General features: G+C 33.9%; 9 protein-coding genes across 12 annotated transcripts; 6 read left to right on the top strand and 3 right to left on the bottom strand.

Moving 5' to 3' along the window:
• Window positions 1–4,021: 4,021 nt before the first annotated feature.
• On the bottom strand, window positions 4,022–12,058 carry LOC147395772 (Metallopeptidase M24 family protein). Of its 2 annotated transcripts, XM_086450666.1 has the most exons (13): window positions 11,673–12,058; window positions 11,118–11,243; window positions 10,119–10,238; window positions 9,169–9,444; window positions 8,516–8,688; window positions 8,004–8,252; window positions 7,620–7,771; window positions 6,855–7,045; window positions 6,637–6,745; window positions 6,360–6,514; window positions 5,976–6,068; window positions 4,593–4,673; window positions 4,022–4,252 (listed from the first exon to the last, which is right to left on the bottom strand). In XM_086450666.1, exons 1-13 carry the CDS (start codon window positions 12,021–12,023, stop codon window positions 4,181–4,183), a joined length of 2,148 nt encoding a protein of 715 aa, XP_086306792.1. In that variant the 5' UTR covers window positions 12,024–12,058; the 3' UTR covers window positions 4,022–4,180. The 2 variants fall into 2 exon arrangements, with proteins under 2 accessions (XP_086306792.1, XP_086306793.1); XM_086450667.1 differs by lacking the exon at window positions 11,673–12,058 and having other exon boundaries at window positions 9,169–9,451.
• Window positions 12,059–27,776: 15,718 nt separating this feature from the next.
• Window positions 27,777–42,558, top strand: LOC147395771 (putative linoleate 9S-lipoxygenase 5). The gene is made up of 9 exons (XM_086450821.1): window positions 27,777–28,202; window positions 31,132–31,421; window positions 35,279–35,519; window positions 35,669–36,004; window positions 37,082–37,167; window positions 38,595–38,702; window positions 38,800–39,104; window positions 40,115–40,378; window positions 41,455–42,558. The coding sequence occupies exons 1-9, from the start codon at window positions 28,001–28,003 to the stop codon at window positions 42,212–42,214; spliced, it is 2,592 nt and encodes an 863-aa protein (XP_086306947.1). The 5' UTR covers window positions 27,777–28,000; the 3' UTR covers window positions 42,215–42,558.
• A 6,837-nt stretch (window positions 42,559–49,395) lies between these two features.
• On the top strand, window positions 49,396–58,388 carry LOC147395770 (ent-copalyl diphosphate synthase 1-like). Its single transcript, XM_086450993.1, has 15 exons — window positions 49,396–49,545; window positions 50,582–50,671; window positions 51,589–51,677; window positions 51,773–52,076; window positions 52,367–52,550; window positions 52,722–52,936; window positions 53,880–54,000; window positions 54,090–54,202; window positions 54,276–54,502; window positions 54,620–54,735; window positions 55,491–55,589; window positions 55,680–55,934; window positions 56,983–57,103; window positions 57,278–57,469; window positions 58,127–58,388. The coding sequence occupies exons 1-15, from the start codon at window positions 49,452–49,454 to the stop codon at window positions 58,361–58,363; spliced, it is 2,457 nt and encodes an 818-aa protein (XP_086307119.1). The 5' UTR covers window positions 49,396–49,451; the 3' UTR covers window positions 58,364–58,388.
• A 9,137-nt stretch (window positions 58,389–67,525) lies between these two features.
• On the top strand, window positions 67,526–72,740 carry LOC147395769 (splicing factor Prp18 family protein). Its single transcript, XM_086450651.1, has 2 exons — window positions 67,526–68,469; window positions 72,123–72,740. The coding sequence occupies exons 1-2, from the start codon at window positions 67,630–67,632 to the stop codon at window positions 72,525–72,527; spliced, it is 1,245 nt and encodes a 414-aa protein (XP_086306777.1). The 5' UTR covers window positions 67,526–67,629; the 3' UTR covers window positions 72,528–72,740.
• A 910-nt stretch (window positions 72,741–73,650) lies between these two features.
• Window positions 73,651–74,479, top strand: LOC147395768 (photosystem I reaction center subunit II, chloroplastic-like). Its single transcript, XM_086451839.1, has one exon. The coding sequence runs from the start codon at window positions 73,727–73,729 to the stop codon at window positions 74,345–74,347; it is 621 nt and encodes a 206-aa protein (XP_086307965.1). The 5' UTR covers window positions 73,651–73,726; the 3' UTR covers window positions 74,348–74,479.
• Window positions 74,480–79,013: 4,534 nt separating this feature from the next.
• LOC147395767 (uncharacterized protein C24B11.05-like) lies at window positions 79,014–84,040 on the bottom strand. The gene is made up of 8 exons (XM_086450994.1): window positions 83,884–84,040; window positions 83,745–83,810; window positions 83,537–83,634; window positions 83,398–83,435; window positions 83,187–83,274; window positions 82,891–83,100; window positions 82,659–82,724; window positions 79,014–79,362 (listed from the first exon to the last, which is right to left on the bottom strand). The coding sequence occupies exons 1-8, from the start codon at window positions 83,942–83,944 to the stop codon at window positions 79,180–79,182; spliced, it is 810 nt and encodes a 269-aa protein (XP_086307120.1). The 5' UTR covers window positions 83,945–84,040; the 3' UTR covers window positions 79,014–79,179.
• A 4,986-nt stretch (window positions 84,041–89,026) lies between these two features.
• LOC147395766 (F-box protein SKIP17-like) lies at window positions 89,027–99,097 on the top strand. 3 transcript variants are annotated; one of them, XM_086449825.1, is made up of 13 exons: window positions 89,027–89,402; window positions 90,093–90,268; window positions 93,215–93,406; window positions 93,514–93,624; window positions 96,687–96,772; window positions 96,970–97,091; window positions 97,535–97,599; window positions 97,721–97,793; window positions 97,876–97,938; window positions 98,043–98,107; window positions 98,186–98,260; window positions 98,342–98,580; window positions 98,664–99,097. In XM_086449825.1, the coding sequence occupies exons 1-12, from the start codon at window positions 89,076–89,078 to the stop codon at window positions 98,556–98,558; spliced, it is 1,572 nt and encodes a 523-aa protein (XP_086305951.1). In that variant the 5' UTR covers window positions 89,027–89,075; the 3' UTR covers window positions 98,559–98,580; window positions 98,664–99,097. The 3 variants fall into 3 exon arrangements, with proteins under 3 accessions (XP_086305951.1, XP_086305952.1, XP_086305950.1); XM_086449824.1 differs by having other exon boundaries at window positions 89,028–89,402; window positions 98,342–99,097; XM_086449826.1 differs by lacking the exon at window positions 93,514–93,624 and having other exon boundaries at window positions 98,342–99,097.
• Window positions 99,098–100,803: 1,706 nt separating this feature from the next.
• LOC147395765 (thermospermine synthase ACL5-like) lies at window positions 100,804–104,438 on the bottom strand. The gene is made up of 9 exons (XM_086449827.1): window positions 103,964–104,438; window positions 103,249–103,315; window positions 103,046–103,140; window positions 102,820–102,922; window positions 102,421–102,666; window positions 101,725–101,800; window positions 101,559–101,617; window positions 101,181–101,317; window positions 100,804–101,091 (listed from the first exon to the last, which is right to left on the bottom strand). Exons 1-9 carry the CDS (start codon window positions 104,101–104,103, stop codon window positions 101,004–101,006), a joined length of 1,011 nt encoding a protein of 336 aa, XP_086305953.1. The 5' UTR covers window positions 104,104–104,438; the 3' UTR covers window positions 100,804–101,003.
• A 23,020-nt stretch (window positions 104,439–127,458) lies between these two features.
• On the top strand, window positions 127,459–132,301 carry WDR5B (Transducin/WD40 repeat-like superfamily protein). Its single transcript, XM_086450476.1, has 2 exons — window positions 127,459–128,216; window positions 131,758–132,301. Exons 1-2 carry the CDS (start codon window positions 127,548–127,550, stop codon window positions 132,046–132,048), a joined length of 960 nt encoding a protein of 319 aa, XP_086306602.1. The 5' UTR covers window positions 127,459–127,547; the 3' UTR covers window positions 132,049–132,301.
• Window positions 132,302–132,729: the final 428 nt, after the last annotated feature.

The raw sequence follows: 132,729 nt of genomic DNA, 5'->3' as shown, positions 1-132,729 counted from the left end.
GAAAGACTCACTTATATTCAAAAGCTAAGCCCAAATATATATATTCCAATTCAAGTTTAATTATGCAATATTTTGATTTAACATTGAATTAATTAGTTCGATAGGATCGGAACGGATTCAAATCCTCCACTTTTTCTATGAAACTTTCGATAGTTACCTTCCGATAGAAATAGCCATTATATGCCATACTTTAAAGAATAAATATTTCACCTCCCTTTCTAAAACCCAATATCCGAGAAGTGTTACTGAATAGACTGAATAGAATGAAAACATTGATCGGGCGGTGCCTACGAAAACAAGAAATAAAAAAATGGTTGAGATGACGATGAAATTGATTTAACAGTTTTGTTATAATAAAAAAAAACTGAATAATTTTGTAATTTTATAAATTATTCTTTAAAGGTTAATTTACCAAATCCTTCAATGAAGTTGAAAATTTCCAAAAATAGTAGCCTAATCATTTTAGTTTTGAAAATGGTAAATGGGTTTTGTCAACATGTGCCCCGAAAAAAACCTTTGAAGCGGGCAACCCGCTTCAACCTCTCCATTGGATTACTCGTGACATTTTCAAGAGGTATTTCAAATTTTGATAGAAATGTAAGGTGTGAAATAAATTCAAAACGCTACATGTCTTGTAACAAGGAGGGTTCCTTCAAATTTTGAAGCAGGTTGCCCGCTTCAAAGTCAGACTCAAGTACCTCCTTAGGGCACACGTTAAAGTGCATTAAATACACTTTGGAAATAAGCATTTGAGGGTATTTTAATAAATAAATAAATAAAAATTGAGTGTAGTTTTAGTTTAAAAAAAATCAATTTCAAAGATATAGTTAATGCACCTGTGGTAAATTATTTGATTTCATAATTATAATATTTTATGTAAGTGGGGAAATTTTTTATTGTTTCGTGAAACATTAATTATTTAAATAATAATTTCTTTTTTCACTTACATAAAATATAATAAGAATAAGGATGAATGCACGCGGTTGGGTATGCAGCTGATGTGGCACATCTTTTTCCTGTGTATTCCGATGAAAATGATCTATGGTTCTGTGCCCTTGCCATGTCACCACCGTGCATTCATCACAACTCATGTTTTAATTCTGAAAATGATAATAAAAAGGATTACTCAATCATTTTCAAAATTTTCAACTTTTCTCTACTAATTTAATAATTCTCCTTTAAACATCTTTTGATTAGATGTTTAGAGACTGTTGAAACCATAATTTCAACTCATTTAATTTATAAAATGTCTTTAACTTTCAATTTATAAAGGAAAAATTCACAAATAATTACAAAAGTTTTCAGTATTTCCAAAGTAATGCTAATATTGATAAAACTATTATCACATAATGTTGATAATTTAATAACATTTTATCAACATTATGTGATAGTTGCATCAACGCACGTAACACTTGCGATATTTTTGAAAACTTTGATAATTATTTGAGAATTTATCAAAAAAAATTAACATGGCTAGAAAATTTTATCTTAGTAAGACTGCCCATCTTTCAGCACGTGGCAAACTCTTGGACACCTCCTTAGGCCTAAATGGGTATCTTAAAAATTTTAATATATGGGCTTGTGCTCCCAAAGCCCATGATAACATATAGGATCAAATAAAGTGGGTCTGTAAAAAGTGTGCCACCTGGACTCATATTGAGACTCACATTGCGACACACCGTTTTGTCTTATATGGGCAAAAATGTTTGGAATGAGCTGATTTTTTGTGAGGATGATCTCTGTGATGAGGGGATCATCCTGGCAAAAAATCATTCCATTCAAAACTTCTAACCCCATCAAAATTGATTTACAAAAATTGGACGGTTTATAATTTTTCAACAAAAATTGGACGGTCTAGAAGTTTCATAATGAGATGATTTTTGGCAAGGATGATCTCCTCACCATAGAGATCATCCTCAGTAATATCAGCCCATTCCAAATATTTTTGCCCATATAAGACAAGACGATGTGTCGTAATGTGAGTCCCAATATGAGTCTTAGGAACGCTGTTTATATATATATATATATATATATATATATATATATAGAGAGAGAGAGAGAGGAATCGTACCTTCTTCAATAAAATCCAACCCTCATTTTCATGAGGATTGGAATATGGGATCGGTGATGGACACAATACTTTATATAAAGTGGGTCCCACTTGATCATGCTGAGTGGGGCCCTTCCCTTGCCAGATCATCTGTTGATAAATCATAACACCAAAGATAATTTTGATCAACGAATAAGATTAAAAGTTGAAAAACAAAGATCAAGAAGAATGAACGGTTAGAATCATCCAAGAACAGACAGACAGACATACATACATTTTGGTTTGATCTACTTTTTCTCGAATAGGTGGGGGATGGATGATTGAACGGCTCTGATGAGTCTATCACAAATAATATTATATAGACTTTCTCTTGATGACGTAAGGCATTGATCTCGAACCATGCAAGTTGTAACATTGGGTCTGCATGGAAGTGGTGGGTGTACTGCGAGCTTATGTAAGAGAAGAAAGGGTGGGGATGTACTTTAGCAAATACAAGTGTGTACTACAAGGGGTGCAGTACAATGTGGAGTAAAGAAATATTACATTGAACCCTTTTGGGTAGTACAACCCACTATGGATGCGAAGTACGTTCAAAAACATAAACAGATGGGCCCAACTTAGGGCTATTTATTGTTGGGCCAGTTTAGGCTCGATTCATATTTAGGGCTAGGCTTGGGCTTGGGACTACGTCTAGGGATGTCAATGGATCGGATCGGACCCAAAATCCGATCCTTTTTTTTTATAACTTCTGGTCTGGATCGATGTTTATGATTTTGATAAATCCGATATCCTATTGGATCAGATTTGGATCAACCATGTCCCGTTCTGATAATATGTTATAAATTATATTATATATTTGTTGAGATATATGAAGTTTATTTAATTTTGTATATAAAATCGGGTTTGGCCCAATATGTACCCGATCGGATTGTTAATGGATCAGATCTAGATCTTAATATTGAGTTCTGATAAAACCCAATCTGATCCAGATGCGATCCATCGACAGCCCTAGTTACATCCATCGGATGGTCTGATGGATATTTTATACACTAATTTTATTTATTGAGTATCATAGTTATATATCTGGTCACTAGACGGATCATGCACGCAATCCAATGGATTTATTCTCCAATCAAACAATGCCCACATAGACACCGTTCCTACAGATAGGAACAGGACAGCAAATCCATTCTCAGTGGATATGACCAAAACAGCAATAGAATTATATATAATAGACCAAATCAGTTTAATTAAAAAAATAAGAGACAATCTTGGAATCATATAACTATGGAAGGTAGAAACAATATTTTAAAGAGAATATGCTTTGAATGCATTGGCTGGCTCAAAGGGAGTCTTCAACTCCCAGACTTATTTGGAATTGGGAGTAAAAATAAAATATTTTTTTATGGATAAATTAATAAACAAAAATTAAGAGATTAAAATAACAGAGAATCTTTTAAATTAAAACTTATAACATCTCTATAATATAATATCAAACGGGCTTTGGGATTTGACATTTCTATACTCTTTCAAATTTTTTATGTATGGGTATCAAGTTCAGGTATATTTTAAGGGAAACACTCATAAGTAAATATCTTATGTGTGGGTGTATCAAGTTTAGATAATATCTTGATTTTGTAATTTTCATTTTTTTCAATAATGTATTATTTTAAACAAAAGATATGTTGATGGGCTTTGAACACACATTAATATATGCCACGATCCCACGATGACCAGGTCTTAAAATCCCATTTGGGAGATAAACAAGTGCATATCAACCTTGCATTACAAAATTCATTAATGGGGAAGCTTTTTTTTCTCCCCTAGTTTTAAGGGGTATAGCTGTAGAAATACATTTTAAAAAAATAAAAATAAAAATCTCCTACTCTGAGTTTTGGCTTATTGGAAAATTCAACAATAAATATTCTTCTAGTTTATGATTGTAGGCTTGCAAGAAACTAGGTCACAGGGTGGAGCAGAGAAGATCAAATATCATAAAAGATATACATACACAGTATCACTTAATCTGAAACATTTTCACACTTCTACATAATATATCAAATGGTACGTAAAACAATCAATTTTTCTGCATTATAACCCTTTGATGAAAAAGCCATAATCATGAAGCAATTACTGTTCGGAAAGTGGCCTTGTATTGTTCCGAAGCCATTGTAGAGCGGAACCCTCCAATAATGGCGAAACCTGCGAAGATTGTGACATGAGAATGAATAATTAGATAAGCAGATCGTTTCCTGTGAATTATTTTCGGCATTTTTTGTTGAATTTGGGATATCTGAATGATGTAACCCTTACATCATAACTACTGGTTCAACCGTCAACCAGAATCACAATAGAAGGGATTGGTTCAAACAGTTTCACCATGTAAGTCAATGGCTTTCAGGTTATCTGCCATTCATGACATTGCCATCATTGGTCAATCAACCCACCTTTGATCCGGTTCAGTGACAGCTATGGTTTTCAGAATAATGCAATAATCTATCATAGAAAATGAAGATTTAACCTTTTGTCCGAGGCAACTAACCTTCTCCCAAACTTGCGAATGATAATCGTTGAGCCAATTGACCTCAGAAGTGGATAACAAAGATAAATCAACCAGTTTACTCTGCAAAATCAAACCAAATATAGAGACCATTGAAGTATTCAAGTTGAACTAAATTTTTCAAGAAAAAAAAAATTAACATGAACCAGTCCACGCTTCAGAAATTAGAACTAATAGAAAGAAAGAAAAAAAAAAAAAAAACCAATCCTTTTTTTGGATTTTTCAAAATGCCATAATATTCAATATGTAGGTCGGTTCGCAATAAAAAGTGTATCATTAGAAACCTTTAGCATAGATTTACAAAGATATCCACTCTCATATAATTCTATTTAAATATATTTTTACACAAAAGATCGTGAAGAAAAATAAATTTCCTAGGCTTCTATACAGTGGTAGAAGCATATCATCAATGTTACATAAATATGGGTATGGGTGTCAATTAAGCAAAATATTTCAAATGATACATAGAATTGTCATTCTTGTATTATAATAAGGTTTATAGCGGGTTATACAATGGGATGTCTTAATGAGTTATGCGCCATTTTATATCGATAGTTAAGCCATATTCAATTACCCATATAGAAGAGAATGTGTGAATGTAGTCTTAAATTTGGATATGAAATATTTTATTGCAGAAGTTAGAACTTGCAACCTATAGTAAATATTAATTTAAGGTGTGTGTGTGTGTGGAAACATAGACCATAATCCAGTGGAGTGTTATCTAATACGTATCCATTGGTTGTACTCCTGTTGAGAAGAATGCATGTAGCATAGGGCATAATCACACAAACTGCACACTTTATGCTTACACATTTCTTTTCTTACTCATATTTTGATACATCTTTTCCTTTTCATGGAGCACAAACTGGCATATTTTATGCATCCACATTTCTTTTCTTTTTAAGAATTAAGTATTTTGGGTTTTTGTTTAATTGGTGCAATGTGTATCAATGGTTCAGGGGATTTTATTTTGAAGATTTCATTTTTAGGCCGGAGTCTGTCAAGTTAGACAATTTGTGGGGAGAATTTTGATTTTTCTTTGCATCTAGTTTCATGCATTGGGGAGATATCAATCTCTCTAGGATGATCGCCTTGACCTCCTTTTGGATTGTACTGCTTTTATTCCTCTTCAAATGAAATTTATACTAATCAAAAAGTAAAAATAAAAAATGGTGGTCCTTGATTATTGTATTCAATTATTTTATTTTATATTATATTATAAATTTTGCTAGCATAAATAGTAAACCTGTTGACAGACAAGAGATTGCATTTGCAGACGTTAGCTTATGAATGAATAGTTAGCCTGATAAAGACATTGGCTTAAAAAGAACAAAACTATAAAGGACCAGAGACTCCACAGCATACCTGAATAGGGACAAAAGTGAGCTTCTCGAATCCCAGATAACCAATTCCTCCGAAATTGTTTGGTGTATTAAACTCTTTCACAAAAAGGAGATTCTGCAAGAAAAAGGCACAAGAGATCATCGAAAAATGCGAACAAGGTGGACACTTTTCAACTAACGACAAGTGTGCATAAGTATTTCCAACTTAATAAAGGTGCATCCAATCTAATCTGTAAATGTGGACAAACTAAATGTTGTACATTTGGGAAGACATACAAAATCTTGTATCATGGAGCTTGATTCGACATGTTATTAATGCAAATTAATGGGTGCAGAAACTTTTACTCTGTTGAGAAGTGCATTTTGAAATATATATGTACACATCTGATCAGAATGAAAATGGTACCTCAATCCGAATACCAAAAGAATGGTCTTCATAATATCCAGGTTCGTTGCTAATGACCATACCCTTTTGCAGAGGGGTCATATTTCCAAACCGAAAGCTTATACTTTGAGGGCCCTCGTGTACATTTAATGCAGCTCCTACACCATGGCCAGTCCCTAACCACCAAAAAAAAAAAAAAAAGACTAATTTTTTTAGTGTTGGATGAGAACATCCCTTTAATTACAGATGACAATTAAAAAATTTTACAAGAAAAGTTTATGGAATCAAGGAAAAGTACCATGCCGGTAATCAAGTCCAATCTTCCATAGAAAAGAGCGGGCAAAGGCATCCAATACAAAACCAGGAGTAGATTCTGGGAAAACTGCCTGATCAAGAGCTATGTGACCCTGTAAAAGGCGTGTGAGTTCTGCCATGTTTTGAGCAAACTACCTAATGCATCCATTTAAAAATCTACCTATATAAATTTCACGGCATTTAAGACTATAGCAGATCGACCTGTAAAACTCGGGTGAAGCATTCTTTTTGTCGTGAAGTAGGTTCACCAAAATGTACTGTTCTTGTTATGTCAGTTGTACCATCAATATATTGAGCACCACTGTCTAATAAGAAGAGTTTCTTAGCATCCACAACACTACAGGTCTCTGGCTCTGGTTTGTAGTGTATGATAGCTCCATTTGCGCCTGAACCTGAAAAGCCATTCTAGTCTTGATTAATTAATTGGAAGAAATAATAAGGGCTACAGCAGTTATACTCTAATGAACAAATTAGAGCTAAGTAGAGATTTATAAAGGACCTATGACACTAAACTCGAGACTTCTAGTTTACTTAAGGAGACCAGGAAATTCTCAGTTGGACAGGAAGTTTCTTTCAACAGTACAATTGATAAAAAGATTTAAATTTAAAATGGGGATTTTTTTATTTATTAACTTTTTTCTTTTTGGAATATCCATAATCAATAACCATGCTCTAGAAAAAGTTTTGACATGGGAAATTTAAACATAAGAAATATAGGTTAAAAAACACTAAACTAAACTAATTTAATTTTTTCTGGTAAACAAGTTCGCAATAGTTTAGCGGGGTGGGGGGAGTCATGTTTTCTTGAGAAATATAATTTTGAATGAGAAATTCGTAAATCTGTTATTCAAAATCTTGAAAACTAACAGAAGGTAGCTCTGACAGAAAGAGCATAAATCTCAAGCTCAGAAAACGTTGTTAAATCAGAAAGAAAAAAAAAATTCATGAATTGTGAAGTTGATTTACCACTAATAGTGTCAAAGCTTGTATCCATAAAACCGGCTTGCTTTGCACGGAATTCAAGAAGTTTGTCAGAAACTTCTACTTCTGTTATGATCACATTATTATGGATTTCCTCTTCCAGCCAAGCCCAAAATTGTGCTAGAGCAGCTGCATCTCTGCAAAGAAAATACCAACATTTATAAATTACAATGTCAAAATGATTCTTTAACCATGAACCATTTTTTTATAGCAAATTGAAGTAGTGTTCCACCTTTCTCATCACACTCATATGTCTTTGAATTGAAATCGACTATAAAATTGCTATTTAGAAGTTCAAACCATCACATAAGCTGACAGACAGTAAACATGATTCTAAATTATCAAGTTCAATTAGAAAGGATTGATCACCTTAAATGTGAATTCTGCATCCCTTCTAGTTCAGCATGATTTTTAATTGCCTTCGCCATAGAGATAGGGGAAGTCTTGTACACTCCGGTGGGTCCAGAAGTCCAACCATTAGGCCCTTCATGTGCACCAGTTTTACTTTTACTTCCTCGACTTCCAAGATATCTATCACATGCAGATCTGTAAGTGTTTACAATTGCAGCATTCACACATGAGGTATCCAACCAGAGTTGTACCCCTAGAGCTGCCAAACTGAAAAGATACTTGAGCATCAGAACACAATAATAACGAAAGAAATAAATCAAGTATCTCTAAGGAAATGTTTTGCTTCAGTTACACCATTTACTTATCTTATCATCAATAGTACGTAAGAAAGTTATGCAGATCAGTTAATCCAGTATCTTTCACTTCTAACTTAACTTCTTTTTCTTCTAAATTTCCTTAGAACAAATGCTTATAATAGAAGATAAAATGACATTTTAATCTCACAAAATTCTCGAGTTCCCAAACATTACCTTTCTATTTCAGAAATAATGGATTCATATGGTCTCAATTCTACTCCTGAGTTCTTCAGGTGAGCCATCACTATTGGGGTGACTTTGGAATTATCAATAAACAATTTAGCTCCATCAATCTCTACTAATAAGTATGCATACATCACAGGTGAATGTGGAACATCATTTCCTCTCTACAGAAAAAAGATACATGAATATTAATAGAATAGAGAATATATTAAAATTGATACAGCTGAAGAAAGCCACTAAAGGTTGAATGTTCAATGAGAAGCAATTAGAAAGAGAGACTGAGAAAAACCTACTCTTAAAAATTATGTTTAATATATTGATCAAACTTAAAAATGGATTTCACGATGCCATAAAAAAATTAGTTGCTAATGCAATCTATTGTAATTAAACCTTGCAACCAAACCCTTGGAGTTTACCCGAAACTTTTAAGGTAACCATATTGTAGCCCAAATCCTTAATCAAGTCCCAAGCCAGATTCCCCTAACAGCATATTTCATTTTCTTCCCTCATCATCCTGCGTCAAATTGCTCAACTAGCTTTCCGATGGTTTTTGTTTCACGTCTTCACAAGAATTAGTGAAACCACATAACTAAGAAGCAATAATCCATAGAGCATGCAAAGGGGGGAGTGGGTAGAAAGATTACCAAATTCAACACCCATGCAACTTCATCAAGCATAGAAATCACAATAGCTGAAGAACCAACTTCGATGAGCTCTGATCTTAAGGAAGACAATTTCATTGAGACGTCCACCCCAGCATATTTGAGGTCATGCAATCTTACTGGATTCATCGGAGGTTTTGGCCTCGATTCTTTCCAGATTTCATCCACGAGATTTATGTCGTAAAGATAAACCAATTCATGATTCATCTTAGAAATTTCCCCTTTCAGTTCCTCTGCTGCATCAGAAGAAGAAAGAAACTGATCCCTTCACAACATCAAAGAAAAGATGACATCAGAAACCATGCAAATATGACAGATACTATTGTTGATTTTAAAGGAGAAATAAAGCAAGGACAGATGAAAACATAAACAGACATGTAATCCTTACTATAATAATGAGAGAATGCGGAGAGTAGAAATGGTTTGACACCAAAATTTGAGCGGTCATAAATGCCCCCACTTTTATATTTAAATTTAATATAATCAGGGTCTTTTTGGTAAAAGACCAAGAAAATTGCAACCTACAGCCGTATAATCATGTAGCTTAGTTTTCAAAATTACAAAAATATCATCTTTACTATGTAATCTTCAAAATCCCTTTAAATAATATTTTAAATTACAATTAAGCCCTTTTGATACATGTGCGTTTGCACATGCCACCTCAAGTAATACTTAATAATAAATTGGAAGTTTGAGTTTTACTTATACATATTTCCTTTTTCCTTCTTTAATGTGATAGGGGAGTAAGTCACTAGGTGAAATCAGTTTGTGCTTCAAGTGTATTTAAGAAATTTTAAGATGGAATTTTAAATCATCCACATTTTATATAGTTAGAACTCTAGAGATAAGTTCAAACAAATACTGCAATGTGGTGGTTTGTTGTACAATAATATCAAAGCAGAATATTAAGATAAGCCCACGGTATAACTCACAGGATCAATGCCAATTCTGCAACCAGGAGCCAATACATCATTAAGCCATTCACTAGTTGTAGGAACTCCATAATTGCCAGCCCGCATAAGAATCCAACTAGGGTTTAACTGCTTCTCTGCCTAATCAACACAAAGGGAAAGCATCAACAAAATCCATAAACAGCATGTAATGAAGATCATCATTATCAAAGCCTTATCCCAAATATTTAGCGTTGGATATGGTTCTTATTCCTCCATACAAATTGAGTTCATATCCGGTTTAACTATTTTAATGCATGTTCTTTTAGGCCTTCTTTTCGTTCTTTTAGAATCTTTAACTTGTTTATTCCTTCTAATTGGAGCTGTAATCGGCCTTCATAGTTTTTTTTTTTTTCTCTCTCTCTCTCTCTTGGGCTGGAAAATCAGAGATCAAACCCAAGAATCAAATTTCAATTTCAACCAAGGTTTCGGTCATGTTCGAAATCAAAATAGAAATTTTTGTCCCGAATTTAGAAAAACCATTACAAAGCTTAATTTATTTAAATCCCACCTTCCTCCATTGATAGGTTTCTGTATGACATTTCAAGAAGCTCATTGAAATTTGAAAACATGGTTGAAGCGGTCATCCATGGTTGCAGTACAGAAAGTAAACCAATCGAGCTACTAATTTCTTGAAATGTGAATCTCAAATATTGATTTCAATAGAGAATTGGTTAAATCTAATATACCCAAAAATCAGCCCATTCCAAAACTTCTAACCCCATCAAAAATGGTTTACAAAAAATGGACGGTCCACGATTTTTCAACTTGTAAACTGGGGCTAGAAGTTTTGGAATGGGCTGATTTTTGGTGATGATGATCTCCTCACCGTAGAGATCATCCTCACCAAAAATCAGCCCATTCCTAAACTTCTAACCCATGTTTTGAAAAATGTTTTGCCAAAATGTTTGGTGCTGAACATTTCCCATATATATATATATATATCAATTTCAATAGAGAATTGGGTTATCTTCCTCAAACCTGTAAGAAATAACGGCCATCGGTCCAAAGAGCCGCTTTATCCTTAGTGACTACAGCAGTGCCAGCACTACCAGTAAACCCAGATATATACGCCCTCCTCATGAAACATTCAGCCATAAACTCACTCTGGGTATCAAAAATTAAACGCAAAAACATCTAATTCAGATACTTTGTTAAACCCTAGATATTGCAAATCTCACAGAAACAAAGATTCTGTAATTCCCATAGATTACAAAACTAAGATTTTTAAAAACCAAATCTAAGAACTGAAAAATAGAAATTAATACCGAAAGACACTGAAACGCAGTAGAAAATTCAACCTTTACGAATTAAAATCAGTCAAATTATATGGAAAAAAAATTGAAGTTAAACCCTAGCTATTGTAAATTTCAGAGTAATCTTTCAAAACTAAGAAATAACCCCTAAGATACTTAAAAACCCACACTTAGAACGAAAAATTCGAAATTAATACGGAAAATACTGAAACGCGGTAAAAATTCGACCTTTTCGAACTAAAATCAATCAAATTATCTGGAAAAAAATTCGAAGTTGAACCTGGTGGGCGTCTTGTGAAGGGATGATATAAGCGTCGATTCCAATTCCAGGTCTGGAGAAGAGCTCTCTTAAAGCGCGAAGCTTTTCGTCAGGTTTCATATCTACCAGTTTTCTCTGCATCTCTGATGAAGGTTTCGCTGTGATTCGATTGCAATTTCGGATAATTAAACGAGGGAGAATTGGGGATCGTTTGTAGATCGATTGGGGAGTTTTGAATTTCTCTAAAAAGGGGACTGAGAGAGTGAGGAAATGGAGGCAGCGAGCTTGACATGGAGAAGAACGAGCCATGGCGATGGTTGAGAGACTTCTGGTGCGATACAGAGGAGACATTGTCGCTGTTGTTGCCTCCATTGTCGTCTCACGGAGAATGTGTGAAGGATGTTTAAGATAGGAAGAACCCACTATCAAATTTACAATCTCTTCTGGCCCACTAAAGCTATGGACTTGGAGCTGTCGATTAGGCCCACTAATCTCAGATTAAAGCTAGGGCCGTCAATGGAAGGATTCGGGCCAGGCTTTAGTCGGACTCTCCCTGATCCAGTCCTATACCCTATCGGCCCTACGTTGGGTTAGCAGTAGCCTGACCCTAACAGACTCGGGCTTGATTCGGGCCGAATAAAAATGTCTAGCGGGCTCAATTGATATCCTAATTAACGCTTGGAACTAGGCCCAGTAAGCTATGGTATTAAGGCTAATAAAAAATGAGTTTTAGGGCCTTGATCTTGAGCCCACTAAAGCAGGGCTGGGTTAAAAAAGTCTAACTAATTAAATCCGAGTCAAGCTATGGTCTACGTTCCTGAGCAAGGTCTGGCCAGACACGTTATTAAAGCATCTCCAATGGCAATGCTATGTCAATCTTATTTTTTGAAGAGTCGTGATAAACTGACGCTCTAAAATGTGCGCGGTTGACGTGGCAAGTGCACCAAACAATAGATCTTTTTCTTTGGGATACATGAGGAAAAAGATCTACGGTTCTGTGCACTTGCCACGTCAACTGTGTACAGACCGCGTATGTTTTAACGAGTCATGATATCATTAGTATTTTTTGATATAATAAAGTGAATAAGTGTTATATTTGATATGGCACGCTCCAATGCTTATATAGAAATATGTTATTTATATTTGTATGCTTTGGTTGACAAATTAGTTAAAAATAATGTATCAAAGAATTCACTTTTCTATATCGAAATATGTTAAATCCTTTGTCAATTTTAAAGCATGGTTTTTGGGTGGTCATGCCAAAACTTGTCATTGCTACCCACAAATAGCATGTCAGTTAGAGACACTCTTATATTATATATAATATGTGAGTATTAAATATAGGTACATGTATGATATTGTAATAAAAAATAAAACTCGTACTCATTAATATTAATTTTTCTCTTGGATCATGTATGGGCTGGTGAGGTGGACAAGACTAAGCCAAGGTCTTGAAGTTGAATTCCCCTTTAGGGGCCACCCTCAAGCATTTATTTAGAAATTACCTAGTGCGTGTAGGGAAGAGGGGAATTGCACGTGCCTTGAGGATTAGTCGGGTGTTCTAAGAGGCCTGGATCCATTGATTCTCTCTCTCTCTCTCCCCCCGGCTTAAAAAAAATAAGAAAACTTACTCTTGTGTCTAACCATTTTTGAATTAAGAGGAACACTGAATCCCTATCTAGATGAAAAGTAGAATCAAATGATTTTAAATGGCTTTGAAAAGTGCATGGTTTTATATATTTTTTTCTTTATTAAACCTAAAATCAATTTGAGCTTGACCCAAGTCCATTAGAGTTGGGCATGGCCTTAACTGACCTAGGCTTGTTGGGGGTTATGATTAATTTAGAGTACAATCCACATCTTTAGGATTGAGTTAGGGTTCATCCAAGTGTCACTTGAAGTCACCCATCACAACCCTAACTATGGTTTACTTGACCTGATATGAGATCGGGTCTTATACAAAGACTCATGAGCATAGTAACTTAGATGATTCCAAGTTGACATAAGCTTACTGAAATAGATCTAGAAAATGTTGAATGTGGAGGGATAAATTACTCTCCCATCTAGATCATTCATTCGCACCATTAACATATATCTCAAGGCAAATATGCGATATCATTTAAAAAGATTTTATGTAATTTGAGAAGAATCCCAATTTTGGAGGATTATGTCCTTTTAGATAATTATTTTATTTGATAGGGGTAAAAATAATATTTTCAATTTAATTAGAATTAGGGTTAGGGTCATTATTTTTAAAGAGAGTAAGGGCATTGTAAAAAGGAGGAAGAAAATGGGAGGGGGAAGAAAGGAGAAAAGGAAAGGGGGAGACCGATGAGGAGAGGTTATGTAAAAAAATTAGAGTATAGTGGAACGACTCCCCGAAGTCGTATATGTAGGCACATTTGCCAAATCATGTAAAAAATCGATGTGTTATTTACCTTTACTACATTTTTCTATTATTTCATTAGTTTAATGATGAGATCGTGATTGATGTCAATTTATCAAAAAATCGACTTCTACAATTGGCATCGTTCGTGGGAATCGAAGAAGAAACTATGAAAAATCATGCAAAATAGTCAGGTCTCAATCAAGATTTGGACGTTGTCCCCAAGTTGAATCTTTTGCAGATTCAGGGATACTAATCCAACCTTGTGGATTGAGCAATTTGTTGATCAGGGAAAATCTTCAATGGAGCAATCATACCTATTTTGATTGGATCACATATTCTTTCAATTCTACAAAGAGCATTAAATACCCGCCATCGTGCATGCCAATAGCCTAAGGGCTCAATTAAAAACCCACCGCAGGAGTGGTCTTCATCTATGTTTCAGTTCGCACAACTCATATCTGTGGCCACTGTTGTGCCACAAGAAGTGTACAAGGTATGGTGATAGTGCAGAGGAAAATAATTGAAGATTGTGTGAAGAGGATGAGTGCACGTGTAAGGTTAAAGATGTGATGTAAAGTTTGTTGCTTTGAATAAAGGTATGCAGGTAGGGTTAATGTGAAGAGGATATATTGGCTGCTATGGCCAAGTTTACATTAAAGAACTGTATGTCAAAGTTTATGTCAAGGGATTGCATGCTGTTGTGGGCACGTTGCATTTAAGAGTTCAAAAGAGATGAATATGGAATGTTGAGGTGTAAAGGTGCATGATGCATTGGTTTTCTAATAGAGCAGAGGACGTTTAAACAATGGTAGCCACGATATCTCCAGGTCTAGTTTGACATGGTCAAGTTCAGTTTGTGGCAATTTCTATGCAGATAGTGATGAAAACATTTTAACAACGGCCACGGAGATCCATCTCAAGTAATTTCTAGGAAACTTCATCATCTATGACTCGGAATTATTGGATCTTGATCATATGAACACATAAATTAAAGTACCATTTCAACTTTCCATTCTAATTAAATTTGTTACTCAAGAGTTTGATCGATTCAAGAAACCTACCGTACCGAGCCAATTAATGTCTCGGGGGGCTTAGTTCACACTCATATTAAGGGTCCTACATGACCCAATTTCTTATTTGAGTTAACTTGGTATAAAAGTGATACAGGAGTTAAATGTAAGCCAAACTCGAGCAAGTCAAACTTACTTATTAGGAACTTGATCAAGTTAAATAGTAAAAATTGGGGGTTTAACTCAGGCCAACTTGCAAAGCTAAATAGAAAATTGCTACTTTAGTTTAAAAACTTTTACTATAAAATAAGGTATATTTTTATTTAATAAAAAATACTTGGTCCAGTCACAAGACACCGTTGAATCAAGTATATTATTGGAGTTTTTTTTTATTAGGTAGAGTACCTTGCCAAGTTAGTTAAATTGCTTGGGAACTTAATCATGCTGAGCCAAATTTTCTTAGTAGGTCGATTTGATAGATAAGGTTGGGGGTTAATTTCATGCCAAATTCGACTAAGTTTAAAGACTTCATTGAGTTAAGAGGTTCAATTCATTACTCAATTTCCAACCCATTGTGGCATATTCGGGGGGCTTAATTTAAGTCAAATTTATAAGTTAAAATTCTTAAATTATATTTGGGGGTTCAATTTAAGTCTGGACCGTGGGTTATAATTGTTAATTTCTACTTGGGGGTTCGATTTAAGTAAAGTCAAAGACTTAGATTTGGGGTTACATAAAAATGCATTTTCAGTACAATTTTAATAACGATTTTCTTTGAAGTTTTCAATAAGGTAGAAAGAATGTATTTAACTTCTTTTCAAATTTTATAAGGAAGAAAAATTATTCTATGAATCTATATTATTAAAAGAATTATATTCTATGAACTTTATGACCTATGCTTCTTCAAGTTTTTAAAGTCAATTCAACGAATTGAAAAGGACTAAAGATTAGGGTAAAGTTAGATCAACAAGTCGAACTTCACACTTCGATTTTACAAATCGACAAAGCAATGTAAGGTAAGGTCGATTCAACAAACCAAACCTTACTCAAGGTAAGGTAAAATCAATTCAATGAACCAGACCTTACTCTTAGATTCAACAAATCAACAAGGCAAGGCTACGACAAGGTCAATTCAATGAGCCATACCGTACGTACTAGTTCAATGGATTCTTTTATTATCTATCAAAGTATTAGATTATTTTGAAATCCAAATTCAATCTAGAATTTTGATCGGTTATTCTATCATTTATCAAAGTCTTAGATCATTTTGGGATTCAAGTCCAATATGGGATTTTGATCAATTATTCTATAATTTATCAAAGTCTTGAATCATTCTGAGATCCAAGTCTGATCTGAAATTTTGGTCAGCTTTTCTATCATTTATCAAAATCTTGTCTCATTTAGGGAGTCAAGCCTGGTTTGTAGGATAATAGGTTATATTATTGAAGTATCGACTTATTATTGGAGCTTGACCAAGAAAAAAATCATAATTGCGTTAAACAAGGAAGAATATAAGTTCAAGAGCTCGAAAATCATATTAGTTCGAAAATTAGGGATGGTGCTCTTTCGAGAAGGATTGTCAACAATTGTAAATTTCTCAAAGACGAATCTTGGTACATCAATCTCTACCTTTGAGATGAGACTATTGTGGAGGGATAAATTCCTCTCCCATTTAGACCGTTCATTCGCACAATCAACACATATCTAAAGGCAAACATATAACATTGTTTGGAAATATTTTATATAGTTAGGGAATAATTCTTTATTCCCTTTTAGATAATTATTTTATCTAATAAGGGTAAAAATGATATTTTTTATTTAATTATAATTAGGGTTAGGGTTTTTCTTTTTAAAGAGGGCTAAGACACGTGTAAAAGGGGAAAGGAAAGGGAAGGAGGAAGGAGAAGAGGAAAAGGCGAAATCGATTAAGAGAGGTTATATAATAGATTCAGAGTATAGTGGAATGGCTCCCCAAGCCCATGGATATATACATATTTGCCGAACTACATAAAAAATTGATGTGTTATTTACTTTTGCTACATTTTTTATGTTATTTTATTATTTTAATGGTGGGATCGTGATCGATGTTGGTTTATCACAAAATCGACCTCTACATTGAATATGTTCAATTGCCTTCACCTACTATTTTTTTTTTTTTTTTTTGATAATCAGGTATCCTTGTAGACAATGAACTGGGCCCGTATCTAGACTTTGCCTAGTTCATAAAATATGATTTTGTCCAAAAACTAGTCTTGGGGCACGTGCAACACCTACACATCAGTCGTACCATGTAAATGAGGATGTGCCCTCGTGGGTGGTTCCTGGGAAATTAATGCTCATACTGAGTATCAAACTCACGACCTACAAGTATTAACCGCTTATCGGTCCAAAATTGTCATTGAGCAAACCTCTCGGGGTTACACCTACTAATTACTAACCACTAACCCACTAGCTAAAACCATAAAAACTACATGCCAAGAGAATTATGTATGTGAATTGAAGTTTTCAAACTATAACGTATCAACTCCAAACTCTACTTAGTGTGTCACTCATAGAGATCATGTCAAGGCATTCTTCTGAAGAGGTTTATCTTGGGCAAAGAGACATTGAGGAGTGGACGTCAGATGAAGTACCATTGATAAAGTTCAAGGAGTTTGGAGAGAAGTTGGTGAAGATTGAAAATATAATTATAGAGATGAACCAAAGTGGAAAATGGAAGAATCGAGTCGGGCCTGTTAAGATGCCATACACTTTGCTTCGTCCCAACACCTTGGATCATTCACGTAAAGGTGGACTCACTGGCATGGGAATCCTTAATAGTGTCTCAAAGTAATATCAATGCTCTCTAGTTAATTTTTATTTTATTTTTTTCTTGGGAAAATGCTAAACTGACTTCCAACAACACCGCAATCAACACTATGTTGATGTGATGGTATGCACATGAAACCATACACTCCAGAAAAATCAATTGTTCTTTGTGAACACAATGTTGAAAGCAGTGTCATAGAAAGTTAGTCTAGCACAACTCTTTTTATTTTATTTTTTATGGTGTTGGGTGTTTCTCAAATAAAAGACTAGTATGGCAAGTTATTTATATCATTGTGTATATTTAAGAGGAATTTATCAAAATGGTAAAGTGTAGCAATTAATTATGAAAATAGTAATTTACCGTTTTCGGAATTAATTTTTTTACCAAAACAGTAAAATATAAAAAATTTGTATCGAAAATACAATTTTTTATTTTAAATATGCATTTACAATTATAATGTTCATAATAACTCAAAATCCAAGTAAATCTTTGGATTCACTCTCTTGCTTGACGGTAAAAAGATGGGAGAAATATTTACAACAGAAAAATAAAAGAGGAGAGGAGGATTTATTCGTAATTTCAGTCAAAAATAAAAATGGGTATTTTCGATATAAAATATTTACATTTTACTGTTTTTACTATTTTGATAAAAAATATTAATTCTGAAAAAATCCTAAATTATCAATTTTAGAATTAATTGCTACAGTTTACCATTTTGGTAAATAGTCAAAATGTGATGCATGTTTTGGTAAATCTGCCTTTACTTAACTTGATCATATCAAAATAACAAGTAAAGCTAAGTACCAAACCACGATATAAATTATAAACCTGACCAATTAATGGATCAAAAATATTTAGTGTTAATGGTGGAGAAAGTTACGCCCATATCTCTTAGTGGTCATACCGTGGAATTTATATTGGTAATGGACAAGTTCAAAACAGGTTTAGTTGAACCTTAACATGGCTCTAAAGAGATGAGTTGTACCTTAAACCAGTCCTATAATTAAGGTTATCGGGCCTAAACCTAAATCTAACTCTAACAAGCTTGGAATGGTTTAGGTTAGGATTTTACCTTAATTCTTATTTCTGCTCATATCTTTTTCTCTAATTACTTATTGTCAATTACATGTATGTGTGACATTCTCGAATCGTGATATATTAATCTCTGCAAATTTTAGTGTCAATATCCCCACGTTACCGGATTCACTCTAACTAGATATAATCATGAACAATATGATAAGCAAATTCATACATTTTTCCAAAAAATTGCATTGTTCACTCTCAAAAGAAAATGGTTTGAAATTCATTTTGTACTGTGTGCAACACCAAACCCATTATCACTATTATTATTCTGATAAATACAACAAAGCCATTATACCACCCCTGTTTTGGTCCATATTAGATTTCTTAAATGTTTTGTTCCATATTAGATATAGCCCTACATTGTGTTTGATTAATACTAGAGACACCCCTGTATTTTCAAACTGATAACACGCCCCTTACCTTGGTCTTCTTCTCTTATACTAACATAAATGGCTTAAATGCACTCTGCAAAGATTCGTTTTACAGAATTTGAACCAAGCAAACCGATGAACCAAATAACCTAACTATAAGAATAATATCGGAGTGATTTTAAAATTCACATAATTCACATTTTACTGACATGGATGTGTGTACGAAGCCATACATCTATGGTTTCATGCACACCTCCACATCAACAAAGTGTGAATCAATGTAAATTCTAAAATCACTCCAACATGACAAAAGCTAATTATAGACTAACCCTTCAACCTATGCCCTATGCACAAACGAACAGCAAATCACCATTCTATCACCAAGCTTATATTTTAGTCAAGTGGTATCTAATAAAAAATTCCAATGTGATGCATGTGACCTCGTTGGCTTAGGTGGGAGAGATTACATATTTTGACGAAGTCTAGCAAATATAAACAATGTAATAAATAAATAAATAAATAAATATATATATATATAAAGTGCAATTGGGACATTAATTAATATCCTTTTATTCTCTTATCTTATCCTCTTGATTTAAAGTTTAATTAAAAAGAAGAACGATGTACATAATTAAATACTATTCCCCGTCAAATCTTCTATTAATGAACTCATCAACTTTATGAAGTCTATATGGTGTGCAAGATGCAGATAAATTCAAGAATCGTGATAATCTGACACTCATTTTTTGTTGATTCATTGCTTCGAGATACACAAGGACACATATTTATGATTTTGTATGGTTCTATGAAGGGAGCGTACAAAAAAGGAGCATCAAATTATTACGACTCTAAATTTAAATAGATGACAAGAAGATGTGTCCATAGTAGTTGGCAAAATTCCTAACCATTATTATAAGAATAATGATGAATGCATGTGGTTGGGTACGCAATTGACGTCGCAAGGGCACATAATCATATATCTTTTTCATTGGAATACATAGGAAAAAGTCGATGGAAAAAGATGTGCAATTCTGTGCCCTTCCCACGTCAGCCGTGTACTAGAACCACATACATTCATCATTATTCTTATTATAATGGTAAATCATTGAAGATTCTCAATTACAATACTACTAAAGAACTCATTACAAGTGGGGTGATACATTTATCGATAAATCACCTATGAGTGTGAGCAACAACTATGCATATATTAAGCATGATCAGTGGCCTGTCAATTCGTGGGACGACTTTAAATATGAACTCAATAACAAATTCTTTCTTGAGCTAATGTGAAATTTATTGCCAAAAGAAAGTTGAGTCAACTCCACCAACCTTGCAATTATTTCAAGTTGTTTTCAGCTCTTACAGTTGGATTCAATTTTGTCTCTACTGGAGATTGATTTCTGAGGTACGTAATACTTTAGAAATTTTCTCAAGAAGTAATTAACTGTATGGTGTCTTATATTGCTTATAATGTTGTCTGGCTTACCATTTTATTGTTCATTTCGTCATGCTTTACTCCCTAGAGGCACAAAGTGCGTTATGTTGTTCTATTATGGGGATTAGGCTTTTCAGCCTCCACTTCTTGTGGAAGCATAGTGATAAAGTCGGGGGTCGGGAATAATTAAACAAAAGAAAAAGCTTCAAAAAAAAAAAAAAATTTCGGCCTAAGTCGAAAAAACATCGGATAAATCAAAAAGTAAAAATAATTATTTTATAAACAATATTATATATATATATATATATATATATATATATATATATATATATTATGTATTAAATGAAAAATGATACTTAAAAAATGCTAAAAACACTAATCCCTGATTTTTTGAAAAAATCGGGATTAAATCACAATTAATCATGATTTAAAAAAATGTAATTTAAACTACAATTATTAAAATCATGATTTAATCGTAACTTTTTCAAAAAAATTTGCAACAGAAGGAGGGGGTTGTTACTAGCACACGTTGGCTATATTTGATTCAATCCACTAAAATATTTCATTTTCTATAAGATAACTCACATTTAATTTGATTGGGATGTTTAACCACAATAACATTCCATATAGAAAAACAATCAGTGGTGGGTATGGAAGGCTCCTTTTTTTGGCCTAGCATAATGTGAACAGATACACCATAACTTGTTTCCCCAATCTCAAATTCTTTTATAATGGTATGGATGGTAGATTAAACATAATGAACACCAAACAAATCGGCCTAACTTTTTCAAATTGTCATAAAACTTCGTTTTTCACATGGGTCGAAAGGTTCCCATAAAAGTCTTCTTTGAGAATAAATAACGATTGCGATATGGTCATAATATGACAAATTTTTTAATTTTTGTTTTTGTTTTTGTTTTGTTTTGTTTCATTTACACATGACAGTTGAAATTAGAAATCTTTTGTATTATTCAAAAATCCTTAAACAAAATGTTTAACTTGGAATTGCCTCGAGACTTGATCGATTAAGTTGCTTCGAAACTTGACCAATGACTATGAAGGACTCTTTATAGAGAATACGTACCAAACAATCCCCTAGTAAAGTATACAAATCATTTGAGTCCCACTTAATAAAATATTAACATGTTACGAATGTTTTGAAGATTTTTTTTAAAGAAAAATACTTGAACTGCCCTTTTAGCAACTTTGTAAAGTGATTTGATCTAAAAATATATTGAGTCAAATAAAAAACTTGACAAATTTGCTGGGTTATTAATTTTTATGTGAAAAAAAAAATATTTATTAAAGAATTTTGATAAAATGACGCCATTTTTGCCGAATGCCCTTTGACGCCTTTTTCTCTCTCTTGTCTAGAGTGAAAAAAAGGAAACTTTTTGATATGATCACCTTGTGACATTCAAAAACATGATCAATTGCAATAGAGTTGTAGAGGACAAAATTATATGAAGTTTAAAAAAAAAAAATTTTAATAGTTATTTTATTTTTAAATTTGGGTGCTCAATGACTGTCCATTTTCAAACACCATAGATCAAGATTGAAAAATCATATATATATATATATATATATATATATATATATATATATTTTAATATAAATATTTTCATGAGATCTAGAAGATTGTGTTGTTGGATTGTCCATGTGATAATCAATGTGGGCCCAAATAGATTTGAAATCTAAAAAAATAAATCTATAGGCAACAAGCAAGAGAGAAGTTCTCTCTATTGCTGATGTCATTCGTGCAACATGTGAAACATTTGTTGGGTTGTGACCAAACACGTCAAGGGCGTGTGCCAAAAACGATGTCATATTATCAACACTCTTTATTAAAAGCAATTCATAAATTCAATATATTTTATTGGCTCATTTAAGTCGACTTACTAATTTTTAAGTTGAATCAATTCGATGAACATTCAAGTCCAGTTTTGAAATTATGTTTTAATTATTGAAAATTATTTATATATTTTAATAAATCTTATATTCATAGAACAAATCAATTTGATAACGATGATGACTATACTCATCTCCTTTATCATCATCTATGTGAGGTAAAGATTACTAATTTTGTGAAGAGAAAATCAGGAGTTTTTTTTCAACTATATCTTTTTTTTTCATTACTTTATAAGAGATGATCATAGTCAATGAGTTTATCATTAATTTTAATATATAAGAGTACCTCAAATAAACACGTTTTTTTAAACCTCGAAAATCATTAAGAGGGTAATTATAATATTTTTTCTTCAAAAATCCTTTTTAGACTAATATTTAATAAAAAGAGTACTAAAGAGCCCATATTTTTTGGAAGGGACTTTTTGGTACATATTTTTAAAAAATAGGTCTTTGTGATCATTGTCCCTTGAATTAACTTAGAACTAAAACTTTGTCACCAACTCATCAAGTCAACTTAATTAGAAATTCAGTCTAATTAAAAATTCATCCAAATTATATATTATATCTATTGTTCAGGGAGCAGCTCCAAATAGTTTATATAAAAATGAAAATCCAGTTTGGTCTCCCAATGGGTTCGGACCCATCTTTATTACTTCACAACTAACTATCACTTATCTACTTATCAAAATCCAAAATAAAAAAAATGTAAATAAAACTATAATTTTTGTTAGGTCGATTTCATGATTATATTGGTCAAAGTCTTATTTGACTAATTAACATCAAGATCAACGTCAATGTGGGGAGGGGGTGATGTCTCAAAAGTAGACTAGTTATTAATTATTATAATATGGGTTGGGTGGTGGTATTTTTAAAATTTTGGAAATCATCAGGAAATTAAGTAATTTAAGGGGTTGTTTTGGAATTAATGAAATATATTAAGCTGTGGTGCTTGGGTTGATGTGTTGGTATGTGAAGCTTTAACATTGAGATCATGAAAGTTGAAATCTCAAATTTCTTTTTAAAATGATAATAAATGAAGGTTGGGATCTGAGTAGGGGTGGTAATGGGTCAGGTCATGTCGTGTCGAGGTAAGAGTATTCTAAAAATTTGCCCAACCCAAGTCCGACCTATTTAGTAATTGTGTAAAAAAAAATTTTGAACCTGACACATTTATCAAATAGGTAACTTGACCCGAATCAAGTAACCGGTTTCATAAAATTCAAGGGATGTAGGGATTTTAGATTTCTTTATGAGGAAAAAATTGTCCAAAAGCTTGGGATTTTAGAAAGGATTTTAGCAAGATTTCATATTTTATTAAGGGTTGTTGGGCCCACATGGAGTATCATATTGACAATCCAACAATTTTTTAGATTTCATGGAAAAACTTAGATTAAAAACAAATTGAAAAAATATATATGTTTTGAGTTTAATCCAAGGTGTTGAAAATGGATGTCTACCAAACTTCCAAATTTAAAATTAAAATTCAACAATAAAAAATAACTATTTTTCAAAAAAAAAAAAAATTTAATTCTTAGAATTATATCCTTTACATCTTGTGATTGCGGTTAGGAAACTTTCCTTAGAAAGGAAAGTGTTTTTCTTTCCCAAACTAAAACTTTAACCCTTAATTATTTTTAAAATAACTTAAAAACACTTAATATATTTTTTTAAATTTGAAAAGGAAATTTGTAGTCTGAAAATGTTCTACAAAATTCTAGCAAAATATTAGATTATTTTAAAAACTCTTAAATAATTGTTGATATTTGAAATACCTCCTAAATTTCATGTTTTAAAACGACAAGTTAATGACACAATAAGTAAACATGTCAAAACTAGTTAAGTAAGTTGATGTTCTAGACACAACTCATTTAATAATTGTGTTGATGGATCGACACTATTATAACCCAAGCACAATTAGGCATGATCCAAATCTACTAATTTCGTGTTATTTTCGAGTTGTGTTAGTTGGTTGTATTAAGATTGCCACCCCTAAATCAAGGTAACTCATGGAAAAAACACATGATCCCAGCTGTGTAAACTTAATATCAATCCAACAATCAGGATTTATACTTTAAATAGGTATTCTTGAGATTTGTGTTTTTTGGATTCATGTAAATCTTAACCGTTGGATTTCAAGTTTACACAATTAAGATTGTGTGTTTTCTCATGAGTCATTCTTCATGAATCACAAGAACCTATCCCATAAATAAATGGGCAGTTTAAAAGAAGTAAAAATCTGATCATATAAACATACACGGTCAGATCCCTTGACTCATGAAGAATGACTCATGCATGAAAAAAAAAACACGAACCCACGTTTAAAGGCAAAACCCTAAATTGGGTGAGATTTATAAGTATATTTAAGATACGTGTTATCAAGGTAAGCATAAATCTCAAGTGTTTGGATTTTGCTTTGAAATAGTTGGCATCGATCATTTCCATGAGTCAACGGTCCCAACTCATGCATATTTTAGGTAGGTGAAGTGTCGTTGTATGATAGAGAATGAGCCTTAAAATTTTCTCTTTAAAACATTAAAACAAATAGAACTTACACGTGAGACTTTGAAAAAAAAATTATATCGAGAGAATCGGACAAAAATATGACTGTAATGTTCATTTTATTATATATGTGCCATCTGGAGAAAATATATAAACAATTATTAATACCCAAAGATTTTGATCAGGTGAGTGATGACATGTGCATACAATAGATCCTAGTAAAAATCGTTATTGGATACATTGAACTATACGAAGTGATGTATAAATTAGGATAATTTAGAAAGAGAGCAATAAAGACCACCAAATCGAGGATCATTATAAAACAATAATCATGATCCAAAAAATAATTATGGTGTCAGCTATGAATTATGATTGGGATCAATTATCTAAACCTCAAAAGAACATTGAATCAAATTTGCTAGAAAGATGTAGACTAAAGAAATCTGTAAATGTGGAACAAAAATAATATATTAGTTAGAGACAATTTAGATTGCAATCTAACTTAAACATGGAAATGTTTTTGATGGGTACGTACATCTCTAGAGTATCTGCAAGGAATTAACAAGAAGATTGGGAAACATGGCACAGATCTTAAGTTATGCAAATTTCAAAAATCGATTTTTATATATATTTGTGTCACTTCAAGTAGTTTGCAAAGACTTATTCGTTTACAAATATTTTGAGATTTATGTCAAGATTTACATGGTGGAAGTGGGGATAGGTACAAAAAGACACTAACGATATCTATCCAAGGTTACAAATCAGTTATAAAAAATGTAGAAAAAGACTAATAAAGATTCCAAATTAATAATCAAGCTCAATATAGAAAGGGATTGATCATTATCCCAAAAATCATGATGATAATCATGAAATTTAAAAGAAAAAAAAGAACATTTAGGTTATGTTTGGTAACAATTCTGAAGTGTGAAGTCTAGAATCAGACTTTGGAAATTTCATCCGACGTCTCTCCGTCGTTGGTTGAAAATTTCTAAATTTTAGTTTTGAAGTTTGAAATTTGAAATGAAACAGAAGGAAATAAAACTTTGAAATTTGAATTTTAAAGGTGGACCACCTTCATTTAGACTTTAGAAGTGTTACCAAACACACACTTAAATAAAAAAAGTTTACAGAATAGAATGTGCGTGCGTGTATGCGAATGCAAGGATAGTAAACTATTGAATCAATTTGTAAAATCTATCATAGAACTAGGTTCAAATCTTGTTATTGCGAAGTTACTGATCTCATTAAAAATAGGCTTCCTGATCAAACTATACAAAAATAAAAGGATAACGAATTACTTATTTCTTTATTTGGGCAAACTTTTGAACTGCCAGGGTATGTCTTAGATGGGTACTGTGGAGGGTATTCCTCAGAGCGATTGACACATGATAATTTTAGAAAATCATAACCGATTCTCCGAGTCAAGCAGAGAATATACCAAACTTCATCAAAATTGATTTCATGTGCACTCTAAAAGAGTAGGTTGGGTGCCTGTAAAACTTGTCAGATCGAAGGTGACAATTCCACGTCTGACAGGTCAGATGTGACAGCTCCAACCTGACAGATTGGTTGAAACTGCTCCTGCCCTAACAAGACAGGTATAGCAACTCCTGTAACTAACAGATCAGGGAGCAGACACAACTACTCCATCATAAATCATTGAAGGATCCTGGAAAATCCACAAGCAGGAAACTCTATAAATACCATATAGCAACTCACACAAAAGGTTAGAAAAAATCTTCTATGAGAACACTTTATTAGTTCGGCACTAGTTTCTAACTTGATTGTCGAAATGGTCTTATTGTAGGTAATCCACCAAGTTATGAACTCTCAGGGGGGGATCTCGAGGTAGAGCGAAAACGTGCATCTACAAGTACCATGAGAAATTATGACAAAGAAGATAGATGTGGACAAAAGATTTATATAACAGATCTTTAGATATGTAGCTCCCACAATAAGAAATAAAAAAATCTAAAGTTTTCTTTGAAACTGTAATAATTTTTTTCTTTTATGTGCTAAAGAGAGTCAATCATTGTAATTTCGATGAAGCTGAAATAATATGACCTACCACAAACATTTAAAAGTGTTCCACCTACCCATTACAAAATGTGCAATTATGTTTCTTTGGATTGGGTAACAATACTTTGACGCAGCCCTAACATGTCACCTTATCTCATCCAACTTAAATGCCATTAAAAAGAGAGTTACTATTGCCACACCAACTTTTACTAACACCACACCAATTGTGTGAAGAATTAATTGGGCATTAATAAAAGTTGGTGAGGCAATATCAGCTCTCTAAAAAAAAAAAAAATAGACTATAAAATTGAGAGACATGTGAAGCACATCTTCCTGTTAAAAACCCATGTAGAAGAGATTAGATTGGTTATTTTAAAATTTAATAAAATGTCTATCAAAATTATTAAAATAAAAAATTAAATGGAAATAAGTTTAAAAGAATGGACAAGAAATAATAATAACTACTTGTATCATAAAAAACATAGGGGCCTACAATTCAATTTTATTTATTATTAATTTTTAAAGATAAATATTGAAGTTGTCATGGTCCCACCAACCATCAGTATTTAAAAAATTTGAAGATTTAAGTAAGAGAAAATAAGAAGTCTTTCTGTAAGTCTTCACAAAAAGAACAAAAAAACCATAAATTACATTTAAACAAGTGAAGCTTCCTCTGAAGAATTATATTTTGTGATATCTTTGCCTATAAATAATACCTCAAAAATCTCCAACTTTCCAATCACCTCCTCTTTGGACTCTTTCTTTCTTCTTGTTCTTGTTCTTCTTCTTCTACTCCTTGGGCTCTCTCTTTATCTCTCTTGTTGGAATGATGTTTCAGAAAATTCTAGATATACTTTTATGCAACAAATGCCAAGATGGAAAGAAGAAGATCAAAGGGTCAGTTGTGTTGATGAAGAAGAATGCGTTGGACTTCAACGATTTCAAGGCATCACTTGAGGATCGTTTCGACGAGTTATTAGGGAAACGAGTCTCTTTGCAGCTTATTAGCTCTGTTCATAGCGATCCAGGTGAAATATCTCTGCTTAGTTTCCATAATCTCTTTAGTTTTCTTGTTTCATAAGACAGGGGTAATTTGGAAATTTTGATGATTATTCCTAAGCTTAGTCAAAGGTTAATTTGTAATTATTGGTGATATTTTAATTTTCTTAGTTGAACTTGATGGAATATTTCGGACCGCACATCTGTACGTCACGTGGTGTTATAGGAATATGCTGTGTGATGAACAGATGAGCTTCGAGAATTACTTCGATCGTGACCGTTCAATTGTTGGACCACCTCACGATTATGGTCAAATATCTACATACATATTGAGAGAGAGAGTGATGGATGTTCATGGTATGAAGTGTATCATCCTTGATGTTCTTACAAGGTATCATATTTAATTTAAGAAAAATATTTCACAAAATGGTCTAGAGAAATTTTCCAAATAATTAGTGAAGTTTTTGGAAATATTGAAAGTTTTACAATGTTGACAAATCACTTTCTAAGTGTCAACACTATGTGATAACTCTGTCAACACGGCGACACGTTTGAAATAAAGCAAAATGTCTGTAATTATTTGAGAAATTTCCTAATGTTCTATTGTAGTTGACTTGCTTATTTGGGTTGGCTTAGAAGGAATAATTGAAAATATTTATTTAAAAAAATTAAATATACCCTCTTGAAACCTCTTGAAATCTACAATAAATAGTTTGTTTTTTTATTTATTATATTAATTTAATTATTCATTGTTTGGAAGTATCAGACTAATAATTCTATATGTTCCAATCCAATAACTTCAGTTCTAGGTCAAGGATTTAGAATGTGACAAGGATCTAGTAGATTATTGAATCAATTTTGAATTGATCTTACCCAAATCTGATAAAATGTAAGAAAGTATAAAAGGAATATTATATATTTTATTTTATATATGAAATTTATTTAGATTTTGTATTTAATATAGGATTTAACTCAATTCAGATCCAATTGTTATTGGATCGTCGTGGATCTTGAGATCCAATAAAAATCAGAAATATAGAATCAATCAATTGACAGCCCTCTTACTAGAAGGATCTATTGTAATAAACTTCCCATTACCTTCTAAAGGGTGTAAAAAAAAAAGATGCTTTTTGAAAGAAAGAATTATATTATATCTTTTGAGAGAAAATTTAATTGAAAATAATGCACCAAATGCATCCTAAATTATTTGCACTTTTTTATTTCACACATAATGATACTTTTTGTCTTGTCTTTATCAAATATTGAATTGAATTGTGATAATCTGATTAGGCATGTAGCATACTCAATCAACTCCATTGGCATGACATGTGCTAGAATCATAGATCTGTACTCTTTAGATTACACAATTGCACTTTATATATCCCGAGATGTATAAATCTATTATTCTCGCAAATGTCACGTTAGAGAGAGTCAATTGAGTATGCCACGTGGGAGAGCCATTTTATCTCGATTCTTCTTTGTTTCTTCTCTATCTATGGTTGTCTTTAGTTAAAGCATATTCTTTGTCTTGAAAATGATCAAAAATTATTTAAGAGCATTTCTAACAATATAAATATATATATATAATAATTAATAAATAATGAATTCATGTCTCTTTCAAGTATATTATTGTCCTCTCATTTTCTTTCCTTTGATCCTTTCTCCGTCTGGGTGCATTGTTTCGTAAAGTCCTTGGTGTTATTTCAAGAAAAAATGATTTTATGATTTTGAAAATTAAGAATCTAATCTTTTAGAGTATTTTTTAGATCTAAAGGACACATGTCTTGATCCTTAATAGGTTTCATCTTGACCATTATTAAGTGGACCACCACTTTCTTGGATGTATGCGAACTTTAATGTGCAACTAGACAAATTCTAAGATTCTTTTTTAGATCTCTTACATCATTGCAATTTTTTTATGTAATTATTACCACACATTAATTTTTTAATAACACACCTAACAATTAAATTAAGGGTTGGGATCTGGAGACTCGCAAAAAAATACACAACCCTGACAAATCCAATAGTTAGGTTTATATGTATCAGATTAATGTATATTCCAGTGATGCTTATCCGGAGAATAAATTATTATGATATGTGAAGCCTAGTCGTATTGTTCAACAAGAAATTACTATTAATCATTTTACAATATATTTTTGTTGATTGAATTCGATGTTGACCTTGCTAGGGGGTCACAAGGAGGCTATCGGTCCCTCTATTCACCCCCTAACCCGAATTTTGGTTAGGGTATTTTTATACATTTACTAATGATATGCAAAACCCTAATTAAGTTTATCAGAGTATATATATATCTCTTTATTCGGTGAAAGGGTCTAATATATAACAAAGAACTCTATCTTCATAGTGGAACTAGGATTGACCTATGGACATTCCTCAATCTTAAGGGAACCATATAAATCTATATTTTTTTTTGTGTGCTTGCATCTTTTTTTTTCTTTACTGATCTTGAATCCATTTCAATACATAAATCATGATTTTAGATTTTGTATTTACATGATTTGGGTCATGTGTTTTTTCATGAGCCATGTTGAGTGTTTATTTTCCTCTATTCTCATGTGTCTCATATCCCATTTAAGCCTTGTGATTCTCTTATATTCATAGTTCTCCTCTTCTCAAATAGATTGATCTTTTGGGGTGGTTGGTTGTTTAATTAAGCATAATGTTTATAATATATTTTAAAAAATAATGTTGAAATGACTTCAAGATTGTATCTAATATTGCTCATCCTGATGTGAAATTTCACGTTAGTACGTACGATATGAGGTACAATCTTGAGGTCACTCCATCACAACTCTATTTTAAAACTCAACTTGAACCACCATGGACTCAAATATAACTTGTCTAGAATCATAAAAATACAAAAAATATATAAATATTTTTTTAAAAAAATTTAACATTTTAAAATAAATAATAATGTTTATATTTTGGTATCTGTAGAAAATGATTTGGGAGGGAAGCTAGGGAAGACTGCCCACTTAGAAGATTGGTTTACATCAGATATCAGGGTAACAGCTGGTGAGTTTGAATTCAAGGTTACATTTGAATGGGATGATACTCAGGGGATTCCTGGAGCTTTCATCATAAAGAACCATCACAGCAATGAGTTCTACCTCAAAACCCTCACACTTGAAGGCATTCCTGGAGCGGGTCGGGTCCACTTCATCTGCAATTCTTGGGTTTACCCGACTGATCGATACAAGTACGACCGGGTTTTCTTCGCAAACAAGGTACATAAATAAATAAAGACTAATGTTAAACTGACTTAAAGATTATACCTCATATCGTACATCCTAATCTGAAAATGTGTAGGAATCATAAATACTTTCCATTGAGGTATGAGTCAAAAACACGTATGATTCCACACTTTCACTTTCACAACAGAATGTACGACATGAGGTACAATCTTGAAGTCACCGCAGCACGACTGATAAATAAATAAGAAAGTTTCAACTAACACACCAACTTTTACTTATAACACAATAATCTATTAAGTAAATAGTTGTTTAATTTTAAAAGGAATGGTACGTTGTAAGTAAAAGTTGGTGTTGATTTGCCAATAGAATCTCTCGATAAATAAACATGTGATTTATTGATAAGACATCAAACTCGAAATCTGATCCAATCAAATAACTTTGGATCTGGATCGAGTCTATCAGATGAGTTCTTGATCAACCATGTCCCAATCAAATAAAATGATATTTTATGAATTATATTATACAATTTGATATTTCATATATCTAACTGGATCTGATTTGATCTGGACACGATCAAATTGTTAGAGATGGATCCTGATAACCTGATCCGACGATATTTGGATCCAATTCTTAATGGATCAAGTCTAAGTATAACCCAATCCTTCTTGGATTGGTCTAAGACCGACCCGATCCCTTGACAACCTTATTATAATTAATTGCTGTTGTTGTAGTTAGTGCTACTGCAATTGGGCCCAGAGATGATGCTACCTCTACCTTTCTTTACTTCTTTTTTCCCTCAATTATTGCATATTTTTTCTTACCCTCAATTATTGCTTCTTTTTCTAACCTTTTACATTGCAATAATTGTTAAGAAATTAGCATATGACCCCCCTCAAGAGCATGATTGTATTTTGGGAAAATTATTTGAAGGACCTTGGAAGATGGATTTTTTTTCTAAATAATCCATAAGTTTTGGACGGTTTCTTAATAGTCCATTTAGTAATCTTTTCTTTTCTTAACAGTCCCTGGAACTCACGTCTTACATTTCTCACAATTGAATGTCGTAATCATTTGAATTCATTGTTTTTATAAAAAAAAATTAGATTTTTGACATCTTAATTGAGTTTAGGAGATTCAATATATTCCGTCAAAAAGGATTTAAGAAAGAAGAATAAACCATTTTTAATGGATTTTTCAAATATTTTGAAAATTTATGTAAAAAATTAGAGTTTTTTCATCTTTTTTTTCTTCTTAGTTTTTGGATGAAAATCGATCAAAAATTATTTTTTTTGGTTGAAATCATCTAAACAAATCATTATATCAAGTATTTAGTCCATCTTTGCATGTATTTTAATTGAAAGAACTCGAAAATTAAAAATGGGTGGATTTTACCAATGTCGAGTTCACCACTTTTACTTAAAAAGTAGTGATGAATTCAAGAGTAAATCAAAATAGTCGAGTTTGACCATAAATAAAAAATGGTGAACTGACAGTAAATAAAAAAAGCAGTGAGTTTGCCAATAATGAAGGACCGTTAAGAAATAAAAAGTTAATTAAATGTCATATCAAGCTGTCGTGCAAAACTTAGGGACTATTTAAAATAAATCCCTCCACCAGGGTCCTTTAAGTAATTTTCCCTTATATTTTTGCTATCCATTGTGGGGTAATTTTGATATACCATTCTAGATTTTGGTTTGTATATGTGGTACCTCTGAGTTTTCAAACCCTTGACATACCCCTTTGACCATAGTCTAATATGAGCAACTAACCCCTTCTTTCAATTTCCCCGTATCAAGAACCAGAGATTACAGAGTAAGTCTAGAATAAAAAAAATTAAATTTGTACCCAAAAAAAAAACTTGTCAAATAAATGAAGAGAAGAAAATGAGTTTTTGCGGGAAAAAATTTAAGGGTTGTCAAATAATTTGGGGTTTCCAACTTGTGTAAGATTAGTATGTGGTGTGAGTGTTTGGAAAATCATTTTCCCTGAAAATTTTGATTTGCAGCTAATGATTGTACCTTTTGCTAGAATTTTTTTTCCAAAAGATTTTTTTTTAAATTTTGAAGGAGACTTATTACTTCCCCCATTGCTCCATGGGAAGAACTTTTTCTCGTCTCCTCATATTATTCTTTCAAAGATTTCCTCCACTTTCAAAAACTAAATACCAACTCTCTTTTAGTATTTAATAATTATAATTATTTTCATCAAAAGGAGTATTCACCTTATATCTTTTTATTTAAAAAAAAATCCTAAACCTGAAATTGGTTTATGATATTTTGAAACATATTTTAAATTTTCTATTTAAATAAAGAGAGTTACTCGGCAGACCTAACTGTTGCAATTTTATTACAAAAGCTCTATTGGAGTTCTGACAACTCCAAGAGATCCTTAGAGCATCTGCAATGGACAAGTTAGTGGACGTGTTAATGTAAGAAGCTAAAATTTAACCAGCAAATTTGCTCCAACGGGCAAGTTAAGGGACTTGTTAAGGGTGTCAAATGCTAATGTGTGAGTTAAGTGTGACTGGGAGTTTGGCTAGCCACAACTTGCTAATGTGTTAGTTTTGAAAACAATAGTCATCAATGACTATTTTATTAGTTTAAAATTTTTAAATAACAAATCAATAGTCACAAAAAAGTGGTAACGTCTGTGTGCACTAGTGTGTAAGTTGGAGTTCTTAGACATGTTAAGTTACTTCACTTGTTAAAAATGGGCTAACATCTGATAAAAGTGCCTATGTGGCATCTTTAACTTGTGGATTTTAACATCTCCATTGGAGATACTCTTACTTTATTAAATTTGTTAGGACAACTCCAAGGGGAAACTCCATTTTGATATTTCATAATGGATCGTTGTTTCGGATATTCAAGGTGTTTGCCCTCTAACCATATCTTCCAAAGTGATGATTTATAAATATTTTAATATTTTTTTTTATTCAACCCAAGATAAAAATCCTATGAAACCCCTACTCAATTGTCAAAATTTTGAAGTCAAAAAACAAATAAAAAATGGAAGAAGTGCTACGTTAGAAACTCCTCTAATGAATTTTGCATGTTAAAATAGCAGTTGAAGGAAATGGAAGAGATTTTGGAAGATGCGTTGGAGTTGCTCTTCCTCACCAAACCTTATTTTATCAAGTTTGTAACCTAGCAAACCTTGGAGTGGGATCCCATCATAAAGTTCAAATTGATGCATTTAATTTATTACTAATCATACCTTGGAGTGAGTACTAACTGCATTAATTTGTAGCATTCAAAAACATGATCTGATGCCACAAGATTATATAGGAAAAATTCTAAGACATTTGAAAAACAATAATCATTTTCACAATTGAATTTTAGTTTTAAATTGGGAGTTTGGTAGCCATCTATTTTAAACACATTCGATCAAGCTCAAAAATGACATTTTTATGATAAAAAATATCTTTGAATATGAGTTTTTCCATGAAATCTTGAACTTAGTAGTGTTGGATTGCCAAATTTGATAATCCATACCGAACTAGCAACTCTTAGTGAGATTTGAAATCTTACTAAATTAATCATGCTTGACTGATTCATAAAGTAAAATTTGTTAAGTACCAAACTTGATAAGGTACAGGAGCTTTTTAAATAAAATTATAATAGATAGGTCTGCCCGATAAATCTCTCTTAAATAAATACCAGTATGGGTTTATGATCCGTTTAAACATATATTTTAAAAATGTCCTGGGATGGTAATGATATACACGACCATTTTTGTAATTAAACTAGCTATAAGGGTTTATTTTTGCTTGTTTTTTAAACATGCAAGGTACAATTTAAATAATAACTGACCTCATCAGGGATGAAATAGTCATATATTAGATGATAATTAAGTAAGATAAGAAATAAATTGGATGATAATTACTGCAGAGTTACCTTCCAGACCATACGCCTGAGCCTCTACGCAAGTATAGAGAACAAGAGCTTTTGAATCTGAGAGGAGATGGGTTGGGAGAGCTCAAGGAATGGGATCGAGTTTACGACTATGCAGTCTACAATGATTTAGGGGATCCTGGCAAGGGAACTAAATACGTACGTCCCATACTTGGAGGGTCCACAGAGTATCCTTATCCTCGGAGGGGAAGAACTGGTCGACCACCTACCGAAAGAGGTTAGATATTCCAATATGAATACTTGATGATTATAGTTTGATTTATATGACACATAAACTTGTCCATGACTAATTGTGATGTTTAGATGTCTTATATTTTGGAAATAAGAATTTTTGGTTTTCAAACTTCTTTTTGATCATCTTAACAGATACCAGCACTGAAAGTAGATTGCCACTCTTGAGCTTGGACATTTACGTTCCGAGAGATGAACGTTTTGGACACTTGAAGATGTCAGATTTCCTCGCATATGCTCTGAAAGCCATAGTTCAAGTTTTACTCCCAGGGATTAAATCTTTTGTTGATAGCACTCCTAAGGAGTTCGATAGCTTCCAAGATGTACTAAATATGTACGAGGGAGGACTTCAGCTACCCAATGGTCTACTTGACAAAGTTAAGGACGCCGTCCCTTTGGAGATGCTTAAGGAACTTGTTCGCCCAGAAGACAAACCACTCCTCAAATTTTCCATGCCTCAAGTGATCAAAGGTGTGTAAAACTCTTACATAGTTATTTTTGTTAGTGATAGAGAGATGATTTTACCATAGCAAATGAGTTCAGAGTCAAAAGTATCGTGTCATAGAATTTTTTTTTTTTAATATATAACATATAGAGGATGGATATCCCTACTCAATGACCAACGGGTGTTGGGCATAGCGGCCAGAGCCTCCCTAAAAAAAGGGAGGGTCTTGAATTCAAACCCCTCATTGATCACCAACAAGGATTTGTCCCGTCGTGACTAGTATGTGTGGTTGGTGGGGTATTGCATGTACCTTGGGGATATGGACGATATATGGTGTTCTAAGAGGCCATTTGCTTCCTGACATCCCCACTATATATGTATATATGCCTTTGTGATACTATTTTTTTTTTTTTTGACAAATAGGCTCCATGTTGCACGTTTGTTTACTTAATTTACTTTTATACATTTAGTATGAACACTAATTTAAGGTGATAAAAAGTTTTAAATTAAATTTAAACAAATGAAAGTACAACACGTAGCACTTCAAGGAAAAAAATTCTTTATCATATGGGGGGTGAGGGGTATCTATATCTTTTAAATATATAATGATTTTGTGCATAGAATCATAGATTTTTTCCACAGGGATACATAATTGCATATATTTATGGGGATGTGCCTTGTTTATCCTAAGGAAAAACTTATGATTTCTATACAGATATCATGTCAGGAGAGTATGGGAAGTATGTAGAGGGGGGAGGGGGAGGGGGAGGGGGGAGTCAGACTTTCATGACTCTTTAAATATTTTAAAAGAGTCATGACTTTCAAACTCTCCTCACGTGACTGTGCATAGAATCATAGATTTTTTCTCAGGATACACAACTCTACATCCCAAAAATATGTGCAGTTGTGTTCTTGAAGAAAAACTCTATGATTCTATGCACAGCTACATGGGCAGAGTTTGGGGGAAGTTTGTCAGAGAGAGAGAGAGGAGTCAATTTATCATTATTTATTATAGGACATGGTAAATTTGACTCGTGTGTACCTTATTCCTAATTTACTCAATACGTACATATATCATGAATATCTCATTTGTATTACTGCAGAGGACAAATTTGCTTGGAGGACAGATGAAGAATTCGGTCGAGAAATGCTTGCTGGATTGAACCCGGTTTCAATCAGGCTTCTAAAAGTAAGCTAAAGCTTCCAAACTTTTTCACAGATTCTAACTCAGTCCATTTCTAACTTGACTTATCCCAAAATCAAATCGAGTCAATGTGACTTGGATGATTTTCAAGCCAACAATTATAAAATTATGATTCTAACACATTATCTTGTAATGCTTTTTTATTTGATTTTAATTTTATATAAAAGGATAATGCTGAAACGACACAAAGTATTTACTGTGATTCTCACAAGTCTGACGTGGGATGTGCACATAACCATAGATGTATTTCCTCGCGATACAAGTAAGAATCATCTATGGTTATGTATGCATGCCCACGTCAGAATTGTGAGAATCATAGTAAATACTTTGTGTCACCCCAGCACAAATCTATATAAAATGTAAGGTCTCGTCAGGTTGGTCATCTCGACCAATCTGTTTCTGTTATATAAATGTATTACTATTTATCACAAAAAAAAAAAAAAAAAAAATTCCCAAAAAGTTTGAAAAAAATTGTGAAATTCCCATTTCAACATACTAATAATTTATAGAGTCGTGCTGGAGTGACCTCAACCTAGAACCTCATAGGGCACTTCTTGAGGTGAAAGTGTATGGGAATCATAGATTCTTTTCATCGAGAAAGAATCTATGATTCCCATACACTTTCACCTCAAGAAGTGCGACATAAGGTTCCAGGCTGAGGTCTTCAGCATTATTGTAATTTTAATTCTAAAAATGGTAAAAATTATCCTTTTTGAAAATAAATTTTTTGGTGAAAGTGGTGAAATTTCTCTTTTATAAAACAGTAATTATTTTCCTCACTTTCATATCAATAAACGGTTTTAAAAAAAAAAGTCCACTTCATAAAAGATTTTAAAAAAATTCCCACTTTAAATAAAATGTTTTAATTCCAAAAATGGTAATTTATCCTTTTTTATTATTATTAAAATTAATAGTGCACTGATATGGGAATTTCACAATTTTCGGTGCATGTTTTGGTAAATTGGCTTTTAAATAATTTCACAAATATTTTTGGGATATTTACGAAAAAGAGATCAATTTTTGACGAATTTATGATTTGGGCTCACTATTCATTTTAATTATCAAAACGTGAATGATAACAAATTCGGAGATTTTTAAAGTGACTATTTCGCTGGTTTAAAATGACTATTGGAAACCAGCGAAATAGTCACTTAAAACCGTCGAAGTTATTATCGTTTTGAATTTTTTTTAACGAAAACGTGGTCATTCACGTTTTGGTAATTAAAATAAACAGTTAGTTGGAATCGTAAATAACTCATTTTCAGCTCACGAAATGGTAATTCACCCTAAAATGTTTAAATTCCGAAAATGGTAATTTATCCTTTTTTATTAAAATGGGAATTTCACAATTTTCGGCGCATGTTTTGGTAAATCAACTTTTAAATAATTTAACAAATATTTTTACCATGCAGGAGTTTCCCCCAGCTAGTAAGCTTGATCCTAAACTATATGGAAATCAGACCAGCTCAATAAGAGAAGAACACATTGAGAAGAATCTACCTGGTCTAACAGTGCATGAGGTATTTGTTTATTAATGCTATAGTGATCTTTAATTTCTTATTCTAAGTTCTAATAAGTGAGGAGTGACTGAAAATAATGTGAATATTTTGCATATAGGCTATATTGAACAACAAACTATTTATATTAGATCATCATGATACTTTAATGCCATATGTGAGTCGGATAAACGAGACTTCGACAAAGATATATGCAACGAGAACGCTACTCTTCCTACAACTTGATGGAACATTGAAGCCAATAGCGATAGAGTTGAGCTTACCACACCCAGATGGGGAGATCCATGGAGCCATCAGTGAAGTGTACACACCAGCTGAAGATGGTGTTGAGGGTTCAATATGGCAGTTGGCTAAAGCGTATGCCGCTGTGAATGACTCTGGTGTTCATCAACTCATCAGCCACTGGTACGATTCTTTCATACAATACTTTTGCTTTTCAGAGCTGCTATTGGCACCCCAACTTTTACTTATTACACTTTTGATGGGGTTAGAAGTTCAGATTGGGTTGATTTTTTGTGAGGACGAACTCAATCTGAAACTTTTAAGCCATATAGGACAAATTTTGTCAATCAACATTTTCGGCCTAAGATTGTCGGTCGAACGCCACCTATATATGTATGGGTGGTGTTTGGAGGCCCTAAAGAGAGCCAAACATTGTTCCGTATATTTTTTCAATGTATGGGTTAGAGGTTTTGGAATTGACTGATTTTTTGTGATGATGATCTCTATGATGAGGAGATCATCCCCACAAAAAATCAACCCATTACGAAAATTCTAACCGCGTCAAAGTTATTTACAAAAATTGAAAGGTCTAGGATTCTTCAACTTGTAAACTAGGGCTAGAAGTTTAGGAATGAATTGGGTTTTTTCTAGGTGTAGAGATCATTCTCACAAAAAACCAGCCCATTCCAAAACTTCTAACCCTATTTTGAAAAGTTTGGCCCTCTTTGGGGCTTTTAAACGCTTCTCTCTCTCTCTCTCTCTCTCTCTCTCTCTTTGGCCCTATATATATATATATAGAGGGAGCGGTTCTGCAGCTCTAAAGTTTGCCAAACATTTTTCAAAACATGGGTTAGAAGCTTTGGAATGAGTTGATTTTTTGTGAGGATGATCTCTACGGTGAATAGATCATCCTCTCCAAAAATCAGCTCATTTTGAAATTTCTAACCCTAGTTTACAAATTGAAGAATCGTGGACCGTCCAAATTTTATAAATCACTTTTGATGGGGTTAAAAGTTTTGGAATAGGCTATATATACCTCCTAATGATTTGATCCATCGTTTGAATTCTCCTGGTTATCCAATTAATACGATGAGGAAGACACGCAAAAGCAGGGTAGAGTTTACTTTCTTTGAATGGTTTTGATTCTTTCTTCTTCGTTTTTTCGATTGTTAAATGGTTCTAACTTGTTATAGGTTGAACACACACGCTGCGATAGAACCATTTGTGATTGCAACAAATAGAAAATTGAGTGTGCTTCATCCCATTCATAAACTTTTACATCCTCACTTCCGAGATACAATGAATATAAACGCCTTGGCTCGACAAATCCTCATCAATGCTGGTGGTGTGCTTGAGAGAACAGTCTTTCCAGGAAAATTCGCCATGGAAATGTCTTCCGTGATTTATAAAAACTGGGTCTTCACTGAGCAAGCACTCCCAGAAGATCTCATCAAGAGGTGAGTCAAAGTTTACCTAAACAGTAAATTGTTCATTTTAATCTTGAAAATGGTACATTATCGTTTCAAGAATTAAATATTTTAGTATTTTATAAAACAATCAATAGTTTTCTTCTTTAATTTTAGTAAATAGTTAAAAATATCCGCTTCATAAAACAATAATTTTTTCCCACTTATGTAAGATTTTTTAATTGGGATGTTCAACTTTTAACTCGAGACATGCTCAACTTTTGATGAAATTCAAATTCAGGCTCATTGTTCGTATTTAATTTTCAAAACATGAACAACGAGATCACAGAGATTTTAAAATGACGATCTCGCTTTCTTTTATCAATGGGATCATCACTTTAAAATCCTTGTGATCTCGTTATTCATGTTTTGGGAATTAAAATGAACAATGAGTCAGAATGGGAATTTTGTCATATTCAACCCCACAAAATGGTAATTTACCCTTTTAACTCTTGGTACGTCCCCTTGATTTAACCAGAGTCAATGATCATTGTTTTATTTCAATTCCACAAATGTCATTTATAATGGAATTGTCACAATTGTTAACAAAATAATAGCAATTTTTTTTATAGGTTAGTAGAAAGGTGTTTGGTAATTCCATCTAAAAATGGTGCATTATTTGAAATTTATTTTATTGTTTTTTAGAGTTATACAATGACAAGAATAAATTATCCTTTTACGTAAATATGTTCAAAAAGTATCCACAAACGTTAACATACATTCACTATGTGAAAAATGGAAAATTCGACGGCGAAAGCCCACAAATTTTAGAAATTTTTTATGTTTCCCAGATTTGACGTCTTAGAGCCTTCAAATTTCTCCCATGTCCTCCATTAATTTGACAGTTTCGGCCTGTCAAAAAAAAGAACCAACAATCAAAAATTTGATGCCTTTTGTCTGTCAAATTTTATGAAATTCAACGGTTTTGGACAGTTGAATCTGGGTTTTTCATGTTGTGATTCACGAAGTTTATATCCTTTTTTTCTTTTTTCTTTTTTCTTTTTTTTTTGGGTACTTCTACCTTATGATTTTCACTAAAATGATCAATTATGATTTGCTTTGTTCAGAGGAATTGCGATTCGAGATCACCATGGCATCCGCCTACTAATCGAAGATTATCCATATGCAAATGATGGGCTTGAGATATGGGCAGCGATCAAGACATGGGTCTATGATTATTGCTTTTCCTATTACCCTTCTGATGACTTCATCCAAGGTGATTCGGAGCTCCAATCTTGGTGGACAGAGCTCCGTAACGAAGGCCATGGTGACAAGAAAGATGAGTCATGGTGGCCAAACATGCACACACTAGATGAGTTAACTCAAACATGCACCACCATCATATGGGTGGCCTCAGCCCTCCATGCAGCCGTAAATTTTGGACAATACCCATACGGTGGCTACCTACCGAACCGCCCGTCCATGAGCCGCCGGTTAATGCCTAAACCATGCACTCCCGAGTATGATGAGTTAAAGTCAAACCCCGAGTTGGCATTCCTGAAAACTATAACGAGTCAACTCCAAACTCTACTTGGTGTGTCACTCATAGAGATCTTGTCAAGGCATTCTTCGGATGAGGTTTATCTTGGGCAAAGAGATACTGAGGAGTGGACATCAGATGAAGTACCATTGATAAAGTTCAAGGAGTTTGGAGAGAAGTTGGTGAGGATTGAAAATAGAATTATAGAGTCGAACCAAAGTGGAAAATGGAAGAATCGAGTTGGGCCTGTTAAGATGCCATACACTTTGCTTCGTCCCAACACCGCAGATTATTCACGTAAAGGAGGACTCACTGGCATGGGAATCCCTAATAGTGTCTCAATCTAATATCAATTCTCTCTAGTTTTTTCTTTTTTTGATGTGTAGAGAGGGGGGGGGGGGGGGTGGAGGAGATATTTCTCAAATAAAAGACCAGTATTGTGAGTTCTTTGGATCATTGTGTATATTTTTCTTGATCTCAAGATAATAACAATAATGTGTATCGAATTCAACCAATACATCAAAAATATCTAGGTGTGTGGTGCATATATACCCCTATTAAGCCTAATGAATTCAGTTAATTAAGCCCAAATCCGGCTTAGGAAGTTAAGGTTTTTGTTTTGTAATAGATATTAAATTCATGCACTTATGTAAAATATTTTGAAATCATTTGATAGTGGGGTTTTCATTTTTTTTTTTGTTATAAAATTATATTTTTTATATGCTAATGAGTCCGGCCAGTCATTGTTAGACCTTAGCAAGACCTGGATGTAATGTGTTAGCAAATTTTGAGCCCAACCCTACCTTTGTGGTCTCAAGATCAAAGCCCTAACCCCCTTTTTTAATATATGGGCTAACTGGTTAAATTGACATTTTTACATAACACCATTTTCCGCAATCAAAGTTCAGGGTGGCTCACTCTACGACGGCTTTCACTTTAGAACCCATCATTTTAGGCCCCCAGGTAGTCCTTTCCCCTGATCACCCTTTCCACTAATACCATTGGTGTCCAATTTTGACGTCTCTTAGTTAGGATTCCGCTCATGGTAGACCTGCCAATAATGTACACCTCTAGATTTTCTCATCCAAATTCCTTCTCAAGTTGAACTTGCAATTCCCAAGTCCTATGATAGGTTGTAAAACATGGGTTAATGGAAGATCATACAAAAAGTTATGAGATGAAGATTTACAATGGAATAGATTTTATGTTTAATCCTAATAGGACTACTGATTTCTTGGCATCTTGGTTTCACTCTCATCATAGTGTTGCTTCGCTTCCTTCTAAGTTTCTTACTCAGCTTCTTTCTATTGTCAGTGAGGGTGTCGTGGGCAACTCCTATGTAAGATTGTAACTTTCTTTTGTTGCTAAGGATCTACTTAATGCCCCTTATTACCTTCCAAAAAAATTTAAACACAGAAAATGTTTTTTAAATACAATTCATGTTTTCCTTCTGAAAAAGTAAACCATTAGAACCAACCTTGAAAGTGCACAAATTTATAATACTTTTATCCATAACCTTGTAGTGAACTATAAAACATCTTGTTTTTTTTTTAACCTTTTAAGGATCTTAGGAGGTATTGAACAAGTTTACTCTCATCTCTAATTATTTTTCAATTAAGATGGAGGTTGGATTCTAATTTTTATAAAAAGTAACACCAAATGACTCTAAACTGAGAAATTGCTTGAATTTATATTTTTATAATGTGAGAAATTAATCAGGACCCAATCCAAACCTGTTAAGTTTGGGCTTGAGTATAGCCTTCTTACGTCCAATAGAGCTTAGGACTAGTCTAAGATTGAACCCCCTTCTTTGGGATTGGGTTAGGGCTTATCCAAGCCCCCAACGCACCAAATGACAACCCTAATTAGAACATGACTAGTAGGACGTAGAATCAATCCCATAACACCACTAAGGGCATGTTTGATTGCAAGGCATAACTCAAGGAAAATTATTTTTCAAGAAATTTTGCCATTTTATCTTGTTCAATTGCAAGGTGAATTAAATAAGGATAGAAAATGATTTGCCAAATGCATGAGATTTGCCTTAGAATGGGCAAATCATATTCTCACCCCTCCCTTAGAAAATCAAATTTGAGTTTATGAGAAAAATATGTTGTTGTATGACCAAAGAAAATGTGCAAATCATAAATTAAAATATATACTTAATTATAATTAAATTATTTAAGTAAAAAATAATAAAAATAATAAAATTTTAATATTAACAAAGAAATGTGTAAAAGTATCAACCCAACATAAAATAAATATAATTAATTAAGGGCACTTCTAGTTATACTCACCTTTATGCTCAATGCACCTACTTTAATCAAGGCATCCCACTCGAAAGGTGCTTTAGGAGGGTGCAATCAGCACAAATGATGGGTTTAAATAGTCTAGTCCAATTAATAAAAATTATAGCAGCTGTAGACTCAACAATTGTGTTTTACTATAGATATTTCCTATATGAGTAGGACCCCCATTTTGCTAAGATTTGAGCTCTAAACCTCTCGAAATTTGGTCCATGACCCCACCTCATTGTGTTATATATGGAAGCGGCCCAAATCCCAAAATATTTTGAAGAAAAGTTGTGAAAATTGCAAAAGATTGCACGTGCATCATTCTCCCTGTTTTACATATTTTCATGATTTTGGGCTCATCTCAACTTCGATTGGAGACCGGAATTAGCCAAAAATCAAAGATCTAGATGAGATGGACGTTGTGGTTGGGGTCAATTCACTCTTGGGTCCTCCAATATTTTGAAAATTTAAGCAAAAAAAATCTTTTTAAAAGGATGAATTTGCACCCCCAAGACCCCTAGAATGCCATAAAATCATCTAGAAATATCGAAATTAAATAAAATAACTTGATGAGCTAAAGTTTTCAAAAAATTTGAGTAAGTCCCTCAAACATTTTGATATTTATCAACCCCTCCAAAATCTTAAAATCGTGAAAGTCCCCGATTTCTTCAAACCTTTGAAATCGATGTCAATGTGCTTATACTAAATTATGACTCAGTGGGTCAACAATTCTAAGCTCGTCAATTGCTCAAGTGATAAAAGACAGTGTTCTTGCATGCGATAGAAAACCTGGACTTGTTAGTGAGCCGAAAATCTTCCAATCATCCGAGTCTTGATGAGATACATTGTACACGGGCAATCGATTAAAGCAACATGAATTGAAAAGTGGGACACAAATCAAATCAAGTTGTATGAAATAATTGAGTGAGATAATCAAATATCTTCGATCATTCAAATACACGAGGATGAAAGGCAACGTTGGTGCATGAGCTTGAAACCCTTGTGTACTAAATGGTCCGATCTTGATAATCCCACTTGGTCATTTTAACGACGCCTCAGAAATCATCAAATTCTCAATTCAATCCAAAAGCTTGATCAATCAAATAATACCCAACCAAATTCATGAAAATTTCAAGTAACAGCAAAAGCAGATCAGTCGGGATGCCTAACACCTTTCCTCGACTCTCAACCAAGTCGTTTACCCATAATCTCTAAACGCAAACTAAATGAGAGTCAATTCTTGAGTAATCACACATGTTTTTGTAATTTGCATGGATTACCATTCATATCATGATCAATTGAGTTGTGGTGGCGTCTCCAAACACGATACAATCCCAATAACAATATATATATCAATGAAAATGAAAGTGATGAGACTATGAAATGCGAGGCTCGATCGAGGATCTGATCGTTAGAAAGGTAAAATATATTCTTTAGATACGTTGTTTATAAGTATAAATCTTGAGACAAAGATAGTGGGATCCACTATTATATTTTATTATATAAACTAGAGTTTTCTACGACACGGACATCATCTTTAAGTGTAAAGGGGTAAAAGATGAAAGATAGTGTAGTTAGATGAATATTATTGAAAAGGGGGGGGAAAAGAAAAAAATTAGTTAAATTGGAGGGGTAATATTAAGAGGGGGGAGGAAAAACAATAAAGTTGAAGGGGGTAAAGAAAAAATACAGTAAAGTGAGGGTAGGTATATTCCACTCTATGCTGGATAAAACATTTATCCCTCATAAAATTGTCGTAAAGTGGAATTTATTGTTGTGTTCTATTATCTAGATCACGATAAAGCAATACTCGCCATAACTTTAGTCGAATACGAGTATCTTGTTTGTAGACATGGGATTTTTATTTTCGAAGATCTCTACTACTTGGATTTGGAGTTGTCACCATTTTTTTTTTAAATGGTGTAAATAGACACCCGAAAAATAGTTTCGAAATTTTATTTTTTGTTTCTAGTGACTCTCGTATGGATAAAGGTATTGCTCCACCTAATATTTAGGTAAGAGGTCCATGTTAAAGGATATGGAAGGTGTTAGACACCTTATTCCTTTCACCATAGATGCTAACATTTAAAAATGATCATTTCACATTTGTATAAATTCTAAGAGAAAAAATTGGTAAAAATAAAATATTTGTATCCTCAAACTTAGAGGGGTCTTGTTTTAGGCCTAAATCATGAGGGGTCACCTAATTATGAGATGGACCCCTTTATGTCTAGGCCTACAAGGTTTACCTTTTTAATAGAAATGGACTTTCAAAACCCCAACAAAGGAAATGAAGATGAGAGATAGGAAAAAGAGATGAAAATGGAATAGAAGGAGATTATATAGTCCAACTACACCCAACCTTGAAAGTTGTATTCTTCCTTTTTATTCTTCTTCTTGAGTTCTTAATAGAATTATTCTTGATAATGTATTTTTATTGGATTTTTAAAAAGTTGAATAGGGGTTTAAGAAAGTTTTGGAGTGGTTGAGAAAGAAAAATAATTGAAGCTTGATAGGGAGTTTAAATCTTAGGGGGTTTGTGAAAGAATGCAGGGAGTTTATAGAATTGGGGAGGAGTTTTAGGGGTAAAATGATCTAATTCTAAAAATAAATGAAAATGATATTTTTTTTTAATTATCCAATTGTATTGGGATAAAAATGGAATTTTTCTTAAAGTTTTAAAAGATTAGTTGTGAGAATGACATGTTGGAAGGACATGAGGATATGGGATGTGGATGGTATTTAAAATATTTTATTGGGAGATGAGAGACTTGGTGGACAAAATGTGATAGGATAAAGAAAATTTGAATTCTGAAATGGAAAAGAGATAAGCATAAAGAACATGAGGTAATGAGTTAATGAATATTTGAATTTTTTAATGGGTGGAAGATAAAATTTAAGGAACATGAGGTGATGGGTTGAAGAGTATTTGAATTTTTTTTAATGGAGAAGTAATGATGATGTAGAGTAGGATGGTGGCATGTGTCCCTCATTGATGATCTTTGATTTTAATGGTGATTGATAGGATTTTGGACTTGAGTATGAGGCTTGGACTTAGGATTGGGTAATAGTTTAGGTTAAGCTGCATTAGAATTGGTTTAGGTGTATTAAGCTAAGGGATTAGGTAGGACTTAATTAGGTTTGGGTTTAATGGACTCAAGGTTTTGATAGACTTTTTAGGACAGGGTTAGAATGGTGATAGGGTTTAGGTAAGTCTTATTGTGGGTCCATAGGATGAATTTTGATAATTTTTTTGATAAAAATATATCTTTTTTGAGTCCTTTTCGAGTGGGACTCATTTAAATTGGGGTGTCTATATTATTCATAAAATATAAAGTCGGATGCCCGTATCCAATCGAAAGTTAGGTGCAAATTATTGGTATCCTCTAAAAAGTTGGATAAGACGTAGGATACAAATATGATCTAGATGCATAATGGAATACGAATACAGGTATATGCCCCACCTAACCAATTGCCAAGATTAATGTCAAATACAATGAATCTCTATCCAATACAAGCTTCAAAAATCCCCAATCTTATTTGGATGGAAACAAATTAAATTCTTATATATCTTCATATTTGTGGATTATAAGCAAAATTCATCCTTTTGTAAATAATTTAATTGTCTATGGCTCGTGGTAGTTGTGAAATCTTTGTACCTTAAATTAGTTTTTATAGGATTGATACGTATTTATGAGTCATGCTGGGGTGACACGTAGGTGACAAAAATGATGTGGTGTAGTTAATGGGGATGCTGGCCTGGGCATTACTTTCCTAATATCTGGGCATTACTTTCCTAATATGTTGACCAAGGTTTTATAACTCGTCTAACCCATTTGAAACTTTGCCAAGTTGAGTCAACTCAACTCAATTGTATTTCAAATCTATTAATTAATGGGTGATTTAAACATGCCCCCCAATATTTTGCTGAACATTAGGGATATTTGAAAATGATGACATGCATCCCTTGACCTCAGTCTTTTAAATAATAAACTAAGGGGAAAAGATTCAAATGCCCTCATCTTTAATCTCTAGTCAAAAATTCAGATTTTTCTTTTCCAAAAATCTGTCATCTTCAACCTCTTTGGATAAAAAATTTATGAATAATACCTTAAACAAAACAATGACAATACATCTCAAGAGACACATTTTTTTCCTTCTAAATTCAATCTATTTTAAATTGGCATACATGCATATCCTATTTCACAAATATAATTAGGCCCTGAGTTTTGGGCGGTTGCTTGACAGTCCATTTAGTAAAATTTTCTTTTTTTAAGGGTTCCTCAATCTCATCTCAGGTTAGAATATTTTTAAAATATCTAAACTACCATTTTTTCATCATTTTCACATACTTAGGTTTTTCAACCGTGATTCCAATCATTTTCGATGATTTTTATCATGAATGAATGGAAGTGATGTACTTCTAATTTTGAACATAAGATGTGTTTTTTGATTTATTTCGACGATTTGAAACAAAAAAAGAAGAGCAAAACTAAGATTCAAAAAAAAAATTTACAGTATCGAGCTCACCACTTGTTATTGCTGTATTCACCACTTTTTATTGTCGAGCTCGACATTTTTTTTAAACAATGTCAAACTCGACAATAAAAATGTTGAGCTCCACAATAAAAGTGGTGAGCTTGACACTGATAAAACCCCCACCCATTTTTGTTTTTCAAGTTTTTTCAATTAAAATTATTTGAAAAGATTGATGATTTTAAAGCAAAGGAACCATCCTTCAATTCTTTCTATTGGAATGGAGTCTCCGAAACTCGACTGAAATGTCGAAAATTCAATTTGTTTGAATGAAAATGGTGAATTCAAATGGTTAAGGCAGTTTTGACATTTCAATCATAAGAAATGTGTGGAGTGTGATTCAGGGACTGAATAGAAATAAAAGCTTTACAAAATGTACTATTAAGAGAAGTCCTAAAACCTAGGAATCAATTAGAAAGAAATCCCTCTATCAGTCCTTTTAAGTAATTTTTGCTATTGTAAATCATGATTTTTGAAATATTTAAATTAATGTAAAAAAAAATGGCTATAAACTCTAATGAAAAGGTTTAAGTACTCCGAGTCAGATCGGAGTGTCCGAATCACACAGAGACTCAGATCGATCCGCCTCCAAAATCCGGTTCAGAAAAACTACGCTCAAGACACACAAGGGAGACAATATAAAAGTGTACTCAATTTCATAATGTTAGATGATCCCATGCACCACCACTTAGCGGGAATCTATTGGCAAACCTCTCTCTCTCTCTTTCTCTCTATCTCTCTTTAACCTTCAAAAATGGCGTCTTCGGCTTCTCTCCTCCTTTCACCAGAGATTCTAAGCTTCTCACGCTCATCCTTCACTGCGTCAGATCCACCTGCATCACTATCCGGTAAGATTCGATGTATCCGGCGAGAAAAGTTAGAATTTTCTCGCCGGAAAAAAAAAACTGACACACTAATTGCATTTTCTCTCGCAGAAGCTTCCGTGAGAAAAGTTAGAATTTTCTTGTCGTTGAAGAAGAAAGATTCTATTGCCACACCAATGTGTAAATCACCAAAGAATTGGTGGCGTTAGCAAAAGTTGGTGTGGCAATAGAAGCTCTCTTTGAAGAATCGGAATTTTATCTCTTATTATTATCCAAAGAATTAGATCTTCGTTAGCGCCGATTCCAAGCTGAACAGATCGAATTTTTTATTTTTAAATTTTTTGGATTAGTTTTTTTTGTTTTTGTTTTTTGAGAAGTTGAAGCTCAATTGGTTGAAGAATAAAGTTTTTTCTGAGAAAATTCTGTATTTATTTTAATATTTTTGAAGTTCTTTCTTTATAAAAGAAAATCATTTTTTTTTGCTTTACGATTGCCGCTTCAGATTTAGATATCCTATATTGAAAGTGATGGATTCTACAAGAGATACCAGTGGTCAACTTGCCTCAAATGGCAAGCTTTTACAATGGCGGTATCGTAATTTCTATGTTAACAGAGTCTTAATTAAAAAAAATTCTTTTTCATTTAATTCCTATTTGTTGGGAACGCTAACATCCAATACCTCTGGCGGCTGGCGACATTAGTAATGTTCATCATATTCATTTTTCGGTAATACCCCTTCTTATTTTGTCTTTTAATGATAAATAAAGAGAAAGGTGTATTAATCTTTTATTTAATAAATATTTATTTACCTAATAAATTATATGAGCATTTAAGTATTTTGATTTTTTTTTTTAATGTCTACCTGATAAATGCATTTGTTAATGGAATAATATATATATATATATATCTTTTTCACTAAAAATAAAATAAAAAAGGGTATTATTGAAATAAAAAAGTATTGGACGATGTTAAGGTCTCAATGAGGTCTTAACGTTAGCATTCTCCTTAATTAAATAATTAGTATGTAAGCTAATCATTATTTTTAATCCTTATTCATTAGGTGTTTGGTTAAAAGATAGCAGAGATAAATGGGCTAATTCTAGCCGTCTTTCTTGGATTTGCAATGGGACATACAAATCTTCTACTCAAGGTAAAAAAAAATTAAATTAAAAAAAAAACCCTTATTCAAAACATGAATAATGCTAAAGTGACTTCAAGCTAAAATCTCATATCGCATTTCTTGACGTGAAAATGTATGAGAACCATAGATGCTTTTCATCGAGATAAGAGTGAAAAAGTATCTATATCTACTTTCATTTTAAGAAGTGCGAAATGAGGTTCTACAGCTTGAGGTCACTCTGGCACGACTCTAAAAACATTTATCAAATAAGAAAATTTTAAGTTAAATTATAAAAAGGACCAAGATCCCTTGACTCCTAAGAATGATTCAAGGAAAAACACATGATCCCAACCCTTTAAATGCAAAATCCAATGGTTGAGATTTATCCTTGGGATAAGTATATTCGAGATTTGTGTTATCAAAAATTACTCATAAATCTCAACCACTAGATTTTGTGCGAGTCATTCTTATGAGTCAATGGATCCCTACCCATTATAAAAATACTCTTCTAAATATGTGTTGTTTAATGATAAGAGTCACAATACTCTGACTCAAAAATTTTCACTCGATCAATATGGTAAGTGCCTGAACCATAGATCTTTTTCTTCGGCATACACAAAAAAAAAGATCTATGATTCATGCACTTGCCACGTTGACCGAGTGAAAGTTTTCAAGTTAGATTATCATTAGTGTAATAATAAATACTAAAGGGTATTTTAAATTACTAAAATATTCCCTTAGTGTTTATTATATTTAAACCATATAATTTAGAAGGGTATTTTTCTAATTTCACTTAGAAGTTTTTTTTTTGGTAGAAAATTTAATTCCGAAAATCATTATTTATCGTTTTCTGAATTAAAATAAATAATGCACCGAAACGGGAATTTCATAAATTTTTTATTTTTTAAAATATTACATTTGTAATCATGAATGAGCACTTGTTCCAGTGAAGACAGATAGATTACAAAATTATCTACCAGAGATTGACTGGCAAGAGATCATAAAAAGAGATAGCAATGAAGGGGAAGTTCTTAAGGTAATTTGAATTTTAATTTTCCCGCCAACTATTTTTTCCAATGCCCGCCTACATTGTTGTGGATTCCAATTTCTAATAAAACTTGATTGGTGAAGGTTTCAGAATTGAGCGTGATAACAAAGCTCGTCGACATGATTAGAGCAATGTTGGATTCTATGAATGATGGAGAAATGAGCATCTCTGCCTATGATACAGCATGGGTTGCTCTAGTTGAAGATATTCATGATGGTGGTGCTCCTCAATTTCCTTCTAGTCTTCAATGGATTGTCGAGAATCAGCTCCCCGATGGTTCTTGGGGCGATCCTTATATATTCTCTGCTCACGATCGGATAATTAACACTTTAGCTTGCGTGATTGCATTGAAGTCATGGAAAATGGACTGTCGAAAATGCGAAAAAGGTATAAAATAATATAATTTAGTCCCTGATTATATTAAAAACTATAGCGAAGGACCTTATATTAAAGGCTAAATTCCCAAATAATTACCGACGTTTTCAAAAATACTGAAAGTGTTACGTGTGTTGACACAACTACCACCTAGTGTTGACAAAATGTTATCAAATTGTCAACATTTCATGATAACTTTGTCAACATTAACAACACTTTGGAAATACTGAAAACTTTTGTAATTATTTGAGAATTTACCTTATATTAAATTTGGGGTTAATTAATTTGGCTTGTGATGATAGGAATGTCGTTTATTCGAGAAAACATGAGAAAGCTTGAAGATGAAAAGGCCGAGCACATGCCCATAGGCTTTGAAGTGGCTTTCCCTTCTCTAATGGAAATCGCCCGAAAGTTAGACCTTGAAGTTCCTGAGGATTCACCTGTTCTACAAGAAATTTATGCTAAAAGAAATCTAAAGCTCACAAGGTATAAAGTTTAGATTTAGAATATAAATTTAAATCAAAATATTGATTTTGATTTTTGGAATCCAAAATAATTACAACCACTTTGTGTTTCTGTCTTTCCAACTTTAAAGCTCCCAAGACATAATTTATTATCTATATATATATTGATGTAATTATTATGTATGTGGGGTAGGATACCAAAGGACATAATGCACACTATGCCCACAACACTACTTCATAGCTTGGAAGGGATGGCTGGTCTAGATTGGGAAAAGCTCTTAAAGCTACAGTGCTTAGATGGGTCATTCTTGTTTTCGCCATCATCAACAGCATTTGCTCTTATGCAGACTAAAGATGAGAATTGCCTACAATATCTAAACAGAACTGTCGAAAGATTCAATGGTGGAGGTAAAAGTACCTTTTTTAATGTATTTATAATTGTTACTGTTTTCTCCTTTTTTGGTAATTTTGAGATTCCTCTCTGGGTTTTGATGAAAATTAGAAATAAACCTACTTTAATTTGGTCTTCCATTAAAGTCTTAACAGAAATTGACCCAAAAAACCCATCTTCAACCTCCCCAGAGATATAGAATCTTGGCATTAAAAACCTAGTGTAAAATATTTTCCTAGAGGTTGAAGAGATGGTTTTTTGGGGGGAAATCAAGGGGTTTTGAAAAGGAGTCGTGATAATTTGACACCCCCCCTCTGACATACGACCCCTTACACCCCCATCACAGAGTCATAGATCATTTTCCTTGGGATATACAAGAAAAAGATTTATGGTTCGGTGTATCTTAAGGCAAATGATCTACCGTTCTATGATAGGTGCGTATGTCTGCGGGGTGTCAGAAAATCCATATTCTTTGGAGAGAGGTTGTAGATGGCATTTTGGTCAATCTCTGTTAATATCTTGTATGAGACAAAAGTCAAGGGAGTATCTCTAATTTTCACCAAAACCAAGAGGTGAAAACTTGTTTTGCCGTCTCGTCTCATCCATAATCAAGACCGAGTCATCTCGGACGAGATTTAAAAGAAAAAAAAAAACCTTAGAATTAGAGCAAATCATGCCTTTGAGACAACTTGTCAACTCGTCTCGTTGGTGGATGATATCAAGACAATTCGGACGAGTAATCTCAGTCTCAGACGAGATTTAAAACCATGCATCTTCAACAATGAACGCCCTCAACCTTACATGAGAAACTCATCATGTTTGAGATGACATGTCAATCCGTCTCATTAATGGACTATACCGAGACGAATCGGACAAGTCATCACGGTCTCGGACAATATTTAAAACCATGCTTTTCAGAGGTGTTTGGCTACTAAAATTGTGATGTCCTACTTTTTTCAGTTCCTAATGTTTACCCAGTAGACCTATTTGAGCATATTTGGGTACTTGATCGCTTAGATCGCCTTGGAATTTCTCGTTATTTCCAATCAGAAATTATTGATTGTCTCAATTATATCCACAGGTACAGTCAATTATCGTCAAATTTTGAACAAAAGTAAAGATTTTGTGGACAATTTGTACCAAAATACTAAAATTTCATTAAATTAACAGGTATTGGAATGAAGATGGAATATGTTGGGCAAGAAATTCACAAGTTCATGACATCGACGACACTGCAATGGGTTTTAGGCTTCTAAGATTACATGGTTACAATGTCTCTGCTGGTAAGTAAATGACATAAGTTATAAAATGTGGTAAGAATTGTTAGATAACATCAATTATTTTACATAATTGCAGATGTATTTCAACATTTTAAAAAAGGTGGCGAATTCTTCTGCTTCGTGGGACAATCGAATCAAGCTGTTACAGGAATATTTAATCTGTTTAGGGCATCTCAAATATTGTTCCCTGGAGAGAAGATTTTAGAAGAAGCCAAGGAATTTTCATCAAAATTTCTAAGAGAAAAACAAGCTTCCAAGCAACTTTTAGATAAGTGGATTATAACCAAGGATCTGCCTGGTGAGGTATATAGTTATTAAGAAATTATAAATTTTATACTTTTATGTACATAGATTTATAATATAATTTAATTTTACGTGTTTTAATTAATGTAATTAAAAATTTTAAATTGAAATAACTAGGTGAGATATGCTCTCGACGTGCCATGGTATGCTAGTCTACCCCGTATCGAGGCAAGATACTACATCGACCAGTATGGTGGTGAAAACGACGTGTGGATTGGCAAAACCTTATACAGGTCTTTATTTGTACCCTCAAACCTCTCTTTAGTACTCTAATATTATTTCTTTTATGATCAGTGAACCCATTTTTAACGAGTTCAGTAGTTCGGTGTTGGTGAGATTTAAACCTAAGTCTCGGGTATCATCACCCAAAGACTTTACCAACTAAGCTAGCTGACACTTGTCTTTAGTACTCTAATAAACTTGCATTTGAGGGTGAAAATTTGACTTGACTTGAATGTCCATCAAGTTGAGTAAAAAATTTAGGAGTCGACTTGGATGAGTATATTAATTCATAAATAGTTAAAAATTAGTTTTCAATATTTTATAACAAGAAAAAATTATTTTTTGTTTTCCACAAATAATAATTAGAGTCGTGCTGGAGTGACATAGTGAAAAAAGCATCTATGGTTCCTATCCACTTTCACGTCCTTTAGGTCACTTCAGCATTATTTAAAATTATATACATGGCTGAAAAACTTAGTCGAGTTCCTGATCCGATTTGATACACTTTCAAGATGACTCGGCTGATTTGAAGAGTTTGTTCCGTCGAGTTTTGGGTCCATAATGATAAACCTAAAATTGACTAATCAGTTTAAGATATATAGGGTAATTGCGTACTGGATCATTTTGAAATTATATTGAGTCGACTCGTGGGGAGGTGGCCTTGTAAACAAAATATTGACTCTAAAACAATTGAATGTCTGACACTTTCTCTCGATTTCTTATATTATTGTGAATTCTAACATGAATCCTTAACAATCTCAATTAGGATGCCTTACGTTAGCAATAATGCCTATCTTGAGCTAGCAAAATTAGATTTCAACAAGTGCCAAGCTTTGCATCAATTGGAGTGGGTTGGAATACAAAAGTAAGTAAATTAGACTTCTCTCTCATAATTACCAAAAATACCATTCAAATATTTGTTTTAAATAATTGAGGTGAGAATTATGCAATGCAGATGGTACACAGAGTATAATCTCCAAGATTTCGGGCTAAACCGAAGAACTCTTCTCGAGGCTTATTTTGTGGCAATGGCGAGCATTTTTGAACCCAAGCGATCACCAGAACGACTCACATGGACCAGAACCACTGTCCTCATCGAAGTGATTTCATCATTTTTGAAGGAGAGATCGGTAGAAGAGAGAGCAACTTTTGTCCATGATTTCATCAACATTTGTATTAGCGATGAACATTATCATCGAGATTCTAAAAGGTAAGCTTGAGAATACAATTTTAACGTACGTATTATTTCATAATTTCTCCATAGAATGGCCGTCGTTGAGGTGGTACCATATTAATTACATATCTTGGAATTTAATTTTCTGCCCAAAATAATTTTCCACCCAATAACCATAAATGGATTTCCATCCCATCTTTTGGGAAAATGATTTCTAATGATATCTTCTCATTGAATAATGCTGAAGTGACGATATGACCCATAGACCACCAAAATTAAAATCATAGTGTTAAGTCTCGAAAACTTGTTTTGACTCAAATGTTCATCGGGTTGAGTCAATTCACAAGTCAACTTAAATAAAAATATATTTAATTTAAAATATTAGAAAAATACTTTTCAATATTTTAGAAAATGAAAGTTTAGATTTCGTTCTCCACAAAATGTTATATATAGCCAAATAACTCGGTCAAGTTTCTGACTTGGCCAGATGCATTTTCGATCTGATTCAATCAATTTGACTTAATGATTTGTTAAGTTGACTTGACAAGTAGGTTCCATCAAATTTTGGGATCGGGTCAACACGAAATCAATATTTAACCAACGAATTTTAAAAGAACAATAATTTTGTGAAGCTGATATATTTCTTGACGTTGCATGTATTAGAATCATAGATGTTTTTTTTTTTTCTTAGGATACACAATTACATATATTTATAGGGATGTGTATTGTGTATCCCGATAAAAAAATTTCCGTGATTATAACTCATACCACGTCATGATGGGATGTATGTCAGAGGGGTTTCAGAAAATTTAAAATTTGGTAAAAATCAATTCTGTTTTTAAGAAATTTTCCTTAATTCAGACCATCGTTGGAGTTCATTTTTCCAAGGAATTCATCTTCCCTTGAACATGAGATCATTGCAAAGCACAACAGATCATAAGAGATTCAGATTCAGGGATTTCTTGGCGGCGGTGTTGTTTTCTCTGTCTTCACCTGCGTCGCACGTGATGGCGCACATGTAAGAAGGAGAAAATTTTTGATGCCACACACAATACGTATAACAAGAAGTCGTGTTGTGTTGCAGGACTATTTCGAACAAGACAGGAAAACAACTGATCGAGACTATAGTGGGAACCCTAAACTACATCACAGTCGACGTTCTGATGGCGGACGGTAGCAATATAAGAAACAGCTTGCGACGCACTGTGAGTTTCCCTCCCTTCCCCTCTCACACATGACACATAAGACAAAACTCAAGCGACACCACCACAAACAAACAAACGGACAATCGCACGCATCCGTACAATTAAATGACCAAATCAAGAAAATTTAATAAACAAAGCCCAATTCCAAATGCGAATATATTTGGATTTTTGCAGTGGATGACGTGGATGCAAACGTGGCAAAGCAATGAAGACAAGCACCAAGAAGCAGAACTCCTAGTGCGCACCATAGCACTGTGCAGCAGCCGTTGTATCTCTGAAGATATTTTGTCGCATCCCCACTTTGATCGACTCGCCCAACTAACCGACAGCGTCTGCCACCAACTTCGTCTCATGCGGATGTACAAGGTAAAAACAAAAACAGAAAAAGACAAAATTAACAATCAAGATATATTTTTATTTTGTAGAATAAAAAAATTAATCCAACATTTCATGGAATCTCAAGTTAATCACGAAATCTAATAAGAGTAATTTTGTAAATTGAAATGTCTTCAATACATGTGAATTCGTGTATTTTATCGATATGAGATTTTGTGAAATCTTGAATTTATTTGTATCTTTGAAATTAAATGGTTTATTTCTTAATCCTCGTACGTACATAATATGCATGGTATGTTTAAGCACAGAAAAAGAAAATGATCCTCGTAAGATAAACGACAAATGTGGACCACCCGACCATGACCTCTTTTTCTCTTTCCTCCACCCATTAGGGCTAAGTTCTACATATGATTTTCTTCTAGACACTATGCTTAATCTATGTATCACAATACATCACAACTTAGCATTAGTGATGAGACACACAAAATATAATCTAATATTTCTCATGTAATATATTATCTTGCATCGTATACTCTACACTAATTTCAAAGAAATCTAAATCTTAGTGAACCCAAATCCAAATCCTTAAGATAAGGTTTTGATGATGACATTTTAATTAAGAAAATTTATTGCGCTCCTAACTATATAAATTGACCTACTAATAAGATTTTGGATGTTTGTTATTAGGATAAAAGAAATAGCCATCATGATGCAGAGTCGAACAACATTAGCACCGTGATCATGGATGCAGAAGCTAGCATGCAAGAGGTGGTGCAATGTGTGCTTGGCAGCTCTGATGGCTTAGATCGTGAGATCAAGCAAATGTTCCTCACCATCGCCAAGAGCTTCTACTACACAGCTCATTGCACACCGGCTGCCATCAACCGTCACATTGCCAAAGTACTCTTTAAGGCAATTGCTTGATCATTGTGTGAAATAAAGCCTTATATTTTTTTAATAGGTGTTCCTTTATGATTGAAATTTGAAAATTATAGTTCATTCAATCAATAATTTCAAATAAATTTTTTAGTCGATTTCCCTTGTCATCATTTTCGGAAAGTTATTTCAATTTGAATTCTTACCTTATACCAAAATTAAATCAATTTTTCCATCTTTTTTTCTTTGATTAATATAAGATGTATAGTTAAATTTAGCCCATTATGAAGATGAACTAGGGTTGCACAAATTAAATGTAGAGGGTATCTGAGAATGCTCATTTAGCCCAAACAAGTAATATATATATACTAATTAATATGAATAAAATTTATTAAAGAATTTTAGTAACAAAAACATCAAGAAAAAATCCATTAGTGGTGATAATATCCTTAAAAAATGGAAAAAAAAAAAAAAAAGAACTATATATATATATATCAATAAGCATGTCTTTAATAAGATTAGTAACTGGATGTTATAGGAATTTAACCCAGGTCTATGGTATCATTAACCATAGGCTTTAGCAACTATGTTAACTGACATCTGATAAATTTTTAGTATATATTATCATTGGATATGTCTGTTTTTAATGAGACCAATGATTTGGTGTCAGTGGGTATTGAACCCAAGTTAATGGTAGCATCACCCAAAGATTTTACCAACTAAGCGAGTTGGTAACTTGTGCCCTTCTTTGTTCATGAACATAATTTTTGGATAGGTGCTCAGTCGATGTGTGTGCATAGAAATATCATCCAATGAGAACAGTGCATGTGGACTAGTAGTTCTAAATAAAAAGAAGATAATAATTGAAAAAGTCTAGAAAGACATGTGTAAATGTATGTATGTGTAACTATACCACTCGATCCAAAATCTGGTCCCATAACAAAGAGGTCAACAAACAAATTCGAGTTATAGAGGAAGTTATTAACTGCAAAAGTAATTGTGAAAACTGCAAAGGCCACGATCACAAAGTATATGCAGTATAAATACAAGCGAATACCAAGAGAGATGGTATGATGTATATTCACAAAAAAAATTTATATAATTAATTTCTGACTTAAGTATCGGAGAGGTTGTTTTGCAAATTGCAAGGACCAACATCTCAACTCGAAAACTCAAGTGAGTCAATCCCAAGTGGAATTAGAAGAATAACTCTTGAAATTTCTTATTTATGTCATGTTGCATGCTATCTTGGACGGGGTGGGAACCCAATGTTAGGTTATAACTTGACTATGAGACCTTGCTTCCGAGCGAGGGAGGAGAGGGGATGGCGAAGTTACATGAAATAAATGAGTAGTGATATTTTTTGAATGCCATGTGACACTACGATATGGCACCGTGCTTCGGGCCCACTAATCGCAGCCTTTTGTGGCCTACAAAAGAGATTGATTGGTGACTTCTAAGTAGTTGGATTGAACAATTTTCATCATGGGCTTTGAGAAAAGATCACATTGGTGGGTATCAAGTCATTAAAAATAGATGCTTCTTCAATCCAACACTACTAGAAATGACAATTTAGTCTGACTTTTAATGTGTATAATTCACCATTAGGTGGACCATTCATTGATTGGTCAACTAGACTAAAAAAATCCCAAGTGTGATGCGCAATAGGTTATAATATATGTTGCACACTAAAGTGGGGGAGTATAGTAAGAAAAGCTGTTGAAGATAAACATTACGAGTGGGAAGAAAGTCCATACTAATCATGTAATCTCGTGGCCAGCATGTTGTATGTCCACATAAAAGCTCTATACCTTCAAAGCAAAGCTTTTCTCAGTGCCCAAGAAAGATACCAACTAGATATAGAGAGACCAACATGGATGGCATTTTAAACTATATATATTATGAGATGGGCAAACAAGACCACTTTAGATAATGCTTGAAGTGGAAATCTGTGAAGTATCAATTCAATAAGATTCAATAAAAGTGCATATATAGGAGTATATCTAGGCTGTCTATTGATCTAGTTTGAATTGGATTGGGTCAATATGTAATCGATTTTCATAATAGTTTAATAAGTTTTAGAATATTATTCTGATAAACTAAGAGAACGTCGACTTAGATGGTTTGGGCATTCTTTATTGGTCTGCTTCCTATTTTTTATGAAGAGAATGAATCTTTTTATTGAAAGATTAGGAAAAAATTCGATATCGATCTTCTGAGGGGATGACTTGGAAGATTCAAAATAAAAAATAGTGATATTTGCTAGTAACAACATAATGAAGTTTGTCAATCAATATAAATTTAACTAAAAATAATCTGATTCAAATCCAATATAGCACTTATGTGTTCATAAGAAATGTATGGAATTAAGATAGATTGACTACAACTTCAAGTAGAAGAAATATTCAAATTGTAGGTACTAAATTTTATATTTATGATTTTCTACTTTCAAATAATCTTTTTCACAAAATCAAGAATGTCAGAATGAATTGATTTGTTTTTATTAAAAGATGGTATCGAAAATATGACGAACGCATTATATTTATGTGGATTTTATAAGCCGAGGAGTAAGTATATATAGATTTATTCATGAATATTTATATAATAAAACACAGAGACTTGGAGGAATACTTTCCCTTATAATTTTAAAAATCTTAATGAGGGAAAATCTCAGTTGATCTCTAAATCCGAAGTATCACAAAATCAGAAATCAAAATGATTTCGAATAGCTTCTCCTGCCCACATATCCACAACCTGATTTTCTTAGTTGAGGTGAATCATTCGCACCAATTCTCAACATCATGTTGAAAATAATCTCCTTTAAACGCTCCAAATATTTATCATCGATTTGGATTAGTAATAAAGTGGGAGAAAACATTTGGAATGAACTTCAACCCGTCCCACAGAGCCCGAAACTTTGTCGATAAATTAGTAGAGGTGCTTAAAAAAGAGTAATAAGCCACCACATATATTACCATCGAAGTACGGAAATTTTTTAACCCCTCCTCTATGATCCAGATTCGTAAACAAATACCATCAAAATGCAACTTCATCCAAGATCTATTCTTAAGCAGAATAGCTAAGTAGGATCATCGTGAACGTATTTAATTTATGCTACTTAAGATTTTATATATATATATATTTTAACTAGATATATTTATCAAATAATATCTTTATAACAGGTTCATATTTTTAATTGAAGTATCTAAATATTCCATCTCACTTTGGATCAGGTTTGGGCTGTGGGCCCAATATCTGACTGGACTGGGCATGAGCTTGGCCTTGTCCTGCCAATAGGTCTATACATGCTATTATATTAAATTCAGATCCTCTACTTCACAGGGAGTTAACTCCCTAGCTTCAGGTCTCCTTTACAACATGGAACAACATTTCGAGAAATTAACAAATCAAATGGGTATAAATCACCAATCAGGCTAAAATTTAGTGTTTAGATATACTAAAGGTTGGGTCAACATTCATGTACCAGAGGACCCAAAGAGTGTGCTATATGAGTTATAAGGAGATATGGTGTTAGGTAGTTACCCAACTCCCTGGAGTATAGGATCTGCACTCCAATTTCAGGTAAAATTTGGATAATCAGGAGTCCAGCACAACTTCATTTTCTATTCTAGCAATCAGATCTGAGTGTCCTTGTTTTCTATGGGCAAAGATATATCCAATTGGGTCAGATTTCTGATGGGCCCATTTCAAAATCTAGCTTTAGGCCCATAAAGAGAAACACCCAAGTAAGTTTATTGGATGTTAAAAAACATAATAGACTAGCCAACTTCTGATCTCCTTGTTATGAAACATGGCACTATGTTTTTTTTAGGGTAAAATAAATTTACTAAAAAGTGAGACGGGGTGCAACACGAGGACTTTCCAGGAGGTCACCCATCCTAGTACTACTATTTCCCAAACACGCTAAACTGTGGAGTTTTGATGGGACGATGCATTAATGCTAGTATGATCACACCTCATGGCACACTATTTTGGTCCCTCACTTCGATGGATTGTATACAAAGTATCTGTCTGATTGGTGATTTTTAGCCACTGGGCTTATTTGTCGTGTACGGACCACCAAAGGGGGGCATAGATATGTATGTGTTAGTGGATCCAAAAGAGTACAATGTGGGGTATGAAATGGAGATTAGAAATATCGATCATGACTCATGAGGTTTATTTATAGAAGTGTGGGATTATGTGAAATAATGAGATTACATTCACTTATCAAAACTAGAATTGGTGTGAGTAATATGTATCTTTAATTTAGGTGTGTATGATCGTATGTTTTCTCACTCCTCTATCCATATAATTTTTGGTCTTATTAGAGTCTTTCCCCTACACACAAATTGTATATCGTACAGATAGATGTATGATTTTGTAACAAAAACATTTAATAAAATAACAAGTTTATTCTCATCATCTTGCAGTTGCCAGTTAGCTTAGTTGGTAAAGCCTTTGAGTGTTGATATTAGAGACCTGCGCCCAACTCTTGTTAGAACTGAATTATTGAACTTACTAAAAATAGGCTTATCGATCAATTAAAAAAAGACGTTTACTCATTTCTAGAATGATCATTGGAGTCCAATTTTGATTAAAAAGTAGGTCAAATGGATTTTAAAGATGCATGAATTTAATATTTATTAAAGCCCAAAAATCAATTGGAGCTAGGCCCGAATCCATTAAGATATAAGTTAGGCCCAATAGGTGTTTAGAGTTGGTGTAATGTAGCATCCGTTTATTTATAGTTGGGTTTGGATTCATCCCCCACCTGAATCACCCACCCAAAGTAAGGATTAAGAAAGAACTCCACGTCCAATTCATCGGGGATGCAATTTGGTCTGGTTCAAATTGAGAATCGAACCAAACCGAAACCTTTGAGTTGGTTTGGAACAAGTTGCAATTCAATTCTGAGTGAATAACCGATTAGTTGGATTCGATTCTTGGTTCAAGGCTTATATAGAAATGAACAAAATCGATAACCGAATCCTTATATATATAAGGGAATGCTAATGTCTAAGACCTTATGGGGACCTTAGCATTCTACAACACTTATTTTTCTAATAATATCCCTATTTATTTTGTCTTATAGTGGAAACAAATAAGGGTATGATGGTCTTTTACATAATAAATGCTGCTTTGCATTGATTGTCAAATCATTTATTGCAATTAAACATTTAATTTTAAAGATTAAATGCCCTTAGCATTTATTATGAAAGAGACAAGTATTAATTAAATAAATAAATATTTTTATATAAAAAGACTAATATATCCTTGTCTTTTCACTAAATGACAAAATGGATAGGAGTATTATTGGAAAAAAATGGTGTAGGAGAATACTAACGTCCCCATAAGGTATATATATATGGGTCGCGTTCCGTGTACACTTATCTCTACTCATATCTCCACAAATGAGCTCAGCCGGTAGATCGTGCTTGATCTAACGATTGAAATCCATTTTTCATTTAAGTTATAAATTTATGTGTTTTTTATTCCGCCCTCCTTTAAAAAGAGTCCATTTAATTTCATATCCTTCAATCACTTAAAACTCAAAACAAAATAGAACGACTTAGTCTCTAACGAACAAAAAAAAAAACCTTAAAAAATTGATTCACATCAAAGTCATCCTCTTGGTCTCTCCCCTCTCAGCTCAATCCTCTCTCTCGCCATTAATGGTGTATTGAAATTTTTGGAGCAGATCGCGATGACCATCAAATCTGAAAAAGTTGTACAAGATTTGATCTCCCCCCCCCCCTCCCCCCGTCTATCAATTCCTTATCTTCTTTATATTTGGTTATAGCTTTAAAGCGTTTAGGATTTTTAGAGGCTTGACAAAGTTCGCCATTAATGTGGACTAAACCCATGTATACTTGAGAAATCAGATCTGAACCATCATTAATGGTGGACTAAACCCGTGTATAGAGTGGGTTTTATTTTCTTTTTCTTTTTCAAAATGAACATGTAATGCTTAATACAAGAGAAACCAGATTTGAATCATTCCATATGTAAATAATACGTCGTTCTTATGTAGAGAAATGAAAAATACGAAGTTGAGAGAGGAAGATCAGTTTTATGGGAAGGTAAAACTAATTTTTCAATCTTATTTCGTAAGAAATATGATGGATTGTACAATCGATCTCGACCGCAAATCTGTGTTTAATCCGACGGCACAAATGATTTGTAGAGATGTAAGTGTATATCGAACACGACTCTCTCTCTATATATATATATATAGGGTCGGTTCCTACGACCCTTATTACGACTCACATTGCGACACCGTGTTTTGTCTTATATGGGCAAAAATGTTTGGAATGGGCTGATTTTTTGTGAGGATAATCTCTATGGTGAGGAGATCATCCTTGCCAAAAATCAGCTCATTATAAAACTTCTAGCCCCATGTTTACGAGTTGAAAAATTTTAGACCATCCAATTTTTGTAAATCAATTTTGATGGGGTTAGAAGTTTTGGAATGGGATGATTTTTTGCAAGGATGATCTCCTCACCATAGAGATCATCCTCACAAAAAATCAGCCCATTCCAAACCTTTTGCCCATATAAGACAAAAACGGTGTCACAATGTGAGTCATAATAAGGGTCGTAGGAACGTGACCCATATATATAAATATAATATATTATGAATTGTAAAGGAAAATAATTGCGCATTAATCTTAACCGTAGTGTCCAAATCAGTCAGAGGATACCTAACACAGACCAGTAATGAAGCGCTACCCAGTAAGCAAGGCAAGCCAAAGCAGAGGCCTCTCTAGCCTGGTTTGCAGGTAAGCACAGCACTAAGCAAAGCCAGCCCAGCTAGGCAAGGTAGGGTAGACCTCGAGAAAGACGCAATACTGTTGTGTACAAGTCAGTTTCGAAAATCTCGGATGCAATTATAACAGATAAATTCGATCATTCTAAGATACCACAATTAGGTAAACAACCCCTCAGAATTAACAGAAATCCCATGATTACGGCCTATACTACAGTCTATAGGGGGGAAACCCTAGGGAAAGTGAGGGGGGGGGGGCTAAATAACACAGTAAGCACTATTATAAAGGATCGAGGACTAGTTAGTATCGATTGTTGTTCCTCTGTCTCTCTAACTTGAGCGCCGGGGTGTTTATGGCAAGTACTAGGCCACCGCGAAGGGACGGGGAGTGCTCAAAGCGATTTTGGATCGGTGCATGTTAGGACCATCAGAGCCGTCCACCGAATTCTGACCGCATATGAATTATTTTAGAAGCTAGGACATATATTAATGATTTTTTTTTTTTTTTTTTTATGAATAGATTAATCACTTATTATATGAAATTTCATGTTTATTATTGATTTATTTTTTCATTAAAAATATGTTGCTTTCAAGCCAGTTTATAGGACATTGGCACCCATAAAATCAAACCAAACCAAATCAACTTTAGTTTGGTTTGATTTGGTTCTATTGGAATTTTGGCTTCGTTTTGATTCTTATTCAGGGAACTGACTTATGTTAGTTCAATTCTAATTTGGCCCCAATCGGAATCAAATAGAATCGAGTTGCATCCCTAGGATTCATGGCACTTGGACAAATGGCCCAACAAATTTTTTCCACATTAACTTTTTCTATAGTGCACACCAAATATAAACTAAATTTAGTATTTTAGACACACCCCTAGAGTTTCAATGAATATTGAGATGCCTTTGTGTTTTCAAGTTGAAACATACCTCATACCCCTCTTGTTAACTGTGGATCTCCATAAGAGATCGTTCTAAAAATTACCAAAATACTCTTATTTCTATCTCTTGTCTTATAGGTTTTTTTTTTTTTTTTCCTGAATCTATTAATTTCGAACTTTTTTTTAATTTTTATTTGGCACCTATTGGTATCCCAAATCTAAGGGTACTTTTAGGGGTGTCCATTGAGCCCACTAGTCTGACTTAGCCCGTTCTGACTGCCCAAAAAGTAGGATTGGGCTCGATAATTTTTAGCCTATAAGATTCAAATTGATCTAAGACTTAACAATGCCTAGTCTGACTTACTATAATATCTTATATTATTCATAAAAATTTTAATTGAGAAAATTATTAAAAAGGGTTTAAATATTTTAACATTTACAATTTTTTTTTTTTTTAATTACCAAAAAAGAATTAAGTAGATGGATAGTCCAGCATTTTAGTAACTCATTGAACTATCCAACGTTTTAATGTGTTAAAATACATTATTTTACTAAAAAGGCCCTCTGATGCCTTAAAACGTTGGACTGCCCAACATTTTAATAGCTTGCTTTAACACCCCCAACATTTTAGTCTCCTTTTAAAATGTTGGATAGTCCATCGAGTTCCTAAAACGTTGAACTGTCCAACGACTTAATTCGTTTCTGATAAATTTTTTTTCTAAATATTAAAATATTTAACCCCTTTTAGTAATTTTTCTATTTTAATTAGATGAATATTTTTTAGTATAACTTAAATGAAAATTAAATATAATATATAATTATAATTTAGGGAACGGATCAAGGGACATATGAAAAAACATATGTAAAAACAATGTAGCATTAATAAAATTTTAAAATATGGGTTAGAAGTTTTGGATTGAGTTGATTTTTTGTAAGGATGATCTCTATGATGGGAAGATCATCTGAAAAAAGAAAAAAAAAATCAATCCAATCTAAAACTTCTGACCCTATTAAAAATAATTTAGAATGTGGACCGACGATTTTTTGCCAATAATTTGTAAATTACTTTTGATGGATTTAGAAGTTTCAAATTGAGCTAATTTTTTGTGAGGATGATCTTCTCGTCATAGTGACCATCCTCGCAAAAAATCAGCTCAATCCTAAACCTCTAACCCATATTTTGAAAAACCATTGTTTTTACATATGGCACATGAACCGCCCCTATAATTTAATTTTCTTCTATAATCATTTTAAAAGTTAAATAAGGAGAGATTTAATTGCCACACCAAGTTTTGCTACACATGTAGGGGTGGCATTAGCAAAGAGTCGTGCTACATTGACTTCACTGGGCACTGCATTGACATAGCAGTACACAAATGACCATAGATTTTTTTTTTCTCGAGATGTAAACAATGAAATCAACGACTCTTTATGTTAATGCCACACCAATTCCAATGTAAATCACCAAAGAATTGTGCAGTGTGGCGTTAGCAAAAGTTGGTGTGGCAATAGCATTCTCTGTAAATTACCTCCCTTTTTCATCAAAAAGAAAATAATATTGAATTCCGCTGTTGGTCGTGCGTTTCTTTATCTGCTTCTTCACTTCGAAGCGCTTCTCTGCAACTCAAATTCGATCGAGAGAGAGAGAGAGGGAGACATCAAATGGATCTCTTGAGAGAAGAATTGAAGAAGAAGAGACAGAGTTTAGCAGAAGAAGTTGGAGGGAAGAGAGTCTTCAAACGCTCTGAAATCGAGCAGAAGAAAATCCAAAAGCTTCGCGAAGAAGAAAAACGAGAATTAGAAGCCAAATCCTTCCGAAACAAAGAAAAATCCAATCTTTCCTCCTCAATCACCAACTCCTCTTCCTCCAATTCCCAAAACCCTAATTCCAAATCAGACCATCCACCCTCATCTTCCAAAACCCTAGAAACCCTAACCGAAGAACAGAAAATCGATGACCTAGTCCTCCCAAAGCAGGAAGTAATCCGTCGTCTTCGATTCCTCAAACAACCCATCACTCTCTTCGGTGAAGACGATGAAGCTCGGCTCGATCGCCTCAAATTCACTCTCAAAGCTGGAGTTTTTGAGGTCGATAGCGATATGACCGAAGGGCAAACGAATGACTTTTTACGAGACATTTCGGAGCTACGTAAGAGGCAAAAGACGGGGATTGTGAGCGATCGGAAGCGAAAGAGTAAGGAAGACGGGATGGAGGATGCTGAGGGTGGAGGTGGTGGTGGTGATGATGAAATTAGCGGCGATGGAGGGTCTTCTGGTGGTGATGGCGATAAGGATTCGAAACGGTTGAAGGCGAATTACGAGGATATGTGCGATGAGGATAAGATTCTTGTTTTCTTTAAGAGGCTTTTGAATGAATGGAATCAAGAACTTAATGATATGCAAGAGGTTGAGAAGAGGACTGCAAAGGGGAAGTCGATGGTAGCCACGTTCAAGCAGTGTGCCCGGTATTTGAATCCACTCTTTAAGTTTTGCAGGAAGAAGGTATCAAATTTTTCTTTAAATTTGATATATTAGGGTTTATCCATTATCAAGAATTGAACTTTTTTTTGTTGAGTATAGATTTAATGCTGTGAAATGCTTTGGTGAACAATTAGAAGTTGCCTATGTTAGGAGTATAGTTTATGAATTACATGCTTTGAGTAAAGTTTGATTATATTTAATTATATTTTTTAAATCGGTAAGCTTGACTAGAACCCATGACCTCAACTTGCATTGCAAGATGTCAACTAATTGAGCTATGGGTTCATGCTCACTTTGATGAGATTGGTATCGCCAACTTCTGTCGTAAGTGGGTATAACTGAGATATTTGCATTCAATTTTGAAAGTTGATGCAAATTCTACATTGACTAATACTAGTAGGACAACTTCACCATGATTGTTGGAGCCGAGATGTAGTAAATGATATTTCTTCACATGAAGTTGTGTAGTTTCTATTGCCTGAAATTAGACTGTGATGAAGAGAAGGGAGACTTATCATGAGAGGCATGAGATGGACACAATTGAGATTGCTATTTTCAGTTCCTTCTATTTGTGATTGTGAACCTCTCTTTAGAGTCTTATCAAGTTTGTCTTGGGAGAACATAAGGGCGACGTGACAGTGTTTCACTATAGTTGTGCTTGGTGTGAGGCAACATGGCTATCAAATATGAAGCACCTTAGAGATTCTAAGCTAAAATTTGTCTTAGAACTGCTTTGAGGGATTAAAGGGTGAGCATGATGCATTTTTTAATGAACACGTATATTGAACTTACAAGCATCAGCATACTTTCACCACTTTGGAAGGAAAGTAATTGTTTATAGGGGAATACAAGAGGAAGTAGAAACCGTTTCTGTTATTGTTATCTGATTCTGAAAACTATGAATAATTTGTCACATTAGGTAGTTTGATTTTGAATGTTGAAAGTAGGTCTTCAAAGAACTTAAGAGGTGTAAGGTTTCAAGATTTTGTAGCTAATTGGGAGGGTGTGTGTTGTATTACGGGAGATTGGATCCTTTGTATTTGGTCGCGCTTGGTTGGTCATCTCGACCAAACTCGCTTTCCTTTAGCTAATGAAATTTTACTTATAAAAAAAATCTTGAAAGTAGGTCTTTTATGCCTTTTTTAAGTTTTTATGGTTCGACTTAGAAGAGTCAGAAATGAAAGAGAGGCTTGATAAAAGAGAGCTAGGGACTAAAGAATCTCCCTTCATTCAATAGCTTTTGTAGAATCTCTACATAATTCGCAGATGTACTGGATGTTCAATGTTAGGAGTGCAGTTGGTTAAAGGGGCTAGCTCATGGATTAAATGAAAGAGGGTTTGAAAGTCATTTGCTCCATAAGAAGATCTAAAAGTCCGAGGGGAGGATTGTATTCCCTACAACTTGGAGAATAATAAGAGAAAGATGAAAGAAGATTTTTGATGTCTTGGAGACCAAAATAAATTTTCATCAAGATAAAAGTAACAAATTAATTTTTGTTGGTAAGCTGAAGTTAAGCCCACAACCTCAAAATTGCACTGCAATATTGTCAAATGTCAACAAGTGAGCTATGGGCCTAAGCCCAGTAGTGGCATTTTCTAGTGGAATGTGATACATGAAAGTAACACTTAGCATGCTTGACAACAAGGAGTTAAGTTTAGATGTAAAGCACGTTTGTTAAAAAAATATGCAAAATTTAAAAACTATCTGGATTCTTTGTTCTTTCTTTGCAACAAAAATGATGATATCCATGCAAATGGTTAACTGTTTGGTGGGATGGTGTGGCGATGTTTGGGGCACATCTGCCATATGATACATCTATTTACTTCAACAGGCAACTCATCCCATAATTTGTATTTGCCCGACTATTTCTTCCTTTCTTTCTCCTTCTCTAAACTCTGAAATTTAAAATAATAATAATAAAATAAAGAAAGGGAAAAAGATTGTGTCAGAAGTGTCGATCTAGTTATAAATTAGATCTCATACGAAGAGGGTGCTCACCCTTTAGTATGAGTAAAGGATTATGAATCTATTCATGCAATTGTGCTAACATGTTGCCACTAGAGGGTGTTTTGACAATGTGTATGGGGTCCCGTAATTTCCAAAACACTATCGTCATCATCATCTCTATCATCAAAGACTTATTCCAAAGATTTGGAGTACACTAAGCGATTCAAGTCCCCCCATCAGTCCTGCCTAAAGCCTTCTGTTTTGTTGATTCAAGTGTGTTCATATCCACTCTTACTACCTCAGTGGACGTTCTTTTCAGTCTTTCTCTAGATCTTTCAGAAGTTGCTTGAACATCTAAAATTAAATCATTGAAGCATCCTCTAATGGGCACATATCACACAAGAGTGAAGATGGAGTTCTGTCTATACTCACACTAGTAGGGTTGTGTCTCTCCTCGTAATAGTCATCATCATCAAAGCCTTATCCCAAAACTTTAGGACAGCTAAATGAATCCTAGTCCTCTATTCAATTCTATCTAAAGCCATGTCTTTTGCTAATTAATGTATGTTCATACCCGCTCTCACTGCCTTAATTCATTTCCATTGCTCCTTAGAACCTTTCAGTTGCATGTTCATTCTAATTGAGATTGTCACGGTCTTCATTGCACATTATTGAACCATCTTTGATTTTACCTTAGATTATCATCTATTGGGCTCCCTACATTTTCATGAATGCCTTTGTTTCTAATTTTATCTTCATTTGTATTCATAAAAAAAAAACTTCCATAGTTCTTCTATTCATCCATCCCAATAGCCTCACCTCTGCTATGCCCAATCTATGAATATTTTGTTTCGTGATTGTGAAAATTCGGTTCTGTAAAGCATCGTTGGTGTTACTGTAGTCTTCTTGGGACACATTGGCCACGTGGCATTCTAGAATCATACCACCACTTTAACCAGCCAACTTTTATTCAAAACCCCACAAAGCAATGAATTCCTTGGGGGCCACCCTCCAGGGTCCGGTTGTCCTTCAACTAAACCAGTTGCACGTAGGACTTTCGGAGGGGGCGGTGCGTGTGACCGTGGGATTAGTCTCACCCGAAGTGTGGGGTTACCCACGATAAGCGGAAAAAAAATACAAGAAGAAATGGTATGGGAAAGGAAAAAAATATTGAAATTGGATCCTTTCATGATTTCTCAATCTGAATACTAACAAAGGAATTTCTGCTAGAAAGTATTATTACATAGGTTTTTCAAAGAACGTTGCAACATGTACATCCATACTATAAGTATTAAAATGAAGAATGGATAGGATTCATTTGCATTTTATTTAGAATTGTAGTTGTGAATAATAATTAGCTAAAAGGCTTAATAGCACTGCAGATACTGTTGTCATGTTCAGCCTTCTTATGTTCAAATTCTTTTATACCAAGTGCAATCTTTCGTAGGCTTGCCCATGGTGTAACACCAACTATTTTTTTCTCGAGTTTTGTTAGTTTTGAGGGTATACCTCCTCACCCTTGATTGGTTAATTGGTACCCTATTCGACCTTTATTTGTAAGGTATATATGCTCTTTAGACCCAAACTGAATCAAATTCTCTGAAGCACTTTTGATCTCCTTGATATCTTTTGTTTGGATGTGCTTACAACACATCCACACTTTATGAGATTCTTATTGTTCTTTGATGCCCAATGCTTTAAAACAAGTATTCTTTTCCTATTGCAGATTCTTCCCGATGATATCCGCCAGGCATTGCTAGTAGTGGTTGAATGCTGCATGAAGCGAGACTACTTAGCTGCAATGGACCAGTATATCAAAATGGCCATCGGAAATGCACCTTGGCCCATCGGTGTTACTATGGTTGGCATCCACGAGCGTTCGGCTCGTGAGAAGATTTACACTAACAGTGTGGCTCACATCATGAACGATGAGACAACTCGCAAGTACCTGCAATCTGTGAAGAGATTGATGACATTCTGCCAACGGCGGTACCCAACAATGCCATCTAAGGCAGTAGAATTCAACAGCTTGGCAAATGGGAGTGACTTACAATCACTTCTGTCCGAAGAAAAGGTTTATCAGTCTTCCGAGGAAAGGCTGAGGCTGATGCCTGCACCAAGGGAGACATAGTTCCATGAAGCATGAGTGGGAAACACACACAAATTAAATGCCTCCAAAATTTGATTGTGGAGTCTAGACCAGAAACATTACACCTTGATTGTAGTTCAAAGTTCTATTAATGAAATATTGAGCTTTGTAACACAAAACATTTAAATGCATCAGGATGGCCTTGTTCTGTTTTGGAATATATATCATGATGAATTTAAATCTTGCCTTGGATAATTAATTTTTTGTTGGGATGTAAAATTTTATTTTAAACTGTTCAGCCACACAGTTTGCCTTCAACCTCATCCCTTATTCCTTAATTTATCTTCTCAAAAGAAGAGGGGTTTTAACATTTCCAAAGAAATCTTTGATTTTTCTAACCAAAAACCCATTGGTTTCAATCTCTCCAAAATCCCATTGTAATATAAGTTCTTGATACCAATTTATTTAAGCATTTTCATTATGGGTTGGGCCTGTGGGTAAAAAAAAAGAGAGGAGCTATGGGCACACTTTTACTTATTACACTCCAATTAAAAAAATATAAAAAACTGAACTGTTGAGGAATAAGAAAAAGTTGGGGTGCCAATAGTAGCTCGCTCTCTCTCTCTCTCTCTCTCTCGTTTAGGGTTTAGGATTTTATGAGCCTAAACCTAATTCTAAACAACTATTGAAATTTGATTAAATAAGCCAAATCTTTGTAATGTATGAACTGTGTGTTTTAATCTGTAATTGGGGTGTGACAACTAATTTAAGAAATTGGGGTGTAATTGGTAAAAGTTGGAGTGCCAATAGCAGGTCTAAAAAAAAAGATTGGATTTTAAGCTAATGACGTAAAATTTTCAAATCTAACTGCTATGAATAATAAATAAACAGATATAAGCAATAATAAGATGTTAAATTTGGCCATTTTTACCCCTGAGCAGTAACTGCAACAGTCAACTTATCCATCTAATAAGGACAACTGAGGAATATTATTATAGTATCTAAGAAGCAAGAAAAAGATATAGAGAAGTAAAGGAACTAAGGTGAGGGTAAGCCTATGTGTCAAACTCCAACTACCTTATTGGTCCAACCCATATCACCTTATCCAAATATCCAAACAACCCATGTCCACCACCCATCTAAAATCCTTCACTTACTTCCACACACACCCTTCTCTATGTGCCACATCGTTCCCACACAACTACTGTCACAACCAACCAACCCTTCTCCCCCAAACTTCCATGGCCATGGCAACCCAAGCTTCCCTCTTCACCCCAACCATCTCCACCAACCGTTCCCTCGTACCATGGAAACAATCCTCATTGTTATCGTTCACTAGTCCGAGGCCACTCACATTCTCCGTGGCGCAACGATCAATTAAGGTTTGCGCCGCGGAGGAAAAAACCACCGTCGTCCAAGAAGCCCCAGTGGGCTTCACCCCACCTGAACTGGACCCAAACACACCATCTCCAATCTTCGGTGGTAGCACCGGGGGCCTTTTACGAAAGGCCCAAGTCGAAGAATTCTATGTGATCACATGGGATTCTCCTAAGGAACAAATATTTGAAATGCCCACTGGAGGTGCAGCAATAATGAGAGAAGGGCCTAATTTGCTTAAATTGGCTAGAAAGGAACAATGTTTGGCTCTTGGTACTAGACTAAGGTCTAAGTACAAGATCAAGTATCAGTTTTATAGGGTGTTCCCTAATGGTGAGGTTCAATATCTTCACCCCAAGGATGGAGTCTATCCCGAGAAGGTGAACCCGGGCCGTCAAGGTGTTGGGGTGAACTTCCGATCGATCGGGAAGAACGTTAGCCCGATCGAAGTTAAGTTCACTGGAAAGCAAGTCTATGATTTGTAAGGTGAAATATGCTTTTTTATGTGACTTAATGTATTTGTTATTATGTTGTTGTAATTGTTGTTTGTTGTACTTGTGTTCTTGTGAGAGATTACCACAAAAACATATATTGGACTTTTGTGTATTTTTAATCAATCTCTCTATAATTTGGTGACAAAAACCCTATAGTAACATTCGTCTCCATCAAATCCTCGGTTCAATTATGTTCGAAGTCGTATAATTTGATCATGTTAACTTAGATGCATTTTGAAATCATGTAGAATCGTTAATAAGCTGAATTGAATATAAAATTTCATGACAACAACTTGTTTGGTATCTTAGGAAGGAGAACACAGACACAAATTGGCTTCAAATTAAGGTTTCATTCTTCGCTTTGAATTACTAATCCTCAATTGAAACATACTCAAAGTTGCTTCTACGTGAACATATCTTGTGTCTTTCATTCGTTACTCGAATCATTTCCTGTTTCCGTTTCTTGCATCGTTTCACAGATTCGTTGTTTACTTTGGGGATTTTTTTGTTAAATTTCTCTTGATCTTACCTACAACAACAACAACAATTATTTAGGTCATTAATTTCAATTGTTTGATTGATTTCTATGCCTTGTTTATGCTTTATTTCTCTTCTTATTTAGCTGTTATAGAGGATTGGAAACTAGATAATGTCTGTTTTTTTCATATAAAAGTTTTGTGCATGAGAGAAAAACATGATCCAAGAATCTACTTCTACTTCTATAGTGTAATTTTCAGCCCCTTTTTCTTAGATAAGCAAGTAAGTTAGTTGTTAGTAATTAGTCCACAAGGCGGTTTTCAACCTAAGTCATGATATCAACATTCATAGACTTTAACCAACTTTGCAAGCTAGAATCTTCGATAGTTAAGAAGAGGGATTAGTTCAACAAGAGGACTTCCCAGGAGGTCACCCACTCTAGTACTACTCTCTTCCAAATCCGCTAGCTTTCTCCTAAGCTTCTCACTTGTTTAGCATTCTCTCTTTTGGATTTATTGATTATTTCTCCTTTTAAGTGATTTTATGAGTGATTATAGAATCCTTTCTCTTAAGGAATTTTTTTTTTTTAGAGGAGGGTTGGGGGTGTTAAATTACCATTTCGTGAGCTGAATATAACGAAATTCCAATTCTGGCTTATTGTTCATTTTAATTTCTAATACATAAAGAGCAAGATTGCAAGTTTTTCAAATTCTGGCTCACTGTGATCTCGCTCTTAATGTTTTGGGAATTCAAATGAACAATGAGCCCAATTTCATCAAGGTTTATCACGTTTTGGGAAATTTCTCTCTTTCTCTCTCATTCTCTCTCTTCTGAAGTAGACAACCGGGTTAGAGGTAACTCTAGATAGAATTGAATAGAGGAATAACGCATGGATGGCAACCATGATGATGGTGGTGGTACTAAAACTGACAAACTTTATCAACTTAGCAAGTTGACACCTTTAAATTGAAGAAACTCTGTAACCTAATGTGGATGAAGAGTTGATGAATGGTTAGTTACTCAGTTCTAGTAAGTGTTGGAGCCTCAAAAAGATTAAATCTCAAACTTAGAAAAAATTGAAATAAGTATATTTTAAACAGGTTTTGATTTTAATTATGCAAACCCAAGCATGTATATGACTTGATTCTTGATAGATCTTCAAAAAAAAAATGCAATAATTAAATACCTCTACTTTTAACGTTATTTTACTTATTTAGTCAATCAGATATAAGACATCTCCCTTCGTTTAGTATGCCAAAAGAGTGTTGGGAAACCAAACCCTACTTGAACTTTTAGTTGAACCTGAATAATCAGGTTTATAGATTAAATTGGTTAATCAGGTTTCCATGACGCACTTAAAATATGAAGCCTCATAGACTCATTGGCATCTAAAGACATTTTGTCCCTTGAAAATTATTGTTCACCAGAGCGTCTTTTCTTTAATCTTCACATTTAACTAGAGGGAGAAATGTAGAAGAACTTATTTTATTAAGAATTCTTGGATGATCATTACATGAACCCCACCAAGGTATATTTATAGAGATTACATCAACTAAGATATAGAAAATAACCTAACATAGATATATTAATTATCTATAATTCCTAATGAACCTAGAATATCTTTAATAAATATTGCTAAATATTTTATTCTCAATCACAACCTTAACCTTCCTTTTACTATGAGATACATTGATAATGATACAATATATCTCATGCATCGTATTCTCTTCCAAGAAAAACCTATTCATCAAAATAAGTACAACTCACCATCTTCGTCCGGAAAAGAATACCCTTATTAGGTCTGCAACCTAAACGGGTTGGAAAGTAGATCCAAGCTCAACCCTAACTTGAGCTTCTATCCTTAGCTTAGTTAGAGTTAGGTAGTTTTGGGTGGATTAAACTAGTTGAACAAGTAGCTCTTCAGATAGAGGTATGCTCACGGCCATAGAGTCCCACCTCCCTGGATTACCAAAAGGGAGGGGAGGAAACAGGCTCTTATGTTAATTAACAAAGAAATTTCATATTTTAAACAAATATATATAATTAATAAAAATAAAAAGTTTATATATTAAGCAAGAAATAATTTATATATATAAAATTATATATTATTGGATTAGGGTTGAACGAGATAGTCCAAACCCTCAACAAGAGCTAAACCCAAATTAAGGTCAAGTTGAATTAGTCTAACCAAACTCAACTCATGTTCTACATGACTCAACCTAAACTTGCCTATCAATTGAGTTGAGCCCGACTTGATCCCAGCCCAACCACCCAATTTGCAACCCTAATCCTCACACAAGCCAAGGAAATTTTTCTTAACACTATATATAGGGTTAGGATCCGTAGACAACATTCTTAACAATTTTCTAGACAAAGTGTTTTGTCTTATATGGAAAAAAAAAGTTTTGGAATGGGTTGATTTTTTTGTGAGGATGATCTCTATGGTGAGGGGATCATCCTCACAAAAAATCAGCCTATTCCGAAATAGTTTTGTCACATAGGACAAACCGTTATCTAGAATATTATCTACGGATCCTGACCCATGTATATAAATATATTCATTCAACACACCTCAACCCAATCATGTGCAAAAACATTTGGATTAAAGAAAGAAGGAAAAATTACTTGAAGGACCTTGGTGGATGGATTTCTTTCTAATTGGTCCCTAAGTTTTGCATGGTAGCTGGATGGGACATTTAGTAAACTTTTTCTTTCTTAATGGTCCCTCGGTATTGGCAGAATCACTGTTTTTTATTTATCTATTGTCGAGTTCACATCTTTTTTTTTTTTGTCGAACTTGATGTTTTTTATTTATTGTTGAGTTCATCATTTTTTATTGTCAAACTCGACACTTTTTATTTAGGGACAATGACCCCAAAGACCAATTTTTTGAAAATATGTACCAAAAAGTCCTTTATGAATAAAAATAAAATATGGACTCTTCAGTACTTATTTGATCAAATGTTAGTCTAAAAGGATTTTTGAAGCGAAAATGTCATATTACCCTTTCAATGGATTTTGAGGTTTAAAGAAATGTGTTTATATAAGAATATTTGAAGTAATTCTATGTTTTGAAATTAATGACATGCCCTTGACTATAGTCATCTCTTATATAACAATGAAAAAAAAAAAATTAAGATCTACATGAAGGAAGAAAAAAAAATTTCCTTATTTTCTCTTCCAAAAACTAGTGATTTTTAACTCACATGCATGATGATGACAAGTATGGTTATCATCATCATCAAACTAATTTGATCTATGTATATTAGGTTTATTAAAAAATATAAATAGTTTAAACATTATTTTAAAACTCAACTTAAATGTTTATCGAATTGATTCAACAAAATAATTAGCAAATCTACTCAAATGAGTCAAATAAAATTATATTGAATTTACAAATAGATTTTGACAAATAAAAAATATTTATTTTTACAAAAACCCAAATAAATTGGCCAAGTTTTTTATTTGACTCGATATATTTTTATATTAAACCACTTTGTAAAGTTGTTAAAAAGGTATTTCAGATATTTTTCTTTAAAAAAATCTTCAAAATATCTTTTAATGGATGAATATTTAATTAAGTGGGACTTAAATGGTTTGTATTCTTTTCTAGGGGACTAATCGGTACATATTCTCAATAAAGAGTCCCTTAGAGTCATTGTCCCTTTTATTTTTTTTATTGTCGAACCTGACAATAAATAAAATTGTGAACTCTACATTAGTAAAATCCACTTAATTTTTTATTTTTGAGTTTTTTTCAACTAAAATACATGAAAAGATCGACTAAAAACTTAAGATAATGACTTGTTTAGATGATTTCAATTCAAAAGAGCCAGTTTTGATCGATTTTCATATAAAAATTATAAATAAAAATAATAATAATAAATAACTAATTCTTTACATACATTTTCAAAATTCAAAATGTTTGAAAAATCCCTTGAGAATGACTTTTTTTCATTCTTAAATCCTTTTCGATGGAATGGATTTCTCAAAACTTAACTGAGATGCTAAATTTTTTTTTTTTTTTTTTTTACAAAAACAATGACTTCAAATAATTAATACATTCAATTGTGAGAAATGTGGGAAATGAGGTCTAGGAACTAACAAAATAAACTATTAAGGACTATTTAAAAAAAAGTCACTCTACCAGGGTCTTGTAAGTAATTTTTCCAAGAAAAAATGACAAACAAATAAAGTAGTAGGAGTAACTTACTTTATTGAGTGTACGCAGCGAAGCAATCCAGTCTTCTACATAATGTACACGTCAATACACACATTAATTACACGAGGCCCACGTGATTATTATATAATTACATAGATATACATCAAACTAACAAACAATCAAATCAAGCACTAACAGATGTCGTAGTGAGAATTGAATCGATTTGGCTCCTGCTGCGTCGGATCCTCCTTTGATCTCCACTTTCGCTTCCACCAACACCAACCCATATTTCGGGAATAGTTGCCCTCAGATTAGTGAGGCTCTCCACCGCATAATCAGCTTCTTTGCTTTTCTTATCCTTTCCAACCTTCGCAATATACAACGAAAAGAGGGGAAATCAGCCACTTTGCATTATGCCACGTGGACATTTTCTAACTTTACAACCACTAGATATAAGATTAAGAGATCATGGACATCATGATGTGATCAATCCAGTTCCTTGTCACCATTATTAAATAATAATAATAATAAATTTCAGAGACTTTCTTTAACTATATGGATATTAAATATATTTTAAAGATGTGAAATGTGATGAGAGACTAACTTATTTAAAAATTTTATCATAACACCAACTTTTCTTAATGTTTATTTATTTTTATTTTTTAAAGAGAAACATCTTCCTTACTTGGGAAAGAGTTTAAATTTTGCCAAGGGTCGTTTTGTTCATGTGAAATACCACATTAGCAATTCTTACAACACCCTAAATTTCTTTGAAAATTTAGATCAAAAAGAATAAAAAATGAGAGTTTGATTCAAGGGTTTGAAAATGAACAACTATCGAACTTTCACCTAATTCAAAATTTTAACATTAAAATTCAACAGTGAAAAATAATTTTTTATTTCAAAGTTCACATAATTTTATCCTTTATAACACTGATGCATTAGATCATTTTTTTATATTATGTCACAAGGTGAGCCAAGGACTCTTGGAAAGGGTGAAATCCTTACTAACTAGCTTAGTAAGGTTAGTTGGACTCATTTTTAAATGAAAATCAAGAAAAAAAAAAAAAGAAGAGAGAGTGGTTACCACGTTGACCAAGTAAAAAATGATTTAATAAAGAAAATAGGACTAAAAGAAAGGAAAAATATCAAAAAAGGAAGGAGAGAGAGAGAGAGAGGGTAAGACTCGTAAGAGGAAGAACCGTTGACGGAGAAAACAAGGATAATATCACCAATTGTGATTACCACTATAACTCTTTATCTTAGAATTAATTCAAAAAAAAAAAAAAAATTTGATATTGGGAGAAGAAATGAGAATCCATCAAGTTAACAAGACAAATAAATCACTCCATTTAAATTTGAGAGTTCAATGATCACCTATTTTTAAAGATTTTGATTAAACTAAAACAGAATTTACAAAGAAAAAATCGTACTAAGTCCATGAATATTAAAGTGGTGGAAGGTATTTTTTTAATTTTATTTTCCAATGTCACACTCTCTAAACTGTGAAGAAAAAAAAAAAAGGTTAAAAAGGTTCACTTGCACTGAAGATCAGTATCTTATCAGTGCGTGCCACGTAAGCACAGCAAGAGTAGTTTTGTAACCACACTAGAGTATTTTTGTAAATTAGAGTATGTTTGATTGCATGGAAAGTCACTTTCCATGGAATTTGAAATCCATGGAAAATTAGTTGTGAAAAATAGATAGGGTTGGAAAATCAAATTCCATTGTTTGATTTCACATGGATAAAATCATGGAAAAATATGAGAAAAAAGAATAAGAGGAGAAGGAGGAAGAAGATGATAGGAGGGGGAGAGGAAGAAGAAGATGACGAGGAAGAGGGAGGGGGGAGGATGTGGCGACAACGGTGGCGGCCACAATGGCGGCGACAGTGGCAGCCACGACGGCGACGGCGAAGATGGCGGCCACGACGGTGGCGATGGAGGTAAGTGAGGAAGATGGGGGGAGAACGTGGTGGTAGTGGTAGCGGATGAGGTGAGGGATAGAGAAGAAGGAGAAGAAAAAAAAGAAGAAAAGAGATAGAAGGTGGTCGGAGATGGAGCAGATGGCGACGGCGATGGTGACGACGGCGATGACGACGATGACGAGGTTAGTGTAATGGTGATAGTGGTGGTAGTGGTAGTGGTAGTGGTGGTGGTGGTGATAGGGAAGAATTGATGATGGAAAATATGGGTGGATTTCATTTTCCCACCCATATGGGTGGGACAGTGAAATCCATGATTTAGTGGACTTTTTGAATGGGGTGGAAAATGAATTCCATTTCCATGTGTAATCAAACACTTGAAAAATGTCATTTTCCATGGAAATTGATTTTCCACCCTATTTTCCATGTGCAATCAAACATACCCTTAGTGATGCATTCATTCAATATTTAAATACTAAAAGACATGTACATTGTCACATCCATGAGGAGTCGCGTCTGATAGTTAAGACCATATGTTGTGTGGGCCCACCTCAATGTAAAGTGGCAATATTATGATTTAACACGACAACAACTATCTCCTCTGCCATAATTTGAAGGACCTGACGGATGGATTTATCTCTTAACAGTCCCTAAGTTTAACGCGGTAACTTGATAGGGTATTTAGTAAATTTTTTATTTATTAACGGTCTCGTTACTATGAACTCATCGCTTTTTCGCTTTTTATTTATTATTAAATAACAACTTCACAATTTTTATTGTCGAACATAGCAGTATTTATTGTCTTAATTCATCATTTTTTATTTATTATTGAATTTGATATTGATAAAATCTATTTATTTTTTGAATTATTTTATTAAAATATATAAAAAGTTCAACTAAAAATTTGAGACGACGGCTTGTTTATTGATGATTTCATATTGAAATAATCATTCATGATCGATTTACACTAAACAATTATATTTATAAAAAAAAATACCTTAACTTATTACATACATCTTAAAAATATTTGAAAATGATTTCTTCTTGCTCCTTAAGTCTTTTCCAACGAAATAAAATCTTCAAAATTCGATTAAGATGTCAAAAATCTAAATTTTTTTACTTATGAAAACAATGATTTTAACCGATTAGAGCATTATTTGGTTAGTCAATCAGTTAAAAAACTCAATTATATCGACCTTCTCTTACTTGAAAAATAGTTGATAACACCCATTCTTACCACAACTGCATTGAGGACCTATTGCTCCTCTAAAGTGTATTTTGTCATAATCGTCTTATAGTTGTAGTGGTGATATTTAACCAATAACACTATCTTACTTGTAAGAAAGAACGACAAATAGAATTTGCCTTGCATATCTGCTCGGTCATCTCTAATTCAAATCTTTCGTCTATGAAATTTTGATTTGATGGTGAGAAATGTGGGAAATGAAGATCAAGGACCATTAAGAAAATAAAAATTTACTAAATAAATTATTAAGAGATTGTCCAAAATTATTTTAAAAAAATCCCTCTACCAGCGATTATTAAGTAATTTTTCCTAAAAATTAAATGTCCTTCTACGTCCATTGCAAAAGGAAAACTTATAAAAAAAAATAGAAATAAAAAAAAAAAACAATTTTCGAGTATTTAAGTCATATAGAAATGCAGAACAGCTTAGAACCATCAAACTAAAAATGATTAACAAATATAAAAATCAAATTAAAAATTAATTTATTTTTTACCAATACGGTCCGAAGCCCCACAACTTGACCAGCTGCGGTATTCCGTTCGTTGTCGTCGATAAATAACTGAGAAAGATAAAGCAAAGCATTCAAAAATTCAGACCGTTAGATCCCAGTAAAATTGTATCAATCCCTAGAAGATCAATACAGATCTCTAGGAATCCTGCATTTTCCACTTATATCAACCATTTGTGGAAGAGATAAGAAAGTTATTAGATGTTTGGAGGCGTACCGTACGATGAGTATCAACTTTCGCAACATCAAGCGCGATCTTCATGGCGTCGGTCGAGGGTTTCAAAACAATAGGAAACTCGTCAGGCCGACTGGATTTCGAGAGGTTTGGATTGAGAGTCTCGAAACAGATGATTTGCTCGAAGCAGTCCTGTAATCCAAGCCTTTCGAGAGCCTTAATCGCGTGGTTTCTGTCTGAATTAGTGAAAATCTGCCCAAAAATAAGGAAAAATTGGAGACTCAGCTTTGACTGAAAGAAATAGAGTTCACAAATTCGAGATTTGAAGTTTAACTTACGAGTTTTCTTTGTTTGATGCTACGCAGAAGGTTTCCGAGTTGAGGATCTGGTTTGATCGCTTCGTAAGGCAACCTTCCATGAACGAATCTGTAAGAACAGAAAAGAACATTTCAATGCAACTTGAAATTTCTTAGCGAAATCTCCGAAAATTCTTCTAATCGAAGAAAAATTACAGTTTTATTTTGAATTTTTCTTTGAAGAAAAAGTTACCTGTGATAGTCATCCGCGTCGATATCGTGACCTAAAGCCTGTGATAGAAACAGAGAAATCTTTAAGAGAAAGATATATAATAAAAAAATCGTTTTTCTTTCGTTAAATAAACCAGAAGATTGAAAGATTAAGAGATTACTCTAAGACCAGCAAGAGTGCTTCCATAAGTTCTGAAAAGCTCGACTCGGAGATACGAAGCTTTATCTTTGGAAAATCCACACTTCTCTGTAAGAAAATCTGTAGAAGAACAAGAGAGGAAGAGAGATCAGAATCACTTCCAATTAATTCCAAATCTATAAGACTTAAAACAGATGTTTTAGCGGAAAAATCTGATTTTGTGCTTAAACCTTCGATGTTTCTCTTGCAGGCTTCAGAGATTCCTGTCTTGGAAGAATACAAAGTATCATCTAGATCTGCCATTAAAATGGAGTTAAGTTTGTAGTTTGAGATATATATATATCGAGAGAGAGAGAGAGAAAGATTTACCGAAAAGAAGGCAATCGAAAGGAGAATTGATTTCTCGAAGTGATTCGCTGCAGAGATCCATTGTTGAGAAAGTAACAAATGGGGGATTAATGGAGGAGATATCAGAACGCGTAATGATTCAGACTCTAGAGTTCAGAGAGCACTTGAGGACGATTAAGGAGGAGCTATATTTATAGGCGGATATATTTGAAAAATAGTCGTGATAACCTAACTCAAAAAAAGACACTCAAAACTACTGACGTGGCATGTCCATAGTTCCTCGGGATACTCAATGAAAACATCTATGATACTGTGTGGTTGAGCGAATTTTGAATATCTTTTTAGTTAGTTTATCATTAATCTTATAATAATAAAAAGATCACGTGGCACATTTTAATTGTGGAGTCATTGAATATTGAATAACCTAACCCCCAAAACCATGACATCATCATCCATATTTTAACCCAGCATGAAATGCACGGAAAACGATGCAAAATCAGAAAATTCTGACTGAGATGCTGCAAATTTGAGTCAACTCGTGGAGTCACAAGTTTACTCAAATTGATCAATTAACGTTATTAACTAACAATTTAATTATATAAATAATTTTTTTAGAGTAATCGAGGGTTGAGGCAGACCCCTTACTAGAATGTATAAAAAAGAGTCGTAATCTCGCATAAGGGTCCGAAAGGCATCCTCCTTACAATGGACTTCAACCTAGAAGAAAAACTCATGATCCAATACGATGTTCCATTCTTATAAAATAAGCAAAGTGTCTAGGTGGCATGCTTTAGTTAGTGTTTAAAACACTCTCCTAAGCAAGTCCTTCAACGCATCCTAATGCATTTGAATTCCAATCAAAATGTGTTACATAGACATTTAACATGTCTACTAAACATAAAGTTCATGATAATCTCACATCCTCCTCTAATATATGTCCTATTGATTTATGATTTTTCATATCCCGAGGCAAATGATCTATGATTTTGTAATGTGTGTGTGTCAGAGGGGATCATAATTCATTATTGTTACATTTATAATTAATTAATTTATAATATAATATTAAAATTATATTTATTTTTTGAGTTTTGTAAAAAATAATTATCAGATCAAACAAAAAAAACTTTAGTGCGGGCAATTAAAATTGCTTAAATTGTGAGGAGGCATATCAAATCAAATTAACTCTGACCACTTAACCAATGATTGATTGATTAAACTTTAAAGTCCAACAAATGACAAAGACTCACACTTGGTTTGTGTGGCTTAGAGAAACTTGAATAGGCCTTCATACGGTCAACTCGACCATAAGGCCACTTAGAATGTAACCTTTGGGTAAGCTAAAATTTTAGCCCGAGGCCCACATTGATAGAAGGCATTTAAAAAAATATATTTCATTTAAGGTTGAGTAGCGATTTAGAGTGGTGTGTCATTTTTATAGCAATATACAGTGTCTATGTGGCACTTTATGATTGGAGATCAAACATATTGGGCTGCTTATCATGTAAATATTATTCCTATTTATCATGTAAAAATCTGCTTAAGAGTCCAATGTGTTTTGAACTCCTAAAAGTGACATGTAAATATTATTCCTATTTTTTAAGGAAAGAGTCACAGTTTTGGGTCATAATTCTTTCAACTCACCCCCTTTACCCTATGATCTCCATCTTCTCTTTTATTTCTCTCTCTCACACACATAAATGCGCACAATCTCTTTAACTAGGTAGAGATTCAATTTAATTTGGAGCATCTGGATACAAGATTAATTAAGATAATTTGATTAATATATTTCTCTCTCCATCTTTTTTTTTAATCTATTTATTTTCATTTATATCTCACATAATTAAGTAATTATTTATTTATTTTTTTATTTTTTGTTAGCTTATTTTTAATCATCAAAAGAATTTTTTTTTTAATCCTATTTTGAGTTTAATTTGGTTTTTTCATGTTTTTAAGTGCATTAACCTTATTATTTATTGAGAATGATTTGTATCTTAAAACTCTAGGAAAATAATTTTATTTATATTAATATATTAAAATATTTAAGAGGCCTCCTTTAGAATTTTCACCTTAGGCCTTAACTTGTCTGAGGCTTTGTCCTTCAAAATTTTATATCTAGGGATGAGGGCCTCTAAACCAAACTTTAACCATCCTTCAAAATGAAGAAAACTCCTTTATATCACTATTCACATTTTCAAATATAGAGGGGAGAGAGAAGATTTGAAGGTGGATCTCTACCATTGTTCACATTTTTTACAATACCTACTATTTTCTTTTTTTTCTTCAATAAATGTCAATTTTAACTTTCTCTTTTTTTACCTTTTTTGTGTGAGTGTATGGTGTTTTAAAAAGAAGGAGTAGTGATTTGAAGATGAGACTCAAAAGTAGTTTAGAGTCTTCAAAATGAAAAAGATGCCAATTTGAAGGCCTCGGTTAGAATTGCTCTTAAGGTTGTTATTAGGCACAACCCCATCACGACTAACCCAACTTGACTCTTATCCCGGTCGGCTTTGGTTGGACTCTCCTTAGCTCAAGTTGGACCCAACTTAAGATCAGGAGAGATTGAGTTGACTCAAACAAATTACGGCATCTTGGATGAGTTAAGTCCTTTCATTCAAAATGAATTATTGAAAAAAATATGTATATTTTTAGTAATATTGACATTTTACATATTTAAGGTGGATTATTATATGTTCAATCACAAATTATTATTTTTATATAAAATATAACTAGTTAAATTAGTTATATTCACTCATTAGTCTTCAAAATATCCGTGGAGATTTTCAAAATCTCACAAATTCATCTTTTTATTTTCAACTAGTTGTTGAGATGGGTCATTTATAATGGGTATTTTTGCTATGTTGTCTCCAAAATCGAGATGACTCACTTCGTGGCCCCTCCTCGACCATGGTTTTATCCTATTTTTAAAAGTCCTTGACCGATAAATTCTTTTTTAGACCTAATCTAAATCACAAACCCTAGTTCATTCTAAAATGGTGAATCACCAACCTAAATTCGATAAGGGAATCAAGAAAATTAACATATAATATAGGTTTAGAAAACTATCTATAGTGGGTGATCCTATTCTTGTATTGTTGTGTCACCTTACCAAATTCCTTATTTAGTTCAACTACTAGATTATTCACAAGGAGAGTCGAAGTATTTTTATTTATTTATTTTTTTGATAACTGGGTATCCCTATAGACATCAGACTGATCCCATATTTGGGTTTTGCCCAATCCATAAATCATAGTCTTGTCCAAGGGCTAGTCTCGGGACATGTATAACGCCCACACATCACATGCACCAGGAGTTGAAATATTATTAGAACAACTAAGATGCATTGTTCGGTAAGATTGAAGTGAAAAAAATATTTTGTGGGTGTAACCAAGAGTGGATTGTTTTTTTTTTCTTTTGAGGTGGGGACAATAGCGTTGGATTTCTTTATCCGCGACTAATATGTATCACAATAACTCATTACTCTATAGACTTTTAAAATTCCTATGGAGGCAAGTACCCCCACTGTAAATTTGCTCCTGGAGTTGGTATTGTGTTACCTTTTCTAAAATCCATGCCATCGACAAAAGTCAAACACATTTTGAAAGGAATTACTTCTTGTGCGAAAGTTGTAAGCCATCTCCATCCGAGCGCGCTTCCAACTCCAAGAGCTATAGTATCTCTGTTAGACACTGATTCTATCTTCTTGATGTTTTGTCACTTTACTCAACTCCATGTCATTGTGTTTTGTCACATGTGAACTAAGTTTATGGGCCACCATCTTTGATGTACCAACACTACCTTATGGATAAATTTCAATCCATAGATTGAAGCATTATTTTATTCATTAACTTTAATTATACATGCCCCTCCACATTTTGGTCAATATTAAAAAATACTTAATTTAATCAAACTTATAAAATGCCCTTCGACCTAGTTTTGCTCTTTAAGATTAATACAAATGACCTAAATGCTTTCGTCTTTGACCTATTGTTAAAAATCCTTTGATTTTATTCCCAAATTTGATTGTCTTCAACTGTAAGATAAGGTTTTTTACCTTCATCTTAAAATTTAAAATGATGTATTAATAGTCTTCAGTTGAGATTCAAAAAATAGATTTTTCAATAGAAAAATCAAAGGGTTTTTTACAGACATTGAAGATAAGGTTAGATACTATCAAAATAGTTTATTATATATGCTAACAACATAAACATGATAGATTTTTATGGTAGAGTTTTTTAAGAGAGATTCTATTGTCACAATAACTTATGCTAAATGCTAAACCCCATCCCAATTCATATGTAAAACACCAAAGAATTAGCACACAATCTTGGTGTGGCTTTAGCAAAAGTTTGTGTGGCAATAGAAACTCTCTTTTAAAACCCTCACCTTCAACTTTGAGAATTTTATCTCCTTCAACCTTCAAACTCTAGGACAAGTTAGGATTTTCAATTCTCTAGAAAGATGTATCTTTGGATAAACATCAAGGATTTTTTATAGGGGTGCAACTTGGTTTGATTTGAGCTCAAATTGGAATCAAATCAACATAAGTCGGTTCTACTAAATAAGAACCAGAGCCGAATAAAATTCCATTGGAACCAAACCAGACTAAAGTCGATTTGGTTCGACTCGATTCTATGGTTTGCTAATATTCGATAAATTGTAAGTAACATTTTGTGATGAACAAATAAGTGTACAATAAACATAAAATTTCATATAATAAATCGCTAATCAATTCATAAAAAATTATTAGTTTATCCATAAAAAATCATTAGTTTATGTCCCAACTCCTAAAATAATTCATAATAATTATTATATACATATATATTTATTTATTGCATAAGGATTCGATTCTTGATTTGGTTTGGTTAGGTTTTATACAAACTTGATCTAAGAATCGAACAAAATTGATCGATTCTCCATTTTTATAACCCAGAATCAAACCGCTACTTATTCCAAACTGAATCAAACCACCTTAAACCTATCAGTTTGGTTTGATTCTCGGTTTGAACCGTATCAAGTTGCACCTGTTGGTTTTTTAACGATTCTGGGTTGAAAATCAAGGGGGGCAAGACATTAGATTTAAAAAAAAAAAAGGGGAGGTATATCTAATATTTACCAAATTGTGGAGGGGCATGACTAAATCACCCTTAGCTTTACGATTAAGCTCTCTCACTCTCTCTCTCTAATGGTGAGTCATTTCTTCCACTCCACCCGATATGGATACGCTCCTCCACTCTCCCTCTCTACCTAAACGACCTTGCTGCTTAGACCCTCCACCTGAGATTTCTAGGGTTTCGAAACCAGACCAAATGGATTGTCTCTTGGAAACATTTCTAGGGTTTTCAGATTCCACCACATCTCTCGACATCTCCCTCGAGCGACTTCTCGAATCTAGGGCTTGTGATTCTGACCAGAACCAGTTGATCGAGAGTGCACTTCGATTGGGATCTCTTCTTCTTGAAGCTGGTAAAAAATCGCAGCGAAAACGATTCACGAAGCATAATTCATTCAATTGGGTTCTTCCCCCCGATCTCACCATCAAAGTAAGTTTTCAATTTGCGCTTTTTGTCGTTTTCAATTATGTTCCAATTCGAACTCTATGTTTTATTGTGTACCTTTTGTTTGATTGCAATTTAAATGTATGAATTTAGAAGTTTACAGTTGAAATCTAGGTGGATGAGCTTGGTAATTTGTTGGTTTTGGGTTGAATTGGTAGATAATTAGGTGGGAAAGATTTAAAAAGTGTGAGGAGATTTCAATCGATTTTTTTTTTTTTTAAATTTTAATTTTAATAAAATTTGATTTTGGATGAAGTAAATGAGAGTTTATGTGGCAGTAGCTTATAAAATGGTGCTGTGGTGACTTTTCTTTGTTCTTGAATGTACGCAATTGTGTCATTGTATATATCAGAATGGAAAAAAATTGATTATTTTGAGAAATTGGTATTCTACAATGACTGTAATGTGGAGAATGTGATTTTAGGTGAATGGGTGGTTGTTATGTGACTTCCTTCTACATTATGAACAAATATCATTGAATTAATTCCATTTGTGAATGGGTTGATTTTTTTTCTGCTTGTACTTATTTTTTATTGTTTTGTTCTCAGATTTTTCTTTGAGCAGATAAAGCACATTTTAAGCTTTTGTTTTAGTTTTTCTTTTCTATTTTCTTATAACAATTCATCTATCAGTTGTTCACTATTCTAATGAGTTATGATGGTTGTTGATATGAAGGTATTTTCCATGCTTGATACACAAAGCCTTTGCTATGCAGCTGCTACTTGTTCACTGTTCAATAAATGTGCAATGGATCCTTCATGCTATGCCAATATTGATTTAATGTCAGTAGTCCCAAAGGTCAATAACAACATTGTATCTACAATGATCCAACGAGCAGGGAAGAACCTCCAGTAAGAATCCTTCTGGTATTAATTTAGATCATTTATTGATTTTTTTTTCCAGGATAATAAGGTTCAAATACTTACTTGAGAAACCTTGATGAGCAATATACTTTCTATTTTCCTTTTTAATATATATGATGCAGGATGATGAGGGGAGATAAAAAAATATGGGGGTTTAGGGAATTTGGTAAACCCAAAAGTTAAAATGAAAACAATGATTGTAGGTATGACCACAACCCCAATAAAAATGGTCAGAAGTTTGTAGGATAAGGAAAGGTTAAGGATTAAAGATTTGGAAAATAGATTAATGAAATAAGGGTTAAAGAAAATGGGAAAAGGATAAAGGATTGAGGTTTGTAAGTTTTAAGAATTAAGAATGGAGAAAGGGGTTTCAAGAATCAAGAAAAACAAAATAATAGAAAAGAAAAATAAAGATTAGAAGAAAAAAGAGAAAGGGATAGAAAGATTGAACCTTAGAGTCACACCAAGGGTTTCTTTAATTCACACCAAGAATGGTGGAAAACTCACTTCACTCCATGAAAGAAACTCATTCTTTATTCATCAAAATATTCGTTTAAAAAAAAAAAACCTAATACAATCTATATAAAGAAAATAAATCAAGAATCCTAGTCAAACTAAATATCAAATAAATTAATCTTATTTTCGTAACTTTCTCTCTCCTAATTTTCAAATCCTAATAAACTTAAATATAATACAAACTAAAGTTACTAAATTGCCTCTAAATATTATACTAAGGTCATGAGCCAATAAAACATCAAAATAAGTCAAAAAAACATAAAATTAAAGTCCTAAAACAATCTAAAATAATCTTGAATGATAAAACGATAAAGACCCAAATAAGTGAAAACCTAAATAATTACAAATTTTTCCTCAGAACCCTTGACCGTTGACTTGATTTGCGTTCTGAAGTAATATATTTCTTCCATTTTGAATCCTTTGTTATGATTCTTGTTCTTGGTTCTTAATCGGTAACCTTTCAGATAATGTTTTTAATAAGAAGAGTTAGTTGAGAATGTGTGTAGTTGTAATCACAAAACTCATATTCGTGACTTTCATTCAATAAGGTTTAATGGATACTTTGGTGCAGTTTGTCAAAGGCAAACCATTAAGTTTATTTTGTTTGTTAACGTAGAGAAATGGAAAATAATACAAATCAGTCAATATTACTACTATCTATATTGCTTCAATTACCGAGAAATGTGGTTGCAATGTCAACTGCAAGTTGGACCAATCAATTACTTAAATATGTACTACAACATATTTGATCAGATGAAGAAAAAGCAAAAGACTTAGTATTTGGGGGCAGTGATCCTATTTAATCCATTGATATTGCTAATGTCTCTGTACTTGTGCAGCTTTACCATTGACCTAGAATATAATGTCTCTAGACTTCTGTTGTTAGGAAATATGTTGCTCAAGATGACCTTTTGTTAGTGTAACCTTGAAGCAATGTTTAGGAACCCAACTGAGAGATCTAACTGGAAGTTGGAGGTGGGAGGGGTTGCGGTTGGCTCAATCTGATTGAACTGAATGTCTCATTGGATTGATTCGGGGATGCGGCTGCCTTTTTTAATATCTTTTTCACTTGGACATGTTCACATATCCTTGTGGGATACTCTGTATCATAAAGAAAATGTTGACATAACCTTATTTTCTTCAATGTAGAGTTATGGTTGTTGAGTCTCAACGTTGATGATTCATAATGAAAATAAATAATGGAACAAATCGGAAATAGGATTTGCTGAAGTGGGTTTGGTCTCATCTTCTCTATTAAAAGATCTATTTTGCTTTTATGGGTCTGGTGATTTTGGGTTTTCTTAGGGAGTGAGTGAGGAGATGATGATGAATTCAGAGTTCTATTTGTTTCTGTGCTGATTTGATAGAGATTGTTTTCAATGTTGACTGGTGTAGGATTTTTGCATTTCTTGATGAGACTAGAAATTTCATTTGCACTCAAATTCTGATTTAATGCCATATGGAACAAGGTTTATAAGTTTCTCAAGAGTGCATTACCTCTCACATTTAAGATTAGAAGTGAAGAGGAATGGTAGGAGCTTATGAATACCCATTTGTTTAGGATCTTATACTTTTGACTATTTTTTTGTAGCCATTTTTTTAATTTTTTTTTTATCGATGAAAGTCATTTCATTAAGGCGGTCAAGAAGACCGACGAAAAGAAACAATACAAGAGAAGCTAAATTAAATATTCTCAATGCTACAAACATGGTCCCATCTAACAACAAGTCTTCAAAGGATACGCCCCTAAACTCCTTAAAGACCTTGCACCAGAAAAATAGCAATTCCAAGATGGACGTGGTTGGTTCGCGTTGATTCACATGGTTTGCCTAGGTCAATGGCCAGCCATCACTTTTTGTCAGGTTCTAATACTGGTTTTGGAGCTTTCCTATACCCATCACATCCATTTAGTTAATTTTTTTTTTAATGGTTTAAGTATGAGGGCAGGGTTTTGATCCCAGGTCTGTGGTATTACCACACACGGACTTACCACCTTGGTGAGGTGGTGCCTTCTTCGTTTAATGAACCTTCAATCAAATCAACTTGTTGAATTTGAAGAATCTTTCAAGCATTTCTTTCCATGCCACCCTAGCAAATATTTTGCCTGAAATGACCTTGGTTTTGTTTTTGTACAGTGATTTGGGTTTATTTGTTAAAATGTGTGTTTGTGTGTATACAACTTGGTTGTATTTCTGTTTATAGATGTACACATCTAATCACTTCTCCATAGGTTATATATTATATAGAAAGGGCAAGGATTGCTTTGTAAAACAACATAAGCTAGGAGTCTGAAAATCTTACACCATGGGCATATATTTTGATAAACTTACAAATCCAGAATTTTCTGACTTTTTTTGCTCACTTTGTCAAAATATCTCATTCAAATGATTCATGGATAATATTCATTCCCAAATTCAGGTCTCTCAAGCTTGGTATAATGCCTGCTCCCTCTGCATCACCCGGGCCTTCTTGTCCTATTGTTTATACCATCAGAAATTCTGTAGATGCTGGCTTTTCATGGAATGATAAGAGATCCAGGCAAGGGAAGGAGTCATATGTTCTCACGAGATCCTGCTTAATGTCTTTAAGTATGGATGGTGGTGCTGCTGGGTATGTTTGAATATTTGAATTTTCAGATAACTTTTTGTTTCCAAGTGACATAAGGTCAATAGTGTCGTTTTTTTTTTTTTTTTTTTTTTTTAATTTTTTGTTGGAAGGGCTCTGCTGAGGAGAATGCACCTCTACAATATTGATAGAATGGACAATACTGCACTTTGCGCAGCTTTATCAGTTTGTCCATCTCTCCTTGATTTGGAAATTGTTGGCCTGTAAGTTTTATTTTTGTACTGATGTTCATGTGCATCATTATGTTACTTTGCTGACCAGGTACTTATGTCTTTACAATGTTGAGCATCTCGGTTTTTATAATGTACAAGTATCGCAGATGCTTGTATGCATTGAGATACATAGATGAACATGGCATGCATCACTGCATACTTGTCTTAGTTATTCTCACCTATGTATGTGTTATATTCTCTAACATATATAGATGTCGTCTACTTGCAAGTGTACTTGTGCGTATCCATATTATAAAATATTTGGTCTGTATATATTTACACATATATGAGATAGTCTATAGTTCTTGTTCTTTCTTCCTTTTTCTTATTCCCTCGTGTAGGGCTGATATGAATATCATGTTAGACAATCCAACCATATGGTGATTTGCATACCGTGGGGACCATCCTCACAAAATTTCAATCCATTTTGACATACATAACCTTAGTAAAAAGTGACTTGAAATTGGAAAATCTTGACTAATATTTTAGACTGTTAAATTTAAGTCATTTTTTAAATATAAAATAGTAAGATTAGAATGATCTGATTTTGGTGACAATGATAATGCTCGAAACGACTCAATGTACGGTTGGATCATCAAACAAATATCATCCATTTTGGGCCTCATAAGTGGGGGTGCAAACAGAGAATAAGTGCTTCATGTCATGACCATGGGTTTCTAATATTTATTTATTTATTTCTAACATGATGTTTTAACTCTCTCTCTCTATCTCTTGCTAACATGATGTTTTATGCCAAGAAACCTAGGAAAAATCTTTGGTAGCGAAGAACCATTATTCATTGTGTATGCCTTCAACAAGTGGGAGATGAATGTATAGTATATTTCTATGGAATTAGTGATGTAGGACAACCTAGATTTGTTCAATTCTAAGGTTGTTCTACTTTGGGAAGGGTGGTGGAAAGGGCTAAATAATTGGTGATGAAGGTAGAATTATTACAGGGATTTTTTTTTTCTTTTTTTTATTCCCAAGAAAAAAAGAGTTGCAAAATCCTAATTGGCTATTGAGATATAAATTGCAAAGTTTTGCAAATTACGATATTTTCAATAGAGTAAAGGAAATGATTAGGGATTGAGGAAGAAGGCGTTTCAAGAATTCAAGATTTGAGACTTCAAGAATTAAGAAAATCAAGAAAATATATGTAAGATTAAAAGAAAAAGAGTAGGGGTAGAAAGATAGAACTTTGGAATCGCACCAAGGGTTTTTTGGAATCACAATAAGAAGGATGGCCTCCAATCATTGGAAAAACTGAAAATTTTATTTTTATTCTATAAACTTATAAAAACAATTACAATAGCTATATATAGGCTAGACTTTAAATTCTAATATTAAAATTACATAAAAATGGACTCTTTTGACCTTGAGAAGTCAATCTCGTATAGGATTGACACCCCATCGGTATTTTAGCAATAACTTTTTCAGAACTCATCGAAATTGCTAAATCTTGGGCCCGTTGTATAAGTAACTAAATAACTTATCAAATGACATCAAAATTGACCTAATATGACAAGTTTTGATCCCTCAAAATAAGGCCTAAAGAAAAATGATGTGGATAATACCTAAACTCTTACAAGACTTCTAAAATTAAAAGATATAAAAAAAAAAAAATCAAATAATCTAATCTAAAGTAATCCCAATAAATTTTAAAAAATAAGTCTAGACCCAAACAAGTTGCAATATAAACTATTCCAAATTTTCCATTGAAAACCATGAGTAATTGGCTTGATTTTCGTTCCGCATCAATTGGGTATGTAAGTTGGCAAGTCCGTAATTGTAGTTGGGGGTGCTTGCTTTGTATTGTTGGTCACCTCAAGTCCTCGACCGCATCTTTTAATATAAATTCTGTGCTGATAAAAAAACATTTCTAAATTAAATTACTAGACTTTGAAAATCTGAACCCTAAAAAGGCTCTAAAATTTGTATTACTTGTCATAACTCATAAGGACCATATTTGTGAGACATCAACACTAGATGATGGATAAAATGTCTGATGGTGAAAATATTGCTAGAAATATTACAACTGGTAAAATATTTCCTTTTCTAGAGCCATTATGCAATGATTTCCTTTAAGAAACTTGGGATCTTAGATGTGTCTAGCCTGGGTGAATGCCTAACTACTAATGATCATATTCGGCTATGCTTGCCTAGATCCTGTTTAAGGTGTTAGGGGGCTACTTAAAGTACTCACGCATGCAATACTGTGATCACTGTTCTATAGATACAAAAACCTTCTGGACTTGCTCTTAGGACATAATGAAGGATGATCATAAGGTACTGAATTGTAGTTTCCTTTTGACAGGTATGATGAAAATGATGATGATACATTATGTGGTGGGAATTAACAGAAAAATAATCAAATATGTCATACACTATAAAAAGAGTCTCATGCAATATCTACAGGTCTCGACCGTTAAGTAAATTGACTTAGTTGAGTGGTTGTGCTTCTCCATAACCTCCCAAACTAACATAATTACACAGGACCCATTGGATTGGTTCCAGATGTGCAGAATGGGATATTGGTTCCAGATGTCCATTAGATTGCCTTGTGTTACTTCTTGAAAAACTATTCTCGGAGAATGTATCCATTCAAATAATTTATTATATGAACTTGTAAAAAAAAATGATTATATGGGCAGTTTGTCTCAACTGGGTTGCAACTGAGTTTTTCTTTTGCGAACCTTGCCATATAGATCAATGCTGATAATGCTAATTCTCCACTTTGATTGGTACCTCGGGAGTGAGATATGTTTTCATATTTCTTAAGATGCCATTGGAAATGATACAATGTATGTTTATGCCTTTGTAACTACAAGAATGTTTTTCTTTTGGTTGATGTTTCTCTATGTTGAGGCCTTGGCGTGTTTATTTTTTCATTATGAGCATGCAAATAAGTGGCTGATTAAAAAAATAAAAAATAAAAAAGGAAAAGAACATGCATATAAGTGCATTTGTGTAAGTATTTTTTTTTTCTCTGTTAAATGAATAACTAGGAACATACAGGACTATAAGACCCTTAACTCTGATCTTTTAAACAGTCATGTTGAACTGAGGCAAATATTGGAGTCTGTGAGCGCAAATTGTCATTTAATAGAGCGTTTATTCTTTGAATCTTCTAAAACAGGTATAGCTCTTTTTTCTTGTGTTTATCTTTTTCACTCTCTAAAACATTTCTGCTCGCTTGAAGGTGCCACCTGTTGAGGAGGTACAGTATGTGTGTGGTAATACCCAATATCTGGAATCAAACTCCTCCCAACTTACTACACAAAAATGATTTAAAAAAAAAAAGATCTTCTTACCATCCAAGTCTTTCATTATCAGGCAGAGATGACAGTTTGAAGCAAGCAACTTGTGTCAATCTGGTAAATGGTTGTCCTCATGTGACTTCATTGGCCCTCAGAGGATTTAAGCTGCAGGATTATAAAGTCCGTGTACTTCTTAAGGTGTACTTTTGCTTCATACGTAAACTAATATTGCAACTGTCATCTTTTCATGCACAAATTGAGACAGCCTGTCTCAGAAAGTTGAGCAATAGTTTTTTATTTGGAACATTTGAATCCTTATCACGATCATGAGCCAAGCAGGCCCTGAATAATATGACACCCTCCCCCCCACCCACAAAAAAGAAAAAAAAAAAAAAAGAAGAAGCTAGGACTATGAGCATATTTACCTCTAAGGCTGTGAACCTGTGTTCTGAGTTGACTTGTACAGAAAGTGTGGTTTTAGGCAATATTCCCGAGTATACCCTGCTATTGTACAAGTCAATAATGGAGGCATGAAACATATAAATAATTCATGGGAATCATAATTCCGTGAAACTGGCGAAAGAAAAAATAACTATATGTGCTTTCTGATGCTCTTCTCATCAATTGATCTTTCTTTTTAGGGATTTCACAAGCTTAAAGTCGTTGATTTTTCAACATCTTACTCAATCACTGGCAGCTTTCTAAGGTTCAAATATTTCCATTGTTCATCCAAATTGCTAGAGTTTCTATCCTGCCGTGGTGCTTGTATTACATCCATTGCTTTCAAATGTTTTCATTAGCTCCTATTCACAGTTTTTGGTTTTTAGAAACCTTGGCTGTGGGACAAATGGACATTTACTGGAGGTCCTGATCGTACGGGACTGCATGCATCTCAAAGAAGTAGGACTACCATCCCTCTCTCTTCTGTGTTCCCTCACCCCCTTCTGTTGAAATTTGAAACATTATTTCATGTTATATGCAGGTAGAAGTTGCTCGCTTTTTAGCTGCAGTTAATGCAGGAGACTTTAAATTCCTTAGACATCTTGTGAGTAGAGAAAAAATCACTGTCATGCGATAAACTTTATATCCTTTTATGTCTTTTTGATATTTAAGGTCACGAGTTATATTTACTTCAGTATTGCCATGTAGGATATATCCAATAGGGAAGGCTTAGCATCAGAGAATGATTGGTATGATAGGTGTTACAATCCAAGGTAATGAGTCCCTATTTTTTATACTGTTGATTGCTTCATCTTTTCCATACCAACCTTTATTTTGTGCACACTCTGCAGTACAATTCCTTTGAAGCGGGTACTGGAAGAAAGGCCTGAGATCTGTTTACTAGCTGAGTTTCCTCCAGAGGGGAGGTTTGTTACTCTTTCAACGATTTTTACTGGTGAAAATTTTGGAACTAAACTAACCACTCTGTGCCCATGTTTCTCTTGTAGGTTCATCGAGATCGAACAAATAATCAACAGTGACATGAACAGTGATGCCAGTTTGCCTTCGCAGATAAGTAGTCACACATCAGATGTTTCATTGTTCATGAGTTCATCCGAGAGTAGCGATAACACTGATCCGGGTAGTGGTAACGAGGATGGTCGTGAGGGGGGTTACATAGTTTACGAAGAAAGCTCAGATGAGGTGGACTTTGTGTCTGTTTAGTGGAATTGTGAATGATAGCAATGTAAGTAGAATGCATCAGGTCATCATCTGTGTGTGTGTGTGTGCGCGCGCTACAATATTCAGAAAAAGTTCTTGTGTTGCTAGGGAGGGCATGCTTTTCTCAAGCCCGTTCCAGAGTTCCGGGTGCAGTTGGCAAAGCAATGACTCTTTGACTGCAGATGTTCTTAAGCATATGCTGCACACACTTCCCCTCTACAATCCCGGGTTCTGGGGTATATTTGTACCTGAAGAAAAATTGCAGGTTGGTTTGTTAAGTTCGGCAACAAGCTTTGCATTTTTAATATTTACCTCAATACGTTGAAATGTACATTTTAAGGAACCCCTCCTGAAGGACTTCTGATCTTTTGGTTTAGCAGTCCCCACAATCTGTTAATCACGATTCTTGTCAAGTTTGATGGACCATAATTAAACTGTAGTCCAATGCAACTTGTGTTACTCCATTTTCTATGATGATATTTGTTGAGTTGATGTTTACCATCTTTTATGGACATATTATATAGTTGTAACACATTTTTCAATGCTTTATGTTTCCATGAAACTATTGCATGGGTCCTACGTGGGAGTTTGTCTAGGCTTAAAGCAACCTTTTTGACCATCGAATCCATCTAACAACGGAATCCTTTTTTTTTTTTCCTGACAACCCAAAAGAATGTCAGAGATCATCTATTTGTTCTGATCTTTGGTAAAGATCTTCAACTGAGGCGGGCAAATTGGAATGCATAGGTCCTTTGTGTATGCTTATAATTTATGCAGATAACTTGGGTTGGCCAATCTATTATCTATGGGAGCGGTTCGGCAGCCCTAAAGTTTGCCAAGTTTTGTGCCAAACATTTTTTGTAAATACTTTTGATGGGGTTAGAAGTTTTGGAATAGGCTGTTTTTTGTGAGGATGATCTCTACGGTGAAGAGATCATCTTTACAAAAAATCAGCTCATTTTGAAATTTCTAACCCTAGTTTACAAGTTGAAGAATCGTGGACCATCTAATTTTTGTAAATCACTTTTGATGGGGTTAGAAGATTTGGAATAGGCTGATATTTGGTGAGGATGATTTCCTCATCATAGAGATCATCCTCACAAAAAATCAGCTCATTCCAAAGCTTCTAACCCATATTTTGAAAAATGATTGGCACAAAACTTGGCAAACTTTAGGACTGCTGAACCGCCCCCATTATCTATTGCTAGGAAAAATGATATGGAGGTATGATATAGCATTATACAGAATGCCAAGAGTAAATTGGATGTGAGGTTTTGAGAGTTTTCATCTGACATTTGGTTGGGGCCAATCATCAAGAAAAAAAAAGGTATATGGTTGGGATCATCCAATCAGGTTTTAATTTTATAGCAAGGGAACATTTAGTTGGTTCACTGATGACATACGTAATAGCGACGAATCATTACAAATGTTTTACTAATTGGGTTGTTTGAAGTTGAATCTGTCACATGGAAGGTATAAATGGTGTTATGCCAGAGGTTTGACTTTAGAAGCTTGATGTATCACTAGATTTTTATGGCAAAGCAAAGTCGATTGAGAATGATAACGTATATTTTTATGGATTGGGATCAGTAACTTGGTGATAGTGGGAATGGAACTCTCGAGTCTATGGTTAAGTTGGAGGATTGGAAAGAGGGAGAGGAAGATCAGAAAAATGGAAGTAGATCGAGATAGACGTGAATGTACTTGAATTATTTGGAGATAAGGCCTCAGAAAAATTTAAATGGAAGATCAGGATTAATTCAGCCAGCCTCAAATTTTTGGGATGAAGGGTTTGACGATGATTTCAAACATTCGTGCTTACAAGTACGTTAGTCTTATAGCTTAGATCCATTGTGATCCTGCAAGATTTCTCTTTTTAGGTCTTCATGAGCTACTAGGTCAATCTTGAGAAATACTTGGAACGGTTTCTCTATAATTTTAATTGAGAACCATTGTTACACCATATTTTTCTTACAACACACCAACCTAACCTTTAAAAGCAAACAGATTTCAAGGGGTGAGGTGACGCTTAGCTTTTTTTAATTATTATTTTTCCATCATCCCACCCCATTCTCTGCAACTAGAACCCATGGGAGAAAGGGGGCAAGTGAAGAGTTAGGAGGGTGTATGGGTTGAGATATATGGGGTTTTCTAATACCATGTAATCTCCCAAGTCTTTTCTAAGGTTTAGTAGAAAAACATAAACTAAGAAAACTGTAATAGAGACAAAGGAAGAAGAGTAAGAGAGTGGGAGAAGTTATACTTTAATTAGGTGATAGGAGATTCTTTTAGATTCAAACCATGGCATCCCAAAACCATTTACAAGAAGAGAAACATAAATAAACAGAAAAAAGCAAAAAACAAAGAAAAACAAAGATTGTATTGAAATAGCAGTCTTTTTGTCCAAGGGCATTAACTCTGGGGCTCCTCCTTCACTTTCATCCTTCTCTAAGCATTATGGGATTTGTGTCCAGTTCCATGACCATAGATGAACCTTGCTGTTCCTTCTGTGTACACTTGAGTCTCCTTGGCCAGCCTATGAACAAAAACAACCCCACAATCAAATAGTCTACAAAATGTATTCATGCAAAGTAAAAAAGAAGAACATAAATTAAGAAAACCCACGATTTTCTAACGGCTTTGCACAGGATTGAAGCCGACATAAACGTCTTGCCATCGAGGTACCTGTTCTCCCCTTTGATCCTTTGTTTGATTCTGATGTCCAACTCTCCTGAATCTTCTGTAAATGGAGTATCCGATGCCTATATTTACCCGAAAAAAAACTCTTTTAAGTACATCGATTTCACATAATTACTTTTGTGGTTTAATGAAATGTCAACATCCAAACGCCTCCTGTCGGTCGAAACCAGGATAAAACATTAAAGTTCCTATATTATCCAAGATTCTCTCAATTGAGATGATCGAATTTTTTTTTCAACCGACCAGACCCGAGAAGAATTTTTAAACCTTAGTAATAATAAATTTAAGTAGTAGTTTATTTACCATAACCCATCCCCAAGTATCAGCATAAGAAGGTATATGAGCTGAGTAAGGCACCACATCTGCACATAACCCAATTTTTTTTAAAAAATTTCAATTAATTTACACACATAAATATCTCTAGAAAAGGATAAAAAAGAGAGATTTTTTTTTTTCTTGTGTTACTGACATTTGAAAACCTGTCTTAATGTATTGTAAATGCAAGAGAAAACTTCCTTATGGCTGAACACTCCTGCTGGCCCTGCCTACAATAAACAAAATACATACAAAAGTGAAAAACTTAGTCAAAATAGTTTTTACTATTTTTAAAATAAATAAAATTATTTATTTTTTGTTCTCGACAAAAATATCATATATGGCTGAATACTTTCGCCAATTTTTTTATCTGATTCAGTCATAGTTTTAAAACTCGTATTGACATCTTGTCTCATTCATGTACGAGACCGAGTCATCTCGGACTAGTTTTAAAAAAATGCCTTAGAATTAGAACAAAACATGTCTTTTTGAGACAACTTATGAACTCGTCTCATTGGTGAACGAGACCGAGTCGTCTCAGTCTCCGACGAGATTTAAAATCATGGATTCAGTGCATTTTCAAATTAACTCGGCCAAGTTAATGTGTTTGAGTAGAATGAATTTCGAGGTGAGGGCGGGTTCGGTAGAGGACCACCGGGCTTGGGCTTAGGCTTTAGGCCTATAAATTGGCCCCTTCCCCTTCTTTCCTCAAAATTGGCTTGAATGCAGTAAAAATGGGCTAGGGCTTGATGATTTTTCTCAAGGCCTGGCCTAGTTAATAATAGATTGGGCTTGGGCTAACTTTGTAGGTCTGATTAAAGCAGCCCATTTATATCTATATATTATTTACCTGAGTGACAAAAATGCCACCCTCATTGAGTCTAGGCTTAACGGTTGACTCATAGAAGGATTTAGTGTAGAGTTGGTAACATGGGCCCCCTTCAATTGGGTCAGCCAGATCTCCTATGATCACATCAAACCCATCTTTTCTACTCTGAAGCTCAGCTCTAGCATCATTGATGATGAGATGAAGCCTTGAATCACAAAATGCTTCTTTGTTTACAACCAAGTAAGATTTGCAGAAATCCACTACTTCCTGAAGTACAATAAAACACAACTCACAACAATACATATAGAACAAAAGAAAACCCATCTATTTTGGTGGGGACACGTGTATGGTTCAAAATTATAGGGACTACACCCAACATCTAAAGTGTCTGTACCATCTTAACAAAAATAAATAAATTACCTCATCAATGTCACACATTACCACCTTTTCTACAGTTTTGTGCCTTAAGATCTCTCTTGCAGTGGAGCCTTCACCTCCTCCCATAATAAAAATGGTACTTGGGCTGAAAAAATATACATAGTGAGGGTCTATTATAAAGAAAGTACAAGAGGGTGTTACTAATTCAACTAATTTGTAGGGTGGTCATGGTGAAATTATTAAAAGACGGGGAGAATATAGAAATTACTTGGGGTGATGAAGGAGTGAAGGATGAACAAGAGATTCATGGTAAATGAATTCATCTATCTCTGCACTTTGAAGCTTTCCATCAATAATCAAAGCCTGTAGAGAGAGAGAAACTTTAAACATAAAAGAATACAAAACCTTTTTCACTTAAAAAGTTAGGAAAAAAAGAAAAAACATTTTTTAAGAAAAAAGATTATAATAAACCTTTCCAAAGGGCTTTGTGTCCAACAAAGCAATGTCCTGATACTGACTTGCTCCTGTATGCAAGATACTACAGCAACAACAACAAAACAAAACTATTTAGAAAGAATGTGTCTACAAACATGTCTTTAAATACTAATTCTTTTGTTTGTTGCTCTTTAATCTTGTCTAGCTTTTCCATGACCAAGATTGTATACTTTATGCTTATTTCTTTCAAGTTTTAAACTTTATAGGATGAAGTCATATGACCAAGCTATTTATTTATTCATAATATAATACAACAATGTGCCTGGTTGTATCATTTCATATTTGTTTTTAACATATATAAGCTATGTAGGTGTGAAAAGGGGTAGGAAATGCTAAGAAGCTTCAACTTTTGTTTCTTTTTTCTTTATTTTATTTTTACTTATTGAAGCTTCTTCATGATTTTGTTCTTGAATCTTCTTCTTATAAATATATTAAGTAAAATGATAACTTACCACAAACCATAACAAAGAAGAAATAAATAAAACCAACAAAGAAAAGAAAGCATCTCTCTTCCTTGTCTTTCTTTTTAAGTCTTTAGAGATGAACATGAACAACAAAAGAAGAAAAATCAAACACCAAGACAAAGAAATTTAGCTTTGTTTGCACTTAAGAGAAGAGGAGGAAAAGAAGTTTAATAGAAAGTAAAAAATGGGACTTAAAGGGTTATACAGACAAACATATAGAAATTTACCTATTAAGAGCAAAACACCATCTCAAGTTGGGTTCAATCTCTTCTTCATACCAACAACTCTTCCTATGATTTTCTCCTCCTAAGTTTCCATTCCCATTAACTCCATTTCCATTGCCATTATTGCTAGAAATGTCACCCATTTTCTTGCAAACGAAACTAAGTTTAGAAAGAGAAATGGTAGCTTAGCTTGGGTTGTAGAGAGAGAGACAGACAGAGAGAGAGAAAGAGATGAGAAATGGGTGAAGGGTGGTGGGCATTATAAGGGAGAGTGGCAGAGAAATCGAAATGGAGTGATTATGTTGGTTGGGTTTTTGAGTTGGAAAACTATAATTGTGATAGATGGGGTTATATTTTGGAAATTGGAGTGTGTGGGGGAAGTAGAAGAAAAGAAGAATCAAAACTGCTTGGATTTTCGCAACCTAATTAAAGGCTTTGTGCTCATGTTGTTTCATACTTTTCATGCGAGTGTTTGTGTGCTTTTGAGAGATATATACGTATATTTATACATGTTTTGAGAGAAGAAAAAATTATTGATGACCATAATATAAGCTAGGATGATGATGACTAAGTCATCCTTAATTCTAATAGTCACCAATAAAAATAAAATAAAATAAAAATTTGGATAAAAATAAATAATTGTATCAAATGATTCATGTCAAGAAGGTCAAATTAAGTTCATTTTTCTTGTGCTACTGCAATGTTCATCCAAGTTTGCCCCGAGTGACTTTGAAGGGTCCCAAGTGATCAAGTCTGCCTTGGGGGTGATGTTTAAGGGTCATGAGTGACCAAGTTTGTCTTGAGTGGCAGTCGGTCGAGAATGGCCTAAGGGTTTTGAATGACCAAATTTCTACCCCAAATAGCGTTGAGGGGCCTAAAGCAGGCATACGGGGACATTAGCGATTCCATGTAAATTGCCAAGGTCCACGGATGTCCTTTGTATGCGCAATGATTGTCTAACCTCAAATTGAGTCGGTGGTCCAAGAAGACCATCCAAGCCAATATTGTTGGGGATGGTATATTCTTGGAAGTAGTAGTCCAATTATATACTAAGGGGGTAGGAAAGTAGGGGGGAAAGTGTCTTGGTTGGGAAGGGTATCCAAGAATTAAAGCAATTTTAATATGGGTAAATTTTCAAATAATTACAAAAGGTTTCGGTATTTTTGAAATGTTGCTAATGTCGACAAAGTTATCATGTAATGTTGACAATTTGATAACATTTTGTCAACACTAGATGGTAGTTGTGTCAACACATGTAACACTTTAGGTAATTTTGAAAATTTTGGTAATTGATTGGAAATTACCCTTTTCATATTGAAGTTTAGACGAGGCGCACGAAATGACATGATATGAATTGATATATTGAATTCAAGATGTCCGATGTTGCAAAATGATGGCAGTATTAAATGTGGATGTTGTTGAGAAGTTCAAATGAGATGGTTTGTGGGAATATGCGTTGGAAGGTGAAACGGCTCTCGAGAAATTACACAAATCGCATTTTCTCGAGATGGGGTAATTGTATAGGATATGATTGGACTGAATCTTTGCCCTATGTGATAGAATTCAGAAAAAGGTTGGAAGGACATGAGGAATTATATTCTAACAAAGTTTAACACTAGGGTATCTATTTTCTAAATCAACTCAACTTGGTTGAGTTGAACTAATCACTTTTCGGAGTGGGAAAGCAGATGGTTGGGACAAATACAACCATGTTCACGATGGGATTAGGAAAGTATCCCAAGAATCTTGGAAGGGTTGATAATGTTGATCACATTCTTTCCTAATGGATTACTTTTTATCTTGCTAAAGCTTTCCCCTTAATGAACCTGAAGATCCATAAGACAATCATCAAGAATCTCCTCCCGTACGGAAATGGGTGACGTGCGAAGGGAGTCTTATCTATAAATAAAGGAGAAAGTCATATTAGAAAGGACTATTTGGAGGTGATGGGTCATCTCTATAACCATTACTTTCTAAAACTTTTACATTAATTGAAGCGTCAGAGGGTATTTGGCAGATACCACACCAATGCCCCAACTCGATGTTGCAATGCTTGAGGTGCATTCATGTCAAAAAAGCACTACAATAATAGAGACCTACTATTGCCACACCAACTTTTACTAATTTCACACCAATTTCTAAAAAATTGCACAAGGAGAGTGTGGCATTAGTAAAAATTGGTATAACAATAACAACTCTCCAACAATATTTGTAAGAATTAACATTTTTTTTTTATAAAATCGATGACTCTAAAAAGACAAGGAATATTAAAAGTGACATAGATGGATATAATACGAAAATAATATACACAAATATAAATAACTAAATATGATTCATATTCATGTTGCCAAGCCCACAAATAGAACATCATGGGCTATGTTTCCTCCATTTACAGGTTTCAATGGGCCCAGCTTGGTGATCTACACCCTATATACTGTTTCCACAATTGTGGGATGAGAGACAACCCCAATCCTTTTGATTAAAATCAGAGGATCTTAACCGTCCAATTGGCCAAAGATATGGTTTGTAGACTTGTAGGGTTCATCAAAGATGGTGGACCTCATACCCACTTTATATAACTTTCCACCGTACATTTTAAATAGTCTGTCCGGGTGGTACTCCAAGTGCTCTACGAAATTCTCTACGCGATGGTTTCTGAAACTATTGCAGAGTGGTCAGTGGAGAAGATTTTGGGGGTACGAATGGGATATAGATTTCCCCTTGTAGCCTTGTAGGCTTTTTGTTTAGTACTCCTGAAAATAAAGCCTATTATTTAGACCCTCTTCTTCTAGTAAAATTAGTAACAACTCCTTTGACCTTTTATCAATGATGTTGACTGACCAAAACATTTTTTTTCCCTTATGGAACCATCAAGGCAAAATATCGTAAAACACAAAAAATTAAGATAGGAGTTTAAAAATTAAGAGAAACTCTAATCGGGGCTTTGAATTTTGTCTTCAAATTGACGTTTACTTCATTTTGAAGACTTCGAACTACTTTTGAATTTCAATCAGTCTTTGACTTCAATTCACTATTATTTCCTCTAAAACACTATTCACTCGAATAGATGAATTTTCTTCATTTTGAAAAATGATTGGAGTTTGATTTAGAGACCTTCATCTCTAAATATAGAGATTTGAAGGACGGTTGGAGTTGCTTTAATTAACTGTATAAAATAATTATCCATTAGAACAATGTTATCTCTTATCAATCTTATTGATAACAAATAGATCTGTGCTAGAAAGATCAATAATGTGTCAAGAGAAATTAATATTGGGCATTTCATTTCGTGCAAATAAGTAGAAGACATTCGTTAAGGTTGAGATGCCGAATTTTTTTTTTTTTGCTCACATAAATTTGGGATCCACCAATCACATGTATCCACGTGTATCAAATGACATTCCTAATTTACCCTTGACTACCCTTATATGCTTAATGTGGCAAGCACTGAGGAATTTGTGAGCACTGTGAGTAAAAAACACGATTCCTGAGATGCCTCATAATGGATTGCCACCAAACACAATATTGGTAGAATATCGTCTTGATGTACTTATTCATTTCTTCTGTAAATTTTCGACAATGAGAGTAAAACAGGTAGACATACCTTCTAAAAATTTGCGAACTCTAATATGATATTGATCATTAACAGAATGAGTATCAAAACATAAATATTAAAAGATTTCGATTTATGAGTTTGACATACATATGGTCAATAATCTAAGGAGGTATTTGTAATTCCAAAATATATAGGGTTCTTATTTTCCAAAGCATGCAAATAGAGACTTACATGGGTACCACGGCTGATGATGATGATGGATGGCATGGATAACTCATAATGATGATGATAATGACAATGCTCCATAATATTTTTATTTTTTTTCATTTAATTTTAAGATAAAAAAAATAAAAGATAAAAGATAAAAGATAAAAAAGTAAAAAAAATTAAAATAATAAATGATGATGAGGATTGAAGATGATAAATACCGAAAATTTGGGTATATTTGGATTTTGTTCTTCTTGGTTGGAGAGTGAGAGATATAGGCGTGCTGTTGGCATCATCATCATATATTCTCTCTTGCCCAGGCGCACTCATAATCACCCTCCACCCATCACCATCTCTCCCCCCCTCCCCCTCCCCCTCAACAAAGATTTTTCACTAACCCCAACTACCATCAAAAGCCACAATTAATCACCACCATCCATCCATCCATCCTTGATTGACACGTGTCAAAATCATATTGGCCCCACTTTTTTTTTTTTAAGATTAAAGAGGAGTTAGGCAGACCTTCAATCAGAAGAAGAGGAGAAACTACACTCTGTCGTAGGCATGCGGCATCCTTACACAAATTTTTTTTTGCTGGACAAAAGATTGGGTCACTTAAAGAGTTTATTTATTTATTAGTTGAGTGGGACCCACTTGTATTGGTCCCTTATGATGTGAGATTTGCATCAGCATGATGTGAGCTTGTTAGGGTTTGGTATTTTTTTGTGGGGTTAATTATGATGGATTCACCCACCTTGTGGTCTGAAGTTATGATGGCTTCTGCTCTGTTCCCAAATCATGACCATTGAATAATAACACAAATATTATTATATTATTTTATGTTATAATTAGTTTTAATAACCCTCATTAGCAGGGTGCCGACTACCTTAATTGGTCAAATTTGTGGGTGTACCATAGACTTGGGTTCAAAATGACATCTTGTCTCGTCCATGAAGAAGACCATTGAGTTGTCTTGGATGAGTTTTTCGATACATTTAAGATGTCTCGTTCAACAATGAAAAAAATGAACATAGGACATGATTTCAAAACTTGTCTAAGATTGAGACGTATCGTCTGAGTCATCTTGGTATCAGGCATGAATGAGACGGATAGACAGGTCAATTTTTCAAACAAGATTTAATATTCCATGTGCATTTTTTTAATTTTTCGACGAGACATCTCAAACATATCGAAAAACTCGTCCAAGATGCGAAACTGAGTTTTAAAACCATGGTGTTGGGTTTTAAATCTCGTCCGACACATTGACTTGTATGCCCGTCTAGTCCATGCTTGATACCAAGACAACTCAGGCAATACATCTCAATCTCGAATGAGTTTTGAAACCATGGTCCTCATCAAGAATAAGAGTAACTAATTTTAAATGGGTCGAATATGATTTAATATCCTTTGATCTGACATTACATGGCCTGACCCAATTGACTCAAATTTGGGAATGATTTCTCTGAATCTAGGGATGTTTCTAATGTGAAATGCAGTTCAACTCGACTCAACTAAGTGATCCAATGGGTTTGGATATGTTCTTATGTAGAAAGATTAGAGTCTTGATCCATTTTTTATTTATTTATTATTATTATCTAGATCTAAATAAAGATATACTACTTAGATCTAAATTGGGTCTGACCCATTTTATGTCCTGCAAGTAGCTTAATTGGTAAAGTTTATAAGTGATGATACATTCAATTCTCACCATTATCGTGTTAGTCATCTCATTAGGAGCAAGCTAATCGATCGGGAAAAAAAAATTCATAATTTTAAAAGTTATTGACTCGACTGGATTTTGAGGTACTAATCCAACTCGCTGAGTTATCTTGGTAAGTCATCGAGTCAACTCTTCAAATATGTCAAGTCAACTAAGAAAAGAATCGAGTTAGGTAAAAAACTAGACCACTTCTTTGGCTAAATGTAATATTTTAGTGGAGAACAACAACAAATATATTCTTATTTATTTTAAAATATTAAACTATATTTTAAATATTTATACATTTAATATATTCTTAATTGACTCATCCAAGTTGACTCGATAGTCAGATATTTTAGATGGACCGATCCAATGGTTTTGGATATTGGATTCTAGACAGATCCTTATCATGAATAAGACATTTATGGTGGATCCAATGTAGATATTCAGTTATGGGTCAGGTTATGCCTCTGACCCATATCCGATCCAACCATGTGGTCCTAAAATGCTACACTTATTGTCCTTCCAAGGCCTCTCACTTCTTGAAGCTAGGAGCTATTATTTATTGAATGGGTTTCTCTTCTAGTCCAATCTAAAAAGTGAAACTTGAATGGATAACATTTCAAAGACAGCTTGGGCTCTTGAACCCCAACAAAAATTAGGGTGGAGATTGGGCTACGGACTTGGGCTACCTAATTAAATCCATTATACAAGGACCTCATTTGGGCCACATGGATTTCTACATTGGCCCAAATGGCATGTCAACCCTCTAAAGTTCATCGTTTAGATTACGTTTGAAAAACTTTTCGTTTTTACCTGATTAAGGATTTTGAAAATGGATGGACATTAAACTCCAAAATTTAAAATCCAAATTCAAAAGTGGAAAATGTCTTTTTTTAGTTATTAAAATTTTATTCCCTGTATCTATGTGGTAATCGATCATTTTTTTCTTTTTATCCATGCAACTCATCGATAGAAGTTGGGTAAGATGGAAAATTTTAACTTCCAAAAAGTGTCAAAAATGATATTCCATCCTTTTAATATCATAAAAAGTTGTGATAATATGACTCGCCAGGTGGCATACTCAATCGACTCCCTGACATGGACAAGTTTGGGAATCGTAGGTCTGTATGCCTCGGGATACATAGTTCCCTCATGATACACTTTTATGGAATCCCGAAGCGTACAGATCTACGGTTCCCAAACTTGTCATGTCAGGGAGTCGATTGACTATGCCACCTGACGAGTCATATTATCACGATTCTATCATAAATTCCACAAGGTGTAGAAGGGACGCATATATGAGGCAATGCAGAAGTGGTGGTCATGGTGGTGACGATAAGAGATACTCATTCTTTTACTTTGATTAATTAATTAATTTATTATATAAAAAATAATTACTATCTCAACCTAATAGAATGCAAATGATCAGAAGTAAAAGAAAATGGAATCAACATGAACCTTTTTCTTGCTTGGGCTTTGCGGTTGGAAACAAAATAATTCGATTTTGAAAAAATAAAAATAAAAATTGACTAATGAGTACTTTTGATCAACAACCGTTTTGAGAAATCATAACTAAATGGCCATTAATTGACCGAAGAATGTGTTAGGTGCACTGATCCACCCGTATTAATATAATTATTGTCAATTTTTATATCTTGAAGTAAACCCTTAAGCTATTGATTCAATAATATAATAAAAAGAAGTCTAAAAGAGATATAACATATAACATGAAAATAATGGGTTAAAAGGAAAATCGGTGTTCTCATCTTCAATTGTTCTTAATTATAGGTTGGTACCACATTAGGTAGTAGGTCAAGAAAGAATAAGTGTGGAAGGGATTAATATGGAGGGTTTCTTTCAATGGTTCGCACTTGGGACTATCTTATCGTAAGATAAAATAGTCTCTTCAAGTACAAGTAGAAACACTAATATTTTAAAATTAATACTAAATATACAAATAAAAGAGAAGGATAAGGAGCAAGGAAGGGGGAATAAAAGAAGAAAAGGACGGCTGGTTTGCCTTAATAATGCTTCTTATTTTTTTTAATTTAATCTTAATTTTTCTTATTTGATTAGAAGGAAAAAAATTGAAGTAAGAACAACAATTCTGTTTCTTCTTTAGGTAAATTGTTGTGAGCATGGTTTTAACACTTGTATTGACGTCTCATCTCGTTCGTGAACAAGATCAAGTCATCTCGGATGAGTTTCCGTTACATTTGAGATATCTTGTTCACAATGAGAAAAATGAACGTGGGTTTTAAATCTCATTCGATACATTGACTTGTATATCCATCTTGTTGGTGGACGATATCGAGAGATGTCGGATGAGTCATCTCGGTCTCGGATGAGATTTAAAACCATGGTTGTGAGGCAACATGAGAATCTAAGTAAACAAATAAGGAAGATTTTGAATTTTTTTTTTTTTTAAATGTAAAAGTTTACGACGAAGGCAGAAGGAAATTTCTAGCCTGACTATCTTTTATTTATTATTTATTTTTTTATGATGGGGTGCCTGGATCCGTATGCGATATAGTAGGGGCAAGGCAATTGGCCTCTTAGAGCACCATATCTCGCCCAAATACCTTGGGTACATGTAGTACCCTATAAACCACACATATCAGGTAAATCAAGATAAATCCCTGTGGGTAGCCAACGAAGGGGCTTGAACTCAAGACCTCTCTCTTTTTGGAGGAACTAATTTCCTTGACTATCTTGGTAGGCTAGAAGCCTTATAATATTCTGGGTGCACAATGTGGAGGAAAACCGGCTATAGCCGATTTCCCACAACTAGTAATCAGCTATAGCTAGTTTCCATTCACGTGGTGCGATGAGAAGCTTTAGTAAGGTTGGGAGCCTAACTTTGTTAGTCAGGGTAACCCTACTCTAGCAATAGAAATAATATGCCAGACCACTCGCCCAATAATCTAATTAGAATCAAAGGTTGTGATTTTGTTACGAGAGAAGTCACCACATTTTGTTTTATGAGTAGATGAAGAGTAGTTATATTCTGGCTTCCTATTTAGAGAAAGAGAAATACATAGATTGGATTATAGTCACATGTTATGTTGGATCATTTATAAAATAAATAAAATCTTCATAAATTAATTTTGATGACTTAGGTTTTTAGTATTTGAATGATCCCTCAATATGTACATACATTGAGATTATAAATACAGTGTCGAATATGAATGGAAAATAAAATAAAAATGAAAAATGTGTATTTTATGTTATGGTTTTATTCAAATTATTTAGGCTATTATTTGTCTTTTCTAAGGATGTTCACTCATGATCAGACCATCCGAATTACAACAACAAAGATCTAAACGATTATTGTATCGTGGAAATAACATGTAATCTTGACAATTTTATTTTATTTTTGAGAATTTTGATTGATTCGAGTGTCAAAACTTGAATAGATGAGGTGAACTTCACTGAGTGATAAGTCTAATTGACCTTTCTCATCAGCACTCAATGAACATTTACATTTTAAGTACTTTTTTTTATTAGAATAATACTAAATTGAGTAAAAAAGCACTCAAATACACTTAACTAACGTGCAATGTGCACATAGCCATTTTTTTTTTCTTCTTATGTTATGTTTTTCTATATATGTATCTTGTAGTTTTATTTTACTATTCCAATATTTGATACATATTATATTTTATGGTTGTTTATATTAAGAATTTGGATCATAATATGTATATGTTTCTTTTTTTAGCATTATTGTACTAGAGTTTGCTCTTGTGTACGGCATAATAATCCTTTTTGGGGTTAGAAGAGGTAAAACAGGAAAGACAATAAATTTGAAAGGGTATTACTGAAAAGGGGGTAGAATGATAAAGCCAATAAAGTAAGAGGAGCATTATCGAAAAATGAAGAGAAAAAGAAAGGGAATAAAGTTAGAGGGAGTATTACAGAAAAGAATAAAAGAGAAAATATAATAAAGTTGAAAGGGTGTTATTGAAAAAAGAGGAGAGAAAAGATAACAAAGTTGAAATTACTCAACAATATTCATAAAGATATTAAATCCCAACTCTTACTCAATGTGAGGGATAAACATTGGGATGAGAACCGTTATGTTTTGTTATATAGATTTGTAACTAGCATGTTTAAATTACATATATACATAAGTAAACCAAACTAACAAACTTAGAAACAATGATTTCTATCTATCATTACGAATTGGGTTTGTTCTAAAGTGTTAAACTACTCACTTGAATTCAAACCAAGTGAACTACATACTTGAACTCCTGGGTCAGGATATTTGAACTCAAAAAAATGATTCTTATAAAAACATGCAATCCCAATTATCAAAACACGACATCCAACTATTGGGATAAACCATGTATAATATTTTAATTATCACTAAGATTTGTTAGATTTGGTATTTTAATAGTTGAGATTCCATATTTTTATGTGAACCTTATTTTTAATAATGCAGTGTATCCCATGCCCTTTTCAGAATGAGACTACCCCCTATAGACGCAAGCCTTAACCTTATAAAAGTTTTCCAATGTGCAACAGGATAAGTGAAGAGGCCACCTAGTTTCAACTACCCACCAAATGGAGCAAATCCATCTCTTGTTGTTTAATAGTTTTTTTCTCTGTGAGCTTTACTCATCATCTACTCATCATCATTGAATCTCGTACAAGATCTTATTATACTGTTATGATCTTTATCTCATCTTATATTATCAACAAAGTTATTTAGCATTTTTTTATACACGTTTACACTGTTCATCCCATAAGATCATCGTTCTCTTTAATGTAAAAAATTCCAATTGGTGGACCCATCCATTTAATCTATGAGATCTTCTTAGTCAACGTTCTAGATTTCTCTAAGTTGTAATATCACGATTCAACTAGTCTTATCTAGCTTTTTTCTATTAGTCTTACTCATCATCATTGAATCTCATACAAGATCATATCATGATATTATGATATTTTTCCCATCTTATATAATCAACAAATTTATCTAGCATTTTCTTTTACACATTTACACCATTCATCCAATAAGATCACCGCTTTCTTTAAAATAAAGAATTCTAATTGGTGGATGCATTAATTTAATATGTGAAATTTTCGTAGTCAACATTCTAGATTCTTCTAAGTTGTAACATCACGATTCAACTAGTATTATCTTGTTTTTTATCTATGTGCCTTACTCATCATCATTGAATCTCGTACAAGATCCTATCATGATGTTTTGATCTTTCTCCCATCTTATATTATTAACAAACTTATCTAGCATTTTCTTATTCACATTTACATTGTTCATCCAATAAGATCATCGCTCTCTTTAATATCAAGAATTCCAATTGATGGACGCATTAATTTAATATGTGAGATCTTCGTAGTCAATATTCTAAATTCCTCTAAGTTGTAACATTACGATTCAACCAGTCTTATCTACCTTTTTTTCTATGAGCCATACTCATCATCATTGAATCTCGTACAAGATCCTATCATGATCTTTCTCTCATCTTATATCATCAACAAACTTATATAACATTTTCTTTTACATGTTTACACATTTATACCGTTCATCCAATAAGATCATCGCTCTCTTTAATGTCAAGAATTCCAATTGGTGGACCTATTAATTTAATTTGTGAGATCTTCGTAGTTAACATTCTAGATTCATCTAAGTTATAACATCACGATTCAACTAGTCTTATCTAACTTTTTCTCTATGAATCTTACTCATCATCATTGAATCTCGTACAAGATCCTATCATAATGTTATGATATTTCTTCTATCTTATATCATCAACAAACTTATCTAACATTTTCTTTTACACATTTACACCATTCATCTAATAAGATCATCACTCTCTTTAATGTCAAGAATTCCAATTGATAGACGCATTAATTTAATCTGTGAGATCTTCGTAGTCTACGTTCTAGATTCCTTTAAGTTGTAACATCATGATTCAACCTATCTTATCTAAATTTTTTTTTCTATGAGCCTTACTAATCATCATTGGATCTCGTACAAGATCCTATCATGATGTTATGAACTTTCTCCCATCTTATATCATTAAAAAATTTATCTAGAATTTTCTTATACGCATTTACACAATTAATCTAATAAAATCACCACCTCTTTAATGTCATGAATTCCAATTGATGGACCCATCTATTTTATCTATGAAATCTTCGTAGTCAGCATTCTAAATTCCTCTAAGTTTTAACATCACGATTCAACCAGTCTTATCTAATTTTTTTCTCTATGAACCTTTCTCATCATTATTGAATCTTGTACAAGATCCTATCATTATGCTATGAACTTTCTCTTATCTTATATCATCAACAAACTTATATAGCATTTTCTTATACACATTTACACCATTCATCCCATAAGATCATCATTTTCTTTAATGTCAAGAATTCTAATTGGTGGATGCATTAATTTAATATTTGAGATATTCGTAGTCAATGTTCTAGATTCCTCTAAGTTGTAACATCCTGATTCAACTAGTCTTATTTAATTTTTTTTTTTACGAGCCTTACTCATCATCACATTGAATCTTGTACAAGATCCTATCATGATGTTATGATCTTTCTCTCATTTTATATCATCAACAAACTTATATATAACATTTTCTTATACACATTTACATCGTTCATCCAATAAAACCATCGCTCTCTTTAATGTTAAGAATTCTAATTGGTGGACCCATCCATTTAATTTGTGAAATCTTCATAGTCAACATTCTAAATTCCTCTAAGTTGTAACATCACGATTCAACCAGTCTTATCTAATTTTTTCTTTATGAGCCTTACTCATCATCATTGAATCTCGTACAAGATTTTATCACGATGTAATGATCTTTCTCTTATCTTATATCATCAACAAACTTAAATAACATTTTCTTATACACATTTACACCATTCATCCTGTAGACACCCCAATTTGCACGAACCCATAGGAAAATCCAAATTTTCTCGAATTAATTTCGATTTAAAACTCAAGTTCTTCGACGGACCCACATTGCTATTTTGCATCATTTTCATGCATACATGCATCATCTCATATCATCGCATGCCCATACCTTGTCCCTAATCCACCTAAACCTATGCCCATCACCCAAACCCAAATCCAATTCCATATCCCAAACTCAAATCCAAGTCCATGTCCTAACCCAAAACCAAGTCCATCCTAAGCCCAAACCCAAGTCCACATCCCTAACCCAAAATCAAGTCCATCCTAAGCCCAAACCCAAGTCCATATCCAAACCCAACACCAAGTCCATACCCAAGCCCAACACCAAGTCCATTCTCTCACCCCTTCACAAGATGACACATGTTGATACCTCATAAGCCTCCAACACCCAATACATCATCTAATTGGAGAGTCAACCTTTCTTTTGTGAAAATTCAAGAATGCCCTTCTCAAAAAGTTTAGTCAAACCAAAAAGGTTATTTGGTCTTTGGTAATAATCCATAAAGGTGAGAGAACTTCCCATTATGCCCTCAAAAGGTGAGAATCTTCAAGTACATACATGGAGTTCTCCCATTGGTCCATTTCAAAAATATACTTCCATCCTTGCTTTATTTGTTATTTACAAATGAACCAAGATCTACTTTTCACCTACCACTTCATCTTTACACATGTCATTCTCCTATTCACCCTCCCAAATGTGCTTTTATTTTCCCATTGGTCCATTTCAAAACTACACTTCCACCCTTGCTTTATGAGTTATTTACAAATAAACCAAGATTTACTTTTTACCTACCACTCCACCTTTACACATGTCACTCCCCCATTCATCCTCCCAAAAGTACTTTTGTTCTCTCACCTCTATTTACCAAAAAACCAAGGATCAAAGCATGCTCTTAGGGTTTCTCCACAAATGTCATCTTTACCCTCATACAAATGAAAAATCCAAAAAGAAACAACCTAAACCTCATGTCCATTTTCATTATTTTTAGGGTTGGACCACTTTATCCTCAAAAGTTCTCCAAAAACTCTATAAATACCCTCATTTTCTAAGAACAACTCATGCTCTCAAGCCCCCATCTCTCAACCTAAAACTCTACCAAAATCTCTACTCATCTCTCATCTCTCAACTTTCAACCTTCAACTCTCTTAACCATCAACTATATCCTTCAACTCTCAAGTTCATTACTCAAGCTCAAGTTCTCTCAAGACTTCCAAAAGGGACAAGGTGGGATAGTAATTATTTATTTATTTTCTTTTATCTTGCATCTTCTTCTTCTAACCCTCTCTTTTCTTTTTTAGAAACCCTTAGGATGTAATGGAGAACCCTCCTTCATCCCGAGTAGATTGAACCTCAACCTTGGGCATGGAATGCTTGAGGCGGTTTGGTCGAAAGGATGGAGGTTGAAGCCCTTTTTAACCCACTCTCATATCATGCATCATAATGTACACTATACACACACATCACACATGTTGGCTATGATGAAGAAATGTGTAACTCTCTTGATGGGGTTAAAACACTAAGTTTCTAGCTAAACATGCATGCATTAAGGTTATAGATCTAAGAGAATTCCTTTCATGGAATTTTTCTAAAATCATAAACCAACATTTCAACTCATGCAAAAGTGTGTTGACTCCATAGAATGTCTTTTTCTATAAGATATCTCTTATGTCAACACCAACATCAAAATCTCTTCCAATGAGGTACATACACACTATATGCACCCACCCACTTCATGCATCTCATGCATTCTACTTGTTATTTTAATCATTTTCAAAATGGCCAAATCTAAAGGTAACCACCTTAGGTGGAGAGAATGGGGTGCTTAACACCTTCCCCATTCTCTAACCGAATCCCCTTACTTAGATCTTAGGTAGACCATACCTTTTCCATGATTGAGAGTCACTGCAATGCCATAAAAAATGGTTTTCAAAAGAATCAATTCGGGTGCCCATTCACACCCATTTATAAAAAAAGAATGGTGGCGACTCCAAACAACGTTGCATTGAGGTTCCAAGGCGAACATTCTCATGTCTACAACTTGGCGACTCTACTGGGGAGTTTGCGGGTTCAAACCATGACCATTTGGCCATTTTTACAAAAAAAAAAAAAAGAACAAATTTTAATATGTGTTTCTAACATTATTGTTGTTTGTGTTTTGTTTGATATTTTGTCTTCTTATTCTTGGGGAATGGTTGTAATATTTTCTTTAATATTTTGTGGGTTGAATGCTTGTAAAAGGGGGTTGATACTTGTTTTTTTAAAATGCACTTGTGCACTTACGCTTGCATAGCCCATTACACAAACCTCCTCTACCTATAAAAGTTTAAACCCGGATGCTTAGTAGTTTCACGACTCGAGATCGCTTATTTCGGGTACGGGGACGAACACATCCAACCCAATCACCAACCTAAGACATGTGTACTTCGGTATGCATTGAGGTTTGAAGAATGGGTAACCGTGAAGCCACCTATAGCCGCATGCATTCAATACGATTAGAGGTTTAGGAAACAATTTTGGAAAAATGAGTTATCAACCCTCTCATTATTGTAATTTTTCCAATCCAAGGAGATGACTTTGTATTTTTTTTTAGCCCACGAAGGCAAGTTGTATAGGTTTTAAGCTTGTTTTATTTATTTTATTTCTTTACATGTCCCCCTAGGTAAAGGGGGAAATCTTTGCTTATGCTTTGCATAAAAATAATAAAAAAAAAAAATCGGCGAAAATTAAGGTTCTGGTCCGTTTTTAAAGAGCGGACTAGTACAAAAGTACTTCGGTCCGTTCATTAAAAACGGACCAAAAAAAAAAAAAAAAATTTTTTTTTTTGCTCATTTCGTCCGTGACATCAGTCTTGACAACTTTTCTCTTGGACTTTATTTTTATTTTGAGTTTTAAGACTTGAAAATGATTAAATACATCGTTTTTATCATTAAACTTAGGGCCTACCACTCGTAGTTTGTATTTGATCCAAACGGAGCTCGCTTACACTCTACCTATCGAAATTGATTTCAACCCAACATGGCCCACTATCAAACTCACCCATGTCCATATCCAAATGGGTCCACAACCCATATCCACTCTCAAAATGGGTCCACGACCCATATTCGTGTCCAAATGGGTCCACAACCCGTATCCACTCTCAAAATGGGTCCACGACCCATATTCGTATCCAAATGGGTCCACGACCCATATCCACTCTCAAATGGGTCCACGACCCATATTCGTATCCAAATAGGTCCACAACCCGTATCCACTCTCAAAATGGGTCCACGACCCATCTTCGTATCCAAATGGTCCACGACCCATACCCACTTTCAAATAGGTCCACAACCCATATTCGTATCCAAATGGGTCCACGACCCATACCCACTCTCAAATGGGTCCACGACCCGTACCCACTTCCAAATGGGTCCACCACCCATATCCACTCTCAAAATGGGTCCACGACCCATACCCACTTCCAAATGGGTCCGCCATCTATATCCACTCTCAAAATTGGTTCACGACCCATATTCATGTCCAAGGGGGTCCACAACCCATATCCACTTTCGAATGGGCCCACAACCCATATTCACTTTCAATTGGGTCCACGACCCATACCTACTTCCATTGGGTCCACGACCCACATCCATATCCTAATAGGCCTACACCCCATATCCATTTCCAATTGGGTCCATGACCTATATCCATATCCTAACGAGTCCACGACCCATATCCACTTCCAATTAGGTCCACGATCCATACCCACTTTCAGATGGGTTCACGACTCATATCCATTTCGAGTCGAATCCCCAACCCGTACCCTATCAATCTTTCAATCTCAATCATGTCCATAATCTATGATAAACCTCCGGCTCCGTGCTGATGAACCCCCAGTTCCGTGCTGATAAACCTCCGGCTCCGTGCTGATGTCGAATCCCCAAAAGGGAAGGTGTTAGGCACCCTTTTCTCCCCACTAAATAGTGGTAACCTCAACTCAACTCGGTCATTTTAATCAAAAATACAATAAATAAAATGATGTGCCACGTGTTGATAATGTGTACCCTAAGTAGGGATTTATTTTTGGCTTAATTATAAAATCATCCCATTGAAGGGGATGATCATTATAAACCTTTGCCTTGAAAAGAGGGGAGGGGATAATAGAAGAAGGAGGATGAGAGGGTAGAGAGAGAGAGGGGGGGGTTGCCTTGAACCCACCTTGTATCTTCTTTCTTCTTTGCTTCTTTTTCTTCAGGTCTTCTTGAGTCCTTAGTATAATATGAGAGTATGAGAATGGGAAGAGGTGATTAGAGAGAATAGGGATTTCTTTTATTTTTCTTTTTTTTAGTGAGACTTGTGGAGGATTTGTGAGAGAGAGTTGGTAAACTTTGTGAGAATTGGTGATGGTTGTTAGTAGAGAGAGTGTTGGGGAGAAATTTTGTAATGAGAAGTTGGGGGTCATTTTTGGGAAGAGGAGGAGGGTATTTATAGATGTTGAGGAGTTATTTTAGGGATATAATGGGGTGAAGTGAAGAAAAAGGGTAGAATGATTATGAGTTTGAGAGAGAAGTGGGTGTAATTTAGAGGAGATTGGAGGGTATTTAAGGAAGGGGGGTTAAATGGGTGAGTTTTGACCCAAATGATTTGGATCCTACCCAAACCATTTGGGTGGAGTGTTTGGTGATGTGAGTTTAAGATGGTGGTTGAGATTAAATGGTATTTAGTTTAAGAGAATTGAGGATTTAAAGAGGTGGTTGATGATATTTTGGGAGGGTGAGGGAGATGATGTCATGTGTCAAAGTGGTTGGAAATGAAGGGTTGAGATAGGTTGATGGGAGAGGTTGAGTGTTTGACTTGAGAGGATGGTGTAGGTTTAGGTTGTAGATGTGGATTTTGTAGGGAATGATGAGGGTATATTAGGGGAGGTATAGGTTAGGGGTGTGGGTAGATGTGTTTGATTTGAGAGAAAAGGTGATGAGTTGATGTGTGGGTAGATGGGATTTAAAGTAAATTAATGGGGTAGGTAGTTGGGTGAGGGAGGTGAGAAGGGGTGATGACATGTGTCATCTTTGATTATCAAGATGGTGATTGGTTAATGTGGGTAGTGATTTATGGGTTAAGGTTGGATAATGAATTGGATATGGTTAATGATTTATTGGCTTTGTAGTGTTGGGCTTGGGTTTTAGAAATGGTTTTGGGTTTTAGGGTTTGGTTGAGAGTTATTTTGGAATGGATTTTGAGGGTATAGGTTGGTTTTAGATTTTAGGTGATGTGGGATTGATTTTAGGCTAAGGTAAGATGAGAAATCGATTTAGGAAAGTGTTGAGGGCTCATGGGCCTTAGGTGGGCCTATGGTTTTTTACGGATTCGGAGGCGGAGCGGTGGTAGTAGAGGAGGGGTAGGCATCCCAAGTCTCACATTTTTAATTTTTTAATTTTTTTAGATTTTTGCAATCATTAGTTTGATCAAAAATGCCACGTGTTGGGGAATTGGGCTTTTTAGGCCCGTTGGTGAAATTTATCGAAAATTTGGCATTTTTAATTTTTGGAAGCGGAGCGGTGAATATTGGGAAAGCGTAAGGTTGGCCGAGTCTTTTTGGTGGGCCTCCTAAACCATTGAGAGGTCTTAGGGGCCTCGGTTTGATAAAAATGTCACTTTTCAATGACTTAGGCCTTTAAGGCCCGTTGGCCCATTTATTTGGAAAATCGATATTTTTGGGCCCTTTCGAGAAGTGGCCCGTTCAAATTGAGGTGTCTACAAACCCAATTCTAACCTAAATACATATTCAACTCACCGCCTAAGCCTATTAGACTTAAAATCCAACCATACACACACACACAACCTATCACCAAGTCCATTAAACTCAAAATCCAATTACAATCCCAAGCCCAAGTCTCAACCCAATAATCACAACCAATCACCATAATAACTTAAGATCATTACAAGTGGACATATGTAACCACATTCTCCACCCTCCAAAAAAAATCCATAACCATTCCCTTACACCCCTCATTCTTCTAACCAAAATTCATTCCATTCAACTCACCTAACACTCAATCTACAACCACTCCCTTACACCCCCATTCTTTTAATTAAAATTCACTACATTCAACTCACTTAACATTTAACCCAAATGGGTTGGATTGAAAAATCCAACCCATTTGGATCATAAACTACTCACTTACACTTCTTTCATAAATACTCTTTCACCATTCTCAATTTACACACACCCTCTCACAAATTTGACACAATTTTACCTCTTTTAACCTTTTAATCTCATTTTACCCCAAAAAGTTACTTCCCAAATCTTATAAAACCCCCTCATTCTCAACACAATCCCCCCGAAGACTTGAATCTCCTACTAAGTCTTAATACTCTCTCAACTCTCCCTCAATTCTCTCATTCTTTCTCCCCTTTTTCCATACTCTCGTCACTCATATCCATCAACCATAAAACCTCTCTTTACTTTATAAGTATATCAAGACTAAGATCAAGAAGTTTTCTTTGAATATTAGGACAAAAGAAATCAAGTCAAGAAAGGTAAAGTAAGGACTAAAAAAATAAGAAATAATTTCTCATTTTCTCTTCTCCAACATCCCCCTTTTCTAATTCTCTCATCTTTTTTTTTGTATATCTTTTTTACTATAACAACCCTAAGATGTAATGGATACCCTTCCCTATCTCCGATAAATTGAGTTCCGGCTTGGTCGAAAAGGTAGGGATTGAAAAATCCTTTTCAAAATTTTTTTTTTTAAAATCCCTTCGCTAGTGCATACACAAAAAAAATGTTTTGAGACTAAGGCCTTGAGCTATTTTCATATGTAAATGGACCCTTCACCAAAAATTTTACATTTTTCAAGATTTATCAAAGGTGCGAACCATAAAGGACATGTAGATACCCCATTTTCGCACTCACCTAATTAATCAACTCGTCAACTCGATTGCAACGGTTCCCAATGATGAATGATTATTCCAATGCTTTATTTTGTTACCAGATATGTTTCAGAAATCCGGATGAGGTATCTCAAATTAACAAAACTGTAGAAATCACACTACGCTAGGAAAATATAACCCCAAAAGCTTAGAAATCATCATTTTTCAAACAAAAAGAAGCTTCACGATAAAAATCACTAAAAAATGACCAAATTACCAAAATACCCATAATCTTAAAATATCCCTAGAGCCTACATTACGTTTAGGAAAGCACCTTCAAACACATAAAATAAGAAATCGAAATCAAATAAATCATTTCGTTAATTTTCACAAAATTTGATAAAATTACGAAAATACCCCTCATGAAGTTCACGACCATTTCACACAAACAATTTCATAAATAACACAAACCAATATTTTCATTGAATTCCTTACGAAAAATTGATTTCAAAACATCCTAGAACATAAAAAACTGACTTAAAACACGAAAAGTCCTCTCCGAGGGCAAAACGATAATTTCACAATTTTTATAATTAAAAATTTCGAAATTAATAAATAAAATATTAAATAATTAAAGTGAAACATTAATAAAATTAATTTAAAATTTTAAACTAGAAAAATCGATCAATCAGGCTCTCAGGCAAAATTGTTGAGGGTTGCCAAGATATTTCTTCAAGGACCCCTCCATTTGGGGGTCCAAAGAATTAAAAATATAATAGAGGGGGTTCTCTAAAAAATTAAAGTCAATCAATCAAGAATAAAGTCAAGGTATTAAAGTCAATCAAGTAAGACTAAAGTCAAAATTAAAGTCAATTAAGCAAGACTAAAGTCAAGATATTAAAGTCAATTAATTAAGACTAAAGTCAAAATATTAAAGTCAATCAAAAAAGATATCAAAAGTCAAAACCCTAATAGAGTTCTAATTAAATAATAACTCTATTTAATAGAATTCTAAGTAAAATATAACTCTACCTAAAATAATTCTAATTAAAATACAACTCTACATAATAGAATTCTAACTAAAATACAATTCTAACTAAAAGAATTCTAATTAAACACTAATTCTATCTAAACAAACCCTTAAAAAAATCTATAAATAGAGGTCCTCACACCCTATTTTCGTATCAAATCAAAAACCCTAAGAGAAGTAGGTCAAAAAGCTTCCCTAGCCTCCCACAAACCCTAATTTTGAAGTCCCAACTCCTTACCTAACACCCATACTTCGATTTTAGCCTGAAAAACACTTAGAAGCCCTTCAAAAATACCCCAAAATCGATAAAAAAATTCGAAGAATCCAGATCTAAGGAAGAGATACCTTGCCTCGGAGATCCAAAATCAGATCCGGAGACAGAACGAAGTAAGGAGTACGGTACAAGGAGCAATCTTATCAAATTTGAGGGAATAGAACTGTTGTGTTCGAAGGTAAAATCTCTTTTATTTTTCTATCTAGATTTTAGTTAGCAATGTAGTCTTATTTGGGATAAGTAAAAACCGGCATTGGCCGGGCGGGGTTGGTGCCTAACACCTTCCAACCCCGTAATGTGATCCTCGGATTCAGTTTTTCTTTAGTAGATTAATTTCTTTATCCGTTTAGAGTCAATATTCGGTTTCTAGACCGTAATAACTAGGTGGCGACTCCCAAACTTCAAAGGTCAAAAGCGGATCCGCGCACCCCGCGGATCTAGGGCGCTTTCAGGACCCCTTCATCAATAAGGAAGTCCTTAATGGTTCAAACCAAATATAAAGTCCCTCGCACTTGAGAGCACAAATTAGATTTTTTTAACTTTTTATTTATTTTCTAAAATTGATCGAATCCAATGTTACTACCAATGATGGAAGGAGTAGGGTGCCTAACACCTTTCCTATTCCCTAATATGAACTCCCTTACCTAGATCTAAAGTAAACCAATAGATCTTATATGTACGAGAGTCATTAACAAAAAAAGAAAAACAATTTTTCGAAATGTACTTCTCGGGTGACCATTAACACTCTTTTTCTAAAAAAAGAATGCTGGCGACTCCAAACCCAAGTAGTAAAGATCTTCGAATTCGAAAATCTCATGTTTACAAATCCTATAAAATCATCGTTATCTTTAATGTCAAGAATTTCAATTGGTGGACCTATTTATTTAATCTATGAGATCTTCGTAGTCAATGTTCAAGATTCTTCTAAGTTGTATTCAACCGATCTTATCTAATTTTTTTTTCTCTATGAGCCTTACTCATCATCATTGAATATTGTAAAAGATCTTATCATGACGTTATGATCTTTCTCTAATCTTATATTATCAACAAACTTATCTAGCATTTTCTTATACACAATTACATCGTCATCCAATAAGATCATCGCTCTCTTTAATGTTAAGAATTCCAATTGGTTGACCCATTAATTTAATCTATGAGATCTTCGTAGTCAATGTTCTAGATTTTTCTAAGTTGTAATATCATGATTCAATCAATCTTATCTACTATTTTCTTTCACATTTACACCGTTCATCTCATAAGATCATCACTCTCTTTAATGTCAAGATTTCAAATTGGTGGACCCATCCATTTAATCTGTGAGATCTTTGTAATCAACATTCCAGATTCTTCTAAGATGTACTTATTGAATATTTTCAAAATGAAATAAGTATTTAATGGTTTATTGGTTTGTTTTTCCTTAAGTTAGATTTTGAGATTTTTGTGTATATAAAGTTTAATCCCACATTGCTCACAAGTAAGAAGTGGTGTACCTTATAAGTAATAGTCAACATAGTTAGTTGTATTTGTGTTACACCTTTAAAGCTTTGATCCAGTGCTTTGAGGTGGTGCGAAGCACCACCCGCACACGGGCACGTGAGACATGCGAAAGGGCAATTGAGCGTTTAGAGCGCTTTGAGGCACATTTTGCACTTCGCGTGTATGTATCGTCGCGAAGAGCTGGAAAGCCTTAAATTTTTCGGGATACGAAACTATCCAACGGTTGTGATTGATCCGTCATGTGTGATGGATCGAGTGCAATCATCATCGCACGATCAAGTTAGTATCCGATTGAGAACCGATCGGATACAATGGATCGAAATAATACTGGATCGAGAACGATCCAATGTGTTGGATCAAGGTAGTACCTGATCAGAATCGATCAGGTGTGTTGATTCATGTTTGGTATTCAATCAGATGGATCGAAATAATATCGGATCGAGAACGATCCGATGCGTTGGATCAAGGTAGTACCCGATCAGAATCGATCAGGTGTGTTGATTCATGTTTGGTATCCGATCAGAGACGATTAGATCAAATGACAACTGATCGGACGCAATCAGAGCCAATAGATCAAACAGATTCAACTAAAAGGTGTTAGTTAAAAGGCATGAGACACATACTTTCGATAGGGTGCAATCTAGATCATTAAATCTCAGATCAGACACAATCTAGCGGCTATTAAATCAAGAGACATTAAATCATGACTCTTGGTCAATATATACAAAAATGGTTATAAAAAGTCAATCAGAATTCAGATTTCTTCACTCAAATTTTTTGTATTCTCCTATCTCTAAGCTTAAGATATAGGCATCATCAGTTTCTTATTTTTTCGAGTGTTCTAGACTAAATCAGATCGTACATAATCTGATTTAGTAAATTGTGTGTAAGGCTTCTTTGTATCCTGAAAGCATTTCTTCATTGATCCCTTGTGTACTTTGGTTCAACCAGTAAGGAAAAATATTTATCTAAAAGAGATCGAATCGTTTTCGAACCTAGGAGTTATTTTCTTCCTTCGTCAAATTAATCCCGTTAATTTCCAACAGTACTATCACGATTCAACTAATCTCATATAAAAAAGAGTCATGATCCCCCCCTCCCCTACATACCCTGATAAGGCATAAGTTAGAATCATAGATTTTTTTCTCTTGGAATACACAACTATACATCTTCATACATATGTGCAGTTGTGTATCTTGAAAAAAAGTCTATGATTTTAACACAAACCAAATCAGGGGGCATGTATCAAATAGGGGCATCCGAAAATCATTATTCACGCCCCTAACGTGGTGTAGGTTAGAATTATAGATTTTTTTCTCGAGATACACAACGTGCAGTTGTATATGTAACGAAAATAATCTATCAATTTAACACCAGTCACGTCAGGAGGTATTTAGGGGGGGCGTTTGTCAGATGGGGCGTCTGAAAATCATTTTGTTCTTTAAAAAAAAAAAAAAAAACTCTCTCCTCCACATAGATAGGACGAAGGATTCCGAAGTAGAGTAACTAACTTACTCTCAATTGTATGGCGAGCAGCGGAGCAACCCAACCTCCACCATCACCACCCTATCGGCCATACAGACTTATACGAACCCTAACCGCCCACACTCGTGCCGTCTCCAACGTCAAATTCTCCAACGATGGAACTCTCTTCGCTTCCTCCTCTCTTGACAAAACCCTAATTGTCTGGTCTTCCCAAACCCTAACCCTAATTTCCCATCTAATTGGCCATTCCGAGGGCGTATCAGACCTCGCATGGTCATCCGATTCTCACTACATCTGCTCTGCTTCGGACGACCGTACTCTCCGTATATGGGACGCTCGATCAGCTGAGTGCGTCAAGACTCTTCGTGGTCACTCTGGGTTTGTGTTCTGCGTTAATTTCAACCCTCAATCGAATCTCATTGTCTCTGGATCGTTCGATGAAACTGTTAGGGTTTGGGATGTTAAGACTGGGCGTTGTATACATGTAATTAGGGCTCATTCGATGCCTGTTACTTCGGTTCATTTTATTAGGGATGGATCGATTATTGTTTCAGGGAGTCATGATGGGTCTTGCAAGATTTGGGATGCCGCCACTGGTGCGTGTTTGAAAACCCTAATTGATGAGAAGGAAAAGGGTCGTGCGGTTTCGTTCGCAAAGTTTTCTCCGAATGGGAAATTTATACTCATTGCGACTCTAGATGACACTCTTGTAAGTTATCTATCTAATTTGATTCAATTTTCTTTGTAGAGTTGATTAGATTTACACCCCATTACTGTTCTTGAGATTCTCTGTTGTTATAGTAATTTAGATTTCAGTATTTATCGTTATTTCAATCGAATGGGAATTATTTGAAAAAAACGAACACAAATACCCACATTGAATTTTACAATCCAATTTAAAGAAAATAAGTTAATGGTTTAGAATAAGTAAAAGTTGGGGTGCCCATTGAAGCTCTCTTTTTTTCTTTTTTTCTTTTTTTTCCGGCTAGATTTCTATTTGTTGGGTTTAAGATTTTATGTGAGCCTAATCATAATGGTAAACAACTACTGAAATTGTTTGGAAAAGTGTTATATTGTTGAGATAATAATTTGAGCTTAACCTTTGTGATGTTTGAATGGAGTGTTTTAGTCATTAATTGGGGTGTGATAAATAATTTAAGAAATTTGATTGGAAAAAGTGAAAGTTGGGGTGAATAGAAGCTCTCTATAAAATCCATGATATAAAATACCAAGATGGATTCTACTTTATAACTTAACAGTTTCGATCAAGTTTGATATCTCTTGAAATGTTTCCGTCCTTTTCTCTATGATTGATAGAGCTTCAACTTGCAATGTTCATATAAAAATTGCAGAAGACCCATTAATTTGTTTTAGAATTTATAACCCAAGAACTTATCAAGCTTACCCGGTTAAATTGTGGACTCAAGAATGCCTACAAGCCTCAAGAAGCCATCTTAATATGGCACAAGTGTCATCACGCTTGCTTAGTTGCTTGGAAGAATTAATTTGATTATTTTCTACTTTGGTTTATATTTTTAGAAGCGTGCCAATTTTGTGCAATTTATGTTATGGGAAAATAGTTTGGTCCTGATATAGTTTACAATTTTTATATTAATTTAGGCTAGGATCTGAAGGGACTGTAGTGAGTCGGAAATGCCTTGTGGATGTGGAAAAGGATCGATAATAGCCATTGGAACCAGATTCTTTTAGAATTTGTTGGTTCATAGGCTGGCGTAATTTCTCTAATGACATGTACAAACCAAAGAATGAGCCATCCTTCAAGAATGACAAGGCACCTTGCAGAGATCCTCTCCTCATGATCTCTAAACTTTATTCCCTCTCAAAATCTCTCAGTTGACAATACATGGCATTGCGCTATCATATGGCACATTGACATTACGATCCTTAGGCCTTGAGACATGTGTTGACTCACACATATGGCAGGTGGCATGTATGGCATATGCTATTGGTGAGCTAGCACTTAAGTAGTTTGTCACCCTAGCACTAAGTTGGTGCCATAGTTTATGAGTTGGGTTCAACAAAAATCCAATATGACTAAAATTCATGGAAGGATATACTCACATTTAAAATCGTTTTGAATGCTAATGTCCAATACTTCATGGGGACATTAGCATTGTCCAACACTTTTTTTCCAATAATACTCCTCCTCATTTTGTCTTTTAGTGAAAAAGACAAGGGCGTATTGATTTTTTACACAATAAATGCTTGTTTACATAATAAATGCTATGAGCATTTAAGTATTTTGAATTATATATATATATATATATATATATATATATATATATATATATATATATATATATATATATGGATCAGGTTCAAACGACAACCATTTCAACACACATATAGACAACGTGTTTTGTCTTATATGGGCAAAAATGTTTGGAATGGGCTGATTTTTTGTGAGGATGATCTCTGTGGTGAGGAGATCATCCTTGCCAAAAATCAGCTCATTCCAAAACTTCTAGACCGTCCAATTTTTATTGAAAAATTATAGACCGTCCAATTTTTGTAAATCAATTTTGATGGGGTTACAAGTTTTGGAATGGGATGATTTTTTGCCAGGATGATCCCCTCATCACAGAGATCATCCTCACAAAAAATCAGCTCATTCCAAACATTTTTGCCCATATAAGACAAACACGTTGTCTATATGTGTGTCGCAATGTGTGTTGCAGGAACCCGACCCTATATATATATATATATATTTTTGTAGTAAATGCTTTGGCAATAAATGACAACATAATAAATGCATTTATTAATGGCATAATAAATGTATTTATTGAGTAAAAGACTAACAAGTTCTTGTCTTTTTTACTATTGGGAAAAAAGAGTGTTGGACAATGCTAACGTTCCATGAGGTTTTAGACATTAGCATTCCCATATATATATATATATATTTGCTTGATGGGGTGAGTGGTTAACAGTTAACATTATTATAAGAAGGGGTTTGAATCTAAGACCATGGGAACAACCTCCACAGGGTTTTACCACGAATTAAGGTCTTACCACACATATATAGACACACAAACATACAAAGGCGCCCCCCGCCTAGGGGCTGGCCTAGGTGTTAGATGGCCTGTGAAGCTTTGTCTACACTGGATAAGATAGCCTCTGGGTCATCTAATTTAGTTGAACAATCAGCAACCACTCTATTTGGGGTTTTTCTTGTGGAAGAAGGAAATGATTTGAAGGTTAGCATATTTCCTTCTTATAGAAACAACTTGAAATCATTGGTGTTACCTATTAGAAGAAAAATTGTCTGATATGTATTTATATTCAGCAGCTCACCTATGTATTTATTTTTAATGGAATAAGGAAAGTGTGTGTTAAAGGTCTCCCATTAGATCAACTGAAAACCATTGTTTGTGTATTTATGATAGCCTTGTTTGGTGGGGGATCTGCATTTTCGTAAATTTAGTGTTCTAAAATTAAATTACCAATCTTGATTGAAAAAGTTAGCAAACTTTCTATAATATTCAAATTCTCCAATACATAGAGCTGCAACACCCTTTCATAGTTTTATGCCAGTGGTTAAAGAAGCATTTGGGGCTACTCAAGAGGACTCACCTTGAGATGAGGCGGAAGGAGACCACCTCTAGGCCTGACGCCCCTCCCCCTCCCCCTCCCCCACCCCCTCCTCCCTCAATAGGTGAATATCTAATACATGTATGTGTCAATGGGCTGTTGTCTAGACCCTCAACATGTCATTAAACATGCTCTGGTGTCACCCTCCTCTGGTGTGTTGCCCCGTCGTTCTTAAGTTCACACAGCATCACGGTATAAACATCCGCCAATGATGAATGTCATCTTCTCCTCATACTCCAGGGGGGAGTGCCTGAATTAAAATGAATGATCTCTACTGTCTATACCTGATAGGATACTGCTATACTTTTTTTATTATGCTGACCTTTCTATTGGCGTTAGTTGTGCCAGGTTTCTCTTTAAAAATTTCTTGTGAGGTTCACGTTGAATCTAAATAGAATTTATATTGTTCAAACAAATATAACGGGGCTCTCTCTTTACAAATATTTTTACAATTTAAGTGAAATTGAAACCCTATTTCTCACCAATTTTACATTCAACGAGAAGTGAAAAGCATGATTGCCCTGTTACTTTTAAGTTAATTTTTTTTTTTTTTTTATTGATTGTAAGTTTAAAATTTTCTTCTATGTGAATGTTGAATAACTATTTTCTTAATTCTGTTGTTTCTTGTCACACTCTTGCAGAAGCTGTCGAACTACTCCATAGGAAAGTTCCTAAAGATTTACACTGGTCATGTCAATAGAGTATACTGTATAACATCCACATTTTCTGTTACAAACGGTAAGTATATTGTTAGTGGGTCGGAGGATCATTGTGTCTACATATGGGATCTTAAGTTGAAAAATGTGCTTCAGAAACTGGAAGGCCACACTGATACTGTCATCTCTGTGTCATGCCACCCCACTGAGAACAAAATTGCTTCTGCTGGCCTTGATAATGATAGAACAGTGAGGATCTGGGTTCAAGATGCATGACACGTCACTTGGGATTCCTGTAATAAAAAAAAAATTAGATAGTTTATCAAAATTGTCTCATTTCAAGTGTATTTTCATATTTGATGTTTCCACAAATACATGATTTATTCTAACCAAAATATAGAGATGACGAACCAACGTCATGGTGCTTGGTTGGGTCTTGTAGAACCAAATTCCAGACTTCACTGGGAGGATTGGAAACAAATGTGAACTTGATTGACAGAGTTTGAAGATGATTCACTTTTTTATTTTATTTTTTGGAAGTTAATCGAATTTTTGTTTTTTGATGTCACAAGGTGAGCCCAAGGACCTTGAGTAAGACTAGTCGGACTCTTAATAATAAATATTTAATATGTTCTAAACAATTGATTTTTTTTTTCTTTCTATTTAAAAGGGTTTTCTAAATAAATTACATAATCATTGGTGCTTAATTGCTAATATTTTTCATTATAATTATTAATTTGAGAAGATAAAAGGACAATATCTGTTTAAGAAAAGAAAGAAGTACTTAATCAATAAGTAGAGGGTTGTCCAGCTGAATCAATGTTCCTATCAAACAGAGCTCCAACGGATGTTCATAATTGATTTCGAGGCCATTGGAATTATGGTTAGTGATAAGTCCTACTAATATTTCATTTAAAATAATTTCTAATGAATCACTTAAATATCATATACCATTAT

This window comes from Akebia trifoliata, chromosome 8 (genome assembly GCF_017979445.1).
Source record: "Akebia trifoliata isolate Shusen 1 chromosome 8, ASM1797944v1, whole genome shotgun sequence".
In the NCBI taxonomy this organism is placed as follows: Eukaryota; Viridiplantae; Streptophyta; class Magnoliopsida; order Ranunculales; family Lardizabalaceae; genus Akebia; species Akebia trifoliata.
Note: the sequence above shows the minus strand (reverse complement) of the source record. Positions and strands in the feature narration are given on the sequence as shown.

Bases quoted from the DNA above. Each gene is read 5' to 3' on its own strand.
- LOC147395769 (XM_086450651.1), top strand. From the start codon at position 67,630: ATGGATCTCTTGAGAGAAGAATTGAAGAAGAAGAGACAGAGTTTAGCA. The intron at 68,470-72,122 runs GTATCAAATTTT...TTCCTATTGCAG, and splicing joins TTAAGTTTTGCAGGAAGAAG to ATTCTTCCCGATGATATCCG.
- LOC147395772 (XM_086450666.1), bottom strand. From the start codon at position 12,023: ATGGAGGCAACAACAGCGACAATGTCTCCTCTGTATCGCACCAGAAGT. The intron at 8,253-8,515 runs GTAATGTTTGGG...GTATCTTTTCAG, and splicing joins ATTATTTCTGAAATAGAAAG to TTTGGCAGCTCTAGGGGTAC. The intron at 6,069-6,359 runs GTACCATTTTCA...TTTTTCTTGCAG, and splicing joins CTTTTGGTATTCGGATTGAG to AATCTCCTTTTTGTGAAAGA.
- WDR5B (XM_086450476.1), top strand. From the start codon at position 127,548: ATGGCGAGCAGCGGAGCAACCCAACCTCCACCATCACCACCCTATCGG. The intron at 128,217-131,757 runs GTAAGTTATCTA...ACACTCTTGCAG, and splicing joins CGACTCTAGATGACACTCTT to AAGCTGTCGAACTACTCCAT.
- LOC147395768 (XM_086451839.1), top strand. From the start codon at position 73,727: ATGGCCATGGCAACCCAAGCTTCCCTCTTCACCCCAACCATCTCCACC.
- LOC147395766 (XM_086449825.1), top strand. From the start codon at position 89,076: ATGGATACGCTCCTCCACTCTCCCTCTCTACCTAAACGACCTTGCTGC. The intron at 89,403-90,092 runs GTAAGTTTTCAA...GTTGATATGAAG, and splicing joins CCCCCGATCTCACCATCAAA to GTATTTTCCATGCTTGATAC. The intron at 97,794-97,875 runs GTAGGACTACCA...TGTTATATGCAG, and splicing joins ACTGCATGCATCTCAAAGAA to GTAGAAGTTGCTCGCTTTTT.
- LOC147395767 (XM_086450994.1), bottom strand. From the start codon at position 83,944: ATGGATCTCTGCAGCGAATCACTTCGAGAAATCAATTCTCCTTTCGAT. The intron at 83,275-83,397 runs GTAACTTTTTCT...CTGTTCTTACAG, and splicing joins GACGCGGATGACTATCACAG to ATTCGTTCATGGAAGGTTGC. The intron at 79,363-82,658 runs GTAAAAAATAAA...TATATTGCGAAG, and splicing joins TGGGGCTTCGGACCGTATTG to GTTGGAAAGGATAAGAAAAG.
- LOC147395770 (XM_086450993.1), top strand. From the start codon at position 49,452: ATGGCGTCTTCGGCTTCTCTCCTCCTTTCACCAGAGATTCTAAGCTTC. The intron at 54,503-54,619 runs GTATATAGTTAT...TGAAATAACTAG, and splicing joins CCAAGGATCTGCCTGGTGAG to GTGAGATATGCTCTCGACGT. The intron at 55,935-56,982 runs GTAAGCTTGAGA...GTTGTGTTGCAG, and splicing joins TATCATCGAGATTCTAAAAG to GACTATTTCGAACAAGACAG.
- LOC147395765 (XM_086449827.1), bottom strand. From the start codon at position 104,103: ATGGGTGACATTTCTAGCAATAATGGCAATGGAAATGGAGTTAATGGG. The intron at 103,316-103,963 runs GTAAATTTCTAT...TTGTTGCTGTAG, and splicing joins TGGTGTTTTGCTCTTAATAG to TATCTTGCATACAGGAGCAA. The intron at 101,801-102,420 runs GTAAATAATATA...TGTTTATTGTAG, and splicing joins GTGGCATTTTTGTCACTCAG to GCAGGGCCAGCAGGAGTGTT.
- LOC147395771 (XM_086450821.1), top strand. From the start codon at position 28,001: ATGATGTTTCAGAAAATTCTAGATATACTTTTATGCAACAAATGCCAA. The intron at 36,005-37,081 runs GTGTGTAAAACT...GTATTACTGCAG, and splicing joins CATGCCTCAAGTGATCAAAG to AGGACAAATTTGCTTGGAGG. The intron at 39,105-40,114 runs GTACGATTCTTT...AACTTGTTATAG, and splicing joins CATCAACTCATCAGCCACTG to GTTGAACACACACGCTGCGA.